The sequence below is a fragment of the Gossypium arboreum genome, chromosome 8, assembly GCF_025698485.1.
Source record: "Gossypium arboreum isolate Shixiya-1 chromosome 8, ASM2569848v2, whole genome shotgun sequence".
Lineage (NCBI taxonomy): Eukaryota > Viridiplantae > Streptophyta > Magnoliopsida > Malvales > Malvaceae > Gossypium > Gossypium arboreum.
In genome coordinates, this window is record NC_069077.1 from 131,547,655 (window position 1) to 131,691,833 (window position 144,179).

General features: G+C 33.6%; 7 protein-coding genes and 2 non-coding genes across 9 annotated transcripts; 5 read left to right on the forward strand and 4 right to left on the reverse strand.

Moving 5' to 3' along the window:
* Positions 1-18,245: 18,245 nt before the first annotated feature.
* Positions 18,246-19,360, forward strand: LOC108466376 (uncharacterized). The gene is made up of 4 exons (XM_017766699.1): positions 18,246-18,485; positions 18,527-18,757; positions 18,840-19,010; positions 19,067-19,360. The coding sequence occupies exons 1-4, from the start codon at positions 18,246-18,248 to the stop codon at positions 19,358-19,360; spliced, it is 936 nt and encodes a 311-aa protein (XP_017622188.1).
* A 9,067-nt stretch (positions 19,361-28,427) lies between these two features.
* On the forward strand, positions 28,428-28,534 carry LOC128279736 (small nucleolar RNA R71). The gene has a single exon (XR_008269932.1). It is a non-coding gene; the product is annotated as a small nucleolar RNA R71 (small nucleolar RNA).
* Positions 28,535-36,262: 7,728 nt separating this feature from the next.
* On the reverse strand, positions 36,263-39,864 carry LOC108467813 (uncharacterized). Its single transcript, XM_017768600.2, has 5 exons — positions 39,298-39,864; positions 38,946-39,196; positions 38,539-38,830; positions 37,736-37,888; positions 36,263-36,998 (listed from the first exon to the last, which is right to left on the reverse strand). The coding sequence occupies exons 1-5, from the start codon at positions 39,658-39,660 to the stop codon at positions 36,612-36,614; spliced, it is 1,446 nt and encodes a 481-aa protein (XP_017624089.2). The 5' UTR covers positions 39,661-39,864; the 3' UTR covers positions 36,263-36,611.
* A 573-nt stretch (positions 39,865-40,437) lies between these two features.
* LOC108467664 (iron-sulfur protein required for NADH dehydrogenase, mitochondrial) lies at positions 40,438-44,604 on the reverse strand. Its single transcript, XM_017768385.2, has 8 exons — positions 44,227-44,604; positions 43,980-44,100; positions 43,770-43,892; positions 43,192-43,289; positions 42,583-42,709; positions 41,894-41,979; positions 41,311-41,436; positions 40,438-41,129 (listed from the first exon to the last, which is right to left on the reverse strand). Exons 1-8 carry the CDS (start codon positions 44,251-44,253, stop codon positions 40,986-40,988), a joined length of 852 nt encoding a protein of 283 aa, XP_017623874.1. The 5' UTR covers positions 44,254-44,604; the 3' UTR covers positions 40,438-40,985.
* An 8,664-nt stretch (positions 44,605-53,268) lies between these two features.
* On the reverse strand, positions 53,269-56,300 carry LOC108467930 (F-box/kelch-repeat protein OR23). The gene is made up of 2 exons (XM_017768757.2): positions 55,119-56,300; positions 53,269-53,727 (listed from the first exon to the last, which is right to left on the reverse strand). The coding sequence occupies exons 1-2, from the start codon at positions 56,084-56,086 to the stop codon at positions 53,436-53,438; spliced, it is 1,260 nt and encodes a 419-aa protein (XP_017624246.2). The 5' UTR covers positions 56,087-56,300; the 3' UTR covers positions 53,269-53,435.
* A 6,600-nt stretch (positions 56,301-62,900) lies between these two features.
* On the forward strand, positions 62,901-63,007 carry LOC128280069 (small nucleolar RNA R71). The gene has a single exon (XR_008270250.1). It is a non-coding gene; the product is annotated as a small nucleolar RNA R71 (small nucleolar RNA).
* Positions 63,008-71,208: 8,201 nt separating this feature from the next.
* LOC108468645 (transcriptional regulator SUPERMAN-like) lies at positions 71,209-71,724 on the forward strand. Its single transcript, XM_017769521.1, has one exon. It carries the CDS (start codon positions 71,209-71,211, stop codon positions 71,722-71,724), a length of 516 nt encoding a protein of 171 aa, XP_017625010.1.
* Positions 71,725-90,890: 19,166 nt separating this feature from the next.
* On the forward strand, positions 90,891-92,182 carry LOC108469271 (LOB domain-containing protein 16-like). Its single transcript, XM_017770165.2, has 2 exons — positions 90,891-91,437; positions 91,537-92,182. The coding sequence occupies exons 1-2, from the start codon at positions 91,138-91,140 to the stop codon at positions 91,849-91,851; spliced, it is 615 nt and encodes a 204-aa protein (XP_017625654.1). The 5' UTR covers positions 90,891-91,137; the 3' UTR covers positions 91,852-92,182.
* Positions 92,183-95,596: 3,414 nt separating this feature from the next.
* Positions 95,597-96,674, reverse strand: LOC108468646 (LOB domain-containing protein 29-like). Its single transcript, XM_017769522.2, has 2 exons — positions 96,348-96,674; positions 95,597-96,229 (listed from the first exon to the last, which is right to left on the reverse strand). The coding sequence occupies exons 1-2, from the start codon at positions 96,624-96,626 to the stop codon at positions 95,819-95,821; spliced, it is 690 nt and encodes a 229-aa protein (XP_017625011.1). The 5' UTR covers positions 96,627-96,674; the 3' UTR covers positions 95,597-95,818.
* Positions 96,675-144,179: the final 47,505 nt, after the last annotated feature.

The window sequence follows — 144,179 nt, forward strand, 5'->3', positions numbered from 1 at the left end:
TTCACTTAGTTTAGCTCAATATCAACAATTAATCAATTTCAATCTTTTAAGTCCGTTTATCACTTACCTTTCTTAATCAATTTAGGGAACCATTTCGGAATTGAGTACTTCGTTTTCATCATGCCATAGTAAAACTATAAAACTATGGTCTTGCACATAGTCACATATCACACACCGAAGCCATAGCCCAGTCATGGTCTTACACGGATCACATATCACATTGATGCCATATCCCAGATATGGTCTTATACGGAAGCACGTAATCACATATCTCTGATGCCATAGCCCAGCTATGGTCTTACACAAATCGCATATCACACTGATGCCATGGTCCAACCATGGTCTTTTCTGTCAATTCGTCTTAGCCACTGAACGAAAGTACTCAAATCCGTTGTTCCACTTAATTTGTACTTTTATTCAAATATCATTTTACGACTATGACAGTTTAATGACATTCATATGCAATAATATACTATATCATTCATGAAATTTTCATATCACAACATTAAATTTAGCCATATGAACTTACTAATCATACTTATTCAACCAAGTGTACATAAACACACACTTATTCAATTTTGAATAAAATTTACTTAATCAAACATGTTGGGCACATAACATCATAGACATGCCAAACAGACACAGATAGTCTTATCATAATAGACATAGTCATCATAAACCAGAGAACATATTTTAAGGATAAATCATGATCAATAATTTACGAAATAAGAGTGATAGGAAAACTGAGATAAAGAACTCCAAGATACGATACATACCAGAAATCCGAGAACATAACTCATACGAAAATAATAATAAATATCCAAATGATTTCTCAGAGAAAACTGGAAGAGACAGAAGAATAGTCTCAAGTAAGTTTCACCATCGACTTCCTTTTCCAAACATAATAGAATTGAATCCCATATGGAGTGATAGGGATTTAACACTTAATAATAATAAATAATTTGAATTATAATAATACAATCGTATGTTGAGTATGTTTGTACTCAGTGGTATTACCATAATTCAAATTATAAATACTATAATAAATAATAGACATCAAATATGTAACAATATAAGTCATATGTGTTAATTATGCTTTAATTTCATATCTCGGCAATAGTCTTTCATCAAATGGCATCATATATCATCTATATTATCTTTAATCAATTCATGAACCTTTGGTTCAAGCTTTCAATCTCATATCTCTATTTCAATTCACAATTCACATTTCTTTTCATAATTCCACTTTTTCACACTTTCAATAGTTTAATCGATCAAATTCATTCGATTTTCTCATTTCATTTACTCAACCTTATTAACATAACTCGGACTCAGACGGATACACGGATCCAACCAAACACACCAGTAAGGCACATTATGCCTAAAATGGTACATAGTATTGATTAGAATACGACACATAAGTGCCTGAAACGACACACGAGGTGCCTAATGCGACACACAAGGTGCCTAAAATGCGACACATAAAGTGCCTGATCAGTAAAGCCGACAAATCCCGTACACTTCCAGTTCCTATGGCATGCCAATTATATCTGACTAGTCCGACAAGTTAATACGGAATTCAATTCTCATTTCAATTTCACTTAATATTCATATTTACCCCTATTAACAAGACTCGGACTTTGGCGGATACACGGATTCCATCCAAACACACCAAAATGTCCAACCAAAACACACCAGTATAATCCTCCAAAACACACCAGTATCATATAATCCTCCCAAACACACCAAAATAATATAATCCATCCAAAACACACCAGAATAGCATAAAGTGCCTATTCGGATAAATCCGAAGGATATAAACATCAGCATATCCAAATCTCATCTCCAAATCCCTTCTCAAAATCCTATGGCATGCCAACTATATCCGACTCAGTCCGGTACAGTTAATAGGGTATTCAATTCACTTTCCAGTTTCCAATCAATACACATTTCAATTAATCACATATTCGTATCAATTTCATCACATTCCCCATCAATAAATTTTTCAAATATAACATATATCCAAAATTCTATTTCCACATCAATCACATATATCCATACAAATTTAATTCAATATTGATACTTACCTTAAAATTTTACTTACTATACACATAAATTTAAATATAACATTTATTCATACCTTTATGAGTTCCGACTCATTATAATCTACTTTCGCTCATATATTTGAGTATCGCTTTCAACATTATCGTAATTAGCTCGGTTGGGAAAGTATCTCTATCTTTAAGTAAAATAAATCTCATCAGAGCTGGAAGATATTACATTATCTTATCACAAGTTATATAATGGCATGTATTTCTAGACTTCACATATGCTACGTTCGGCCCGAGAACCGACTAAACCTTAGCTCTGATACCAATAAATGTAACACATTCTACCCGTATTCATTGCCGGAATAGGGTACGAGGCATTACCAAAGTTTACTAAGCATTTTCAGATAATTCTGAATAATTTATTATTCATATTCTGAAAATAATCATAATGTCCCTCTATTGAGCCCTTAAAGCCCAAAACATACATTTAAACATTCAATTCACATTCATGTCACATAAATGTATAATTTAAACATTCAATAACTCAATTCAAGTTGCACGAACTTACTTCATTGCTTATTCGTATTTATAGTTTTACTAATCCGAAAACTTTTTCTTTTTCACGTTCAAGTCTCATATTTGAGCCACCGGATCTTTATAAATAAATTTGATCATCATTTTATTTATTTCATATTCTAATACATTCAATTAATCTCTAGGAAAATTACCATTTTACCCTAAACTTTTGATTAATGACGATTTCATCCTTAGACAAAGAAAAATAAAGTTCTTGTAATTAAATCCTTGTTTCAAACCTAATTATTCTTATATATATTGATAAAAAACACCCATAAATTCTATAAAATAACAAAATTTTCTACAATTTCAACACTTTTTAATTTAATCCCCAAAACATGTTTTCACTCGATTTTGATCTAAATTAATAGTTTCATTCAATTTTATAATTTAAATAATAAAAAAATTCATTTCCTTCATTTTGGTCATTTTGACATTTTTACAAAATTGCCCCTACAGTTTTTTTTTCTTTTATTCAATTTAGTCCCTGAGTCTAAAACATACAAATTATCCATTTTACATGTAAACCTATTAAGGGTGGCAACAAACAACAGTATTGAATTTTTTTAATTTATTAAAATTCTTTTAAATTCGCGCTTGGCCCATAATTATTATTTATTAAAATTTCTAAACTTACTCATTGGATTTTTTTAATCTCGAATCACTGTTTTCCAATACCATTGAAAAATTTGGCTGTTATAGTCTACCTAGTCTCCTATTATTATTAATTTGGCTGTTATAGTCTACCGTAGAAATCCCTAAATTTTGTTAATATCTCTTTTGAGAGTAAGAGTAATTGACTCTAGGTTAATTAATTGAAATCTCTTTCTAATTAAAACTCCTATTGTTGCATTAACTCGATCTATGGATTCCCCTATTATATTTGACTCTAATCCGGTAGATTTATGTCGTCCTATTTCCAGGATTGCATGCAACCCCACTCAATTATGCTAGATCTACTCTTAAATAGGGACTTATGCTCCACTGAATTAAGCACATTAAACATGAATTAATATCCAAGAAATATTAAAATAAGGAATAAGCACATATATTTGAGGACAAGAATCAAGTATTTATCATGTAAAATAGAAATTAAATAATAGAATTCGTCATAGGTTTCATCCTCCCTAGATATCTAGGAAATTAGTTCATAATTCTGAAATAAAACTTCTCAAAGAAAAAAAAACAAAGAAACTCATAAAAACTTCAGAAGAAATTAAAATGAGGTCTTCGATCTCGATGGAATTCTACTTCAGAAGTGGCTCCAATGGTGTTCTTTAAGTGTTTTCTTCTATCTTCTCTCCTCATTCCCATATCTCTTTTTCTATTTGGTATTCATAGACTTTAAAATGTTTAGAAAGCTTAAAAATTGTGTTTTTCCGCTATTTGGGAAGCAGGGCGCGAAATTAACATGAGATGGCACATGGGCTTGTGTCCAGCTCGTGTAGGTCACATAGGCGTGTGCCTAGCCCGTGTTGTTCTTAAAATCTACTATTTTTCTTTGATTTTTGCTCCTTTTGCTCCCAAATGCTCACCTAAGTATAAGAACATAAATTAAAGGGATTAGGAGCATCAAAATCACCAATTTGCATAAATAATCATCCAAAAATGCATTAAGAATAGGATTAAAATATGTTAGTTTTATCATTTATCAAACGACCTTCAAGAATGCTTGATTGTTGTTGCTCCAAGAGATGTGCTAGCTCTTTCTCAATAGGGGAAATTGTCAAAGGGTCAGGGAAAGGGAAAGAAAATGAAAATGAAAGGCAAATGTGAATAAAAAAGAAAAGTGAAAGAAGATATGAGTGAACGATGAATGGTATGTGAAATGAGGAATTGAAGGGGGCTATTTATACTTGAAATTGGAAGCTCAAGTTAGCTAAAAATAGCATGAAATCCCCCTTCATAAGGTCGGCCATGCTAGGTGGAAGGAGTGGTTAAATGAGTTTGCTATTTTTAGCTTATGACTAGAAAGAAATTGCATGAAAATGGGAGGGGTTGGACCGTGTCTTGAAAAGAAGTTTAAGGACCATTTTGAAATTTTTATAATCAACTTAGTTAGCTGATTTGGGTAGCAATTGGGTCAACAATGGGCTATTATTCTTTTCGTGGATCAGTCCTCTTCAACTTAGCAAAATTGGGCCCCTTTCTCTGCATCAGGCTAAGAGTAAATTTAACTCAATTTTTATTGGACCAAAAACAATTTTTCAATGGGTTCAAGGAGTCTAACTGGGGCATCCCTGGCTGGAGAATAATCAGCCATCCTCATGGGTTAAATGATTTAAGAAGTGCTTCAACTGTCTAATTTACTCAAGGTGATCGTCGAGCTGATTTTTCATCATTTGTGCAAAACTATCAAAATAGACCAAATTATGCAAAATTATTATAAAAATAACTAAAATTAAAAAAAATCATAAATTGAGTTCAAATTAATTATTTTATAATAAAAGTATAAAATTCAATAAAAATTACTTAGAAACTACATAATTAGTGCTCAAAAGGTGCTGAAAAATCTATATATTTTAGTGTTTCCACTAGCATACAAGAGAAAGTCTAAGCGACTACTCATATGATTTTATAGTACGACAAATCATAGTAAGAAAATATGGTAGGAAAATTAAATATGCTAATCTAAGGACTAAATTACAAAGAGTATGAAACTAAGAAATTAACCAAATACTTAACTAGTAGTGGTTAGTTGATTTCAATATGGTTGATTTCAATATGGTGTGACCCCTATTTGTAGATTTTTACCTGTTTTTCATTTTGATTTCAATTTAATCCCTTTTTGTTGTCGGGTTGGTTTAAAGTTTTCATGAGCTTTATAGTAACCCTAAATTGATTAGCTGTAGGATATACTTGTTCTTATGTGACAGAATGATATTTAGTTGAGTTTTGAACTATAATTAAATGTAATTGTTTGGTATTTATTTGTAACATCCTATTGCTTAGGTTTGACAACTAGACTAGGTAAGAGGTGTTACATGGGTCATGTCCAATGTACTGTCAATTCAGTCAATCACATCTATGTCTCTATCTTTTGGGAGTCATCCGCTCTGATGCCCAAAACAAGACATCCCCCTAATTGGACTTGATAGACTACATATTAGCCTTTCAATTGGTTTGCTCATTTCCAATTAAACTAATACAAGCTATCTTTCTGCATTCAATTCGACCATGTAATATTGTTTAGTATTAGTTAAACATCTAGACAACCAGTGAGTAACATTTGTAACACCTCTTACCCAAGTCCGACGCCGAAACAGGGTACGGGGCATTACTGGACTTAATCGTTCACAAACATGGAAAAACCAGGCTACAAAATTTCTTTTAATTCAAAACTTTTCATCCACATGCATAATGTCCCATACACGAGCCTACGAAGCCCTAAACATACATCAGGATTGATTCGGGACTAAACCAAGAACTTTGAGAAGTTTCAAGAAAACTTAGAAAATTTTGCCTTGGAACAGGGTCACAAGCTCGTGTGGACATAGGGACACACCCGTATCCTCAGGCCGTGTAACTCTTTGTTTATAACATCAGCATGCAAATCGAACCACACGGCCAAGCCACACGCCGATGTCTCCAGGCTATGTCCCTCAAACGGTTGAGACACACGACCGTGTCTCAGCCCGTGTAGTCAACACTTAGGCTATTTTCCAAGCCTTCATGTTACCTATAAACCCTTACAACCTTATGCATATTAAAACCAAAAATCATGGCATTATTTTAGTGATTAAACAACTTTTATTAAGACATTTTCATAACATCAACATGTCCTTTTACAAGCTATGCATCTACTCATGCAATACCAAGTCTAGATTCCTTAATCCACATTCATAAGACTTGTCATTCTGACTATCACTTTTTACCATTATACTATGGTTACCAACTTATCCATCAGGCATTCATGTTCAACCATTATAACGTTATTTTTATAACGTGCAATTACGACATGGCTATGACCACCTCAATTAGTCATAAAGCATACATCCAACACACATGTCATATTACCAACCAAGCATGGCAAACAAACATAATCGCATCATAAACATTAAACATGACAGGAATAGCTAGGTTTACAAGCCATAATCAATATGAGCCATATCTCATGGCCATATACATACAAATCAATATAACCTAATACATTTGGCCAAAGCATAATAACACGTGTCAATAAACTAGATCCCTATACATGCCACTCACTTGAAATTTCTAATATATGCTTCATTATTCCAAAAGTAGAGACTTGATAGTGTGATGTTGCCTCCAACGATCTCTAACCCCGAGCTAACCTGACAAGCTAAAAGAAATGGAAAGGAGAGAGTAAGCTTCATGCTTAGTAAGTCCATATGAAAATAATAAGCAATATGCCAACATGCTTCTCAAGGTAATACAACCATAATTACACTTTTACTTATATTCTGGTCATGCTGTTTTCTCAAGTCATAGTTACCAATTTATTTATATCTGGAGCTACGAAACTCTAAATTAAGATCTACAAATTTTCTCTGATACTATACTCACATATCTTCTTACCATAAAATTTTTAGAATTTTTGGTCTAGCCAATAAGTAATTTCATTCCTTAAAATTACCCCTTTTTCGCTATCTGACAGTTCCAATCCCTCTTCACTAAAAATTAATCATCTCATAATACGGGACTCGGATGATGTTCCCGTCTATTTCTCTTGAAATAAACTCATTAATAATTCTAATAATATAAATTATAACCCATAACTATTTTTTTACAATTTTCAATGAATTTCTCAAATCAAAATAAGGGATTTCGAAATCATTCTGACTCTGTCACACAAAAATTTAGATATTTCATAGTATGAAACTCCTTTTCTTACACCGTTTCTTCTATCTGAAACTAGACTCATTAAGCTTTAATTTCATATTTTGTTCAGCCTCTAACTGAATTTTCAAAATTTTTAGTGGATTTTCAAAATCAGACTACTGCTAATGACACTAAGTTTATCACACCTTATTAATTCAATTTCACCATATTGGTAAAAATACATGTTTATACATCATAAGTATAGACCTATAATCATAAGGTCATCACAAAATCATTATCACAGGTATGACTTACCTATTTACATCCTCACTAAATGTGTATCATAAACCGAAATCATTTCACATGAGTTTGGCATACATACATGTGTTACTCAACATGCTCATATACTGACTCATATTCATTCCTTATCAATCATACAACATGAGTTAGATTCACATCTCATCAATTTCATGTAAGTGACTATACCACTCACAACATAGCCATAAGCTCTATCATTCGATATAAACCATACATCTCTCATTGAACCATTTGGAATACTACAGGATATGCAATAGCCCAAAACATGGGATAAGATGCCGACGCCATGTCCCAGACATGGTCTTACACTGGCTAGCACATCAAATTCAATGCCATGTCCTAGATAGGTCTTACACTAACTTCATATATTGAGGCCAATGCCGTGTCCCAGACAATTCTTACACTAGAATCTATCAGTGTCGATGCCATGTCCCAGACAAGTCTTACACTGACACACAACAAGCTGACATCATGTCCCAGACAAGTCTTACACTAGCTTGTATATCTCAAGGCCGATACATGTCCCAGACATGTCTTACACTAGCTCTCGTCTCAATGTCGATGCATGTCCCAGACATGTCTTACACTAGCACACATATCACCCAATGTCATGGCATGAATATCCAAATCTATTCCTAATGTTCAACCGGGAATCTTTATTACATTAATTTCTCATCATGCGTACACATATTCACAATCAAAATAATTTATGCAATATCAGTTCAATCACACATCATAACAATATGGTTGCATTATTAACATACAACTTACTTGTTTCAATGGAATGTCATATTCCATCAACATATAATTAAATACAATCATAGAAAAATAGATTTCAAGTATATTAACAATAATATGGATAACATGCTTATTTATTCACACGAACTTACCTCGAATGCAATTTTGGCTAATTACTCCATTTTAGTCCATAACCTCGTACTTTCCGATTTAAGCTCAAATATCAATTTTCTTGATCTAACATGATGAAATTCACTCATTTAATCATTACATTAATTAAAACATTCTATAATTCACAATTTGGCAAAATGACCGTTTCGTCTTTGGACTTTACAAAAATTACGATTTTGCCCTTAGGCTCTCGTAAATCAATTTTTATCAATTTTTCTCACTACCCAAGCCTAGCCGAATTCTTTTTATACAGGATCAGCCCAAAATTCTCATTATCACTCATACTTAATCAATCATTTTGTCATCTTTAAAAATGGTTCATATTAGGTGTTTTCATGAAAATCCTTTCACAAAAGTTGTTTATTACACAACCAAGACTCATTTTCTTCCATTAAAATTCAGAAAAAAACATAAATCTTTTCATGGCAAATCCCTAGACTATCAACCATTTCACAAAATAGCCCCCCCAATTAGGTAGATTAAGCTTTAGGGGTTCCAAAAACACAAAAATTATCAAGAAAGACCACCAAGAAGACTTACTTGCAAGAGTTTAAGGTTGCTCAAAATTTAGAGCTTCCATGGCTGTTTTCTTAAAGAGAAATTGGTAGAGAAAGAAGGAGAAAATGACCACTTTTCCTATTTGTTTTATTTTTTTCAATTTTATCACCTAATTTCCACCAAATGTTGATTTTTCTATTTCTTTGCCTCCCATGGCCGGCCAACTCTCTCAAAAGGGTCTATTTGCACTTTAAAGACCTCCACAATATGATTCATAGTCAATTTACACTTTTAGCTAATAAAATAGGACTTTTGCACTTTATGAGATTTAGTCTTTTTTCACAATTAAGCTCACAAGCGCTAAAATTAACTCACCATGCACTCATATAATCATGCTATAACACATAAAATAAAATTAAAAATAATTTCTCTGACCTTGGAATAGTGGTTCCAAAACCACTATTCCGACTAGGCCCAAAATCGGGTTGTTACAACATTTGCTTCCATTTTGCTCTATTCACAATAACCATGTGAGGACAATTATACAAAGTATATTAATGTAATTAATGAATGTGTTTTATTAACCAATCTATTCAAAAAAATTGCAAGTGTATCTTGAAGAAAATACTACACTTAAGGTACCAAATCCAACACGTGAACGAGACGAAAGATGAATAGAGGCTTTCAGAGAGACTTTAATTGACCGTGATTTGCTTGATTTAGGTTTTCAGGGTCAATGGTTTACTTAAGGATGGTTGTCAAAAAATAAAATTTGGGAGCGACTTGATATGGGGTGGCAAATAATGGGTGGTGGTAGGTTTTCCCCAGTTATGTAGTTCAGCATCTACAGTATATTTTTTTCTACCATTGCCCAATACTTATTGATACAATTAGGGTGTTTGTTCCAACTGGATACGGGAATACAACTGTTCAATTTCGTTTTAAGAGGAGTAAGGCTTTCGATGTTGAATGTGAATCGGAGATCCGTAGGCTATTGGGAAACAATGGTGGCGATATGCCTTCATGCCTAAAGAGTTTGGGAGAGGGTTTGAAGATTTGAGGTGCTCGTAAGCACAGGACAAATGGGAGGTGGATGAAGTTTCTCAATCGTTTCTTGGAGGAACTTAATAGTTTGGCCCCAGATTCGAAAGTATTATTGGAAATTGTTGATAAAAAAAATGGCCCTTAATTTGGAACAAATAAGTTGGAGGCTTATTGGGAGCAGTGAGCTCGAGTCAACTGCTTGAAGAATGGAGATTGCAACACGACCTTTTTCCTCAATTTTGCGTCATTTTGGAAACAGACAAATGAGGTTGTTTTCTTGAAAGATGGCTCGAGCAATCGACTTTATCATGAGGACATGGTTGCCATAGCAAGGGATTAACTCATTAATTTATTTGGCTCGTATTGTGAGGAAAATTTGAGTCACTTATTTGTTGGGAAACGTTCCCATATTGTAGTAAACATATAAGTGTTTTCTATTTATTTGAACAATGAATAAATAGATAAAGTTAATTTCACATTTCACTATCATGTCTTTTGTATTTTTTTTCTTTTATATTTTGCATGCATAGCGAAATTGTGACAAGCAAATATTAGCTCATTGATTGTCTAAAGTTCAAATTGAAGATAAGTGGCATTGTAAGAACATTTATATTGCGAGAAAGACAACTTACTTCAATAGATAATCTAAATGAGTTTGTAATCCCGTAAAAGAATCAAAATGAGCATTTTATTCAAACATTGAGAAGGATTATTATGTCGTCTACAATTCCAATTGGGGAGATTGTAATATCTCAAAATAGGGCCTAAATGGAATAGTGGTTGTGAAACCACAAATATGAGATAGAAAAGTTTATTTTGATTAATTTTTATGATTTACCGAGTGATTAGATGCATGTGTTAGAGTATTGATAAGAAATTTTATAGATTGCATGTTTAATTTGCCTATTAGGGCTTATTTGCAGAAGTTGCTGTAACAGCCCAATTTAGGGCCTAAACGGAACGATGGTTTTAGAACCACGAATTTGAAGTCAAAAAATTCATTCCGATTAATTTTTAAGGTTTATTTATTGATTAAAATATTGTGTAAAAATATCGTTAAGTAATTTACTGATAAAGTGCTTAATTGGACTTTTAGGACTACATTAGAAAAGTTGCAAAATATGTGTTCTAATTCATAAGTACTTGATTGAAATGGGGGTTTAAAGAGGAGGTCCTTAAATGGTAATTAGACCATTATATTTCGTTTGGACAAAAATGGGCATGAATAGGACAAAATTTTAAAGAAAGGCCTTAAGGGCATTTTAGTCATTTGGTAATTAAAAGAAATAAAAAGGGAAAATAAAGTCAAAATTGACTCATCTTTTTCATGGAGGCCGAAATTAGCATGGGGAAAGCCATGGCTAGGGTTTTCAAGCTTTCCAAGCTCAATAGTAAGTCCGTTCTAGCCCGTTTTTCAAGTTCTTTACGATTTTAGAATCTCGGTAACTTGATTAAGCTTATTCTAGCAATAATTTAAGCTAGGGTTCATATTTGGAAAAATATCCATAGGTGAAATGTGTTTATTTTGATGTTTTATGGTAGAATATGAAGGCTGCAATTATGTTAAACAACTTTTGCTAAGCGGTTTTAAGCAAAAATGAGTAAAACGGCTTAATCGGTAAAAGTTGTTATTGTTCATAACTTGTTTTAGAGTGAGAATTTGATGTAGCCATAGAAGGGGAAAATGATCAGCATGTCATAAAAAATAAGAATAAGGGATGAAGTTTAATTCCCGAGCCTAGGGGCAAAAGTGTAAATATGCAAAAGTTTAGGGGCAAATTTGTAATTTTTCCAAAGTTTGAGTTAAGGACTGATTTGAATATTACATTAATTAAATAAGTAAAATATGATGTTTTAGATCTCGAAAAATGAGATTTGAATCTAGAATGGGAGAAAAATCGAAAATCGGGAAAGTTGGTAAAATGGTCGTTTTAGTATCGAGGTAAGTTCATATGTATAATAAGCATTAATTTATGCATGTTTCAATTTAAAATTGATATATTTACTATGATTTCCGAGGTGTTGAAAGTAAGTATAATTATGATGATTTAAATGTTCAATATTAATTCGACATGGAAATGAGAAAGTATGTAAGTTTGTATGTAAATAATACATTATCTTTATTATGTTTTTGTATTTCAGCATATTTTATGTATTGTAGCTAATTTTTAAATCATAATTGACTATTGAAAGTATGGAATCAAGTATTAGAAAGAGAGAGAAATCTCGGTTGAACCTTCGGAAAGATTGGATGATACAGATGGTATGTAGCTAGGTCACATGTATGGTGCTGAGTGCACATCATGTGTACAAGAGAGCTACGAGACATTATGATGTAGCTAGGTCGCATGGGTGATACTATGTGTACACCATGTAGACAAGAGATCTACAGGATATATGTAGCTAGGTCGCATGCATGGTTCCAGGTGAAGGACACCATGTAGACAAGAGAGCTACGAGATAAACTGGCTAGGTCACATAGGTGGTACTAAGTGTTCACCATGTGTACAAGAGAGCCAAAATTATGTGTACAATCAAGCTAGGTCACATGAGTGGTGCTAAGTGAAAGCCACTATGTGTACAAGAGAGCTTCGATTTTAAAGGTGGGATGTGTGCGATACCATTGCGTATCTGTTATTATTCCGAAGCGTTCAACTGGGAAATTGATTAAATGAAATTATGTATGACTTTGTGATGATAAGTGTAAGTATATACGTGTGTAAATTATGAGCAATATGCTCGATATGTGATTGGAAATTGGAAAGATTGTTATGGGAATGTGATGAATACAATTGAAGTGTGAAAGATCAAAATTGACAATAAAACTGTTTTGGATAGTTGCAGTGACGTGAATCTAAAAATTTACCAAAAATAGTAGAAATTGAATCAGAGACTGAATGAGATATCAAATTAGATCTTAATGAGTCTATTTTAATATAACAGAAACAGAGCAAGCAAAGGAATTCTATATTATGAGATATTTAAGTTTTTGAGAGACTGGTTCAGAATGACTACGTGATCCCCTGTTCTGACTTGGAAAAATCATTAAAAATTTTAAAAAAAATAATTATGGGATATAATTTACTTGAAATCCTTAATGAGCCTAGTTTTAAATGAAATAAACGAGAACATCCTTTGAATTCTGTACGAGGAGAAAATTGATTCGTAGTGAAGAGTGGTCAGAACAGTTGAGCAATGAAATAGGGGTAACTTCAATGAATAAACTGTACTAATTGGCTAGACCAAAAATTTTGAAAATTTTATGGTAAGAATATATGTGAATCTAGTTTTCAAGGAAAATTAACGGTTTGTAATTTGGAGTTCTGTAGCTCCAGAAATAAATAATTTAGTTGCTGGTACTCTGCTAGACAGCTTATTTTGAACCTGTTTATGATTGTAATAGTGAAAGTATGTGTGTTTGTGATGGTAATATTCCGGGAACATAATGTGACTTTGTTTAAAGTATGATAATGTATTGTTTATTAATATTTACATGCTTACTTACTAAGCTATAATGCTTACTCCCTTCCTTTCTTTTTCCTATAGTGTCGTAGATGTTAGCTAGAGTTGGAGGTCGCCGGAGGTTAAATCACACTATCAAACTATTGATCGATATATAAAGGTTTTAAAGTATTTTAAGTCTTTGGCATGTATGGAGACTCGTTTAATTGTTATTAAGTTGCTAGGAATTGGCTTACAATATTGACCTATGTTATTTGAAGGTCTCTATTGTATAAAGTCATTTAATGTAGATAGTCTTGATTATGTTATTAATTATGAATCGGTTTTTATACGATGATTAGTGATTAAGTCCGGTAATGCCTCGTACCCTGTTCCGGCGTCAAACACGGGTAAGGGGTGTTACAGAGATGACTAGTCTTGGCTATCAAAGTAGTTGACTCCACGAGTAGAGACATAGATGTATTCATTGGTAGAATGATATATTAGACTAGACCCAAGATAAATTAGTTCTGAATCTGTTTGTGAATTAATTCACTTGTGACGTTCATGGTGTGATTTACCTAAATTCTAAGTTAGTCACTGATTATGCGTATGCAACTCATATGCTTTGATATAAGTGGAGGTTTATGCTCTAAATATGATCAAGCCCATAGTCGGTATGTTGGGTACATAACTTGTGTATGGCATGGCTTTACTAGCAACAATAGAATTCATAGCTTAATTAAAGAGTTAATGATATCCTCTCATTGGCATTGTGTGAATTGATAAATATGGAACGTGGCCAAGGGTTACTTGTTCTCAATTGAGCAATTTATCACAATCATTTGTTGACAGTGATCATATTAATCATTAAGAAGACACAATGGTGACAATGAGATAAAATAGGATTGTATTGAGTGAACAAATTTAACTCAAAGGAATCAAGGATATCATATGAGGGTAACACACACATGATGAGGTCATTGGACAAAACAGTTGGATGAATTGCTTTCAGAAAGAGTATACAATAAGAAGTTTTCAATCATGGTATGTATTGTGGACTGACTCCTTGATTAAGTAATTGCAAATTATCGAAATGTTACTTCTGGACATAATTACAATCACTAGAGCCTAATTGTATATGTCCGATTGGTCCTTCCACTAGCTTAACAGAAGCTTGATCAGACTGCATTTGAATTAGAAAAAAATTCTACGACTTTGGAAATAATTTAATTGAGTCGATTTATTCGATGTGGAATTAAATTAGGTGGTCGTGAGAATTGTTCAACTAGAGAATTTGATTAAAAATTTTTCTTGAAAAATTAATTTTGAAAATCGAAATGATTTTTTGGAAAAATTAATTTTGATCAAGTAAAATTAAATTAATTAAAATTAATTTGATATTTTTAGAAATTAATTTTCAAATCAGACAATTAGCCCAATGGGTAATTGAACTTGAAAATCGGATCTGAGATCATAAATTGGGCCTAGGAGCCCAAAACCGAGACCAAGACCTAAAAACTAGTCGAACCGGGCCCAGTATGTGAAATCGGGCTAATGGTCCAACACATAGCTAGATCAGACCAGTCGAGTCGTTATTGACCCGGACCAAATCGGTAGTAACTGAACCGGCTCGGGGTGCCGTAAGGGTATCGCACCTACATCACTCGACGCGGCGGTCTTGGTGGTCGCATGACTGACAACAATGTCAAATGGCCAATGACAATTGGTCATCGGCGATTAAGTAATAGAAGAGTTACACTCCTACTAGGACTCTACCAAAGAATTTAATTTCAGATTAATTATTCAAAAACTAATATTAATTTTAATTTAATACTTATCTTAATAGTATTTTATTAATTTAATATTAAAGTGATTATCTTAATATTAAATTTAATTTAATGTTTATTTGTAGATAAATATTCTATTAGTTTAATAAGATTTAATATTAAATTTAATCTAATATTTATCAATATTATATTAATTTAATATTAAAGAGGTTAAGTTTAATAATAGTTGAACTCTCTAAACTTGCCCTACATAAAGAGAGCCTCAAGTTATCTATAACACTCCAAACCCGTATCCGTCGCCGGAGTAGGGTTATGGAGTATTACCGTCTAATAGAAACATTTAACATACATATCATAAACAATCACAAGCATAGATTAATACATCATTCAAATCAAAGTTTAAAACATATCAAAATCACTTCATTTAACCTAGTTTATAACCACTTATACATCCATAAAAAATTTCACGTACACCTAACCATCTTAGGTTCAAATCAACATGCCCAATTATAGATCCAACACAACATATGATCATATACATACCAAATCAACATTATACTCAAACTCAACTTAGGTAAATCATCAAAATGATCAAATCATTTAAGCAAACATTACTTTTAAGTAATGCATAAAACTTCAAACATGTATTTACAATCATTTAAACTTATAAAATTATATTCCCTAAGACTTACTAACAAAAGAGACATTATTACTAAATTTTTCTCCTAGGTACATGCCAAAAAGAAACACAAAAGACAACATCACCAACATTGAGTACGGGATACTTGAAGGATGTCAAGTCCGGTTTTACTATTTATCTAACCTGCAAACATACAAATCAAATTACATTCAATAGATTTCATTTATTTAGCTAATCAAAAGAACAGTCGACAATAATATAAAATTTTAACTTAACAAAATGAAACTTCAATTATTTCGATGATTCAAGTAACCTTGTTATATGATCTATTAGCTATGTGGCACCCGGTGCCTAGCAGATAAATTGCAGAAGAGTTTGTGCCCAATGCTAGTCAGGTTAACCAAAAATATTGAAAGTGAGCCAGCTCTAGTTGGATAAACCAACAATGTTTGCGTCCAGCGATAGTTGGATACACCGACGATAATAAAAGTGAGCCCAGCTCTAGTTGGATGAACCAACGGTGTTTGCACCCAGCGCTAGTCGGATAAACTGATAGTTGTGTGCCCAGCACTAGTCAGACAAGCTGACAAAGATTATGCCCAATGCTAGTTGAATATATCGACAAAAATCCACAGTGAGCCTAGCTCTAGTCTAATATATCAACGATTATACAATTATTTACTTCCACAAATTCCTCATTCATTTTCCTTAACATTAAATCGATAATATACATACATTTTATATCAAGAGCTAATTTAGCATTAATTAATTAAATAGTAATTAGAAAAATTAAGTTTGAGTCCACGAACTTACCGAAATTATGCTTGTGAACAATTATTCAGTAGCTTTCTCTTTTCCATGAGTGACAACGGAAGCTCTCGTATCTCGATCTAGCTAGAAATATTAATTTAATTAAATCAATTACTCAACAATTATAGTTACACATTTAACCATTAACAATTGTTATTCAATCAACTTAACCCTTGCCACAAATATAACTAAACATCCGATTCCTACAATAATGTCCTCATACAACCGAGTATATTTATATAATTATGTGTATATATATATATATATATATATATATATAAAATTCTCAACAATCCTTATACTCTTGGAATTTATCACTCATTACCATGCCATCTAGAAATTTAACAGCAGCTACATCCTTAACTATTAATCCCATTCAAATCATCATACAATCACATTAAAATGAAAATTGAAATTAGCATCTCTACTTTATTTAATTATATTTTTTTTCCAGCTCATAAACATTCAAAGCAAAATAGCCTTTGCATGCCAAATTTCTCCCAACAACATTAAACTCAATCTCATTATTCAATATATTACCAATGTGAAAATTATAAGATTATCCTTAACAAGTTTTTCCCTAAAACATCTATGCATTTAAGCTCACCATTAAATCCAAAAGAAAATTTAAACTACATCTATGGCATTAACCACTACTTCCAAAAATTCTCCATTCTAGCTTAAAGATTAACTAAATTAATCTATTCCCAGCTCAAAAATATAACAAAAATGAAAATCCATTTGAGAAATACTTACATGCATTCAAAGATAGCAAATAAAATAACCAAGCTTTTCCCTTTTGCCTTCATTGGTTTTCCGACAGTAACAAGGATGTTGAAGATTGGTCAGCATGCAGCACCATGAAGCTAGCCACGCACACCAAGCCATTCAGAAGCAGTAGAATCGAGTGCAACCACTGCTATCTAGTTCCATTTTGATTCATTTTCTTGATTTAATGAATTCTAGTTCATTTTGAATTATGTTGGTTTAATGATTGATGTAATTAGGTGGTGATTGAGCTGATAAATCAACTTTGTTCAAGTGTACAAGTTATGCTCTTATTTTCCATGTAATTAGTGGTATTAGGTAAGCATTAGGTGAAAAATTTGACTTATTTTTCTTAGTCAATGACTGATATATGTAATGGCTATATGCCAATGTTTTCTTCTTAATGAAAAATCATTGAATTTCATTCATTTTTATGCTCCATTTTTTCTTTGCTTTCGTTTCTATTCTTGTTTCCCCTTGCAAAGCTCTATTTGTTTCCTCCACAAGCAACAAGACTTGTTGCTCAAGACTCAGCTTTTTGTTCTTCAAACACCAACAATTGGTATCTAGAGCTTCTGTCTTAGAGGACCTGTTGCGGTTGAACCTTAGAATCGAATGGCTTCTTCAGGATTTTCTGCAGTAGCACCACTAGTTTTTAATGGTGAAGGGTTCCACATATGGGTAGTCAAGATGAGGAGTTACCTTCAGGCCTTCGATCTGTGGGAAGCAGTGAACACTGATGCTGAGCCAGCTCCACTTAGAGCCAATCCCATAATGGCTCAAATCAGGCAACATGCAGATGAGAGGACCAAGAGGCATAAGGCCATGTCCTGTATTCAGAACTGTGTGTCTGATGTTATTTTTACCAGAATCATTGCCTATAAACTCCAAAACAGGCCTGGGACAAGCTTAAGGAGGAGTTCCAAGGCACAGAAAGGACAAGGCAACAACAGTTGTTGAACTTGAGGAGAGATTTTGAAATTTTAAAGATGAAGGAGGAAGAGACAGTAAAGCAGTACTCAGATAGAATCATGGCTGTTGTGAACAGCATAAGGTTGCTAGGAGAACAGTTCAGTGAGGCAAGGATTGTGGAGAAAGTGCTCTTAACATTACCTAAAAGATATGAGGCAAAAATCTCATCCTTAGAGGATTCGAGAGACCTTGCAAGCATCTCCTTAACTGAGCTTATTAATGCCCTTTATGCTCAAGAGCAAAGGAGAGCCAGTAGGATGGAGGAGCACTAGGAGGGTGCTTTCCAAGCCAAGATCAAAGCAGCCTCGAGCACCTCAGCCTATAAAGGCAAGAAGAACTAGAGAAGCAGGCCTAAGCCTGATACTGCAAGAAGAGGAGACCAAATCTGTAGATATTGTAAAAGGCCTGGTCATCTAGAGGCAAAATGCTAGTTTAGACCAGATGCCTTGTGTCAACATTGCAAGAAGAAAGGGCATGTTGAAAGGGTCTGCAAAGAAAAAGGTAGACCTGGACAGAATCAAGCACAACATAAGAATGAGAAAGCTCGAGTGGCTGAAGACAGTAGTGACCATGAAGAGCAGGTCTTTGCTGTGTCATGTTTGGCTGGTCAAAGCAAGGGCCCAAAAGAATGGTTTTTGGACAATCGCTGCACAAACCACATGTCACCAGATGCAATTATTTTCAAAATCTTGGATACAAGCTGTAAAACCAAGGTGAAAATAGGTAATGAACAGTTCATAAAGGTTGAAGGAAAGTGAGATGTGCTAATATGCACTTCCACAAGAGACAAGGTCATCACAAATGTACTGCTGGTGCCTGAGATTGACAGGAACCTCCTCAGCATTGCTCAACTACTTGAAAAGGGCTATTCAGTTGTGTTCAAGGGCTAGGAATGTCAAATTACTAATCCAAATGGATCAAGCCTCATGACAGTCACCATGACTGATAAATGTTTTGAAAGCAACAGGCCAAGTGACTCACCCTTAGCATGTGTTGCCTCAACAGAAGAATCCAAGCTTTGGCATCAAAGGCTTGGTCATGCGAACTTTAGGTCGATGGCTCGAATGGTCAGTAAGGAGATGGTTGAAAACTTCACCAAGTCAGTCCAAAATGAAAATGTTTGTGAAGTTTTTCAAATGGGAAAGCAAGCCAGGCTCCCATTTTTTGTAAACACAACCTGGAGAGCATCAAACAAGTTGAAACTGGTGCACACTGATGTGTGTGGCCCCATGAAGATTGAATCACTTAATTCATTCTTTTCATTGATGATAGTACCAGATATTGTTGGATTTTCTTTTTGAAGCACAAGTCTAAAGTAGCTCAAGTATTCTCGAAGTTTAAAGTTGCAACTGAAACAGAAACAGGATGCAAACTCAAGACCATCAAGTCAAACAATGGAACTAAGTATACCTTTGCTTAGTTTCAAGCTCTCTGCAATGATGCTGGCATCAAACATCAGCAAACCAATATTATACACCTCAGCAGAATGGGGTTAGTGAAAGGAAAAATAGAAGTCTGACGGATATGGCCAGGTGCCTTCTATTCTAGAAAAATTTACCAAAGACCATGTGGGCTGAAGTAGTTAACACTGATGTCTATATTCAAAACAGGCTACCAACCAAAGCACTGGAATACAAGACTCTATTTGAGGCTTGGTTTGGGTTCAAGCCGTCTTTGGCTCATCTAAAAGTATTTGGTTGCCTATGCTACAGCTTTATACCAGCTGTAAAAAGGGACAAACTGTCCAAAAAGTCTCAACTGGCAGTAGGACACAACATGGTCAAGAAAGGTTTTAGGATCCTAAATCCTTCAACAAACAAAGTTCATGTAAGCAGATATGTAATCTTTGATGAAAAGACATACTGGAACTGGGAGACAAATGAACCAAAGGCTGTTCCTAAAGAACTTATGGCAGATCAGCTTGAATCTGATCAAAATGGTCCTAATATGGGCATTGATGATGAACCTATCAGGGGTACAAGGACTCTGGCTGATATTTATGAGAGGGCTCATGTTGCACAAGAAGAACCTAGTTATTTTGAAGAAGCTCAAGCACATGAAGGTTGGAAGCAAGCCATGGTTTATGAAATCAAGATGATTCAAAAGAATCAGACATGGGAGCTGGTAGAGAAGCCTGTTAACAGAAAGATCATTGGTGTCAAATGGGTCTATCGAGCCTAACAAAATGCTGATGGCAGTTTAAACAAGCTGAAACTAGGCTTGTTGTCAAGGGTTTCAGTCAAAGATATGGCCTGGACTATGATACGTGATATTCACGATAGATTTTAGAGATTTATGAATGAATCGTTCTTGAGACTAACTTATTATCACGATTAAGACAAGTGTACCCATCGAACAGTAGTATAGTTCAGCAAGACCGGATTGTCGAACCCAAAAGAACCACGAGTACTAGTATTTACTTCCTTATTATTATCTAGCCTAAAAATTAAGAGGTTTGGTTATCTAAACTAATTACTAAACTAAGAATGCACAGAAATAAAATTTGGGAAAATACTTTTGGGAAAATTCGATTGATTAAGACAATACCTAAGGAAAAATCCACCTAGACTTCACTTGTTATTTGACTCTGAATCAGACGATTTATTCATTTGACTTGATCCGTAGAAATCCCTAAGTTATATTATTATCTCTCTCAAGACTAATAACGTCTAACCCTAGGTTGAATAATTGAAATCTGATTGCATTAACTCGATATATGAATATCCTTATTAGGTTTCACCTTAATCCGGCAAAATCTTGTCACCATATCTCTAGGCGCGATATCAACTCCGCTTAATTATGACAATTTTACTCTTAGACAGGGTCTATTCCTCCTCTGAATAAGAGCATCAAGTTGAATCAATATCCTGGAATATTAAAACAAGAATTAAGAACACATAATTAAGAACAAGTCAAATACTTATCATACAATTCAGATAATAATAACAAGATTTGTCTTAGGTTTCATTCCCCTTAGGTATTTAAGGGGTTTAGTTCATACTTATGAAAGAAAACATCTCAAAATAATAAAGATAACAAAACGTAAGAAAACCTAAAACTCCTGAAGGAACTTGAAGGGAGATCTTCAGTTTTGAGGATGAATCTGGCTTCTGAGATGGATCAATCGTCTTTCTTTGAGTAATTCTTTGCTTCCTACTCTGTGTCCCCCTTCTAAGTGCCTCCTAAAGTGTTTAAATAGGCTTTTGAATGTCTAAGAGTCCTAAAAATTGGCCTTTTCTGAATAGGACTATACTTGGGCTCGGTAGGGACACGCCCGTGTGATACGCATGTGTGCGATTACTCCAGCCCGTGGTCAAGGCTGTTGAATAGGCACGGGTGTGTAGTCTACCTATGTAAGTCATGTTTCGATCCTGCCAAATGGACACAGCCGTGTGACACGCCCGTGTGAGGAAGTCCAGGCTGTGTTGATTTCCCACGTTTGTCTATTTTCTCTGTTTTCGGCCCGTTTCTCGCTCTTTTTACTCTCTTATGCTCACCTAAGTATAAAACATGAAATTAAAGGATTAGGAGCATCAAATTCACCAAATCTAAGGAGAAATCATCCGCAAATGCGCTAAGCATAGGATAAAAATATGTATAAATTACGATTTATAAAATACCCCCACACTTAAGCATTTGCTTATCCTCAAGCAAAATCCTCAACTCACAATCAAAATAAATTCTTCTCAATTTATAATCCCTGTCAATAATATCTCAAAATAATCCTAAGTATTTATACATTGAAAATTCAACTAAAAGTACATCAAAGTTTCAAACATTGCAAGTTGAGCATTTTATCACGAAAACATATGTGTCTCCCCTCATCTAAGTGATTACCTTTGATCAAAATATCACAGAATTTAACATCCTCACTAAAGATTCACTCAAATCACTCAAAGTGTTTAACAACATCAATTAAAACACTCATTAGTCAATATGAAAATTTATTACCATAGGCTTGCTTGAAAATAAAATCTCCACCACTATATATTGAGATGATACATCAATAAAAAAAGGTCTTTAGAGGGTTGTAACGTGGCTGTGGTTAGGGGGTGTGGTCACAAGCTGAAAGAAAAGGTTAGAATCGAGATTGAATTGAAATTACCTAGCTAGAAAAATAACTAGTCATCAATTGAATACAAGTGAGCTTCTTCTCAAAATATAGAATTAACACTCAAGCTCAAAAACGCATTTAATTACTATGTAATGAATTATTATTATTATTATTATTATTATTATTATTATTATTATTATTATTATTATTATTATTATTATTATTATTATTATTATTATTATTATTATTATTATTATTATTATTATTATTATTATTATTATCTTTTTTTCTTTTTTTTTTAAGAACAAGCCAAATACATAGAAGAACAAAGCATAGCTAAGTAATTAGTTCAAATCAAATCTCGACAAAAATAGGCATCAAATTAGGGGATTTCAACAATAATGGGTTATGGGTTAATATTGAGGGTAAATCATTTAATGACTTGTTAGGCTCAAAGAGGTTCACTAAGGGTTAATTATGGAGGTAGGCTTTTGTGGAGTGAGTGGGTTAAACCTAAGTGCCTTTATCATCTCGACATATCAAATCAAATGGTGTGGTCTTAACATGCATAATCAAGCAAATTCTAGAATAACAAATCAAAACTGACGCACTCATAATGAAAGTGAGCATGAAAGAAATAATATATGCTCTAAAGGCTCAAGATCTAACAAAAATTATGGCTTTTTGATGTTCAAACTTGTGAATTTCAACTCAAGATAATACCTAAACTTAGGGAAACAACCTAAAAGTTTTTAATTCTTCAAAAGTCAACTTATCATGCTTGATTCCCTAATGTCTTAAAGTTTAAACAATCAATGCATAATTGCCTATGTTTTAATTCAAGACATATCAATAAAAATCATAAATTAATTAAAATTCATTCTAATAGTGATATGAGTAATTCACGTGAGAATAAGACAAAATTCAGGGATTTCTAATGATGATATAAAAGACCTTCCACACGTAAGATGTACATTGCCCTCAATGTACAAAGATAGATATATTGAAAAAGATAGATTTATAATCATAAGATAGAGAGAGAAGTGAAACTTCCTGAATGATGAATGAACTCTTTGGATTGGAGTTATAGAGAATAATCGGCCAAAGCAATGATGAGGATGGAGGAGGATACTTCGATAGTGCTAGGGGTTCATTAGTCCATAAGTCTTGCGCCAAAAGAATATTATATATGGTGGTAGCTATGGTCATGGTTGAGCAGAACATGGTAGTCGTGGAGAACCTTTCCCAGTAGAGTTTTTAGTTCCTATGCAATGATGAGTTTTAGAGCTCTTTATAATTGTGATAGAATCAGGAACTTTTTAGGAGATATAAGGAAGCATAATTACTCGTAATGAAATAGCCAAAACTATAAATTATTCAATAAAATTTATAAAATTAAAATTAAAATAATATTAAAGAAAATGGAAATAAAAAGTACTTAAATAAGATAAATAAAGATAAAAGTGAAAATAATAAATAATAAATAATAAGTTTTTAAATATCATCATCGTCGGATGGTTCACAAGGTGGTGGTGGCGATGAGATGTGAAGGTGCTGAATAATCTGGTGAAGTGTAGCATCAATGTGATCAAACCGCTGAAAACACTACTGCTCAAATCGAGTAAGGCGCTCAGAGTGTCAGAGTATGAAGCCGCCGTATGAACTGGACGATGGATGGGTGGTGGCGGAGACGGTGGGTCCTCATGACGTGGAAGGACATCATCAGTAATGTTCTCTAGGTACTCCTCCTCGGTGGACTAGACGGGGCGGTATTGAGGAAAGTAAGTGCCACGTCGTTTCTCGATCATCCTCATACTTAGCATGCTCGAGATGCCCTGTGGGGTCATCTAGCCAATGAGAGTGAAGGAGGATGATTGTGCTGCTGTGTTGAGGAGCCTGAAGTGCTGAGCCAGTTGAGTCACATAGGGCCCGATAGAGATAACCTCTCTCCTATGTCACTCCATCTAATGGCGGATGGCGAGGGCGATGAAGTAGGCAAGGTCGAGGACATGCTCGTTCGCCATGCTCCATAAGAAATAGGCGTCATGGGTGGTGACGACGTCGGTGCTCTCTCATCATCTAGTCAAAGTGTGTGCCAAGATAGCGTGTAGGTATCGCAGGGATGGGGCGAGAGCCGATGCCTCAAAGCGGCTAGGATCATAGGTGGCCGAGGCAGGGACGAGGTCCCTCCAGCATTTTGAGGGGAATGAGTGGATGTGGTGGTGGAGGGTGTCAAGTTCATTGTCATCCATAAACTCCTCCGTGTACAGCCCTAGTGCAATCCCGAACTCGGGTACGCTCAACTGGTGTACCAGACCACCAAGGCGGAACTGGATCGTTCCAAGATCGTCAAAGTTGGTCATGACGGTCTGAAGATGGAACGTTGAGTAGAGTTCCAATGTGAACTCGAGATACGTCGACTCGACGATCTCAAAGAAGAGCCCCCACAGGTCAGTCGTCAAGAGGGCTCGGACCGCGTCAACCAATTGAACATGTTCAAGTGTGGCCCAGCCAATGCAGCGGCCCACACCTAGGGGTCGGGCCCATAATATCTGATGTAACTCCTCCTAGGGTCCCAAAGAAACCTAGAGGAACGGGTGCCTAATCTTCGCGGTAGGACCCGAGGATGACACTACTCCTTTCCTCTTCTTTGAGGCGGGAACAGCGGTCTTCTTACCATGTGAGGATGACATTGTACCTGCATTGAAAAGTTGACGTTCAACCTCTACGTCCCAAAAATAGTATGGAAAAACAAAACTAAAAAGGAATAATTCATGAGACTCGCGTACTAGATGAAGTAAACAAAACTAAAACAACTAAAGCAAATACATTAAGTTATTACAATAGGACTATGAGATACATGAGTGCATGTGGGTAACCATAAAATCCATGGAAATGAAAAAAAAATGGATGAATGTAATATGAAAAATGGCAATATTCTTTAATGACAAGTATGAGTATTATTATTATTCTACTATGAATGGTCACTTAAAATAGTCAAATGGACCAAAGAAAACATGAAATAGGTAAAATATTTAAAGAAAATAGAGAGAAAATAGTAAACAAATGCAAAAGAGAGAAGCTTGAGTTGTTGGAAACAGTGTTGTAAGCGGCGCAAGGGCGTGGCAAGTAGGGCGTGTGGAATTGCAGCGGCTAGGGATAGGGATTTTTAGGGAGGGAAATGATGAATAGTGAGGGGTTTATATAGATTTTGGGGCACAAGGCCATGGGACATGCCCGTGTGCCCTAATTTTTGCCCGTATGTTTCGCGATTTTTAAATTTGGGCGCATCTGACATTCGTCCCACGCCCGTGTTCCTTGGGTGCATGGGTGTACACGGTCATGTCACACAGCCGTGTCTTGCTTCATTCACTTCTCCCACGCCCGTGTACATAGGTCTACGCCCGTGTTTATTTTGACAGTGTCTACCATGGGGGCTGTGCACGGGTGTGTCGCATACCCGTGCTAAATTCTCAGTTTCAACCATGGTTTCAAGGCACGGGCGTGTCTCACGCCTGTGTTGTTTTGGTAGTTTCGCTTACGGCCATGTCGCACAGCCATGGCAACTTATCGCATCCTGTGTTAGGGAAAAATTTTACCCTGTTTTCACACGACCGTATCTCACGGTCGTGTCTTCTCCTTTTGGTGTAGCACGGCCTAAGGCACACCTGTGTTCCTGGCCGTGTGGATGGAAAAACCCTATGTTTTAAGATTCAGTTAGTAGGTTAGATTTGAAAAACTATAACTTAAATAAATCATTACTATTAGTGCTCGGGTTGCCTCCCGAGAAGCGCTTATTTATAGTCTTAAGCTGGACTTACCTCTCTTCTGCATAGTCAAGGTGGTGCGAGGAGTTTACACTCCTCATCCCTGCTATCAACTTTATCAACATAAGGTTTAAGATGAGTATTGTTTACCTTAAAAGTGTCGAATTTGGGATGAATTACCTCGACTGTACCATATGGGAAAATACTGAGTACCGTGACAGGAATTTCTTCATTAGGTTCAAAAGTGGCAATGCGAGGATCTGCTGCATCTAGCAGTACTTTATCTCCAACCTTAAGTTGATTTGGTGGGACATTGAACTCGTCCTGGCTCGATTTCGGTTTATCGAGTGTTCTCGATTTCTGTGTCCACCATTCATCTAGCTCCTCGATTTGTAGCCTTCGTTCTTCATAGATAGGTCCTTTGATGTTTCTTGAACATGGCTCGTGTAGGTTCTTCAAACTTATTTCCTGTAAAGTAGGTTGCACTACATGATCAGTTTTAGTAGAATGATTTATACAACAACCTTCAATTTTTGATGTGTTACTTGAATTACGAGCTTGAAGGATGATTGTTTTGTCTCCCACACGAAGTGTGAGTTCACCTGTACCAATATAATGGTTCTAGCAGTCGCTAAAAAGGGTAGTCCTAAAATCAAAGGTGCATTACTATCCTCTTCCATGTCTAGAACAACAAAGTCTACTGGGTATATAAATTTATCGATCTTAACAAGAACATCTTCAATGATACCCCTAGGAAATCTAATGGTTTTATCAGCCAATTGAATGCTCATCCTAGTTTGTTTGGGTTTCTCAAGACCTAGCTGTTTAAACATTTTATAAGGCATAACATTAATGCTTGCCCCTAAGTCAGCCAATGCATTATGGACATCTAAACTACCAATTAAATAGGGAATCATAAAACTCTCTGGATCTTTCAATTTGTTGGGTAGTTTATTCTGTAATATGGCTGAGCAAACTGCATTCAACTCCACATGCGACGCCTCATCCAACTTTCGTTTGTTTACTTTGCTAGAAGCTTCCTTAAAAATTTGATTGTGTTTGGCATCTGCGAGAGAGCTTCGATAAACGGTAAGTTAATATGTAATTTCTTTAATAGTTTAAAGAATTTACTGAATTGTTCATCTGTACGATCTTTCCTTGTCGCATTGGGGTATGGCACCTATGGTTTGTACTCTTTACTTACCATTTTTTGCTCACTGTGGTTCACCTCACCTTTATCTTGACTTACCACAATGTCTTACCTCGATTTTGATGCAGGCTCAACTAACCCTTTCTTGTCTTAAGTGGTAATCGCATTGAGTTGTTCCCTTGGGTTAGATTTCGTGTTACTTGGCAAACTACCTTGTGGTCGTTCAGAAATCAATTTGGCGAGTTGGCCTATCTGAGTTTCGAGCCCTTGGATTGACGCTTGTTGATTCTTAAGGGCTGTCTCGGTATTCTAGAAACAAGTTTCTAACACCAAGATGAATTTTGTTAACATCTCCTCAAGGTTCGGCTTCTTTTCCTGCTGGTAAAGTGGTTGTTGAAATCCCGGAGAATATTGTGGTCTTTGATTTCCTTGTCCGCCCTACGAGAAATTGGGATGGTTCCTCCAACCTGCATTATAAATGTTACTATACGGGTTATTTTTGGGTCTAGAGTTATTGTTACCCATATATTGGACTTGTTCCTCCTTGATGCTAGGGTTGAAGGGTTCATATTCTGTGCATGCTCCTCCTCCATTCGAATCGCACCTCATCACTAGATGTACCTGAGTAGAACCACACAAACCCTCAATCTTTTTATTTAAGAGTTCTAGTTGTTTTCATCGGCTTTGTCCTCATAACTTTCCATTGATAGTTATTTAGTGACATCTCCTCAATAATTTCGTAAGCCGCCTCAGGTGTCTTATTATTGATTGTTCCACCAGCGGCTGTGTCAATCATCTACCGAGTAGAAGGATTCAGGCCATTGTGAAATGTTTGAACCTGTAGCCAGAATGGTAACCCTTGGTGAAGGCATATTTGCAAAAGATCATTGTATCTCTCCCATGCATCATAGAGTGTTTCTAGATCCATCTACACAAAAGAGGAGATATCATCATATAATTTGGCTGTTTTAGCCGGTGAAAAATATTTTAATAAAAACTTTTCAGTCATTTGTTCCCAAGTAGTGATTGACCCTCGTGGTAACGAGTTCAACCATTGTTTAGCCTTATTCCTAACGAAAAAGGGAATAACCGAAGGCAAATGGCGTCATCAGAAATGCCATTGATTTTTAAAGTGTCACAAAACTCTAGAAAATTTGTCAAGTGATTGTTTGGATCCTCATCCTGCAAACCATCAAACTGAACAAACTGTTGTATCATTTGAATTATGTTAGGTTTTAGTTCAAAATTATTTGCAGCAATAGCAGGTCTAACTATACTTGACTCAGTTCTTATTAAATTAGGTTTAGCATAATCATATATAGTGCGTGGAGCAGGATTCTGATTTACTGGATCAGCAACAATCACAGGAGGTAGTGGATTTTCCTAGTTTTCAGCCATCTCTTCGGTTGTGGTTGAAGTATCGTCCTCTTGCTCTTCCTCTGTGTATCTTAAGCTTCGTCTTATTTCTCTTCAGTTTTTGTGAACTGTGCGGTAGATCTCACCGTTAAAAAATAGTGGTCCTGACGGGTTTCTTCTGGTCATAAACTAGAAAAACCTGTCAAAAGAAAATAAATGAAGAATTAGAAAAGAAAATTAAAAATTAAAAATAAAAATAAAAATTTGAATTGCAATAAAAATAAAATGGCTAAAGTAATAAAAATCGAGTGCTCCTAATATCCTAGTTCCCTAGCAATAGCGCCAAAAAATAACTTATTATCACCATTAAGGCAAGTGTACCTATCGAACAGTAGTATAGTTCAGCAAGACTAGATTGTCGAACCCAAAGGAACCACGAGTACTAGTATTTACTTCCTTATTATTATCTAGCCTAAAAATTAAGAGGTTTGGTTATCTAAACTAATTACTAAACTAAGAATGCACAGAAATAAAATTTGGGAAAATACTTTTGGGAAAATTCGATTGATTAAGACAATACCTAAGGAAAAATCCTCCTAGACTTCACTTGTTATTTGACTCTGAATTAGACGATTTATTCATTTGACTTGATCCGTAGAAATCCCTAAGTTATAGTATTATCTTTCTCGAGACTAATAACGTCTAACCCTAGGTTGAATAATTGAAATCTCTTTCTAATTAACACCCTAGAATTGCATTAACTCGATCTATAGATACCCTTATTAGGTTTCACCCTAATCTAGCAAAATCTCGTCACCCTATCTTTAGGCGCGCAATCAACTCCGCTTAATTATGAGAATTTTACTCTTAGACAGGGTTTATTCCTCCTCTACATAAGAGCATTAACTTGAATCAATATCCTGGAATAGTAAAATAAGAATTAAGAACATATGATTAAGAACAAGTCAAATATTTATCATACAATTCAGATAATAATAACAAGATCTGTCTTAGGTTTCATTCCCCTTAGGTATTTAGGGGGTTTAGTTCATACTTATGAAAGAAAACATCTCAAAAGCATAAAGATAACAAAACGTAAGAAAACCCAAAACTCTTGAAGGAACTTGAAGGGAGATCTTCAGTCTTGAGGATGAATTCGGCTTTTGAGATGGATCAATCGACTTTCCTTGAGTAATTCCTTTCTTCCTAATTTGTGTCCCTCTTCTAAGTGCCTCTTCAGGTGTTTAAATAGGCTTTTAAATGTCTAAAAGCCCTAAAAATTAGCCTTTTTCAAATAGGACTATACTTGGGCTCGGTAGGGACATGCCCGTGTGCAATTACTCTAGCCCGTGGTCAAGGCTGTTGAATAGGTAGAGGCGTGTAGTCTACTCGTGTAAGTCATGCTTCGATCTTGCCAAATGGACACGGCCGTGTGACACGCCTGTGTGAGGAAGCCCAGACCGTGTTGATTTCCCACGTGGGTCCATTTTCTCCGTTTTCAGCCCGTTTCTCGCTCTTTTTACTCTCTTATGCTCACCTAAGTATAAAACATGAAATTAAAGGATTAAGAGCATCAAACTCACCAAATCTAAGAAGAAATCATCCGTAAATGCGCTAAGCATGGGATAAAAATATGTATAAATTACAGTTTATCAGACTACATGGAGACTTTTGCACCAGTAGCCAGGCTAGACGGTTACTAGTTGCTTTGGCTGCACAAAAGCAGTGGATCATTCATCAACTAGATTTGAAGTCTGCATTTCTTAATGGTCTTCTTGAAGAAGAAATCTACATTGACCAGCCTCAAGGCTTTGTTGTGTCTGGCAAAGAAGACATGGTATACAGGCTTAAAAAGGCCTTGTACGGCCTGAAACAAGCTCCTAGAGCTTGGTATGCAAGGATTGACAGCTACTTGTTAACCCTGGGATTCGAGAGAAGTATAACTGAGCCAATATTGTATGTCAAAAAGGAGCAAGCTGAAACACAGCTCATTGTGTCCCTCTATGTTGATAACCTTGTAGTGACAAGAGGAGACCAAATCATACTGGCTGATTTTAAAGCCAAAATGAAAGACATGTTTGAGATGTCTGACTTGGGGCAAATGACTTACTTTCTTGGAATAGAGGTGAAGCAAACTCAAAGTGGTATTTTCTCTTCTTAGGACAAAAAACATTTTCTGCAAAAATCCTAAGTAAGTTCTCTGTAGAGAACTACAAGCCAACAAGCACACCTATGGCTATTGGAATGAAGCTATCAAGCCAAGGAGATCAAGAACAAGTCAGTGAGTCTGATCATAGAAGCCTAGTTGGTTGCTTATTGTATTTAACAGCAACCAGACCAGATATCATGTTTGCTGTGAGTATCCTATCAAGGTTCATGCATTGCTGCAACAAACAACATTGTCAAGCAGCAAAGAGAGTGCTTAGGTACATCAAAGGCACCTTGAGCTATGGATTGCAATTTAATAGAAGTAAAGACCTGAAGCTGATAGGCTACATTGACAGTGACTGGGTTGGTTCAAAAGACGATGTGAAGAGCACATCAGGTTATGCATTTACACTTGGCTCGGCAATATTTTGCTGGAGTTCAAAGAAGCAATCGATAGTGGCTCAATCCATAGCAGAAGCTGAGTATGTGGCTGCTGCTGGGGCAGTCAACCAAGCCATTTGGCTAAGAAAAATCCTGGCTGATTTGAACCTATACCAAAAGGAAGCAACAGAGATCTATTGTGATAACATGTCTGCTGTTGCAATTGCAAAGAATCCTGTCTTCCATGGTAGAACCAAGAACTTTAGCATCAAGCTACATGTGATAAGGAAGATGGAACAAGCTCGTGAAATTGAGTTGATTCATTACAATTCTAAGGAGCAGGTTGCTGATATCTTTACAAAAGCCCTTGGAGTGTCAAGGTTTGTTAAGCTAAGAGAGCAAATGGGAGTATGCAACATGCTAACCAAGGAGGAGTGTTGAAGACTGGTCAGCATGCAGCACCATGAAGCTGGCCACGCACACCAAGCCATGCAGGAGCAGCAGAATCAAGTGCAACCACTGCTATCTAGTTCCATTTTGATTCATTTTGTTGATGTAATGAATTCTAGTTCATTTTGAATTATGTTGGTTTAATAATTGATGTAATTAGGTGGTGATTGAGCTGATAAATCAGCTTTGTTCAAGTGTACAAGTTATTTTATTATTTTCCATGTAATTAGTTGTATTAGGTAAGCATTAGGTGAAAAATTTGACTTATTTTGCTCAGTCAATGACTGATATATGTAATGGCTATATGCCAATTTTTTCTTCTTAATAAAAAATCATTGAATTTCATTCATTTTTATGCTCCATTTTTTCTTTGCTTTCGTTTTTGTTCTTGTTTCCCCTTGCAAAGCTTTGTTTGTTTCCTCCACAAGCAACAAGACTTGTTGCTCAAGACTCAGCTTTGAAAGTTGTTTTGTTCTTCAAACACCAACAAAGGAAGAAGAAAACATTTTCCCCTTCCCCACTCACTTACTTTTCTTTATTATTTTCTTTTCCTATAATCATTAATATTTTCTTTTGCTTTTATTTATTTCTCTTACATATTAAAATTATCCTATTATAATTATTAACGATATCACCTATATATATATATATATATATATATATATATTATTCTCATACTCATCCACTAATCCCGTATGACTAAAAAAATAGACTATTTAATTAAATAGTCCTTGCAATTATTTCTTTTTCTTATTAAACCATCTCTTTTAATTTTTATAATTTATTATATATACTAATTACCAATTGTTTCAATAATTAATATATGTATATTTAGTATATGTATACCATCATAAACTTCCACTATGAAAACCTATATAAGTAATGGCCTATTTATTGAATAAATCCTTTAATCAAGTCCTACTTTATCATTTAATAATAACTATTATTTCTTTCTCATAATTAATTTAGTCCCTAACAATTAAAATTATCAGTTTAATATTCAATTAACTTCTAAAGTAACTCTCGAAATTATAATATTAATATTTTTAAACTCGATACATGAAGGCAGGGTCCCAGAAGTATATTTCCCGACACCCCCGACTTACGGGAGTTACATTATCATTTACACACACTTAAATTCAAGATAAAGTTGTAGAGAGAAAATTCTCTAAAGAGATTATTCCAGAAAATTTCTAAAGATATTTTTTTGATTTACAACTTGACCTAAAAGTTTAGAGAAATTACGAAATTACCCCACTAGTAATTTTTGTGAAAAAGTTTTCTAATTCAAAGTAAGCCCACACTCGATAGACGTGAGCTTGAAGATAGTAAATAATACTACTCGATCAAAGCGCTCATCCTAATTTTGATTAAGTGTTTATTAATTTAAATATCACAACTAAGATATCATTTTGAAAATAATTTTAAAATTCTAATTTTTCCCTAAATTTATTTTCAGCTGCGTTTTTCAAACTCGCTTTTCCAACATTATTAACAAAATCATTCACTTTGTTTTTAGTATAGAATATAGATGCATTTTTCTAAAGCTTAATGCTCATTTTGGCCCCTGAATTATATTTGTTTTTCCACTTTGGTACCTAACCATTTTTTCATCTCACTTTGGTACTTAAATTATCCTCTGTTATCCAGGTGAGAGATGTTTTTATAGGTAGAAGTAGATGTAACACCTCTCACTCGTCTCAGGTTTCGGTACGAATGGAAAATGTTACCGGAGCATATACGAAACAAAAATCTTAGAGATATTGAAACTTTAAATATATTTTATAAAACATAAAGTTTAATTTAAGAACAAATTTAAGGCTTTGAAGCATTTTAAAATCATTTAGAATCATTTTGTAAGTGATCAAAAGTGTTCGAGGTCAAAATCCAAGCTTCAGTAGGCTCAAAAAACTCAAAATAGTGTAGTGATCTAGGTTTAGGGCTTATGTATCAATACACAGAACCCATATATCGATAATTGGGCTAAGGTTCCAATACATAGATCCTATGTATTAGCAACTGGGCCAAAAATTGTAACTTTTTAACTGTTGACTTGCCTTGTTTTGAAACTTATAGCATGGGTATCGGAACCTGGTTCCAGAAGCTAAAAACTAGTCCAAAAATACTTAAAAACATGTGCAAACACATCCGTATCATTTCCACGGGTTCTAAGACATTATAAAACAAATTTAAGTCCCCTTTTAAGCTTAAATTACACATCACAATCATATTTAAACTAAATGACTAATCAAAATTCGTTTGATAACACGAAAAGGGGTTTGAATTACAAATCAAATTTACATTTTTCATATTCAAAGTAAGCCTTAGTGTACATGTCATTATTCTTACACAAATAATAACCAATATAGTTACGAAAGAAACTTTAAAACCTCAAATAGTGATGCGATGCTCCCAAGTTGAAGTTCAAGCTCCCTGATAAATCTTAACCTACGCGTTTAAATAACTAACATGTGAGCTCAATAAACTCAATAAGTACTTAAGGATGGTCGTACTAGTCTTGTCTGGTCATTGATGTTGAGCCCGAGTATTTTATTACTGAACTCACTTTTGCCATATATAATGTTTCAATCAATTTGATTTCTTATTATCAAATTATGGGGCTCAACTTATCATTAATGGTTTATGGGTCATTCACATTCATAATCGGGACTCTTGTCAAGTGCTTAATCATGTTTAATCAAATTTTAGCCATAGTTTCTTAATGTTTTCACACATAAGTTCCATTTATGTTCATTTGATCCATAAGTGTCAACAGTTCATTTTCATTTCATTTATTAAAGGCATACCGAATTAGGAATTTAATTCTCAAATCTTTATCTTTTAATTCAATATTCTTATACGATTATCAATCATCTTAATTTACTTAAAATTAAATCCAATTATGCCAATGTTATCATAACATTTTCTTTATTAACTACTCATTCATTAAATTTCTTTTCCTTTCATTCATTTAGCCTCTTAGTTCATATATACCGATTTACATTCATTTAGAAAGTTTCATTATTAAAATTTTAATTTATTTTGTCCTTAATAAACTCTAGTAAAATATAATTGAATATTCGGTATTTCATCCAAAATAGACCAAAAAACATATAAGTGCTTATTGGAAGACAATAGAAAATGCAAATAAAGATACCTTAATCATAAAATTAAAAAAAAAAGGAATTGTTGTAATAATTAGAAAGCAAGTAACACTAATTTAGTTGAATAAAAAGCAAAAAAAAAATCTAGAATAAAATTAATAAAATTATATATGTATTTTACTTTTTTAAAAACTATTTATCTTGAGGCTTTTTTTTTCCTTATAAACCTCTTGCAGCATTATTAAAACCACCATATTAATTCCTTAGAAAACATTTTTCAAAATACAATTTCAAATTTCCTTTTAACTCACATTAATATTAATCTATTTTCTCTCTTTTGAACAATTATATTATACAAATAGGAAATGATTGTAAGAAACAAAAACGTCATGCCATCTTGTATCTCTTATCACTTATGTAATGTCATTTCAACATTTTTTTCTATGTAATTGACATATCATTTTGATAACTTTTTAAACCTGAATCATAGACCCTAAACATTTGATCATAGACCTTGAATTTTGAACTCTAAACCCTAGACTTGGAGTACAGTCTCTAAACCTTAGATCTTAAACTTTAAACCTTAGACCCTAAAATATTAAATCCTAAACCTTAAATCTTAAACATTAAACCTTGAACCTTGAACCATGGACCCAGGGTTCAGGATTCAAGGTCTATGGTTCAAGTTTTAAGGTCTTGAGTTTAAGGTCCAAGGTTTAGGGTTCATGGTCTAGGGTTCAGGATTCAGGGTTCAAAAATTGTGGTTTAGGGTCCAAAGTATAAGATTTAAGGTTCAAGGTCTAGGGTTCAAGATTTAAAATTTAAAGTCCATGGTCTACAGTTTAAGATTTAAGATCCAAGGTCGAGTATTTAAATTTTAGGGTCCAAAGCTTAGGTTTCTAAATCATGGGTTCAAGATTCAACGTACAAAGTCGAGATTAAAAAAATTATTAAAATTATTGTGTCAATAACATGATTTCTCAATAATGGGTCATGTGACGTCTTTGGTTCGTTAATAACCACGCTGTTAAGTTCACTTTTTGTCTCTGGTTCTGGGTCCAGTGCATTCACTTTTTGTGTATGCAATGATAATTTTGGTTCTTTCATTAATAATCACAGCTAAGTTCTTTCACTTAATTTATGGTTTTTTATGTCGTTTATTATAGAACCGAAAGAATACCAGTATCAGATGAAAATATAACATATTTAGAATTAGTACTGGAAAAATTACATATTGGTATCAGATAGAATTTTATTAGCAAAAATCACAACTTTCATAAATTTGATTCTGCAAAATCACACAGTTTTAACAAATAAATAAACATAAACAGAACATCTTTGCATTGGTATGCAAAAGCTGATCTTACCCTAGCACAATGCACAAACCCATGAATTGTGGCAAAAAATGCTCAAAAAACAGCATATGAAGCACTGTCTTTATTTCTCACTTGATATCTTCCCAGGAACTACTTCATTCAGAACCCGGTCAAGAACTTGCTGTGATATTGCCAAACAAATCAAACCCAGACTGATTTCATACAAGGACGTCCTTTGAAACTTGTATTGTTTGCTGTGAATCTAATTTCCTTTAATATCCCATCAAGATGACAGTGTGCCCTCTAATTGACTTGATTTAAGCTTAGGCAGCAACTCAGAAACCACCTTTTGCATTGTAACATGCTTCATCCTGCCATTGCTTCCATTTAGAACCATTTTTGACAGAAATGTGACCTCTTGTGAGTCCAAATGTTCCCTCAGTAGCTCATTCCAGAACTTATCATCCTCATTGAGGTCGGGTGTTTCCATCAATTCCACCACTTGCTTCAATGTAGCTACATTCCTACCAGCACCACAACCCATGGCGGTAGCAGCACCCACGGCATTTGCAAATGCTAACGTAGTAACCAATGGAATATTATGTATAAAACCATATGCAATGGCAGCAACAAAGCTATCTCCACACCCGACAGTGTCCATGATTTTCACCTAATCAAATGTTGAAAAGAATTCGGACAGGTTAGAAGAATGACCAAATCCAAAAGAATGGTTATATTAGACCTATCAATTAGGTGGGTCAGATTGATTTTGGGTTAGATCTATCTAGATCGTGTCGATTCAGATTTAATACTTTCCTATAATTTTGGGTCTGAGTCAATTTCGGGTTCAGATCATCTCAAGTGGTCATTTGGATCAAGTCGTTATGGATTTGAATCATTTTGGATTTTGGCCACTTTAAGTTCAAGTCATCTCAAGTTAGGTGGTAGGTTTGGGTTGTCCCAGGTTCAGATTGCTTTGGATTCAGGCCAATTTAGGTTTGGGTCAATTCATGTTTGGGTTAGGCAAATTCAAGTTGTTGACTTTTTATAATCAAATTGAGTTGGGTTGGACTTGAGATCAAGTTGGATTTTCAAGTTCGGATCAGAATTGATAGGTTTAGTCATATTTAGCTTCTTTACAAGTTGTAAGGAGGCAAATTTTCAGAAAACAGGCTTCATATTTTCAGGGACAATTTACATTTCAAAATATGTATCTGAAACTTCTGTTAGTTACTACTTAACGTGTACATGACCATGAACTTTAAAAATACATTTTCAACCTAAAATGAAAGGCATCCAAGCTTAAAGCAACTTGACAACTTATTCAAGGAATTTCCATAAATAACAATCACCATGTAGCTAAACACTTTTTAAAGTTTTCGGATATACAAGGAAGCTATAACTCACCTTAAATGCAGATGCACAAGTAATACCGGACTTGGTTATCAGAATTGAACCCTTAGGGCCCATCTTCACAACCACCCATTTCGTGCGGTTTCCTTTCCTCAGCAACTCCTGCCCTGCAAGAATCGGGTCCACTAGGCCAGTTAAAGATTCAGCCTGAAAGTCCATAAATGTAAGTAATTAGGTAAACAGCCAAAAGAGGCTATTAGATAGATATATTCCACATCAAATACCATAAAAGCCCAAATACTTCCGACTGGGATCCAACCCTCCGAAGCTGCGGGCATACCTAATATTAATCAAAGAATGAAGAACACTCATGTTCTATAACCTAACAACACCTGTCTTTTTTCAGGCAAAGGGAGACGAATATTGATAAAATGAATGCACGTATAGAGTTCAGCATTTTCATCTCGGATAGTTGACAAATATTCTTAGATTGATGGTTCAGCTAAAGAACTAATCAGTAAAGGAACAATCATTCCAAGTGATTAGACAAAAGTTGAGATGATTCGGGCATGAATTGAAACAGGTCTAATAGGAGACTGGACCATCAGGTTCAACTTGAAGGTGCTTTGACCACGCTTAGACAACAAGGAACAAAAAGGACTGCTGCAAAAATATAGAAAGAAAAGGCCATGGCCTGCACTTTACGAACGATCAAGTGAAGCAACTTCAGAAAGTTGAAATGATTACAATTACATCAAAATGAGATATGAAAGCATTGGAAGATAGATATACAAGCACAACACAAACAGAGAATAAAGGAAAATAGAATGAAAATGTCCATAGATTCAGAAAAGCACCTCGTCAGATGTTAGAAGGAGGACATCACTCATCCTCAAGAAATGCTTAAGTGCTTTTTGCTCTTCCGCAGTTCCACTTAAAAGACTCTTCCCACGCGGCCCTGGATCGAAAAACACCGATGTGCCAACTTCGACTGCATACTCCACAGCTGAGATTATCATATGAGGGGAAAGCTCATCAAAGTCATAACCATTACAAAACAGGATTCTCGAGCGTTTAATTGCCCTCTTTACTTCTTCAGAAAGTGTATTCATCCAGCTAAAAGCAGGTTCCTTACTAAAATCCGCCCGACTAATGAAACAAAAACAAAACCATAAAACTTCAGCAACAATTTTCTCAACCAAATTTGGTGCACATCATTAAAAAAACAGCCAAAAGACGAGGTTTTTTTTTTTTTTTTATTTACCTGCAAAAGCCATGTTTTTGCAAAGGGTCAACAAGCACCCAGCATAAGAGGGTTTCATAAGAAGAACTAGGGGCGTTGAGAACATCAGTTTCTTCACTCATTCCAACCATACCAATTCCTTCAGCTTGAAGCACATCTTCAAGAAACTTCCCATAAATTTCATTACCAACGTGACCTATTGCAACACACTTAAGTCCCAGCCTTGCAGCTGCTATAGCCATATTACAGTTTCCACCAGCTTCCCAGTATTGCTGTGACCCAAAAAGAGAATAAATTTGAAAACCCATTTGGAAAAAGTGTACCATTCCTTTTACCATTATCCAAAAAACTAGGGAAAGAAATCATTTTTTACCTTATCGGGAGGAGAGGAGGATAACTGCTCCATGAAGGCCTTGCGAGAATCTGGGGAAGGAGGGGGTAATTTAGGAACATTGAGGACAATATCGACGCAGAGGTTGCCGAGAGTGGCGACATCGACGGTTTTGACGGCGGCGGGTTTGGTAGCGTTGGAAGAGTGGAAAGAGCAAGAGGGGTGATTGAGAAGTGGGGTATGGAAACCCCGGCAAGAGAAGGCAGAGTAGGGAGATTTGGTGATGGTCTTGTTAGGATGGAGGGAAAAGGGAAAGAGGAGGCGAGAAGGGATAGGGGTGGAATAGTGAAGGTGGGGAGGGAAAGGGAATTGGGTGTTCTTAAAGGCTACTGATTGGTGATTCATTCAGCTGAATGCCTAAGTGAAAATGCGTCAAAAAAACTGATGATGACGACGAAGAAGAAGAAATGGAAGTTGAGAGCAAACAAATTGGAATAGTAGTTTCAAAATAAAAACTATGCTTTAAACTGAAAAGGAAAAGGTCACGGAATAAATGAATGGGTGGCGATTGGCTAAAGATGTTACCTTTTTTATTTCCAAAGGGTTGAGTCAATCAAAGTTCCAACTCTCATAACAATATTTATTATCAAATTTAATTAATTAATTTGTAAATATTATATTAAAAAGTAAATTAATTTTATTTTAAAAATTTTATTCAATTTATTAAAAAAATCTATTTGTACATTAGCTGATAAAATAGTTAAATAATAGAAATGAATTAAATTTTAATAGAAAGATTAAATTTGTTAATAGAAGAGAGAAAAAAGTAACGACTCCTATAAAAGACTTGTTTTATGTTCATTCATCTTTTTACTTTTGATTTCCAGTGAAGGATTCCTAGATGGAATCTGCAATTATGTCGTCACTTTCTTTCATTTCTACATTATTTTCATCTTTTTATCTTTTCTTTTCCAAAAAAAAAAAAGATAAAGTTTGCTTACAAAGTTGAATGGAGATGTTAAATCCATCATAATTTTCATTAGAATGGTTTTCAAAGACCTTTGAATAGCTCGTAATTGTCTTTAGAAAAAGATAGAATCTATGTTTATCTGGATTGTATTACAGGTTAACTTTTCAAACAATATAATCTTAAGAAAAGTTCAAGAAAAAATGTGGCAGGGGTTTTCTTTGGCAGAAAGAGTGACCGCTATTAAAATAGCATATAAATATGCTCAAATTACATTATTCAATGTATCATTGATTTAAGACTTCAACATCTTTGGCCTATTTGAACGATTCAAAACTCAAGTACCAAAAGTGTTGCAACACCCAACCTATGTTTTTTCAATTTCGAAAATTTAAATCATTTCAGTGTCATCTATTTTCAGAATAGTAAATTAACATGAAACAATCAAGAAACCGTGTCCGGCATCCATGTAAAGACAGACCAGATAAAAATGTACAGATCAAGGGCTCATCCCTTCCATCTGCAGTGCAGAAATGCAGACTGGTTATCGTATGCTCCTAGCTAAACTGGTCTGAGTGTGTACTTCATCAAATAAGTTTTCCTAATCACTATGGTCCCAAATGCTTAATAGTGTCATCGAATGACCAAAAATGCTCAAACTCAAAAATTATTTATATCAAGATGAACAAAGCACCACCACGAAAGCACAGGAATGGAGATGGATGGCACGAGTAAACTTCACTGACCAACCTCAAGAGTAGTTTCATGCCTTTGCCAGATCCTCAAGTCTCATGACAACAGTTTGAGCTACATCATGGTAAGCCTTGGAGACAGCGGAATCAGGTGCTGATACCACTATCGGCATGCCTTTGTCACAGCCTTTCCTAATGTCCAATTCAATGGGTATCTGAGAAGGTATTGGTAACGGATCATATAAATTTGCAGCTTTGAATATTAGCAGCTACGTTAAACAATATAAATAGCCATCAAGTTAGGCCAAAGAAAGTCCTCCTTAATGATTTTTGATTTGTTATAGCTAGTCACTTTAATACTTGCTTGTAGTTGGTTAACTTTAATCAACAACTGACCTCACCAACAAGTTGCAAACCCATCTCAGCTGCTGTTTTACGGGCTCCACCAGCACCAAAGATGAACGAAGGTTCACCACAGTGTGGACACTTGAAGCAGCTCATGTTCTCTATTAATCCCAAAATCTGTAAAAGCAGTCGGAATTTCAAAATTAACTCCACAAGAGTAGAGAGGGTATAGTTGTTATAATGATCTATAGTCATAACAAAACTATTACATCACACCGTAAGGAAGTTCTATGGAAGGTGCTGACACCATTCACATGCTCAAAAAGCTTAGCCAATATGCTTTAATGCAGCCATGCACTGTTGGCAACAGTTCAGATATTATACTTTTCCCAGAAAGAATTTCATAAAACCAAAATCTTTCAATGACAACAATGACATTTCTATCCCACAAACAGATTTATAACTTAAAGTACTAAGTAACAGGAACTGACAATATAAATGCGTAATATCACATGCAGTTGAATGCAGTCATTTTTCAAAACTTCATAACAATACCAAATTTAGGCACCATACACAAATTTTCAACAAGCTTTGCAGGCCTGATGAGAGAATACATGCAGAACTTATGACTTACAGGAACTTGAACTTTAGAGAACATTCTAACTCCTCTACGAGCATCAATCAGTGCAACATCTTGTGGGGTTGAAACTATTAACGCACCTAAGAAAAACAAACAATGATTAAAGAAAAAAAACCATCAAACATAAGTTTTTGAATTTAATGAATATATCAGATAGGGCAAGTGAAGTAAGATATGCTTCCCTTCATTTCTGTTTGTCCCCTTCAAGGATGTTGGTGGTTGGACAGTAGGAAAGGAAATAGAGTTTGGGGAGAGGGTAAAAGTGATGTTCTTATCCTTCTCAAACTAGACCTTAGAAAATAAAAGACATCAGAATTTTAGCCTCTTATTCGCGCAAGAAAGAATCGGGAGAAGGTGATGGCAAAAAGGTAACATAGTAAGGTAGTAATTATTTTCATTCAAGCTATTGTGATGTCAAAGCGATTCAACTTTATCAAGGAAATCACCTAAAAATCATATATAGGCACAAATGATCTGAATGATGATGACATTAATGAGGTTTGATAGATGAAGCTTGAATTTACATAGCGAGTAGAACACCCATCCAGCAAAAGAGGTATTTCATGTTTTATGACTAGTCCAAGCTCATCTTGATTTTGATATATGTCAGTTTTCAAGCACAGTACCAAACACCTTTCTACCAAAAGAAGGGGAAAAAAAGAAGCTAAAATTTTATTATCCACCTGACAACTGAAGCTTCTGGGACATAGTTAGTTGTGCATCACCTGTGCCAGGGGGCATATCCACCACAAGGATATCAAGAACTCCCCAAGCAACTTCCCTCGACATTTTCTGAAGAGCACTCATCACCTGAAATAAATTTAAGCTATCAAAAAATACCATGTAAACTTAAAATGTGAGAAGGAATGTTTAAAACAGTTTAGCTTCCAAAATTCTTAAGATTGGAAAATGCATTTGTTAGACAGGTAACATATATTATGAGCAGTCTTTTTTTTGCAGGGGTTGTAGATTTTATGAATAACAAAAGTAGGCAAAGGATGGAAATACACAAGTTCCAATTTACGGGACATACTCTCAAATGAAGCAACTGTGACTTATAACACAATATCTACATTATATGAAATAGGGAAGCCAACTCAACTAAGGTTGGATTTGAAACTAATAGGCTGGCAGCACAATCTTGCTTTCTCTTCTCTCTGAATGTAAGAAGAGATAGATGGACAGCTGGATTGTTAAACAAGCCACTTTTTACACAGAAGCTATAACAATGTTTATGTTCCAGCATGAATGAGGGAAAGAAAAAGAACAAGAAACTTTATAAATTAGAATACCATGGGGCCTCTCCAGACAATTGGTGCATCCTTATCCACCAGGAATCCCATTGACATACACTTCACTCCATAGTTTTCAATAGGAATCATCTTCATATCTGTGCGTGTGTGTATGAGAGAGAGAGAGCTTTAAAAACATATCTCATATAAAAGGTAAGAAATGATTGTAAACTATCTAGCTAAAATTCTGCTGTCAATGATTCTTTCTGAGCTAGCCTAAAAGACCACAAAATTTTTGACTCAGGCATGCATCGATCCAATTCTTATTAAACTAGAGATAGAGATAAAGAATATGATCTTTAACCATTTGTTAATTGATCATTGAAGATTCAATCTGCTATGTAAGATTTCATACATAACTGAAATCTACAATGAAACACATTCAGCACTATCAGATGGAACTTTTTTAGCCTCCTCCCCTCCCCCACCCATGGCCAAAAAAAAGAGATTACACTTTTAAGTGCTTCATTCCTGTTGTAACTTGTAATTAATGGATAATTAATATACAAATAGATATAACATTTTCCACATTTTCATCCACTGACAGAAAGATATCTATTGGAAGATAGAAATGTTACCATTATTAACTTCTGGCTTTTGGTGGATGTTCATCATGGTCGGAACAGATGGTCCATACACATCTGCATCAAGCACGCCCACCTTCAATCCGCACTTGTTAGCTAAGGCAACCGCCAAATTAACTGCAAAAGATTGCAAAACAACTAATATTAGTGGAAACCCCTGGGAAATGGCATTCCTACCTCATAAATCTGAAAAGAATAGATTACCTGCAGTGGTAGACTTGCCTACACCACCTTTACCAGAAGCAACAGCAATCACATCTTTAACCCCGTTAATTCTCAGTTGATCATTGCTTAACACTGAATAGCTCCTAACACCCCCAAGCCTCTGCCCAAAGAAAAAAAGAACAAAATTTTGAATCAACCCCTAAAAGAAGAGTAAATTTCTCAAATATCAACAAGAAATGAAGCTTTAATAAGTGAAACCAGCGAAGCACAAGAGCCTTTAACTTACAGCAAAGGGTCGCCAGAAGCCTTTCATTAGGAAGTAAGTAACAGTTAACGAGTCTCAGAAACACACAACAGCAAAAGATCGCATCTTTCTTCACTTAGAGATACTTGGTGCATTGATTTTGGTTGTTTGCCCATCAACAAGCATGAGGCGAGGTCTATGAAGAACCTACGAAAGGAAGGTGAAGCCCACTTACCTGGAAGGGTAGTAGGGGCCATCAAGAAGCCCATCGACTAGATTGGTGAGGTGGGTGCCCAGCTTAACACTAAGGCCCTATGGGTGCGTGTTAGAATGGGTGGACCCTGCCAGTATGAAAACGCTGCCCTTTTAAACTCGGAACATTTCGCTGTTAAAATAGCGCAATGCTAATTTAGGGTTTACCATTTTTCATTTCAATCTTAGAAGTTTTCTGAAAAGAAAACATATTCTAGTAGCGGTCATCAGCTTACGTTTCTTTTCCCATCATTTACATTTGAATTATTTTGAGTTGAACCATTATCAAACTCCAAACATTTCACTAGTAAACAAAGTTTTTCATATTTTCATAATTTCCAATTCATATTGTTTAAATTATTTAGATAAATTTTTTTATTGAATCATTATCTTTTGGAGAAAATATTATATGAAACAGTGACATAATGTCATCGGTATCCCTTTTCCAACAATTTTTATATCGTATCAACATTTTCATCCTAAAATAAAATAAAATCTAAATTTAAATCCTAAAATTTAGAATGAAATTACTAATGTAGCATAAAACTAATGTGGTATCCAGTTTGACACTTAACTTTGGATAAGTTTATATTATTTGTTAAGGCAATTTTAGATTTAGGTCATTTTGGATTCAGATAATCTCTAGTTTGACCTTCCTATTTGAATAAGTTTGACCTATTTTCTAAAATTATCAGGTTTGACACTCTTATTTGAATAAATTTGGGCTATATATTTGCTAGACACCTATTTGGATAAATTTGGACTATTTATTAAAATAATTTTAGGCTAGATAATTTTAAATTAAAATCATTTTAAGTTTAGATTATTTTTATACAAATTATTTTGAGTTTAAATTATTGACTTCGATATTAATTTTAAGAGTAAACGTTTACTCTTTTTTTTGAAGTGTTTTCAACACAATGACGTACAAATAGTGGTGCAAATATTCAATATCGTATTAGAAAATGAGCCCACAAGACTAATGAACTTTTCTCTATTGTAAATTCCAAGCAATACTAGTTCATTTAGATCCCAATCCGATCACTAAATCAACACCCAAATGAACTATCGTAGCTAAATTTGAAGCTCATCTCTATTCCATGGTGGAAGCTAAAAGCTTGTAAAACAAGGCCACAAAAGGTTTTCAACACCTTGTATTCTTTTTCTTGGCTACATTACCTCAACATACACGCATCTTTTGTTTTCTTCGCCTTTTACTTCCCCATACGCACTATCTTTTTCACATTATATAATAAGTCAGGATTGACATAGATGATTCAAACCATTGACATATATAATAACATAAAATGGTGCACGTTCCCCACTTTTTATGACTGTCAGTGGTTGAAGGTGCCGTGTTGTTTATCAGTTCCACCTCCTTTCCACCTTCAAACTACGGCTTAATTTAGTCAAATTTCTGAAATTTCAGTAAAGCCAAAGCCCTATTCAGGCTGCAGTCAAACCACACCCATAGGATAACCACTCAACTCCGCTGCCTCTCTATATATTTATTGAACCTTCTCACCATTCTCACCCACCTCATAGCAATAATATTCTGCCCTTTCAAAGAAGATGGTAATCGAAAACCTGTTTACAGCTTTATTGGGTTTCACCTTATTAATAGCCTCGCTTCAACTTGGTGCAATGAGGCCATTGGATGGGGAGCAATGGCTGGCAAAACATGAGCTTCTGCTTCAATCACTACAGAAAGGTCCGGTGACGGGGACCGGTCACAATCCATGCACCGAAATCTCCGGAAGAGAAACTGGCATCTGCAAGCTGGGTGGTATGAACGTTGCCGGTAATGTTATGCACGCAGTTCCGGCGCTTACCGGAGTTGTACCTAAGTTTGGGGTACTGGCTTCTACAGCCAAGGAGACTCATCATGATTCTTAATATGATGGAAAATAGTTTTCCTAGTTGTTTAACAACATACTTGATTGATAACTTATTTTTCTTTATTCTTAGTACGTCCAAAGTCCAAGTAATGTTGGGCTGGAAATGAAACCGCTGTTAATTGACAATTTATTCAAGAAACATATGTATAGTTTAATTGTTTTATTCAAAATATTTGTATTTTTTCTTTTTTATTTTAAAAGTTGCATGCTTTCAGTTTATAATGCTTTTGCTTATCTTTTCACCAGTCATATGCAAAAAACCATGTTCCCATTTGGTTCGGAACGATGGACATTTTTGTTCAGGATTATTACCAGTCTCACAGGTTTATTACTTTTTTCCGTAAAAGTAGTGCACCATTTATTTGCGGGTTGGTCGGTTCGGACTGACTCAAAAATTTAGGTTCATTTTTTAGGTTTAGCCCGATTTAAAAAATAAATTTAAAATTTTGCATAAACTTGACTCAAATGAAAAAATATTAAACTTGAGTTCGACCCAATTCATCCGTATTAAAATTATCTTACTTAAAATAAATTTAAAAAACATAATACATTAAATATACTAAAATATTAAAATAAATATTTTCAACAAATTAAAAATACATTAAAAAATCTTAATACTTAAATAATACTAAGATAGTTACAATTTAGCAAACAAATGTCTCTAAAATATAGCATAATTAACAATAAAACAAGAGTTATACAATATTCAATTAATAACAATAAAATAATAATAATAATGTAATACTAAAATGATAGCAAAACATCAGTAAAATAATAGCAAAATAGCAGCAGAAAAAAAAAATAGATTGATTCGGGTCGGGCCAAAAAATTTTACATGAGGTCCGATCTATTTAAAAAATTGGTCTCATTTTTTGTCCAATCCTTTTTTTTAGATTTATATTTTTGTCCAAATCTTTCCATTTTTTAAATAGACCTTCAAACTCTGGTGGATAATTTGACCCGTGATGAATTCTAGTGAATATATATATATATATTTGTACTTTGTTTTAGAAGAAGAAAAGTCCACAAAATGCAAATTTGCATGCATTGACTGAAAAATAATATTTTTTCTTGAATGTTTAGTTGGGTGGAATCCAGAAAAAAAATTATTCAAAAACTAAATTCGCTAGGAAATTGGTAAAAATATTATGTAGTCATGAAATAAGTAAAACAGAATGTGTATTTTGAAAATAAAATATAAAAAATATTCTTTATTGGTAAAAATCTTGTTTATTAGGAAAATAAATAAAATATAAAGTGTATTTTAAAAGTAAAATATAAATTAAAATTACTAAAAGGAAAATCATATAACAACAAAAGAATATCAACAAAAAATAGCTACCTCTACAGTTTAATAATTACTTATATTTGTGGAGCCTAGTTTGAAAATTTAATTCAATATCTTTAATCTAGTACAAGGAATGACTTTAATCATATCATTCGTCAGTGTAGCAACCTCACATTTGTACTTAATATATAACAACCGTTACTCGTTTTGGTTTTGAGATATGAAAGATGTCACTGAAACACATATATTGTAAAAATCTTGAAAAAAATATTTAAGAATTTAAGATTTGAAATAATTTAATTAAATTTTAGATAAAAATTTAAAATTATTTAAAAAAAATTAATTAGTGATTGGAAATATTAGAGGATGAATTCCGAGCTTCAATGAGCTCAGAATGTTTGAAACAGTACAAAAATGCAAAATCAAGAGTTATGTATCAATACATATACCCCATGTGTGGACATATATAGTAATGATTTTAGTGTGAAAATAATCATAAAAATTGCACACCTTAATTGTTATTTTATCAATAATATTAATTTGCATAAGATTAAGAAATCATTATTATGTGTATTATCAAATTATTATTAATATTTAAGACACATTGTATATATCAATAATGCTTCAATCAGTTTTTTTTATTTAATATTTACAGTGATAAATGTTTCACAAATAGAGGCTCAAAATTAATAACAAAATCTTTTAAATTTGGTTGCATACAATTTTATTATACCACAAATTAAATGGAAAAAACCCATTAAGGCGTAAACAGTGGTTCAGAAAGGCTCCAACTCGAAAAGAGCACAAAGCCCATTTAAGAGCTCCGGCTCTGCTATGGCATAATCTTAAGGGGAGCATTCATCGTTGTCGAGTTAAATTGAGTTAAAAAGTTTTGAGTGAATTAAGTTAATAAATTTTATTTTAGTAATTGAATTTAATTTAAATATTTTTGTATTGAGTTAAAATAATTTAAGTTAAGTTTAGTCGAGTTAATGAATTTTATCATTTATAATTAATATTGCGTTTACATGGACGGATTATTTAACTAGTAGATGAAATATATGATTATTAAACTACATAAATAAGGTTGATGGGTAAACATTTATCAAAATGACGTAGTTTTACCTTTTAACTAAATAGTATTGACTTTTAACTTTAAAAAGTTAAATATTTATCAAAATGATGTATAATTTTGTCTTTTTTTTTCGAATTTTCAGATAATTTGAATTGTATAATTTATATTTGAGTAAAAGCGAAATATTTAATTTTTATTTAAATTAATCCAAATAACTTGAACTATTTAACTTAAAATTTTAATTTTTATCTAATTTTTGAATTGATTCAAATTTTACTCTTCTTTAATATTCTTTATTACAAGTCAAACCGAATAAATCTTGTTAACATGCCATGTGGCATCATCTGCCTCTTTCTTCCTCTTAACAGAATCAACATTCTGCAAAGCTTTCCCAATTCAGCAAAGTATAAAAAGGAGCACGTGCATTTAATGCATGGTTTTGGGAAGTAGAATTCATCGGAAATTAATTAGAGTATTATTCTAAAATAAATGGTTGGGTTGATTAATTAGATATAAATTTAATTCAATTGTATTAAAAATTAGTTAGGTTGGCGGTTGAATCAGATTTTTATTTATTTATAAATTTTAATTGAATTGATGAGTTAATAATTTGTTCAATTCCATCGCTGATTTAATTATGAAAATCGTAGTTTAATGTTCTTGAAATGGCAAGACATTGTAATCAATTAATAATAAATAACAATTTGATCTAGTCAGATTAATAGGCAACTCACCCATACATAAATAATTATATTTAAATTCAATTATCATATACCATTTCAAACACGCATACATTAGTTAAATAGTTACTTTTATATAATGTCAATATTTTAATTTTGAACATATATTTTATTTTTAAAATATAATTATATGTTATTTTACTAATCTAATTTGAATAATCTAAATTTTTTATTTAAGAGAAAATTTTGATCTACTAAATATTTCTCGTACACTTTATTATGAATATACTCATTTCAACTAAATTACATAGTATACTTACACTTTATTCAAAACAAATATATATATATATATATATATATATACTTATACTTATCCAAGGATCAATCGATAATGACAAGACATATACATTAAATATTAAAGAGGAAATAGCCCAACAAATATAAAAAGATAGAGTAAATAGATAAAATTGTGTATGATATTTAATTTTCTTGTTAATGTTATTGGTAAGTATTGCCAATACTTTTATGGGCTAACATATTATATCGATGATTTGATTTTAAATTTCTCTATTAGAATCTTTTATGTGAGCATTATTGATAATTTTTATATTAATTAATATTATTTTTAGAATTTAAAATTCCACAGTTGCTTAATTACAATATATACTATCAAATATGATATAGAAAATTACTCTATAATTATATTCTGTTAGCCAAACATGTTTAGAAAATTGAAATTGGTTATAATTACAATAGGATATAATTATTAGCCTAAATCATGGTAAAAGTGTCGTGGCGGCTCTTATTCTAATAGTCAGATTGTATTTTGTCTTTTCTACTAAAAAAGAGTAAATTAGTCTCTATAGTTAGATGAAATAGCAAAGTGGTCTTTTTGTTAAAAGTTTCATCCATTATCACTATTAAAAATGAGTCCATGTATATCAACATGAGGTACACATAGCATATTAGTTTTTAATAGTACAAATGAATAATTCAACAGAATAATCAATTTTCTCTTTAATCTAATATACAGAATTTACTTATATTTTTAGTACAAAAGTAAAGTAACATCAATCTCTTATATAAATTCCTCGATAATTCTTTACCTAAATCATAGAAAAAGAAAAAGGAATGTTCCCATTTGGTCATACACAATATACACGCAAAATTTATCTAATATATGTAAGCAACTAATTAACCAGTTGCTGAAATAAGGGAAACAAGGTGGATTCGTTTGAGATTAGCGGAGGCACTGAATCTGGTAGCAAGCGCCTAGGAGGAGTCATAACATGGTCTACGAGGGCTCTCTCGTTGGTGCAAGGTGTGCCACCAGCGTCAGGAATGTAAGTGCATCCATTGTGTCCAGAAGGTGGGAGTGGGACAACTTCCTTTTCAAAAGACTTTAATGCAGCAGTGTCTTCGTTTAAAACCCGAGACGACTCACATTGATGGGCTCTTACAAGGAAAAACAAAACGGTAATGACAAGAAAAAGATGTAAACACCTCATTGCTATGTATATAATAATAATATGGGTCAAAGATAGCAAAATCAACCAAAATGGCCGAGCTCTCATGAATATGAGATTTAGATGGAAAGGTAGGTGTGTATTTATATGCATTTGTGACAAGTTGAAGGATGAATAAGAGATAGCTGAAATTGAATGCATGGTTTTGGGCGGTTTTCATGTCAGGCTTTGCTTTGTGTTCCTTGGCGGAGAGCTGCGGCCTTTAAATCAAACATTTGTCACGGGATAGAGGTTGTGCAGTTTTATGGAAGCTTTTGGAACAGCAAATCACTATCATGAAGTCGCTTTATCTGTTGGCAATTGCTACCCATCTTTCATCTGTTTTTACGCATCAGCATTCACATGAAACTAGAAAGAGACGTGGTTATATATGCCGTCATGTTGATAGGAAATATATAGCCGATTGAGACGGAGATTTTTTTTTTTCTCGATTTTCCATGGAATAAAAGTAAGGGCTGCTGCCTGCAACTTGTGAAGTGGAGCTTTCGCTTTGTCTATTATTCCAGGAACTGTGGTATCTTGTGAACCCATGATTAGAAATTGAAAGCATGCAAGTGTGTCATGAAGGAAAAGATCATCAATGTGTAAGTTAAAATCCCTTTGATTTATTGCATATAATAATTTATATAAAACCATTACCCTGAAATGAAGCTTCCAATCTCATTGCTTGTTTCCCTACTAGCTAGTCAAGTCTCTGGAAGCCGCAGCTATCCCTGCCACTTGGGTTTTGGAGTCAAAAGATGTACCAATGTCTAAGCTTCCATGGGAAGTTGATGCTATAATTCATGCTTCACGTTCATGATTTCATTCATATAGGGTTGCTGATTGGGTAGTTAAAGCATCTATAGTCTATCCTGTTGATTGGATGTTTACTGCTACGAAGCCTTGATTCATTATTGTCATTTCACATTCTTAGAAATTATTGAAAGTGATAATTAAGAATTTCTGAAAATTTTATCTTTTATAGATTAAAAATGGACATAAATCATGTATTGATTTCACTGAATGCATATACTTTTCATTTGAATTATATCACTTTTCATTTGAATTATATCATACAATCATATTAATTAAAATGACTAATTTCCATAATGATATAATTTTCATTACTTTATAATGATATAATTTAGATTAGATTATGAAACCCATGATGTGAATAAAAACATTTATATAACAAAATTATAAAATTTATAAAAATCAAATATGACTTTGATTAAACGGATAAAATTAATTTATTAAAAAGCATAATAATTTGGATATAAAAATCAAACCTAACGTATTATGTGTATTTATTTTTCTAAATTTATTAAAATACAAAAAAACATAAATATTCTCCAAATAACATTTCTTACATGGTAGAAAAAGGAGCTTTTGGTTTTTTTTATTTAACTAAACTAAAATTCAATTGATAAATGACACTAACTCAATCAACTTTTAATATGTAAACATAATGACAAATTTATTACTTAGTGTTAACATATTTTATCAATTTGACACTTTTTTTAATTAAATTTAACCTTCAATCTTTAAAAAATTAAATTTAACCATTAATCTTTAAAAAGAGCTAAATTAGTTTTTAATAAAATATTAACTAAAAAGTAAAAATTTTAATCACAACACTTACATAACAATCCACATATACTTTATATATTTTTAAAATTTTTATAATTTTATGAATTTTAAATTATTTGTTAATATGACAAATAATGTCATTTTATAAAGAAGAACACGTAAGTTGTCACACCTTAAAAAATTAATTAAAAATGATTTTATTCTTTTCTAAAAAATAATAGTTAAATGTAAGCCACCTTTCCTTGTATTTACGTTCTTTTTCTAAAACCAAACGTCATGTCATGTAACCATTAACTGTGATCACTTGGGGCAGAATACAAGCATTTCTAAGACAAGTGATAAACAAATGGGATTAATGCAAAAATTTTAAAATCTAATGAATATAAATAATTTTAATTAACATTTAATCAGTAGAAACTCCATAAACGACTGCTGCTCAAAGACGTAAACAACAGTTTGCATTGATTGATTAGCTATATTAAAATGTCAAACTTTTAGTTACCTCTCTAACTTTACCTTGGGGATTTCATTATGTTTATTCTAGCAGATTTTAGACCTCAAATTGAGCTAGAAGAACTATCAAAAACTGAAACTATCTAATTATTATAGCTTTTACAGGATATATACTGGATCCTTCATACAATCTATATGAATAATGATGAAGGATAAAACTTCCATAGTTATGGTTCTAACCTCCAGGTAATATGAGATTGATGTTTGAAATGAAAAAGCAAGAATAGAACACAAGTAACATGACAAAACGTAGATTATAGTAGTTCAATTGCGTAAGCTATTGTTTCTTCTATCCATGCGGCATTTACATATTATATTTCGATAAACCATATATCATACAGACTGCACAATACAAATAAAGAACCAGAAGTATCAACAGACATAATATATGAATGGCCAGATTATTTACGTGTGATTAACTGCAATAAGCAGGGGATTTTCTTACATTTACAGTTGAATTGGGCACATAACTGTAGTACTGAAATCCAATGGTTGCCGGAATGGTGGCTTTGTGACAAGGCACCTCCAGGTCTTCTTCCTAGGATGATATATCTGCATGAACAATGTCCCCGCCCTTTTCTGCTGTCGTGACCGTCGAGTTTCAGTTGAATCAATTCCATTTACAATTGTCATTACATGTAACTCCTCGTTCAGGACAACTAAACCATAAGAACTCTTACAAGGAGCTCTCCTTGGAACACTGCATTCCTTTTGCCAACGATTTGAAGCCATGTCATATCTGCACATAGATAAAGCAAAAATGACTGCCATTTTACCCAAGAAGAACATAAAGGCAAAAAACTTCAAATTCTGTCTTTCCTTCAAAAAAGAACATCCAAAAGGGAAACTAAAATTGCAGAGAATGTTTATATAAAATGCAATTGTTGTTGATGGGAGAGGGAATCATACAGTTCAATACAAGCATCTAAGTAAATAAAACCTATCAAAAAGAGGCAAATGCCATAGGAGATTTATCAGCTTTCTAACAGAAGAGATAAGACAATTATCTGAAACTGGTAATTAGGCTAAAACGAGCTCACATGCGTCTACGTCAAGGAAATGCTGAAATGTAAGCTTATTCTCTCAAGTAACCAAGACCTAGCAAGCGGTTAGGGAGAAATACATTGATAAAATCTGTGAAGAAGACAGGATTCTAGGTATCAAATGCTGACCTGCCAAGTGGGAAAAAGTTTTTTTTTTTCCCTTCCTTTTTAATGATAATATTAATAAATTATGGCAGTAGCATCACAATTATAAAATATAGTTTGTAAGACCATTAGAAGTTTACAGGGTTTTAAAATCTTGATGCATACAGCTTATATTTTTTCCTGACAAAACACACGAAGTTATGAAGTTCTGCTATCAAAATATTGTAAATTCTAGCCAAGTTAAAACTGAACAGAACACTCCAAAAGATTTGGACTAGCCATTATCTGCATCCGTCTATAGATACAAAAATAATCAATATTTGAACTGGCTGTGATTTTCACTGCTGAATAATGCATACGAATTTAAAACATCAAATCTAGCAAGCCAGATGGTCGGTCACATCCTCACTCAAGTTGTTCAGTACATGAATCAATTAAATAGTCGATAGGATCTAGTAACTAATCAAACAAGTACCAGTGATTAAAGTGAAATATTCTAACTTGACAAGTACATTTGAAGGGAAGGATGGTTCTAATCATTACCACCAAAAAGAAAAAAAAAACAAAAAAAAAAACACATAACGAATCAATGTTTTGGGCTATGTTGTTGCAATATATAGTTGGATACCAATGGAAACACAATGTGCAATTTGTTTCAATATTTGAATTTAGTTGATAACGATGCTTTCATTACTGACAGATGTAATGCATCAAACTTTGATATAAGAATACAGCTCCCCGACCACATAGTAGAAACCGAAACAAGATTTTTAGTACTCACAAGTCACAACAATGTTTAATCCTAGCAAAACTATCAACTCATTGATACACTTGGCAACCTTATAATACTATCTCTAATATCCTCAGTTAAAAGCAACTTTGCAAACATGCTAGAATTCCACAATTAATTTTTCCAAGAAAACAATAAATTCGATGTTACCTACATAATTGTTGTTATCTAGGAAAAAGAAGTGTAATTTACCTGAGGATATCATTATCATCAAGCATGAAAATAGCAGGAGGACTACCCCCATCTTCATCCTCCACCATAACGATTTTCCCAAACCTAGGAGTCTCCCCTGCCCCCCACATATCCCCAAGTTCCCTCCATTTCCCACCACCATTTCCCTTCAATTCCATCACCAAAGCATCCTTATAATACTCGTCCACTGGAAAAACTCCCGAGACAGTCCTCGAATCTCCATAGCCTCCCATCACCCAAAACTCCCTTTCTTCCCCACCTTCTCTAACCGCAAACCCCACGCAACCAGCTCGAAACCTAGGCAATCCGTCTAATGCTTCCCACTCATCTCTTTCCACGTCGTACCTCTCCACCGAACATATCCTACTCCCAGCAGCCCTAAACAAGGTGTGGCGGGAGCCACCCCCGGCTACGATGATTTGGTCAGCGCTGGGAATCGCAGCACAGGCGAAGCTCCCGCGTGGGGAAAGCATGGGAGCGAGGCGATCCCAAGAGGAAGTAAGGAAGTTATAACGAAAAGCGGATGAAGAAGGAGAAGGACGGTCTAGAGGGAAAGAGCGGGTGTCGAAGAGGGAACCGCCGAGGACGTAGATGTGGGGGCCGAGAGAGACGGAAGTGAAATTGCAGAGGCCGTACTCGTGGGGATTGCAAGGCAGGGGAGGGAGCGGGCGCCAGGCCAGGTGTTGGGGGTCGAAGAGGAAAGGGGAAGAGATGTGAGGATCCTCGGGGAAGATGCAGAGGAGGTGAGAGAGGGAGCGGCGGCGGTGGTGACGGCGGAGGGAGAGGAGAGTTTTGGACGAGAGGAAGATGTACCAGGGCTTGCAGGTGGGCTTGAGGCGGCAGTGGTGGGAGTATGGGAGGAAGGAAAGGATAAGGGCAGCAACGTCGTTTGGAAGGCCGGGGATTAGGGCTTGGTCTTGATCGATCTGGTGAAGAAGCGTGGATGCTGATGATGGAGGAATTGGCATATTTTATTTTTAATATTCCCCTCTGCGACAATTGAGTTTCAGTTCCAGAAACTAAAATCGATTAATTTCCCAGCAAGCAGCTGCTACAGCTTGTACCTTTGATTTACTTTTACCTTATTAAAAAATTATTTTCCATAGATGCAGGAAAGTAACAGCTCCTATGTGCTACACTTCCTTGACACGTACAAGACGATATCGGACGCAAATATCTAAATTGTAATAAGTTCAAGAAGTAGATAAATAAATTAAAGGATTAAATATAAAAGGGTAAATTGTACCAACAGTCACTTAACTTTAAGGTAGCTGACAAAATAGTCACCTAGGTTTCATTTCAGTCACTTAAGTTTTGAAAAATAACAAAACAAATACTAACGTTATAAAAAGTGATTTAAACGAGCATCGACTAACAGATTTAGTTAGTGTGTTATGAGCGGTGATGTGGCAAGTTAACTAGTTGATGTGGCCAGTTAACTTGCCACGTTGGATGAAAAAAGTTAAAAAAAAAATTAAAAAAACCTTTTAACAGAGGAAGAAGAAGAAGAAGAATAGTTACTGAATCCGCCCTTTTCACATAAATTAAGTACATAAGCTCATTGAACAAAAAAGAACAAGATAGGTTTACGGTTGTTTTACCAACACAATGATACAAATTGCCATAAACAAATGATGTGCCTTTGCCATTTACAAAGAACACAAACAAGACAACATAAATACTATCAATGAAGGGAACAGCAATTTTAGAAACACAAAAGTCGGCCGCCAATCCTCCCAATATTAACTCTTACTACGGTATTCGAACGCAACTTTGGACTACTAAAACTATGGAACTGTCTGCAGTACCAATGGCTTGAAGGAGATGTCTGCGGTTGTTCGAGAACTCATCTAATTCTTCTGCATTCACAAGCACGACCCACCAATGTCTTTGAATCTGTTTCTCCCCCATAGCTAGAGAAGGATTTCTCATCAAGTTAATGGATCATTTGGAGGTTTCTCTGTACAGTAGCGTCTTATACACCAAAAGCAGCAACATTGGTACTATATGCCCAAGAAATTAGATATTAGCTCAGTCAACTGAATTGTAATACAAGAAAGATTCCTAATAAAAGGGGGTTTCTAAGATATTAGCTAATCTTTTATCGGGTGTTCCCATTACCAAAGCCTCGACTCTGCATCAAACTTTTTGCCTGCTTTACATACTTTGTAATAGAGAATGCTCTTCAACAGGCTGAGCAGCCCTGTAACAAATACAACACTCACTATTTGCATAATTCCTTTCATGTCCATTTCCAATTAACTAAGCAATAAAGTAGCACATGAAGTATTTTTGACGAGTAACACAGATTAAGGAAATGCAAATATTTTCTAAAGTGAAAAAAAAAAAAAGCAGTAACTGTAATAAGAAACTCGATTAAGGAAACTTTACCATAATTGTTCAAGAATTTCTTCTGGCAATCATAGGCGTTGAGGCTGCGAAAGTGAGCTTGGTACTGTCTTAATGCCTCCAAACTCCAGCAGCGTCGCTATATACTCTCCTAAAAAAACAAACAGCTCCTCCACCTCTCTTCATCTTCAACCTTTTTCATCTCTATGGCTGCTCCTTTTCATCGTCTCACTTCAGGTAACTATTCTCTTTATGGCTCGTGCCGTCCCTTTCTACAATCGTCTAACCCATTTCCCGAAGCTAGTAATTTTTTTCTTCTTCTTCTTCTTCTTCTCCTCCTCCTCCTCTTCTTTCTTTTTCTTTTTCTCTAGCCTTAAAATGATGCTGGGAGGGCTGTTAAAGTGAGTCACCGGCCAACTGGATGATTTTTTTACAGCAATGACGCCGTCACCTGCCACATCACTTTGCCGTGACGTCTGTGACGGAAAACGGCAAAAAGGACTATTTTGTAACTTTTCGAAAGTTGAGTGATTAAAATGAAACCTAGGTGACTGTTTTGTCAGCCACCCCAAAGTTAGGTGACTGTTGGTGTAATTTACCCAATATAAAATTAGTATTTGAATTTATCTATTTATCTTATATTAATACATATGATTTTTTTTGTCCAAAGTTGATACCTGAATTTTTTTATGTCCACTAATTTAGTACTTTTTTTTTTAACATCGCCAAGTTAGAAACAAGTGACAAAATGAAATTGTGACATATGACATAATGGCATCATGATGATCAAGATGTCACTTCTTTTTTCTTTTTATTATTTCCTTAACCCGTTTTTCCCTTTTCTTTTATTCTTTCCCACTTCCATTTTATTTTTTTCTTTTCTTCTTCTTCTTCTCCACTTTTTTCCTAACCCTAGTTGTCGTCAATATGCACCACAATCACACTTTGACGTTGTCACCGATGTTTGTTTTCCAGTCAACTTTTTCCTCCTGCTCTTTCATTTCCTTTGAGCCGTCACTGATCGAAGAAGCACCAAACGATCCACCTTTCCTTTCTCTCTCCCACTTCTCCTATTCTTTTCTACTTTATTTTTGTTTTTAAAGCCCCTAGTTGTCGCTTCACTACCACTTCTCTCCGATGTCAAACCGACCCACCACCGTTGAATCATCTTGGACTATAGCTTCTCCTCATCACATCTGAATCTCGATATATTGATAGATTACAGTCAGAAGCCAACTCTTCTTCAAATCAACTGAAGTAGAGGGTGCTGCTCGAAGGTGCTGCTCTGTCGGACCTTTTCTTTGACTTTTCTCGGATGAGTCTTTCGCACAAGATGAAGACCGCTCTTTAGAGCTGCATTCATACATTTCTTTCAAGTGAGCCAGTCCAAGTCCAAGGGAGAAGTCATTTTCTTCTTGTTTGATTTTATGTTATTATGGATTGATGGGTTTTGTAATGATTCTTGTTCACTTGTCTATTCATAACTCCCACTCATTTTCTATTTGATGTAATTTACTCTGTTTGATGTTTTGAAGGGGTATGCAGTCAACAAATTTGTAGAAATAACAAAAAAGGTTCTTTACTTATTACCCAAAATTTTTAAAGTATGGCATTGATTGATTAGTTTCCTTTAAATTTACGTTTGAAGGTGTTTAATTTAGAAGTAAATGGGCATGCATTGGTGACAGATGAAAACTTGAAGAGAGGCAGTTCATTACAAGAATATGAAACCTAAAAGAAAAATGATAATGGTTCATATTTCAAGGGAAAGTTTTTAAATGAATTAAACTCCACTGGTTTCTTCGTTTTTACATTTCATTACTTTTTATCTTGAAATTTTTAATACTATATAGTGATAACACATATTTATAAATATAGCAAAAATGAGGATTTTGGTGGTGATTGGATGGTGAGAAAGTGAGGGAAAATTTAAGGGTTTTTGACTGCAAGAAAGATGAAGTAAAAAAAGGCCTAGAAAACGAAAAATAAGAAAAGAAAATAAAAAGGGAAGAGGAGGGAAAATAAAAAATAAAAAAGGAATTATAAAAAGGATGCCATGTGGCGGCACACGATTGGTTAGCGTTGCCACGTTAGGAAAAAATTAACACCGTTAGTCTCAGGCACCAAACTAGAAAAAAAGTTCGAGTGCCAATCTGAGACAAAAAAAAAAAACATAGGTACCAATCTGGGAGAAGTGAACAAGTTCGGGTACCAGTTTTATATTTAACCCTAAATTAAAATATTTAAATTTTGTGAGTAATTATCTAAATTATAGAATTATTTTAAAGTTTTATATAAAATTTTTTTCGGTTAATTAGGTAAAAAGGCCAATTTTGAAAAATAATGAGGAAACTAAGTTGGTTTTTCCTAAATTTAGGGAAATAGGCCGATTTTGGAGAAAGAAATAGAAACTAGCAAGAAGCATTTGTCTTTCTGATTTTTTTTTTGTGTTTTGGGTGTTGGAAATTTGGGGATAAATTTATTTATGTTTGTGGTTTAGGGAGAAATTGTGATAGTTTTAAGGTATGTTTGAGTTACGGTGATGCAATAGCGCTCGAAGACTTACACATTTCATTTCTCATGTGGGGAGTGCACCATCACCTTAGAAGATGTTACATTGCAACTCGAGCTTCCAGTTCACAGTGGTTATACGGTCATGGGTTCAAGTATAACTAGGGCTCCTAGTTGATGGTGGTTATGCAATCACAGATTCAAGTATAACTCGAGCCTCCAGTTGGCGGTGGTTATGCGGTCACAAGTTCAAGTTTCATGCCATCGGAAAAGAATACTTTATAAACCCCAAACATAAGTTTGAGATCATAATCATAGGGAAAAAGGGGGCTCACCAGTATAATCAACTTATTCTTTTTCTCCATCAAAGTAGTATCCTTAACCTCATTGTCCAGAATTTATGTCAGAGGTGGTGACAAGAAGACTTTCAAGAGGGAGTACAATGACGATGGAAACAAGCTAAAATGCAACTCGTGGCGGCAACAATTATAGTTACTAATGAGTTCTCTAATCAAAGTAATCGTTGTTGCCTTGAGTCGTGTTTCAACTTTTCTCCACTGTCACAATCACTCATTCCCTGAAAGTCTTCTTGTAATAGCTTAATTTTCAATGGTATCGAAAAAAGTGGTTTCAAAACTCCATTTTTGTAGACCAGGTCAGTAAATATTAAAAATAAATATTTACGGAGTTGGTATAAAATTTTATTAGACTTTGGTCCTTTATTTTTATCTATTAATTGCTTAATTAAGGTACATGGACTAAATTGTAAAAATCTTATCGCTATAGATTTTTAATTAACAAAAGACCAAAATAGAAATTAAACCATTACAGATGGACTAATTCTGTGAATATCAGCTATGGTCTATCGGATAGCCTTCTTGAATTGTTTCAATACTAGGACGAGTTTCTCTTCTTGCTCAGTAGTTAATTCTGCTGAAACAATCACAGGAAGAGTAGAAGAGTCACCTAAATAAACATATTTTCAATGTAAATGAAGTACCCTGAGTTCTAATTTAGGTGGCTCCTCGATTACCGCTTTTGGTTGGGCATAATCTATATTCTCTAACTCCAAAGATTCAAAGCGGGATTGCAAATTAAATTCCCTTTGATTAGCTTCTAACAAAACTAAGTATCCATCCTCCTCTTCATCATTTAGAGGATTTGATGTCAAAATTTGTTCTAGTGGATCCTCAACATAGTTAAGTTCCTTCTCCACGATTAAATCCTCTAAATCGGACACTGCAAAACAATCATCAATTGTATCAGGAAATCGTATAGACTTAAAAACATTAAATGTTACCTAGTTATATTGAACACGCATAGTAAGCTTGCCCTTCTGCACATCAATAAGGGTCATTTTGGTTGCTAAGAATGGTCTTCCTAGAATGATTGGCACCTCTTTGTCTACTTCAAAGTCTAGAATCACAAAGTCAACATGAAAGATAAATTTGTCTACATGTACCAATATGTCCTCGATTTTTCCTTCTGGATGTGCTAAGGATCGATCTGCTAATTGAAGTGTAACCGTAGTAGGTCTAAGTTCACCTATTCCCAACTTCCTAAATATTGACATGAGCATCAAGTTGATTGCACCCAAGTCACGTAGTGCCTTACCACAATATGTTGCTCCAATATTGCAAGGTATGGTAAAACATCTAGGATCCTTTAATTTTGGGGGTAGTTTGTCTTGAAGATATACACTGCATTCCTTCGTTCGGGCTACCGTCTCAAATTCTCCAAGCCTTCATTTTTTAGACAAGATATCCTTCATGAATTTGACGTAGTTTGGCATTTTTTCAAGTGTTTCAACCAACGGGATGTTGATATGAAGTTGCTTGAGTACGTCTAGGAACTTCTTGAATTGAATTTCCTGCTTCCGCTTCTGAAGTCTTTGAGGGTAGTGGTGGAGGTTTCTTTACTGGAACTGGTTGATTCATCTTCTATGGTAATTCTGCATCTAACGGAGTTGTTAGTTGATCAGAATTAGCTGGTTCAGAAGTTACCTTGTCAAATTTTGCAGATCCTGGTTCTTATGAAACTGGAATTTTAATACTCGGTTGAACGTCCTCTGAGTCTTAAGCATCAGCTGGCTCCTTTTGAATTTCAACGGTGTTAGGATCTAATGTTTTTCTGCTCCTCAATGTCAATGCTTTACAATATTCTTTCCCTGGATTCCTCGGATTCTCTGTATCACTAGGTAAAGCACCTTGTGGCCAATTTCTGAGTTCAGTTGCAAGCTGGCCCATTTAGTTTTCCAGGTTTTTCAATGTAGTTGCTTGGCTTTGGATTAAGGCATTATTCTTGGCCATGTATGCCTTCAACAAATTTTCTAAGCCATTGGATGGTTCAGCTTGGGTTGTTTTCTAAATTTATTGGGGAAAACTAGGTGGCTAGGTCGATCTAGGTTGGGCATAAGTATTACTGTTCCATCCCCTTGGTTACTCTAGGAAAAATTAGAGTGGTTTCGCCATGATGGGTTATAGAAATTGGATTGCAGTCATTGCCTTCCTCAATTTTGATTTTGGTTACCCATTAATATACGAATTCTGGGTTCAATATACATTTTTCAAATAAATTTCCTTCCCCACAATAGACACAAGCTATATTTTCAAATTAATTTGGTGGCTGTGCTGCAAAACTATTAGACCCATTAGTAGTAAAATTTTTAACATTGAGGATATTGATGATACCTGATATGTGAGTAAAGTAAGAGCGTATACTTCATGTATTCTAGCAACTCGTGTTCCTGACGTTGCTCAATTGGTTGGCCATTGATAATTGTTGCTAGCAATCCTCTCAATGATTTCATAAGCCTAATTATAAGACTTAAAAATGAGAGCACCATTAGCAGAAGCGTCCACTACCATCCTCGTGTGGGAATTGAGACCATTATAAAATGTCTCAAGTTGGATGCAATGTGGGATTCCATGATGAGTGCACTTTCGTAATAATTCTTTGTACCTTTCTCATGCCTCATACAAGGACTCATCATCCATTTTTTGGAAGGCAGTGATCTCATTTCTCAACTTAGCATTCTTGCTAGGAGGAAAATACTTCATAAGGAATCTTTCTGCTAACTCTTGCCATGTGGAAATTGAATTTGGTGGTAATGAGTTCAACCAGGCTCGAGCTCTGTCCCTTGGTGAATATGGGAATAGCTTTAATCGTAATGCATTTTCGGGTACTCCAGCTAACTTGAAAGAATCGCTCACCTCCATAAACAGTCTTAAGTGTAGGTGAGGATATTCGGTAGGCATTCCACTGAATTGACCCACTGTCTGAAGCATCTAGAACATGATTGGCTTTAGCTCAAACTGTTATGCTCAATTTCGGGTCTTCTAATACCCGGATTAAGATCATTAAACACTGGCACTGCATACTGTCTTAAAACTTTACCCCTATCATCAACAATAAGGATAGGATTTTGAGCAGGGTTTGCTCCGTTTCCTTGATTCGAATTTTCGAAGTTCATCTTTTCGGTCCTTCTCTGACTTGCTTGTCTTATTCGCCATCGAAAAGTTCGTTCAATCTCAAGGTCTACGGGAGTAAATTAACAATTCAGTCAATACTCATAAACACCTGAAATAATCACAGAAAAATTAAATAAGTTAAAATTTGAATAGAAAAATAAACCAAAATGCAAAACTAACAAATTCACAAATAATGACTTTTTAAAACAGTCTCTAGCAACGGCGCCAAAAACTTGGAACGACGGAAATGTGCAAGTGTACACAATCGCAACAAGTAATAAAGTGACAAGTAAATGTCGAGTTATCGTACCTACAGGGACTATGAAAAAAATTATTTATCAATGCTATTTAAAACACTTTGGTGAAAAAAAAATATTTTGTTTGAAGAGGGTGATTATGAACTAAGATTTTAAACTAAATAAATAAATCTCAAATGCATAATTTCAAAATACGAGTTTAATCAAGATGACATAATTGTGTTAGATTAATTACATTTCTTAACTTAGAATTATTAAACTCATGTTTATATGGTTACGAATAAATTCACGGCAACTCAGTAATTTGCTAACTTATGAACATACTCACCTACCAAAATCCATTCATCTATTGACTATATCCCTATGTCAATTCAACTGATTAAACAAATCTTAATAGGCAAATATGTTATTGCACATACATACTTATTAAATAGAAATAATCTCTTGTACATATCCCTATGTTAATTCAAATGATTAATTAAATCTAATAAGCACATAAAAGACTATATGAGGTAACAAGGTATCCCTACCTCGAAACAGTTTAATCACAATAATCTTGCAAGTTATGCAAGGCAATTCCGTTGCTAATTTAACCTTCAGCTACCTTAAATGATTAAACATGCATTGATTAAGTACTAATAACTAATTTATTAGCTACCTCACAATTGTAATGTAAGAGTAACTTAGTCATGATTTTACTTAACCAAGCATCTTACCGAAGCCTATAACAATATAAACACAATTTCAACAATTTTAGCAACGAAACGCAATCAACCTAATAATAATTATATTCAAGCTAAATTGATTAAATTAATCATTCCAACAACATAAATATTTATAGATATGTTCATCATAATAACAACAAAAATTAAAGAGATAGGGAGCAAGAATCAAATCCGTTGTTTTTTCGTGGCTTGACTCGTTTGCTCCTTTCTTCCTTCTCTGTTGTCCTTGTCAACCAAGGCTACTATGAACACTTAATTGCTGCTCCAAATGGCTGATGAATGCCCCTTTTCCAAGAAGAGAAATCGCAAGAGAGCAAGAGAATTTTGAATGGAAAAGAAGAGAGAAAGTGGAGAGAAGAGAAAAATGTAAATGCTTGGGATGTGTTTCAAATGATCAGCTTAAGGGGATTTTTATAGCTAAAGAGGGCTGCTAAAAATAGCAAAAATTGGCAGCCAAAGAGCCTTCCCTTGGCCGACCACACATGTGGCAAGTTTGATGATTTCAAACTTGCTAAATTAAGCTTGGGGCAAATCTAGAAAGCCACCATTTGTGGAGGGGTTTGAATGCTATTTGAACAAGTCTTTAAGGGCCTTTTTGCAAGCTAAATATTCAGCCAATAAGCTGATTTGGGTTAGCACATGGGGCAGTTTTGGGCTGTCCATTACTTGGTCGGTTCGGTTCACTCGGTTCAGCTTAACTGGACTACTTTTCATAATTTATTAATACTAATTTATTAACCCAAATTAAATTGGATATAAATTAAAATTAATTATATTATGAATTAATACACATAATTTTGGATAGGGGTGAGCAAAACTCGATTCGACTCGAAAAAATCGAAATTTTTTTTTTGAATTTCGAGTTAAACGAATAGATTTATTCGAGTTAATCGAGTTATTCGAGTCAACTCGAATTTTTTTTGAATTTCGAGTTCGAATCGAGTTGAGTTTTCGAATTTGAATATCTCGAATAATTCGAATATTAAACTATAATATTTTACATTTTTACCCCAAACTCTCAAACCTTTTTACTTTCCTTCAAAACTTTTACCCTTTCTCATTTTCCCCCCAAAATCACATTTTTCCATTTAATATATTTTTTAATTCCAAAATACATAGTAACAAGATTCTGAAGATAATTGAAACAACTAAGCAAGAAAAGAAGCTAACCCGTATATAAAAAATTAATAAATAAATTATGAGGTGATGAAAGTTAATAAAAATTTTGGTTAAGGTGGACAAATTTTATTACGATGGGTGACAGTGGTTATAAGGACCCAAAATTATTTTTTAAAATTTAACTCGAACAAATATATTCGATTTGATTCGATTCGAATTTCATCTCACTCTACTCGATTCGAGAAAATTTCAAATCAAATTAGGATGATAAAATATGATTCGTCAACTCGATTAACTCAAAAAAAATTTCATTCAATTTGGTTCAATTCGATCGAACGCTCACCCCTAATTTTGGACCGTCTTAGGCTGAAAATTAATTCACCTTGATACTTCAAATTGCTTCTCAGTTTTTTACTTCTAGCAGTGTCTGCTGAGCCATTTTTCACCCTTTGTGTAAATCTGTCAAAAATAACCAAAATTCATCAAAATTAATTATAAAATTAATTAAAATTAAAAATTTTCATATTTTAAGTACACTTTAATCATTTTATAAAAATTAATTATTTTCCGACAGGAATTTTATCGAAACTACATGAATTTAAGTTAAAAAGCGCATGAAAAAATGTGTAAATTTTCGTGTTTCCACTTCCCTAACCACTGGCCTACTAAGTGATGCTTGGTAGGCAATACCAACATCAGGTTAATTCCTACCTAAATGACTTCCTAGGGTCGTCAATCCTAGGGTTTAATTGCACTCAACTAGATCCAACCAATCCAAATTAAACTCCACCTGTCAATCAATTAATTAGGTTAATACAGTTGAAACATGCGAAATATGTATAAAGCATAAATTGATTCTAATATTTATACAAACATTCAATTAACAATATTAAAGAAATAAATATAAAATAGAATAAAGGAAAAAGATACTCATGGATTTCATCAATGTAAAAATGTGGCCCCGAAGCAATCTCCACTTACAATCGTCTAACGTTGGAATATTATCTTCCAATAACACGAATATAAAATAAACTAAGTAAAAAACTAAGAACGAAATAAAAACCTAAGAATAATTTTTGTCTCCCTAAAATTATGTGTCTAGTCTAGTTACAATGGCATTTATATAGGTTAAACTCGAAATATTAAAATGCCTAAACTATCCTTGAAGTTCTTAAGGTTTGATTAGGAAAAATACTTTTAATTTCCCTAAAAACGCAATCGTCACGTGTAGGGATTTTTGGGCCGCGCAGAAGCTGTGTTGCAATATAGGCCTGTAGTGTTGCAACATAGTTCAGTGTCACGAGAAAGCAGAAGGCATGTCACAACATAGTAGACAGTTTTGCTCCAACACTTATTTTTTCTTCTATCTTCAGTGTCACAACTTAAGCAACAATTTCAGCTCAAATATACATATTTAGCTTTCGATTTGTCCTACAAGACCACATAACCTTATTTAGATATCTAAGATGTAATAAAAACTACTAAAAAACATAAATCACTACTTCAAGCATTAAACCATAGATATATACTAAGTTGATTTGATTTACTATTAAACAAGCTACAATTACGCGTAAAAAGAGATGTAAATAATACTGTAATTCGTGGCAAATCAGTGATGTAGTTGCTTTTTACCTTTAGTGATACAATCCACTTTATCAGTTTTTTTCTACTTTGTTCAACCATCCTCTATAGCTATCCAAGCTCTCTCATCAATGAATTTCACAAATGCCCTCATTCTTACTTTCTAATAGGTGTAATTTGCAACATCAATTAACATAGGTGGTATAGTAGTAGAGTTTCCTTTTCTCATGGCCCTCATAGCTTACCAAACTTTAAGATCTCATCAAATATAGTTAGTGTGTAGCTCTGATACCAATTAATAGTTTATTAAGTTTGATAAACAAATTGGTTTAGTTTGTAGACTCACCTGATGTTGTAATATAAGTTCTGTCTAACAGTTGCGACAAAAAAAATAATACAATAAGATAAAATAAAAATAAAGATTTGGAATTTGCTGAAGCAATTAAATTAAAAAACCTAGCTTTGCAGAGCCTTACTCAGAGAACGAGTCCATTATACAAACTTCAATAGTACAAATTTTCTTCAGCTATTCAAGCCATAAAGATAATTGCAACCACAAATATATGTACACTTAGCTTACGCTCAACCCAAACCTCTCTATAGAAGGCCAGTAAACATACTTAAAGTTGAGCACAATTAGCTCTCAAAAAACACATAAAGAAAGTGTTTTAAATAAACAAATTAATGATCACAAAATACTTAGCTCAATTCCACACAATATGGAAGAATAAACTCTTCCTTTATAGACATGTAGCTTGGGTGCAGAGAGTTGATAAGTACTTTAGTAAATCTCTAAAAAAAACTTATAAAATAATCCTCCATAATTCGATTATAATCTCTTTCCAAATAAACTCTTGAAATATCTTCTCATCCTAATTAAAGGATAATCACAAAAGGGACGAGATCATAAAATTCATATTTTAAGGACTCTCAAATCTCTTATTCTAGTTTCCTTTTACAAAAACTCTTATTTTGTTGCATAAAATTCATAATAAATATCACTAAATGAATATCTTACAAGTCAGGAACATTCAACACACATGATAAGAAAACAATTTCAATCTAGATGCAAAACTAGACAAAAAGCATGTTGCAACATACTTTATATCTTCAAAGTATGACAAAGAAAGTTCTAATAAAATTATATAATATTAATATAAAAATATATTTTTTAAAAAATAAAGAAATGTGTTATTTGGGTGGGTCGTGGTGGGACTTGGGCCAATATTTTTTTTAAATCAAGTCACAGTTTGGCCCAACCTATAAACATGTCTAACCAAAAGTCCAAAATCAATCTTTTTGTCCAATAAAATGGACATTAAATAGATTGGTTTAAATATGCCAAAAGTCTTTTTACTCTTTTTGAAATTTAAAGTTTAGAACCTATACTTTAATTTTGAGACGTTGAGTCTCTATCCTTTTTTATTTAAAAATCTTGATCTCTCATCTAATTTTGTCATTAAAGTTGTCAAATGTAAATTTAGCCCTCAATATTTACATTTTTTGCGAATTTGGTCCTTACCCTTTGAAAGCACATAAAAGTTTAAAATTAAATTTTTTCATATTTTAAATAAAATTTAAAATATATATTATTTTTAAAAAATATGAAAAATAAAACTCTTTAAAATTCAAAAAGAAAAAATGATTTTAAAAGTATAAAAAATTCAAAATTCAATGCTATCTAAAGTGGACCGAACCAACTAGTTGGACTGGGAACTGGCTGGGGAATTGATTTGATGAGAGGTAAAAAAATTGGTTGAACCACGAATTGGTACAAATTGGTTGAATCGAGCAAACAAAATCAATTGAACGATGTTGAACTAATCTGACCAATTAGTTCCCAAAATGATTGGTTTGGCTGGTTCAAGGTAAATAAATTATTAAAAAAATTAAAAAAAATGTTAAAAATTATAAAAATCAATTCAATTGGGTTTTTAGTCCGATTCAACCAGTTAGTACTGGTTCGTTGGTCAACAATTTTTTTACCTCTCATGGACTGATACCCTAGTTGGTTCTTGGTCCAATCGATTCGGTCTGGTTTAGATAACATTGTATTTTAGAATTTTATTATTTTAAAATTATTTTAAATAATTATTTTTATTTTGAATTTTAAATATTTTTTATTTTTCATATTTTAAAAATTTTAAAAGTTATAATTTTTAAATTTATGTTTAAAATAAGATTTTTTTTGTTAAAAAATATGTACTTTTAAAGGGTATGGGCCAAATTGATAAAAATTGTAAATGTTGAAGGCTAAAAGATTCAAATTTTCTTTTTTAAAAAAAAGAATTGGTTGAACAACAAACCGGTATGGACTAGTTGAACCGGGATGAAAAGTAGTTGAATTGATTTTTATAATTTTTTAATATTTTTAATTTTGTAATAATTTATTTACTTTGAACAGGTCGAACCAATCGTTTTGGTAACCAATTTGTCAGACCTGTTTGAAATCGGTTCAACCAGTCATTCGTGGATGAATTGATTTTTTACCTCTCACAAGATTGATAACCCAATCGATTCTTGGTCCAGTCCCGTGTAGATAACATTGAATTTTAGAATTATTTTATATTTTTCAAAATCATTTTTATTTTTAAACTTTAAAGAGTTTGTATATATATATATATATTATGTTTTATTTAAAAATGAAAAAATATACTTTTTATGTAACTTTTAAAGGATAATGACCAAATTGACAAAAAAAATTGTAAATGTTGAGGGCTATAAAAGTTATTTTACTTTCGACATTGTTAAGTTTAACACCAAAATTAAACTGAGGGACCAACATTTTAAATAAAAAATACAGAAATTCAATATTTCAAAATCAAAATATAAGAACTAAAATTTAAATTTAAAAAAGTACATATATTTAAACGAATAGATTCAATTATTAGTACTTTCCGTTAAGATCAGTTTTTTTTTTAAGTCTTTTTAACTTAACTGACCATTACACACTTACTACAACCCTGGGAAGGAGAAGAAAAGTGACTCAAGTTCAGTTTGGTCTTGATACCTAAAACAAATAGCCGCCATAGAAATAAAACCAAGAGTGCATGCGTACGCCAGACCTTTTGATAATATATATGATAAAACTTAGTTAAATATATATCGTTTAAGATTAACATCGATAACATACATGGATGGCAGATTAATTAGCAGATTTATTAATTGCTGGATTTTCCTTAAGGTGACTAAACCAAAACTGTGATAAGATGTTTCTATTAATGTGACACAACAATCACAACTTTCCCAAGCAAACACTAATTAGTAATAGTAATCAAATTGTAATGATCAATTAAATCTAATAAAGGATCATTATAGTCAATCATGAATCTGATTGTGACAAAAAGATGATGTGTTTTCCATTAACTATGGTGGAAAAGAAAGGTTTTACTTAAGGACAAGTGCCAAGTACAAAGATATACACTATTTTCTCCTCATCATCATATATTCTGCAGGAAGGTTCCTGCACCTTTCCTTACCAGTGTGATCATTAGCCTTAATTTCAATTATATAGTGTGTAAATATACGCATTTTATCATTAATTGAAGAGCCTATATATTTTATAACCATGGACTGATTGACACATCTGTAGAGCCTCTCTCTGCTTACAATCAAAGGTTCATTTAGAGTTTCCCAAAAGACTATATATTCCAATGCATCAAAAGTGTCTTGTGTGTGTATATACACATAAATTCTCACTTAAATTTAATATATATGAGTGAAAATACATGCAAAGGCGAAGAGAGAGGTGACAAAAGGGAGTCTACTTTTAAGGAAAAAGTTAGATGAAAGCAACAAGAGAGAGCTTAAAAATGGCAGACAATTAGCAGATAAAATATACCAATTACTGCCAACTAGAGATGGATATCGACTAACCTCAGCCGGCTATCAACCAAAGCTGATCTGCCTGCAAATGTCTATAAGACTTTTGTCTCTCCCAACATTTCTTCACACAACTCATGTCCCTTGTCTGACTTTTTCTCCTCATGTACTTCCTTCCAATCATAATGATAAACCCTTAATCTCCAAGAAGTGATAAATTTCCTGGTGAGAATTTGAGTCTTAGTTAAGAATTTCCATGGAAGCCAACCATCTTGAAGATTCAAAGAGCTCGAGTGAAGAGACTGATAAATCAGAGCAAAGCATCGATGATATGCGCACCGGTCGTCGGTCCTACGAGTGTGTGTTTTGCAAGAGAGGGTTTTCTACAGCACAAGCCTTAGGTGGGCATATGAACATCCACAGGAAAGATAGAGTCAAGAGCAGGCCTAGCTCGGTTCCTATAGTTTCACTTTCAGGCAACAAAGCTGATGATAAGAATTACCCAAGTTTTAGACCTTATTCCTATCCGCCAATCCAAAGCTATCAGCCGCATTACTCCATTGCTCCTGAGGTACATGTAAGTTATCAAGCTTTTCTTCCAGTTTCAGGTTGGGGTTTTAGGCTACCTCCGCACACGGCTCAACTGTTTGTAGACAATTCAAAGCATCGGAATCCGTTTGGCGAAGATGATCATGAAAACAAGAAGGCTGATGGATATAATGATAAAGAAGATGAATTAGACTTGGAGCTTCGATTAGGTCATGATCCCTAGTATATATATCACTATATATTCTATATTAAATACTTATAATAAAGAAGTTTCTCAATGTACAGCAGTTGTGGATATATTCTTTAGAAAGCACACGAAATAAGAAGAATCATTACTTACATAAAGAAGAAGGAAAAGGGGGTTATTTTTATGCCTAATATATACTTCAAAGTTCAAAGATGGAAGGCCCGCAAGATGGATTCTGTAAGATGTTCTTTCTTATGTGATCTTTTGCACAGTCGTCATGTTTAAGTGAAGTTTCAAACTTGAAATATTTTCATGTGAAATTAATTATTAGTAGAAATGGAGCTTGCTTATTGAATTCTATAATTGTCAGCTATTTCCCAATTTGTATCGTTTCTGAATTTCCACAGGAAACCCTAATTTCTTTTTACAGAAGAATTAAAACGGAACAATAAAAACAGTGGACAAAAAAGCGATCAATCAGGCTTTGCCCCAATTCATGTAAATTTGGTTGAATATGGAAAAATCTCTTGCTTCAAATAGATGTTATAGATATCAAATTTGCAATGTACATTTTCCTTTTAGGCTAATTTGAACACCCAAGTGAATGGTTTGGTGATAAGCAATTGGATTTTTTTAACTAAATACAACTTTGATGTCTAAATTACAAGCTTGGTAGGGAAATTTTGATTGGATTTCTCTCACTAGGGTTTTGAATTAGGTTCCTGATTCAAGCATTTAGGGTTTTTTCTTTCAGCTTCACTCAAATTAAAACCTAGGTTTGAGTGCCGGACCCATCTAGAAAAATGCCTTTCATTTCAAAACTTTTTACTATATATTATACACTCCCCTTTCGTCGTTATTCGTCCAGACGAAAAACAAACAGTTCCCTTACGTTGAGGATTTTTTTTTTTCCTCGATCAAACTTCAAATTATATCAAGTAAAACAGCATACTACAGCATGCATGACTTGACAAGAGCAGCACAGGCAATTAGCAGCATGAAATCCAAGTCAATTGCAGCAAACCTAATCAATTCAAACCAAAATTTAATATTGCATAAATATTGTTTTTAGAATGGATTTTTATAAATTGGATTTGATGAAATATTATATACATTAATTCTTTTTTCGGCAATAAAATTTTTAATAAGATAGGCAAAAATTGTCATGCTACAAGCTAAGAGAAAGGCAATGCACCCAGCAAAAGCATACATAAATTGATTTTGTTACACAAATCGGGGCTATAACTTCTCCATTTGTGTAACCTTATTAGGTCGAATTTTGTGGATAAGTATTTCTTTATATTATCCAAAAGAAACAATGAGTTGCTACAAACAAAAACAGTAGCGGTTAAATAGTAGATCACTCAATTATTCTCTAATCAATACAAAATCACATGTTTACTGTCCCTATTTATATTTTTCCCCATAATCTTCTTTCTCACTATATCTCTAATACTATTTACAATGATCTTTTCACTAGCTTGATGCCATTTAAAGTGTCTCTTGTTTCTTTCTCTCCAATATCATATATACATGTGCATTCCATGCTATTCTCAAAAAAAGAGTAAGAAAAGATTTCCTTGTATAATACCCAGGCCCACGATAATATTAAACTAAAATTTAGCTACACCTCTTGAAACTCCAAAATAAGAAAATAGAATAATTTAAAAAACTAAATAGAAGACTCAATTTTGGTTTCATGCACTTATCATTTACTACATAAGTCTTTATATAGACCTAAACTCTTACTGCTTTTGTTTTTCTAAGCAATGGGGGATATGAGTTTTTATATGAACTCACAATCCCTTACTTTTTTATTCCTAAATAATGTGGGATTCATTCCTCTACTTAAATAAAACTTAAGACTAAACTTAGTACCTAAAGAGTACTCACCAAAGTTAAGCTTTTTACAATATAAACATTGACAAAATATATTTTTCAATAAGTTGGGGTTGATATTCAACACTCCCCCTCAACACCAACTTTCACTACGCCAAATTGATGATAGAAACTTTTGAGCTTGTCATCACTCAAGCCATTTGAAACAAGTTTGCAGTCAACTACACACAACTTCGTTTGTACTCCGACAAATTTTGCAACTTCGTCTTATCACCTGTTGTAATAGCTCGTTTTTTAGCTGGAAACGAAGGTTTCGAAACCCTGTTTTTAGATTTTTGAGTCCGTAAATGCTATTATATAATAATATTTACGAGTCAATTATAGTGTTATATTGAATTTTGATCCAATAATTTTGTTGAACGAATAGCTAATTAAGGTACAAGGACTAAATCGTAAAAATGTAAAAGTTAATCACTATAAATTTTTATTAGTTAAAAAGGTTAAATAACAATCAACCAAGGGCTAATATGGCAATTAGGCCATTTTTAATATGGTGGACGGTTAATATCTTAAATTTAAGTGATTTATGTGTTAACTTTAATTAAATTATTAAAATATGTTCAAAGTAGTAAAATAAAGCATAAGTTTATCATCTTTTCCATGTTTCTTCTTTCTTCACCGTCAAAAAAGAAAAAAAAGGAAAAGCTTGGAAGCAATTTTTGAAGTTCAAAGCTTTGCTATTTTGCATGGTAAGTTTTTGGAAGCTATTTTTCATAAATTTTACGTTTTTAAGATTGTAGTAGCTTAATTAAGCTAACCCGTATGTTATTTTTTAAAATTTTTAAAGTTTCAAAATGTTTTCATTGATTCATGCTTGAAGTTTGAGTGTTAAATAGTTAGATTTCAAGCTTAGATATGAAAAATGACTAATTTGTAAAGTGAAAATTGTTGATTTTGGTCATAGCGACTAAAGTGTAAATACTTTGAAATTGACATGAAATTTCTATAATTATTCATATTAGAGGTTTTTAAAAGTATGAAATTGAGATCAGTTTCGAAATCGAAGCTCAAATTTGAAAGTTATGACAATTTTGATTTTAGGGATTAAATTTAGTAAAATCCAAAACTTGAGGAAATATTCGATAGATGAAATTGAACTGATACATAACTATAGTAGGCTGTTTATTGATTTTTGGTTTTGATAATTTAATTGAATTATGATATAGATCAATATTTAAACCAATCGAAGGATAACCGTAGAAAAGGGAAAAATTGTCGATTAGTCCTTGACACTTTATCAGTTTCTATTTTTGCTAGGTAAGTTCATATGGTATAATTATTATTTGATCCTTATGTGTATCATATTATGAATACGCATAAGCTCTAGTGAACTTTGAATTGTATGCAAATTAGTACTAAAGAGTGAGATTGGGATTAAATTGAAAAAAAAACATGAACTTACATGATGGAAATTACCTTGATAAAACTTCGCAAATGTATCGTACATATATTTACATGTTGATTTTTGATGATTCCGAGATCCAGCATTTGTTGCAAACTCGAAGATACATGTGACACAGGTTTAGCTTAGACGAGTAACTTGATGTCATTTTATAAGTTTAACCCAAACAAGCAACCTTTCATGTATATACAACCCTGACTAGGCTATTTGATGTGTCGATAAAAGGTTTAGCCTAAACGAGTAACCTGACACAAATGGATATGTTCAGCTCAGACGAGCATCATGTGTGATTAGTACTAGTGTATACGAGTTCTTTTACAGTGTTTCATTAGGTAACTTACAATATACGAAATATGGAAATTGAACAACATGTAATGTGCTTAATGATCAAAGGTATTAAAGTAGAGAATTTAATGAAAAGTTAAGTATATACATATGATTGAGTTGAGGTTAAATTGGATTTAGAAGATATGAAATGTTATGCTTGTACTTGATATGTTACATAATTGAATGTGAATCAGCTCACCTTGTTGTGATTATGTTTTGATGTGCTAGGTAAATTTGATTATACACATTAGTTTAACCTATGTATTTGTTAAATGAGGTAAGTTAATTGTTTGTATACATATAAGTTTACTAAGCATTCCAAAATGCTTACCCTGTTGCATTTCTTTTCCTATAGATTTTGACTTGTGGAATGTGATGATCGGATCGTCGAAGAGATCACATTATCCATCTCCTGATTCAGTAGATTTTTTATCGTTTAAAATCGATTATACATGTCATGTACTTAGAGTTGTCATGTTATATTGAAATGCCAAGTTTGATTTGAAACTTTACCTATTATTGAACTTATAATGTAAATGGAAAATGGTATTTGTGCACAAGTTGAGTAATGTGGTATAATATGAATGTTTGATATCAATAGTTGCAAAATTGGTCATGAATTTAATTGAAAAAATGAGTGGTTAAGTACATCAAATGGCATAAATAGGTGTGATGTGAATTCGTGTCAATTGTGGCATATTGGTTAGATGTTTAGAAGGATGGTTATATGTTATGTTTTAGATTGTTTTGTGAAGGGTTTTAAGGAAATATATGGTTTAGGAATGGAAAAGGACCAAAATAAGAGAGTTTTGGTATTTTGGGCAGTAAGGTATCGATACCTTAAGTAAATGTATCAGTACTTTTCATTTTCAGCTAAATTTTCAAACATCGAATGTTAATTTGGTATTGATACAGGAATAAAGTATTGATACTTGATACCAGAGTATTGATACTTTAAGGGTATCGGTACCATTGAACTTATATTTTAAAGTTTTACAAAATAGAATGCCAAAACAGTATCGATATTAAAATAAGATATCGATACCTAATGATAATTATCAATACTTCAAGACTAGTATCGATACCTTTTGATTTAACTTGATTTTATTGAAACATCAAACCTAAAAATGATATCGGTACTTACCTTGGTATCGATACCTATACTCAGATTTTGAAAAGTTAGTAGTTGGTACTTCTGTGTGCTTGTGACAACTTACGAGCTTTCATAAGCTTGAATGTAGCCCGATTTTGATTGTATACCATATTATGCATGAAATTATGTCTTGATTCAATAATGTAATGAATTGTATGTGGTTGCTCCGGTAACTATTGTAACATTCCATAGTTCGACGATCGGATTGGGCTAGGGGTGTTACAGCTATCATGTGATTTGATCAGCCCAAATAAACAATCCAATTGTCCTCATAATCAATTTGATTAGACGTTATAGTTGTAAAAGCCATCTCCTCTTCTACAACAAATAATGCCTCGACATCTCATTCTTTTTCACTATTGGCAGTAGCAACATTACCTTCCATGGGCTTTATCTTTGACCAGTAGGTGTGTGCCTTGTAACCCTTTTTACTAGAATTGTAACAACTCCTTTTAAACTTTCTACCCCTAACATGGGACTTTGCAGCTCCCCATGCATGAGAACTCCTTTTTTCTTGTAAACTCTTTACCTTGTCCTCATTTATTTTCGATCCACCTTGCTGCTTGGAATTCCAACTTCTCTTGTTGGCATAGTGCATTTGCTCCTCCTATATTCTTTGCTAATGCTTCTTGACCAGTAAGAAAATTTTCAAACTCAACAAGTGATGGTTGGGTTTGCCATCCTTGTACTCCAACAACAAAACCTTTAAACTTTGGTTTCAAACCATAGATGATTATCCTCTTCGCCTTGATGTCCCCGATTGGAGCTTATGGATCCAAATCACCAATCTCTCGATATAACGACTTCACCTTATGGAAATATTGTGGATTGTCATGTCATGTTGGGCCATTGACAATAATCGGCCCTCGAGAAGTTGAAGCTTCGTGTCATTTCTCTTGGAGAACAAAATTACCAATATATCCCATGATTCTTTGGTAGTATTGGCATCATGGATGTGCTCTAGCACTTCCTCTTCAACCGTCATCTTCAAAGCAAACATTGCTTTACTAGATTTTATTTTCCATTTTCTTAGCGTACCACTTGCATCATCGGTTTTCGATTGTATCACTTCATTACCGTTGACAACCTCCTAAAGGTATTGTCCTTGCATATAAAGGCATTATGCAAGTTGACCATGTATTACAATTGTTATTATTAAGCTTCTTCAGTTCGCCAACAACTTATAGGTCTGTCATCGTATCGATAGATGATTCTCACAATTAAATACATAAAAAGTGAAAGTATTTTGTGAACAATGCACCATATAGTTCCAAGAAAAGAGAGGTGGGTCACAAAGGACACTCTTAAGTACGAAGTCTTTCCTTAGTCAGAACCTTTCCTAGACATGCAGTTTCATACTACCACACTTCTTTCCAACAACTAAGCAACCAAGGATAATCTTCAAGCAGTTATGAGAATTTCTTTTTTGATGTGGAAGATCAAACAATACTGCAACCATAGAGCATACAAAGAAAAGTTGCACTCCTTCTACCTGTCTCTGATACCAATTATAGAACACTCAGGCCCAAGACACCATTAAACTAAAATTTAGCTACACCTCTTAAAACTCCAAAATAGGAAAATAAAAGAGGAATTTAAAGAACCAAATAGAAAATTCAGTATTTGGTTTGGTGCACTTAACATTTACTACATAAGTCTTTATATAGACCTAAGGTCTCACTACCTTCGTTTTTCTAAGCAATGTGGGATATAGGTTTTTATATAAACTTACAATTCATTGATTTTTTTATTCCTAAATAATGTGAGATTCATTTCCCTACTAACATAAAACTTAAGACAAAACATAGTACCTAAAGACTACTCACCAAAGTTAAACTTTTTATAATATAAACATTGAAAAAATATATTTTTCAATAAGTTGGTGTTGATATTCAACATTTTTTTTTCCAAATTCTTGAGTACCTATTGAAACTCTCCATCCTAATTCCTAATAAATCTTCATATTTTAAATAGCTTCAAAATTTCTTCCTACACTACTTTCTTTGAGTAATCACACTCAAAGAGAAGCTGATTCCTACAATCCTGTCCTTTGCTACAAATATTGAAACCTACTTTACATTCAATCCCATTTTACTTAATCTCTCTTTGGTGGGCAACCTATTTAAAATAGCCATCCAAGCCACAATAGAGTTAGGGGTGAATCTAGAAAATTTTAGAAGGGATTAGAATTGAATAATAAATTTTTGAGAGATTAAAAAAATAAATTTATAATGTATTAATTTATTGTTTTCATCATTTTTGAAAGGATTAACATAATGTTCTTTTTGGGGGCCAAAGTGTAATTTTATCATAAATTAAATTTTAATTTGATCATCTTATAAGGACTTAAATAGAAATTTTTCATCTAAGGGTCAAGGCCCCTTCCTGCCCCCTTTAAGATTAGCCCTGAATAGTGTGTTTAGGAATGTGAAAATAGTACCACACCAGCTTATCCTATATGACTTTATTAGGTCAATTTATATAGGTTATATACTCAAATTAGGACCCAACCTTTTAAAGGTTGTTTCACATAAGCTGTAAGCCTTTCAAAATTTTCATATAAAAATAAAAAAAAATTATGAAAGTGCTCAAATAAGGGCTTTTTACGCATTTAGTGAAATTTAGGTGAATGTTGACGTGTTTAGAATAGAACATATGACAGTTGAATTAAATATTATTTGAAAAGAAAAAATAAAAGCATAATTTGAAACCTAACATACGACATTTGAAGATATTTATTTGAGCGCTTTAAAAAAGATTTAACCCTTATTTAACCATTTTAAAATATTTTACTTTCATTTGAGCATTTTTGTAAAAGCTTGAATCTTATATCACCAGTTAAAAAGGTTTCACCATTATAATATTGATGTTGTAAAATTTTATAACATATGAATTATGATATATAAACTAATGAAATCATGTAACTTTTGTTAATATATGAATGTTATGTTTGGATGTGAAATATAATTCTCAAGTTATTTATTACTTCTAATATTTTGTTTATAATTAAATTATTTGTTTCAATAATGATATTTCAGCACATTAAATATGTATTGCAGTTTAAAAATAATAAATTAGATTATATATTATTTTTATAGTATTATATATTATGATTTTTAATTCATATAATAATAATTATATTAAGAATGTTATTAAATTATATATTATTTTATTAAATTATATTTAATAATAATTATGTTAAAATATGGTTAAATTATTTTTCTAATAAAATATATATATTTAACAATAATTTTATTAAAATTTAATAACAATAACAATAATCATCTACCTAAAAAAATTTCTGCTGAGGGTACTTTGGTCATTTAAGTCTTTTTTCTTATACTATTACAACATCTATTCTATTCAACCAAACACAAGAATTATATTACAGCTCTACTCCATTCCATTCAACCAAACAATTGAATTTCTGATTACAGCTTTATTCCATTACAACTCTATTCAAATACAATCCTATTCCATTACAATGAACCAAACGTAACCTCGGATTAGATAACTTCCCAGCAATACTGATCTCTTCTTCTATCACTAGTCCCGATTCGCCAATAATGCCTCCTCCATGCACCGGTTGAACAAAAGGAAAATCTTTCTTGCAAAAGCATTGACCTGACTTACAACACTAGCCTTCCAAATTGCTTAAATCCACCATAAAACCAGTAAACTTTTCTAACCAATTTGGGAACGCAATCAAAATCAAAGAAATCAGGAAACAAAAGATAAACAAATGAACAAAGTCCTTCAAGATTCACGTCAGACCCGCTATAGTGCACCAACAGAGAAAAAGCTTTTAAACCACTGTTTTTTTTTTTTTTTTACCTTTTTTTATGCTTGATTTTAACATTTAAGAAAGATATATTGTTATCTGTATGCAAATTAAAAGGGTTAAATTACAATTTAGGGCCTGAATTTGGCAACTATCCCTATTTTGTGGTTTGAATTTTTTTAATCCCTTAACTTGGTAATTATTTTCACATTGAGACCTGAACTAAGTAATTGTTCCCATATTGAGGCCTAAGTTTTAGAGCTTTCAAGGAAATATCAAGGACTAACTTGGACAAAAAAAAGCTCATCCAATATAGAAACATTACCAAGTTTAATGTCTAGCTTTAATATAAAAACATTAATGTGACAATGTGAAAACATTTACCAGATTCATTCTATAATAATCGACTCAAATTTGTACATTGCTTATTTTAAAAAAATTACGATTGTTTGTATGATACTTTTTAGATAAAATGTTGCTTATTTAAAATAGTTTTAATGTTTATGATTTTGAGAATTTGTGTTTACCATTTTCAATAATGTTATCTTTTAAGATTTGAATTTACATTCTCTGTTAAAGATACAATATATATACTTTATTATTATACTCAATACTTACTGCTAGTATATATGAACAAAAGTTTATGATTTAATAAAACTTTTAAAAGACAACACTTTGATGTTAATTATCACAATAATTAAAGGTTAACTTAATAAATAAATTTATAATGTCAATTTAATAAAATAATAATTAATGAAGTTATTCTCATCAATTCAAAATTTCTTTCAAATTTATGCTTTTAGTTATATATTATATATACCTTTTAATAATTTATTTGATTGAAATATGTATATTGCAGCATAAGTGGAGGATCTAAATTAGTTAAAAACTTCCATTTTGTAGTATATTGGTTGCAATACATATCCATGGAGAAAATTCGTATACAAATGATCAAGATTCAAGAACAAGTATAAAAAATGATTGGGGGAATGTTGAATCTGCTAAAAACAGAAGCATTAATCAAAATATGAGTGGGGCACTAAATCAAATCCCAGAGAATAAAGCAGATTGTAAAGCAGACTTTTGCTTTTGGTTGGCTTGCTTAACTCCCATCCTGTCGTGAACTAAGTCTTTCACAACAAATTTCGCAGACGATTTCTTTTTGGACACTGCTTTCCTCTCACATTTATCCAAAAAAAATCACCACCATTTCTTGTCAGCTAATGAAATTCAGGAGATGATCAGTAGGCGACACAACCCCAATGTCTCCTTTACTTTGTTTGGTTCCCAGAACGAATTTTTAGCTTGCATTGATTTCAATTGTGATTGAATGACCACGCATCTCTCTTTGCATTACTACTGTTTGATCTGTGAAGTTACCAAAAGCATGATATGATTCTTGAAGCTATGTGTGATAGAACAACACTATAAAGCTGACAGCTGCAAATCATTTCCCTTTTTAATGCCTACTTTATATCATTTGATCAGTGCATGTACTGTATATACATGACAAATTTTAAAAAAAAGGTTGCAAAAAACTTTAACCCCATTTTCTCATATCGGTGAATATACCAATTGGTGAACAGTGGAGATCAAGTTGGTATATAAGTTTATAAGCTATACATATAGTTCGAGCTACAATGAGAACATTTGCAAAAGTTTCTATACATGCAATTTTACCCTTCAGCAGGGTCCATTATTGCCACAGCAAAATCTACAGATACTAATCACACAATCTCAAAAGTTTTAACTATAAATACTGCTTTAAATTGGACATTGCATAAAAAAGATTGTAAAAATAGAACGTCGGTAATGACAATATATCGCAAAGAAAAAAAAAGAACATAGATTTTTACGTGAAAACCCTTTCGGGGAAAAAATCACAGGTAAAAAAGAAGAAAATTCACTATGTCAAATTCGAATAATTACAAGAGGAATAAACTATATCTATTTATAAGCTTGTAAAATCATATTCTAATAGGAGTGTAGTAAGATTGAAACACCTTATTCTAATAAATATCAAATAGATGAAGTTTAAATAAGGTTTAAAAAATCTTATTCTAAAATAAAATAAAAGAACTGTAGTTCTATAGGGATTTTACTTTTATTTTATTTTACCACTGTATTTTATTTAAATAAGGATTCGGGTCACTTAATTCTAACAATCTCCACCTTGACACCAATGAACAAGTTCTTCATCATGAACTCTCAACGAACAAGTTCTCTACCTCTTCCATAAAACCCCTTAAGGGTTTAACTTCAACAATGAACACCAACCAAGTCTAAGCAATGCTCAAACTTGGTTATAGGAAGTGACTTAGTCATCATATCTGCAAGATTTTTATGAGTACTAATTTTGCTCATAACAATATCACCACGAGCAATAATATCTGAACAAAATGATACCGAATATCAATGTGTTTTGTTCTCTCATGAAACATTTGATCTTTTGTAAGGAAGATGACATTCTGACTGTCACAAAATACTGTATTGATTTGAAGCTCTTCATTGAGTTCACTAAAGAGTCCCTTCAACCAAATAGCGTTTTTACAAGCCTCAGTAATTGTCATGTACTCAGCTTCAGTGGTAGACAAAGTGACTGTAGTTTGCAAAGTGGCTTTCCAACTGATTAGACAACCTCTGATTGTAAAGACATAACCTGTAAGAGATCTTCTTCTATCAAGGTCTCCAGCAAAATTAGCATCAACATACCCAATGACTCTATCTCTAGTTCTTCCAAACTGTAAGCAAACATCAGTAGTACCTAGTAAGTATCTTAAAATCCACTGAACTGCTTTCCAATGTTCTTTACCGGGATTCGTCATGTATCTACTAACTGCACTGACTGCATATCATAAATTTGGACGTGAACAAACCATAGCATACATGACAGATCTCACTGCACTAGAGTATGAAACATGTGACATGTACTCAATCTCATCATCTGACTGTGGAGACAAAGCCAATGAAAGTTTGAAATGGGCTGCTAAAGGAGTACTAACAGACTTAGAACTCTGCATATTGAACCTGCAAAGAACTTTTTCAATGTACCCCTTCTGACTTAGGTACAATTTACTTGCTTTTCTATCTCTGAAAATCTCTATACCAAGTATGTTCTTTTTTGGTCTCAAATCTTTTATCTCAAATTCTTCACTTAGTTGGGATTTAATATTTCTTATCTCTCATTTATCTTTTGCTGCTATCAACATGTCATCAATATAAATGAGTAGATACACAAAAGAACCATCACTGTTTTTCTTAAAGTAAACACAACTGTCAAAGCTACTTCTTTTGAAATCATGAGAAGTCATAAAGGAATCAAACCTCTTGTACCACTGTCTTGGTGAATATTTCAAACCGTAAGGCGACTTTTTCAGCAAGTAAACATAGTACTGTTTTTCTGAGACTATAAAACCCTCTGGTTGTTGCATGTAAATATCCTCCTCAAGTTTTCCATGCAAAAATGTATTTTTTACATCTAACTGCTCAGGTTCCAAATCATACATTGCCACAATACTAAGCAAAACTCAAGTCGAACTATGCTTCACAACTAGGGCGAACACATCTGTTAAGTCCACTCTTAGAATTTGACTGTAACCCTTTGTAACAAGCCTTACTTTATATCTGGGTTCTTCAACTCCTAGCGTTCCTTTTTTCTTTTTAAACACCCATTTACAATGAACAACCATTTTACCTTTAAGAAGTTTCACAATATCTCATGTTCTGTTTTTGTGGAGTGATTTCATCTTCTCTTGCATAGCAAACATCCATTTTTCTAAGTCTTCACAACTAACCGCCTCATAATAATTAGAGGGCTATTGGTTTGCATCTATATCTTCAACCACATTTAAAGCATAAGCAATTAGATCAGCCTCGGCATACTTCTTTAGAGGTTTAATTTCTCTTCTAGTTCTGTTTTTGGCGATAGAGTATTGTGGTGAAGAAGTAACTCTATTCTAAATTTTTGTATTAGTTTGAGGAGTTGACTTTGTTATAGATTCTAGATTAATTTGATGCTCCATCTACTTTTGATTTTTTTTATTGGAAAAGCCTTTAATAAATAAGTTAGGTAGCATAGCAGTTTCATAAAAAACAACATCTTTGCTAATCACAAATTTTCTATTTTCAGGACACCATAACTTATACCCTTTTACACCAGTTTTATAACCAAGAAAAACACATTTAATAAATCTCGGTTCTAATTTTTCATTATCAACATGAGCATACGCAAAACACCCAAAGATCTTTAAATCAGAGTAGTTAGCAGGATTACCAGACCATACCTCTTGTGGAGTCTTTTTCTCAATGGCAATGGATGGAGACCAGTTGATCAAAAAACATGCAGTAGAGGCTGCTTCAGCCCAAAACGACTTTAGTAAGTTGCCATTTGACAATATACATTGAACCTTCTCTATGATTGTTTTGTTCATTCGTTCTGCAACGCTGTTTTGCTATAGAGTATGATGAACTGTCAAATGTCTCACGATCCCTTCTGACTTGCACAGTTTATTAAACTCATCAGAACAGAACTCTAAGCCATTATTTGTACGGATGTATTTTATTTGTTTTCCTGTCTATTTTTCAATCATAGTTTTCCAAGACTTAAATGCAGAATGCCCAAACTTTTCTAAAAAAATCATCAATAAAAGTTAGCATATAATTAGCTCCACCTCTTGAAGGCATTCTGGATGGCCCCCACAGATCAGAATGAATATACTCCAACGTTTCATTCGTGTTATGGGTTCCTCTAATGAATTGAACTCTCTTTTGCTTCCCAAAAATGCAGTGCTCACAGAACTTTAGTTTGCAAATTCTTTACCCATCAAGAAGTCCTCTTTTGCTCAATTCTACCATGCTATTCTCACTCATATGCCCTAGACGCCTATGCCAAAGTTTAGTAATATCATCATCTGATAAGGAAGAGGAAGCATCAGCTGTATCACCAGTAATAGTAGAACCCTACAAAACATATAACTTGACAGTCTTTCTCTTCCTTTTCATCACAACTAGGGAACCTTTGGAAATCTTTAAAACCCCACTTTCAGCTATGCGCTTGTACCCTTTGAATCAAGAGTACTCAATGAAATTAAATTTCTCTTTAATTCTAGAACATGTCGTACGACATTAAGTGTTCTGAAAACTCCATCAAACATCTTAACTTTAATTGTTCCAACACTTGCGATTTTACACAAAGCATTATTTCTCATCAAAACAACATCTTCAGACACTATTTCGTAAGTTGTAAACTAATCCCGATTGGGACTCATGTGGAAGGTGCAACTCGAATCAAGGATCCACTTCTAGGTCACTTTATAATTGTTGACAAAGCGATTAGAAGTTTACCATCGCTGTAGTCTTCTACAACATCAGCTTTACCGAAATTTTTTAGTTATTTTTCCTTTTGATTCGCAGCCTCCCTTTTGATCTTATCCTATAGCTTATAACACTCAAATTTAATGTGTCCTTTCTTGTTGCAGAAGTTACACGTTTTACCTCTATTTGAAAACTTCGATCTACCCTTAGATTTACCGTGAGAATTCCATTTCTGTGTCCTTCCACTATTAACATTCCGATCTTGTCTCCGACGAACAATGAGACCCTCTCCCTGAGGTCAGTTTTAACCACAAGATGCTTCATCTTATCATACGAGGTCAAAGAATCATAAACCTCATCAACTGTGAGAGACTCGCGGTTATATAAAATCGTGTCTCTAAAGGTTGAATAAGACGAGGGCAATGAACAAAGTAGAATCAACCCTAGATCTTCCTTATCATACTGAACCTCAATGGCCTCTAAGTTTGGGAGAATTTCGTTAAACACTGTTAAGTGTTCGTGCACAAATGCACCTTCCTCCAAACGATAAGCATAAAGACGCTGCTTTATACGCAACTTGTTGGTTAGAGTTTTCGACATACATATTTGTTCCAGCCTCTTCCATAATCCAGTGGCGGTCTTCTCTTCCATCACATCCTACAAAATTTCGTTAGACAAATGCAGATGTAACTGTGTTAACGCCTTTCGATCCTTGCGCTTCTTCTCTTCCTCTGTCAATGTCGAAGGCATCTTATCTACCCCTAGCAGGGCTTCCTCTAAGTCCATTTATGTAAGAACTGTCTGCATCTTTATCTGCCACAACACGAATCTAGTGTTGCGATCCAACAGCTGAATTTTATACTTTAAAGACGCCATTACCGTGATTGAAATGAATAACCTGGAAACTCTGATACCAATTTGTAAAAACAGAACGTCAGTAATGACAATATATCGCAAAGAAAAAAAAGAACACAAATTTTTACGTGAAAACCCTTTCGGGAAAAAAGTCACAAGCAGAGGAGAAAAAATTCACTATGTCGAATTCGATTAATTAAAAGAGGAATAGGCTATGTCTATTTATAGGCCTGTAAAACCGTATTCTAATAGAAGTGTAGTAAGATTGAAACACCTTATTCTAAACAATATCAAATAGATAGAGTTTAATAAGGTTTAAAAACCTTATTCTAAAATAAAATAAAAGAAGTGTAGTTCTATAGGGATTTTATTTTACCACTGTATTTTATTTAAATAAGGATTTAGGTCACTTAATTCTAATACAGACAACTTCAGAATATATGATACAGTAGCTAAGTACAATATTTTGGTGCATATTGTTGGAGAATGTTCAGTAACAATCAGTCTGTAACTCTCTTCATTGCAACTTCAATAGAATTGAGGATTTCATAAACAATATCTGATCGTCTGTGCATGGAGTAGGAATTAGTAACCAAGTATAAATGATCAAGTTAAAGGCATAGCGTCAGTGGGTTGTAGGCGTTGAAACTGGAAACAATTTAGAGGCAGTAATCCTTGCGGAAGGTATGCTTTGAAATTGAAAACTAATATCCTCCCAACAAAGTTAATGGCCGCAATTAAGGGTCTGAAATTTGTATCATGTGATTTTGAGTCCGCATCTTATAAGAACAGCAAAGTCAAATGGGCCAATATAAGCCCAACAGTAAGGTTGTTCCCAATTTCCAACCCAAGGAAAGGTTGTAGGTTTTCTACAAAAATCCAACAATAGAATACTTAACCTATAATGGCAATTGTTTCTTATAGAAAGGGTTAATGGATGATTTACCCTCAAAGTTGCATTTAATTATCACTTTCATCCTTAAAGAGATTATGAAAAACAGTTTCTATAGTGTAAGGTTGTTTATTGTTTCGCTACCTTGGTGATCGATATTTATAGAGGAATGAGGATTGGGCAATGATTCCAATCATTAAATTACCCTTCCCCCTGGGTAAGGCGATGGGGTTAGGGGTGAATTTAAAGGAGTGCAAGTGTTGGCACCCTCAAATGGAAAAATTATTTTTTAGTACCCTAATAAAGTTATTATATAATAAAAATTTACTTTTGACATCTAAAAAATGAAAAAATTTCTATTTAGTCCTTTCAAAAGTGATAAATTCATAAGTTAATATAAGATAAAAATATATTTTAACCTCACAAAAATTTAAAATCCAATTTTGTCTCCCTCTCTTTATTATTATTTTTTTGCTTCACCCCTATATAGGGTCTTATGTGTCACTACTTTTGAGGTTGGCTTGTTCGAAATTTAGGAAAAAAACACATAGTAAGACTTGAACCTAGCACACCAAAACCCCTAAAATTTTGAGTTACATAATCTTTTATAAATATAAATAAGTGTCTTAATCTAGTATAAATAATATTTGAGGTAGAGAAAATTATTATGGAAATTACTGAAAGGCATATTGATTTGGCCCTCCAACTTTACAAAAAATGTCATTTTAGTCTTACATTTAATTTCTCATCTCTTTTAATTCTTTTTAAACGTGGCATATATGTGGGTTGTCATGCCAGCAATTAATTATTTTTTAAATTTTAAAAAATAAAAATATATTTAAAAAGTATAGAAATTATAAAAAAAATATTTTATTTTTTAAAAAATAATTAATTGCTGACATGGCATACACGTGGACTACCAAGTTAGCAAGAACAACATACGTTAACTTTTTCATCTATTTTAGAATGATTTGACAAACAATGCAAGTTTAATGATTAAAAGGATGAAAAATTAAATGAATGATAAAAATAATTTCTTTTATAAAGTTGAAGATCCAAATAAATCATTTTACCTTATTAAAATTATATTATAATTTTTTGGTATAATATTTTAATTTACTAAAATCATGTTGTAGACTTATAGGATATCCAACTTATCGTTAATGTTGTGAAATATCAATGGTTAACGAAGTTTTATCAGAAGTTACTAAAATTTCTTTTAAAAATTTTACTAAGGTTATCAAAATTATATATATTAGATGTTACCTAAACATACCCCAAATAAGAAGTTTTTAAAAAAGAAAAGAAATATATAAAGGTTGTTAAAATTATATCAAAAAAAGTTGATTGACTTATTGAAAAGTAATAGGAATGACGTGGAATCATAATTTCATAAATTTTTTTAAGGATTGAGTTTCAAGGATACGGGTTAATTGTTTAAGCCATATTTCATGTGGCTTTTGTTACTTGAGGCCAGAATTCTCCACACATGATTGTAGCACTAACCATAAACATCCAACCCAAGAGTTGAAGGTTGTCTGGCGGAGATAACCAAAGGGTATCTCAAGCTATAAATGCTTATCACTCCTAATTCCCTCCTGACATAGAAATAGCTAGTTATGCATGCATGTGAGCCATGTGCTTGGGTGACGCTGCAACTTAAGACTTCCAACTATAAATGCTAGTGATGTTGAGTGCCTACCATTTTAATTTCCCCATTATCAATTTCTATATGCCTGCCGCGTTACACGGTTGCCTGCAATATATGAAGTCACAACTATGACATTCAAAATTTACTCTTTCTTTCTTTTTCCTTTTTGCTGCAAACTGCCATTGTCCTCCGTTAGGGAGTGACGAAACTTTAACCCATTTATGCTTTTCATCCCATTTTTTCTTCTTCATTGGTGAGTCGTATTCTTTGCATAGGTACAATGCGCCACGCCACTTTCGCTCTGGTTAGTTGCAGCTGTTCTCCGTTTTGCCTTTTGGTTGGATCCATTCATATAGTTCCAGGTTTGCTGATGAATTGGTATTGATTGCTACATTATTATATATACACATTGGTTTTGAGGATTACAAAATAAATAATAGAAGAACTAATAAGATCATCATGACTTAAGCAGATATGTGAAGAAAAAAATTTGAAGCATTTTACTCTTGTGGATAGTGATAGTAATTGGTAATTATTTTAGCTGTACTGTAGTCCTTTGTGAAATTATTGGAAGTTTGCATAATATACAATTGATCACCTGTTCTTCTAGATTAAGGAGATAAATCAGGTTCGCAAGGCAAGAAAGATATATGTATTTTCACTATCTAACATTTAAGCCTATAAAAAAAAAGAAAATAAAGTAATATGAACTAAAAGGGTGTAGAGAAGCTAAGATGGTATTAACTTTGGGTACAAAGGGAGAGGAGTGAACGTGCACTGGGGACAAGAAACATTGAATCAAAGAGGGGTTTCCGACAATGAGGAGACAATAAAGGAAATGAAGTGAATCTGCCTCCAAATTCATCATGTTAAGCTACTTTCTTTTCCCCTTTGCCCATTGCACGGGGCAGCTTAATTCGTATTTGAATCATTGGTTGTTACTTTGTTAAACATGCGCTTGGACTTTTGAAGGAAAAATTATGGCCACCCTCACACTCACCCTCACTTCCCAACTAGCTTAACTATCTTGTCGCTTTCTGCTTTTCATTTACACCTTTCTCGATCTCTTTCTTAATCTCTCTCTCCTTCAACTTTATACACGCGAGGGCTAGCTGTAGCTACCAAAACTATCAGTCTCCATATATAGTTAGGACGTGATATCCGTTGAGAGTTGATAAGTGGTAGCATAAATGCCTTCTAATGTTATTTAAGGGTACATGTCCTTATGTCACACATGGTTCGGTCGGATGAAATGCTTCCATTTCATCAAACTCTTTCTTACAATATTCCTACAAAACCCATTTCTTGTACAAATATTTCTAATAATTCTAAAGATTAAGACGAGACAATTACTTATAATTTACCCAAAAAAGTTTTTATTTTCCAAAATTTCTTACTTAATATAAGATTAAACCTAAAATAATTTTCGATCGACAAAATTATATCAAAATTCAAACTCAATGTGAATAAGAATTTGGTTAATATGTAAGATTATTTTGTCATGAGTAGGTTTTCTTAATTCAGACATTTATTCGAGTCTCACTGGTGTTCTAGAAGGTTTTTCCTTTTTTTCATACTTAACACAACAAAACAAACCAAATGCACTAAAAAATGTCGTAATTCACCAAAGTGGTTGTCGGTAGGCTTTTAACGGCAGGTGGTAGTCGGGGCAGAGCCCACAAAGAGACAAACAGCAGCAGTTTCAAGGTGCGGCGAACGGCGGAAAAAGGAAATTAAATTTTCTTTAAAGAAAACCCGAAACCACCACAAAAATCAAACTTGAAGTAATAAAATAATTCAAATAACATAAACCAGGTCTAAATCATTTAGTAATTTGGTATATAGCCATTAAAAAAACAATCCCCATATTGCAGAAACCATTATTAAATGCTCCCTTAGAACCCTACATAAAGGCCCTTCAATGTCCCCCCCATTCACACTTCTTACAAGCCTACCCCTTTTTGTTGTGCAATTTAGGACCCTCCCAACAGCCCCACTCTGACCTAGCCAACCAGCCAACCATCCTCTCCCCAACCCTCAAACCCCATTTTTTTTAGCACCATTTCCTAGTATGCTCGTGTGCTTTGTAATTCTTTAATTTTATGAATTATTATTTCTCCCTAATTCCTGCTCTGGTGCTATAATTCTCTCTTAAAGCACTTTTTTTATCTCTGCCATGGCATCATCAAGCAGTAGTACCACTGGAACAGGCTCCCCTTGTGGTGCATGCAAGTTTCTGAGACGAAAATGCGCCTCTGACTGTATTTTTGCTCCTTACTTTTGCTCAGAACAAGGCCCTGCAAGATTTGCAGCCATTCATAAAGTGTTTGGGGCAAGCAATGTATCCAAATTATTGTTGCATATCCCAGCTCATGATCGTTGTGAGGCGGTCGTCACCATTGCTTATGAAGCTGAAGCCAGAATTAGGGATCCCGTTTATGGTTGCGTTGCTCATATATACGCCTTACAACAACAGGTTCCTATGCCCTTTCCATTTTTTCTCAATTTTCCATGCTATAATTTGAACACTTTCTAATCTTTGTTGCATATTACATCTGTTCGTGGTTTCTCGTAGGTTGCATGCCTGCAATCTCAACTAATGCAAATCAAAGCCCAACTAGCTCAAAATGATATGAATTCATCTCATAAGATAGTAGAGAATCAATGGCAAGGAAACCTTTCTGGCACTGTTCCAAGCTATATGAATCCAATCTCCCCACAAAGCTCACTTGAGTCTGTTGAGCTCAACAGTGGTGATAGCGTGAACCTGCAAGAAATACAAAGCAGACATGAGGAGTTTTGTTTCCAGGGTTACCATAAGAAGAGATTAAATAATAATAGTGATTTGGGTGAGCTTCAAACACTTGCCCTTAGAATGATGAGGAATTAAGCTGAACTATCGTTTTGGATTCTATACTTTCTCTATGGAATATGAGGCAGATGATCTTGTTTCTTTTCTTTCCAATCCATGATGTGTATATACATATGGAAACTATTCTGAAGAAGATTTAGTACCTTAACTTTTTTATCAGACTAATATTAGCATTGTCCTCTTTGTTTTCTGTCTTTTTTATTCAGCTATGGTGCATAAATTGATGGTGGTAGCTGAATGATAATATGTTCTGAAAATCATAGTTAATTTGGATAGTGATGGATCAAGCGATAAAAAATTTCATCAATATTATTTAAGTATCGAATTCAAAGTTTTGTAAAAGTAGAAAGTGCTGATTTGCTCTCTATTTTGAAATATGAATTTCACACAAATTTATTTGATAGTAGTTTACTGTTTTGTGACCCACAATTATAGAGCAACTTCAGTTTGACAAACTAGGCATTGAAATCAGGGCTCTACTCAATTGTTTGCTTTTAATTCTACCTATCAAGATTAATGATAGATTACTCAACTAAGCAAGCAGTTGTTAGGGTTTTGTAGATTACATTGTTATATTATCATCATCCAGCATCTATCTTTCCTCACCACTTGGCTTAATAAATAGTTTTCAGTTGGTAAGTGTAAATTTCTTCCTTAAGCTTAGAAGTCAGTCATTAGGTCCAATGAAGGAATGAGTATTTGAAATCTCTCTAGGTCTTTTCATGTGATAGCTTTCTTAGTTTTACATTGTGATTGGCTCTTTCCTTTTGCCTTGTATAATGGGCTGATGGGGCAAATGCTTTGCCTTTGATTTGGTGTGGTATAGCAATTAGAAATCTCAACTATAGCAAGTTATTTTTTTAAAATATTTAAATGGATTGAATAGAAAAAGTTGAAATAACACAAAAGAGGGATTAATGTTGTCTTAGATCAATGAGTAGTCTAATTACTTTACAAATGATGATTAAGCAAAGGGTTCCTTCCCAACATCTGTTTGGTCCAAATTCAGATCACCTGGACTTGGTTTACAAATAGGGATATCTGGGAAGGGACGGTGAGTGCTATGATGGTGATTAGAGGCCATTGAGGAAGCATCTTGGGATGGGACCCACTTTACCTAGGGTTTATGTTCTAAATTCGGTTTACCTAACATTAACTATTTCTTTTCAAAATTGAATGGCCTTGTATATATTCACATTTTTAGACAAAATGTTCCCTTAGGGCTACATGTTAACAATCTTATTTGAGGATATTATAATGAAGCTCCATACATCCTTCCTAACTTCACACATTCCCCTTTGGCGTCATAAAAATCTTATCATTATTTAATTAATAAAAAAAGAAGCAAGCGGCAGTAATCACTTTGTGTCCATCCTTCCACTAGGCAAATTGCAAAGACCAAGGGAATATTAAGGCATTAAAAGTAATTATTCCAAATAAAAATAATTGATTTCGAGATAAGTGATAATTATTGAACGTGAGTTGAAGATTAAAAGCTGTCGCCTTTGTTTTTTTAATTATAAAAATTCAATAAAATATGTTTAAAAAAAGATGAAAAGAGAGCAGGGTCTATTTGTTGGACTGTTTTATTCTTAAAAGGACAGGAATCGATGTTATAAAATTTATTTATATTTATGTTTTAGATGTTACAGCCAACTCCAATCTTTGTCAAAAGATCAGTGACAAGTTTGTAGCCTTGGACCTATTTCTTTTATGTTAATTATTAAGCATTAATTCTTGGAATCAATTTCATATATCATGTATAATGAAGTGGTTAATAATTAATTTCTAACATTACCAATTTTAAATCCAAAAAAGAAAAAAGACGTAACAACTAGACCTGTTCACGCTCCAAGGTTTATCCGAAATTCGAAAGACCCAAAAAATGAGCTTGGGCAAAACAATTAAGTCCATTTAAAATATGGGCTACACTCGGGCTTAAACATTTAAAGCCAGAACTTGACTTGTTTTTAAGTTTATAATACTTTATATTATGTAATTTAGAACAAATTAAAAATAAATCTATACTAAATATATAATACTACTCTAATGTAAACATTAAAATAATATTAAGATGGTTCTATAATAAATTTCAATAAATAAAAATGTATAAAATTATTAAAATATAAATATTTTTTAAAAAATTAAAAAATAATATGAACGGATCTAAAATAAGTTTGGATTAATCTTTTGAAAATATTAATAGGTTTGGATAAAATTTTAAACTCATATTTCAAATTAGACTAGACAAAACTTGAACAAGTAAAAATATGTCAATATTATATTTAAACTAAGCCCAAACACAACCCAATCCATGAGTAACATCTTACACATGTTATTGGGGTTTTCAATATGTTTTTAACCCAAACGTATGGGCAATGTGGAGGGTTGGGTGTTGGATTCATTCTATAGGGAGGAGTGTAGAGCTGCTTTAAAATCCATTTCATCTAATATCACTTCAACCTTGTACTCATATAATATAACCAAAATAATAGTTTTCCTTAAAACAAATACAGTAATTTAGTTCATGCTCTCTCTTTTGCTGCCCAAAAAAGTTAACTATTTTTTTAATAAATTGGAAGAAATTAATTTATAAATGGAGTCTCTAAAAGATTCGAAATTGAAACAATAGTAATCATTTTTTTCAAATAAATAGATATAGTTGTGAAAACATGATCATATATATATATATATACATATATATATATATATATAATGCATAATCGGTTGAATTTTAAGAAATTTAACAAAAATAAACAATATGATTTCATAAAGATTATAACATATTACAAAGACTTTAAATATTCCAGAAACTCAAAAATTAATAATTAAAAAAAGAAAATGTTCTTCAAAATCTTAATTTTTTTTAAAAATTTGGAAATATTTATTATTTTTCTAATATTATTTAATATAACCAATTGAGGATATATAGATGTTTTTAAAATTGTATTTATCTTTTCGTCATGCCAACTTTTACAAATGTAAATTTTAATTGTCTTTATATACTTAAAAACTTTTTGGTAAATAAATAAAATTTTAGCCATAGGCTAATTTGTCTCATTGAATTTGAAAGGCCTAAATTGCTTATAATTTGACAAAATAATTCACTTTGTAATAGTTAAAAAGATAAAATTGCTTGATCTATTTTTGCTCCTAACATTTTGTCTAATAAAGTAGTAAAGTTTTATTAAATTATATTATAGGTTGAAAAGAATCAAACATTTTGCTCTTAATTGCAAGTTTGCAACCCATTTATGACCGACTTAGTGGGTTAACAGTGGAAACCCCATTTATTCGGCCCCCTCCTAAGATCCAAAACAAAATATGCAAGCATTTGGGGGAACCCTAAATTTCATTATTTCTATAAAAATTGGTTACTTTCCTATACCCTTTTCTTTGATTTTATTTTAATTTTACTTCATATCATTTATAGATTCATGATTATTTCTCCATGAGAGTTTTCTCCAAAATTTGTGTTGATTGTATTAATTCTAAAATAAATATGATCACATTACTCCGAATGAATTATTGTTTTATTTTTTTCTCCGAATTAATATTTTATCAATTTTTGTTTTATGATATTTTTATGTAGTGATGAGCCATAAGTAAGCAAGCAAGGTTGAAAAGATTACTTACAATCTGATTTCAGACTACATAATAACTGGGTTTATAAAGTAGAAAAATGGAACTGTAATTTATTAGGTCAAAAAATGAGGTCCATAGAAACCGGATTGATTTCTCACGGAGACTAAATATTAATTCTATATACCAATATTCAAGGGTTACACTAGATTATATAGAAAGCAAACAGTAGGGTAGATTTTAGGGTTCCTGGTTCTATGGACATAATTCTAATTTTTAGGCTTCCTAGCTTTTATTTATAACAACAATAAGTGCATATAAATATGTTTGAAAATGTGCAGCATGCAATTCAAAAGTGCATGGTGGAAATGATGCCTTCACCAGGTTTTAACCCCTTCCATTGTCATGAATGTTGAGCATAGCCCAAGGCCATTGCTTGAAGGTCGTCCACATCCTGGAAATTTGTCCATTGTCTGTTGTGTGTTTGCATGTCAAAGGGAGACATGGAACGAGGAGCATCCTCAAATTTTGTATTAAATGAGACATAATCATCTGATCCTGATGAGATGACTGAATTCTCCAAATTCCCTAATGAGTTGGTTCGATCCGACAACCCGTATGAGCTTGTAGAAAGATTTGGGTTAAAATTTGGTGCCATGCTTGAATCATTTGGGTGAAACCAAGTTTGAACATCTTGGAGATTATGAAGCTTTCCATGATATTTGTCATTAGGGTTTGCAGTAACAGAGCCATTGGCAATGCTCTGAGCTGCTTGTGCCTTGAGAGAAGCAAGCTGTGCCTGTAGATTGACAACCTGTTGGGATTTTAACCAAGAAAAGCCAAGAATTACATCTCTATTTGAATCTCAAGTTAGGGTTTTCAGATCATCAAGTTTTTACATCAAAAAGACGGTCAAAGGGTGGTCGTAAAACCTGTTGTTGGAGAGCAAAGATATGAGAAACACAGCCATAAATAGGGTCATGGAGCCTAGCTTGAGCTTCATATGAGATGGTGAGAGCAGCCTCAGAGCGGTCACTGAGAGGGAGGTGAGCAAGCAGCTTTGACACATTGCTTGCACCAAAAACCTTGTGGATGGCTGCAAAATGGGTTGCACCTTGTTCATGGCAGAAATAAGGTGCAAAAATACACCATCTAACACATTTCCTCCTCAAGAACTTGCAGGCACCACAAGGTGAACCACAACCTGTCATCTTGCTCTTTTTTTCTTTGGTGGGTATTCTTTTATTTTATTTTGGTTCTTAGACAAAGAGAGGGGTTAGGTTTGAGCTACTTACCATTATCATTAAAAGGGGATTATAAACACCAGAGGAAGAGGGAGGTGGATCATTTAATAATCAATTGTTAATTGCAATTGGTCCCCTTATTAGGCTACATCTTTTATTGTTTAGTCCCTTTTAAAAAGCCCTCTTGCAGCCTTGCATTCTAAATTTTTTATACTCTCAAAATGATATCCTTATACGACAAAAAGAGATAGAATCAAACCAAAGCCATTTCTATTTGCTTCATCATTGCATTTATTTCTAATTTATATGCTTTTCCGTTGTGAAACACACACACATACTTGTACTAGTGAAGAATGAAACTGAAGGTTAATTCAGGATTTTCCTTTTGACTCTTTGGCGTTCAAAGATAGAGCTGGCAATGGATCATATACATATGTAAACATTCCCTCCATTAATCACTTAATAATTTTTTTTGTTCATTGCCACTATTGTTCTAATTTTTACACCTTCATCTTCTCTTGAATTTCTTTAATAAAAATTCATGGCCTTCAAATTTCTGTTTTCTTTATTCCTTTTTTTGTTTTTTTCATTTTCCCCTTCATTATAATTCATGGAGATAAGCTATTTTTTTTAAAGTAAAACTATTTAGTTTTTAGGGGCCTCCACGAGGCTTATCCTCTCGAGTCTACACCATAAAATATTCTTTTGGTATGAATATTCTAATTAGTTTTTCATTTTGAAGAAACATGTTATAAAAGTATTGCTTAAATATACATTCAGACTTTGAATTTCAACCTTTTTCCCAAATTAGTATTAATGGTGTTTTTTTTTCCATATTGATACCTGAATTATTTTTCCGTTCATCATTGTAAGACCCAAATTTTGCCCGGGACCCAATAAAACCAAACCTGAATTAAACCTAGCCTATTATCCAGTTACAAGTCCAAATCCAATTTTGGCCCAACCTAATCCCAACCCAAACACAAAAAAAAAAAAAAATAAATAAATAAAAACCTTGACCACCTACTCCACCACCTTTGTTGGCCACCCACCTTAGCCACCAACTCCACCACCCTTGGCCACCTAAACCACCCCAACCACTCCACTTGTAAAATTTGGCTATAAAAGCCATTCAAGACTTTGTTTTAGGGCAGGGGGTTTTTGGTTTTTTGGAGAAGGATTGTTCTTTGTTTTGGAGGAGGTTTTTTTGTTTTTTGGAGGTGTTTTTTTGTTTTTTTGGAAAGAAGGTTATTTTTGTTTTTTGGAAAAGCTAGTTTTTGGAGATTAATCAAAGATCAAAGCAAAAGAGGTTTCTTTTGTCTATTCTTATCTTTAGTTCTTTGTTTGTTTATTGTTTTCCTTTCAATTTTATTTTGTTTTTTTTATACGAAAGTAAAAATAAAAGTAAGAAGCCTACCCATATTTTCATTACCGAAAAAGGTTTTTTGAGGTCCGGCCATTGCACGATTGGCGCCGATGTGACCGTGGGGGTCCATGATGAAACAAAGCCGGACCAACTACGGATTTAGAAAAGAGGAGAAAGAGAGTTGAGAGCTTTGTTTTATTATTTTATTATTTTTACTATTATTTATATTATTATTATTATTTCTCATGTATATATTATTATTTATATTATTATTATACTATATATGCCCTCTCCATATTTATTTATATTATTACTATCATTATTGTTACTTTTATTATTTTTATTTCTAGCTACTATTATTATATATATATATATGTATTATTGTTTGTATTATTATTATTATTATCACCCTATTGTTATTACTTTACTTTTGTATTCTAATATATTATTAATATTACTCATATTTTCATTATTTTTGCTATCACTATTACTATTATATATTAGTGTATATTTTATGTATATATATATATATATATTTATATATAGTATTGTTTTTATTACTTTAATTTAATATTTTTATTATATTTGCTTTTTGTATTTCTATATTTATTATTATTATTATATAGTAGTGTGTATTTCTATTATATACATATATATATATTTATATATAGTATTATTGTTTACTTTACTTTAATATTATTCTTATTATCATTATATCATATAGTATTATTGTTTACTTTACTTGAATATTATTCTTATTATCATTATATCCAACCCAATAATAATTCTTTCATAAAGTAATATTCCGTATTTGGTAATTCGAGACAATCGTGCCCTAACTTATTGGGTTTCAATTTTCTCCTTTAACCTAAATAACGGAATACTCTTTTAAATCGCGACATGAGTTTTGAAAATGCTTATTCTCGGAGATACGAGGTGTTGTGCCCTAACTTCTGGGTATGGCATTTCGTTACCTCGAAATAAGATTTTTGCAAGTAAAGGCAATATTCGGTGTTTGGGAATTCGAGGAAGCGTGCCTAACTTCTGGGTTTCGATTTTCCTCGTTCACCTTAACTAATGAATAACCTTTTGAAATACACAAATTTTTATATAAAAGGCAAGCTCATTCTCGAAAATTCAAGATGTCGTGTCCTAACTTCTTTGGATGTGACATTTTATATTGTGAGACGAGAAGGTCCTTAACATTTGAGCATTTTCTTTACAAAGAGGGATTGTATTTTAAATTCTTTCAAGTTTTCAAATTTTCGACACTAAAACACTAATTAATCAACTAGGTACCAATTTTGGGCGTATCGAGGGTGCTAATCCTTCCTCGTGCGTAACCGACTCCCGAACTCATTTTCTGATTTTCGTAGACCAAAAATTATCGTTTTAGTAAATCTTAACTTTTATTAAAATGATTAACTTAAGGTGATCCGATCACACCTAAAAAGATTGGTGGCGACTCCTGTTTTCATTTTTTTTTCCTCCAAGTCGATACCTGTTTTTTCAAAAAAATGGTTACGACAGCTTGGCGACTCCACTGGGGACTTTATAAGAGAGTCAAGCCACAAGTTGATTAACTTTTGTCTTTTTTCGAAAATTGAGAATTTGGTTTCGATATACGATCACTTCATTGCGTTTCACCCGTTTTTCGTACTGTTTTCATCATTTTATTCCTATTTTCTTTAATCGTTTCAAGTTTTTATGCATATATCTTCTCGCATTGCATTGCATGACCATTATGGTCACACCCTTAAGTGGGAGTGAGAAACTACGCCTTCGTGAGGTTTTCACCTCCGTGCAGGATAGTGGATCACTTTCGAAATACATCCGTACCTATGGTTTCGTGAGATTTTCATCTCCGTGTAGCCATAGGGAAATGTATTCTCCTGAATTGAACTCGATTCAAATGAGCCTAAAATGGGTGAGGATCGAGGAATCTGTTGGTTCAGGTACCCTTACTCTAGAACCAAACCACATATAGAGAGACCTAGGAGCCCACCCTAGGTAGAGCCACTCCGAACCCCTAGTGGTCACCCGAATTGCTTTATTTGTTATTTATTTATCCTGCACTAACGTGTTTTATTTTTGTTTTGTTTATAATTGCATTACATTACATCATCCTAGGAAGGAGGTGTTGATTCATATTTGATTGCTAAATAGAACAGTTTGTCATAAGAAAACGAATTTTTTGATAAAGTGGATTATAATATGGTTGTCTAAATATGATCCAAGTGAATACATGAAAGAAGGCTGATAGTCCGTGAAGAAATACAAGACTTTGCTTCATTGCCTGAAGACAGAAACTGACAAAGATTATTCGAGAGCTGTCACGTCTTGACTTTCTTAAAGGAGCTGACAAGTATCCTACAAATAAGTGAGCAACGAGTCGCAGCCTGGATCAAGCAAAAAGGAGTTAATATAGACATCTCTTGAAGAATTTGTCAGACTCAACTATAAGATCCAGATATGAAGAGGAAGAAAGGTGTCTTCACTTGGAATATGAGAGAAAGGCCGTATATGTAGTTCGTTTTATGTAAAGGAATTTGTTTTGTAGAAAAGTTGTTCTAATGAAATTAAATTCAGAATCAATGCCTTCCTTTATTTTTGGATTCATGCATTTCCATTACATTACATCAAAGGAAAGAATGTGTTGATTCGAAATTCGATTCCTAAATAGAATAGTTTGTCATAAGAAAATGAATTTCTTGATAAAGTAGATTATAGTGCGGTCGCCTGAATATAGTCCAAGTAAACACGATGAGAGAAAGCTGGTAGTTCATGGAGGAATACATGATGTAATTTCCAGAGATTCAAGCCAACAAAAGCATGACGAGAGAAAGCCGGAAGTCCACGAAGGAATACATGACTTGATTTAATTGCCAACGAAGATTATCCAAGAGTCGGCACTTTTTGATGAGTATCATGGAGATAAGCGAGCAAGAGATCGAGGCTCAGATTAAGCAGTAAGGAGCTAGCAAAGGCATCTTTTGGAGAATTTACAGGGTTCAACCATAAAGAAAAGATCAGCGTTTATTTGGACTATGAAGGGCAATACCACATATGTAATCTATTTTCATGTAAAGAAATCTGTCTTCTAGAAAAATAGTTCTAATAGAATTGAATTTAGAATCAACGCCTTCCTTTCTTTTGCATTCATTTCATGCATTTGCATTGCATTGCATTATTTTGCATTAGACTTTCCCTAAAAGGACCCTAATTAGGTAAAATTATCCCAGTTAACTTGGGAACCGACAAAAGTCAAATGACTAGGCATCTTTACGTTACACGACAATGAGCAAAGAGTTGTAACGCCTTGAACAAGTCAAAAGCGTGAAAGGAATATCGATGAATTTCAATGATATATCTGAAAAGGGAACTGAGGAATAAAAGTCTCCAAACTTTTGCATATTTGGGAGTGTTTTGAACAATGGGACTGTGGAAGAGATCCCTATATTTTTAGAGCTAATCTAGAGTAATATTCAAAACACGCTTGTTGCTTTAAGCCTAGAAGCAACAAAAGTCCTTTTGTGAAATAGGCTTGTGTCCTAAATCTTTGTTTCAATAAATGCATCTTTGTAAGCAAATATTCTCTTGTTTCATTTCATACTATACGAATAATTGTTCTTAGATTCTTTTGTTCTTTGGAATTTATTTCAAATATTCATTTATTCATAATCATACCATACAAATAATCATCCTTAGAATTATTTATTCTTTGGAATCTGCCTTCGTACCTACAACAGGTCCCCAGATATCAATGATGTGTAAGTATTGTCATTGACTCCGAGTCTCCTTTTGAGCGAAATATGGGCCTAAAGGGATCTCAACACTTTGAAGATGACAGAGATGTAGACTACTCTCCGATTTGTTAAGGATGGTAGAGTAAGATGAAAACAGGTCCTCTCTTACAAAAAGACAGTAGACAATAGGCCTAGGACAAGACAAAGAGGCAAACATCAGAGTCTGCATTACCACAAAGGCAAAGCGAGACGTCATTAAGTCACTTCCGACAATTTAAAGATTTTTTGCACGATCATATGAAGATACGCCTGGCTACTAAGACGTGAGAATGTTACCGGGTTTTTTTTGAATGACGTATACAATGGCCGAGCTAATCAAGAGATTTGGTTTCTGTCGGTCCACTATAGAAAGGGATTACATCAGTATGCCATAAATGCCAAATTTATAGAGAAAAAATTCATGTGCCCGTTCATTTCTCCGTAGACTTTCTCTATGTGGGGGGCATGGAGGTTATGGGCCGATCTCTTTGAAAGCTTCTAACCAATACCGATTCGCCTTTGGGGTCATCGTTTACCCCGAGAAAAGGATAAAAGTTGTTTCATATACCAATGTCACTAGGTCGACAGTCATCAAATTTCAAAAAAAGGGGTGCCAATAAAGAGTGCCAGAAAATCATGTCTAACACAGCTGTACAATGTCAAAAGGTCACAGTCTGTTTAAAGATTAGGAGTTATATGGCAAAGGCAAAGGCAAAGGAAAAGGCAAAGGCAAAGGCAAAAAAAAAAAACACACAAAAACACGAAAACAAAAAAAAAATAAAAAAAATTCTAAAAAAAAAAGAAGCGGAAAAAAGAGAAGCCAAGGCGAAACCCCGCAAATGGAGCCTTGAGACTAAAAGGGATTCGAGTTGAAAACCCGAAAAGGGCAGCTCAAATTTGGATCAAAGTGGGGCATACATTAGTCTTGCTATGCCTGAATTAACAATGAAGAAGTATGCTACGTCTTGGGGCATCGACAAAGTACTCCGAATCCCCTAAACACGTATTAAACTCAGAAAGGTCCTCAAGAAGTTGGTATAGAGAAGCTCAAGCTGCGATATCTGGGGCATCTAGCTTCCATTTTGCCCATTTTGAATTTGTTATCTTTGATTCTTCTCGAGATATGTCTAAATAATTTTCTTCTTATTGCATTGCTATCTTTGATTAAATCATTCATTTTGAGTTGATTTCATTCTTATTGCATTTGCAATCTTTGATTAATTTATCTATTTCGAGCTATGCTCATAATCAATTTCCTTCTTGTTAATTGTTTTGATCTTTTTCAAGCATTTTACATTGAAATAATGATTAATGGACTAATAACACTTTCACAAAAGAAGTTTTGCATATTACTCTAGAAGTTTCTAAATAATACAAGAACCTGAAACAGGACTATTGTTTAGAACTCACCAAGCCTAAGGGTTGGAAATATTATCTCTTTGGACTCTTTATTGGTTGAACCAAAAGACAAGACATTTCGTCAGTGATATAACCTCGACAAATAACGAGTAATGTCAACCTAAGTGTAAAAGAAGGTCATTCTCGAGAAAAGAAATGATACTTTGCATTCATATACATCTGGTCATTACACCTAGGGAATAGTGTAACAGATCAAACTGATTGAAGATGATACAAATCCTATGCCTTTGAGTTGCAGCGGAATGGATGGAAGAAACCAAATGTTATTCCTCTGAAATTATAGTAGGAGGCACAAACTTTATGTCCTAAAAGGTACAGTGGAAGGGACTCTAAAATTACAGTGGGGCAAGCTTTCCGAGCAACATGTGATTGTTTCTTTGACTTTTCTGTCAAGAATACCAGCCGAACAAGATGCCAACGTAATACGTTAGCGATAATGTCCTAATGAACAACGCACGATGATACCTTAAGCCTTTTTAAAAAGGGCTCATGACATTTCTACATTCATATAATAACACATCTAGTTAGGAGCATTTGATTCATTTCAATCATAGCATCCTAATTATTTGACACATTCATAACACATCTAGTATAGGAGCATTTGATTCATTTCGATCATAGCATCCTAATCATTTGACATAAGCATAGATATATGGAACTGATTCTACAGGTGATGTCCCTAGAATCAGTGAATTCACAAGCCTTAAGCCCCTAAGCAATAGGGTAAAATGTGAAGATTCTGAGATCTTAACCCCTAGCGGAGGGAAACAGATCGAAGACGAAGGGTCTTAAACCCCTAATCGGTAGGGTAACAGACCGAATTGCAGATCTCATCTCCCTAAGCAGTAGGGAAACAGATCGAAGATGAAGATCTTAACCCCCTAAGCAGTAGGGAAACAGATCGAAGATGATGGGCTTTAACCCCCTAAGCAGTAGGGTAACAAGCCAAATTTACAAGCCTTAACCCCCTAAGCAGTAGGGTAACAGGCTGAAGATTTACAGATCTTAACCCCCTAAGTAGTAGGGAAACAGATCGAAGACGAAGGGTCTTAAACCCCTAATCGGTAGGGTAACAGACCGAATTGCAGATCTTATCTCCCTAAGCAGTAGGGAAACAGATCGAAGATGAAGATCTTAACCCCCTAAGCAGTAGGAAAACAGATCGAAGATGATGGGCTTTAACCCCCTAAGCAGTAGGGTAACAAGCCAAATTTACAAGCCTTAACCCCCTAAGCAGTAGGGTAACAGGCTGAAGATTTACAGATCTTAACCCCCTAAGCAGTAGGGAAACAGATCAAAGATGATGGGCTTTAACCCCCTAAGCAGTAGGGTAACAAGCCGAATTTACAAGCCTTAAACCCCTAAGCAGTAGGGTAACTGGCTGAAGATTTACAGATCTTAACCCCCTAAGCAATAGGGAAACAGATAAAAAAATGATGGGCTTTAACCCCCTAAGCAGTAGGGTAACAAGCCGAATTTACAAACCTTAAACCCCTAAGCAGTAGGGTAATAGGCTGAAAATTTACAAATCTTAACCCCCTAACCAATAGGGTAACAGGTTGAATTTACAGATCTTAACCCCTTAAGCAGTTGGGAAATAGATCGAAGATGATGGGCCTTAAACCCCTAAGTTGTAGGGTAACAGGCTGGAAATTACAAATTTCTTTTTCCCCGAAATGGCATTGGGCGGCTAAAAGCCACAGAGATCTCCTTGAAGTTTCAGAGGATCTTTTCTTCTGAAATGGCGTTGGGCGGCTAAAAGCCACAACAGATCTCCTTGAAGTTTCAGCAAACCTCTTCTTCCGAAATGGCATTGAGAGGCTAAAAGCCACAGCAGACCTCCTTGAAGTTTCAGTGGAAGAAGATCAAAACAAGTCTTATCTCCACGAAGTTGCGAGGAGCGGATCGAAGATAGCAGATCGACATTCCCGTGCTTACGATGAAGCGGATCGAAGATTTCAACATGGCATCCTGTGCTTATAGGGAACAAGTTGAAAAGCAATGATTTGGCATCCACTGCTTATAGGGAACAAATCGAAGATAGCGATCGACATCCCCTGTGCTTACGGTGAAGCAGATCAAAGATTTCAGCATGGCATCCCTGTGCTTATAGGGAACAAGTTGAAAACAGCAGATTTGGCATCCCTGTGCTTATAGGGAACAGATCGAAGATAGCAGATCTGACATTCCTGTGCTTACAGTGAAGCAGATCGAAGATTTCAGCATGGCATCCCTGTGCTTATAGGGAACAAGTTGAAAGCAAGATTTGGCATCCTGTGCTTATAGGAACAAATCGAAGATAACAGATCGACATTCCTGCTTACGGTGAAGCGGATCAAAGATTTCACATGGCATCCACTGCTTATAGGAACAAGTTGAAAGCATAGATTTGGCATCCACGTGCTTATAGGGAACAAATCGAAGATAGCAGATCGACATTCACGTGCTTACAAGTGAAGCGGATCAAAGATTTCACATGGCATCCACGTGCTTATAGGGAACAAGTTGAAAACATCGATTTGGCATCCACGTGCTTATAGGAACAAATCAAAGATAACAGATCTAACATTCTGTGCTTACTACGGTGAAGCGGATCAAAGATTTCAGCATGGCATCCCCTGTGCTTATAGGGAACAAGTTGAAAACATCGATTTGGCATCCACTGCTTATAGGGAACGGATCGAAGATAGTAAATCGACATTCTGTGCTTACGGTGAAACAGATCAAAGATAGCGGATATCGCCTTCACGAGTTGCGATGAAGCGATTGAAGCCGTCAAGAGGCCATTTTAAAGAAGATCAAGAACTCAAGACTCGGCGAGCCACGGCAAAATTGGTCTTTTGTAGTCTTTGCTCCATTCTCGTTACGATAATGAGCAAAGAGGGCATTATAAGACCCAAATTTTGCGGGACCCAATAAAACCAAACTGAATTAAACCTAGCCTATTATCCGATTACAAGCCCAAACCCAATTTTGGCCCAACCTAATCCCAACCCAAACACAAAAAAAAATAAATAAATAAATAAAACCTTGGCCACCTACTCCACCACCTTTGTTGGCCACCCACCTTGGCCACCAACTCCACCACCCTTGGCCACCTAAACCACCCCAACCACTCCACTTGTAAAATTTGGCTATAAAAGCCATTCAAGACTTTGTTTTAGGCGGGGGTTTTGGTTTTTGGAGAAGGATTGTTCTTTGTTTTGGAGGAGGTTTTTTGTTTTTGGAGGTGTTTTTTGTTTTTTGGAAAGAAGGTTATTTTGTTTCTTGGAAAAGCTAGTTTTGGAGATTAATCAAAGATCAAAGCAAAAGAGGTTTCTTTTGTCTATTCTTATCTTTAGTTCTTTGTTTGTTTATTGTTTTCTTTCAATTTTATTTTGTTTTTTTATCGAAAGTAAAAATAAAAGTAAGAAGCCTACTCATATTTTCATTACGAAAAAGGTTTTTTGAGGTCCGGCCATTGTCTGGTGGCGCCGATGATGTGACCAGTGGGGTCCATGATGAAACAAAGCCGGACCAACGGCGGATTTAGAAAAGAGGAGAAAGAGAGTTGAGAGTTTGTTTTATTATTTTATTATTTTTACTATTATTTATATTATTATTATTATTTCTCATGTATATATTATTATTTATATTATTATTATATTATATATGCCTCTCCATATTTATTTATATTATTACTATCATTATTGTTACTTTTATTATTTTTATTTCTAGCTACTATTATTATATATATATGTATTATTGTTTGTATTATTATTATTATTATCACCCTATTGTTATTACTTTACTTTTGTATTCTAATATATTATTAATATTACTCATATTTTCATTATTTTTGCTATCACTATTACTATTATATATTAGTGTATATTTTATGTATATATATATATATTTATATATAGTATTGTTTTTATTACTTTAATTTAATATTTTTATTATATTTGCTTTTTGTATTTCTATATTTATTATTATTATTATATAGTAGTGTGTATTTCTATTATATACATATATATATATATATATTTATATATAGTATTATTGTTTACTTTACTTTAATATTATTCTTATTATCATTATATCCAACCCAATAATAATTCTTTCATAAAGTAATATTCCAGTATATGGTAATTGAGACAATCGTGCCCTAACTTATTGGGTTTCGATTTTCTCTTTTAACCTAAATAACGGAATACTCTTTTAAATCGCGACATGAGTTTTGAAAATGCTTATTCTCGGAGATACGAGGTGTTGTGCCCTAACTTCTGGGTATGGCATTTCGTTACCTCGAAATAAGATTTTTGCAAGTAAAGGCAATATTCGGTGTTTGGGAATTCGAGAAGCGTGCCCTAACTTACTGGGTTTCGATTTTCCTCGTTCACCTTAACTAACTGAATAACCTTTTGAAATACACAATTTTTATATAAAAGGCAAGCTCGTTCTTGAAAATTCAAGATGTCGTGTCCTAACTTCTTGGATGTGACATTTTATATTGTGAGACGAGAAGGTCCTTAACATTTGAGCATTTTCTTTACAAAGAGGATCGTATTTTAAATTCTTTCAAGTTTTCAAATTTTCGACACTAAAACACTAATTAATCAACTAGGTACCAATTTTGGGCGTGTCGAGGTGCTAATCCTTCCTAAATGCGTAACCGACTCCGAACTCATTTTCGATTTTTGTAGACCAAAATTATCGTTTTAGTAAATCTTAACATTTATTAAAATGATTAACTTAAGGTGATCCGATCACACCTAAAAAGATTGGTGGCGACTCCTGTTTTCGTTTTTTTTTTCTCCAAGTCGATACCTGTTTTTTCAAAAAAATGGTTACGACAATCATTTTAATACTTTTTTGTAACGCTGTTAAATCTAAGACAAAAGGTATTCTGGTATTTTTTGTAATGCCATTAAATTTAAGATAGAAGACATCTTGTGATTAGACTTGATCATGGGCCGAACCGATTAAAGATTTTAAGCTCGTTTTCTAGATCCAACTCAAAAAATGGGTCTAAAATTTTACCAAGCTCGACCCAGTTAATAAATGCTAAACCTAAGCTCAACCCGGTCCATCCGTATTAATTTTTATATTATTTTATATAGAAATAAATTTAAAAATATAATACATCAAATACACTAAAAACATTAAAATAAATGTTTCCCAACAAAAATACATTAAAAAATCTTTATCTTTAAATAACACTAAAATAGTTGCAACTTAGTAAGTAAATGCCTCTAAATAGTTGCAAAATTAAAAATAAAATAAGAGTTATATAATATTCAAACAATAATAATAAAATAGTACAATATCACATCAAAACAACAGCAAAATGATAGCAAAACAACAAAAAAAAAAATTCAAACAGATTCGGGCCGATAAATAGGCATTATTTTTTGTCCAAGCTCATTTTTTGGGCCTATATTTTTATTTAAACCCTCCCACCTTTTGAGTGAGCCTTTGGGCCTGGGTGAGTGACTCGACCATGATCAGGTCTACTTGTGATGCTAACAGCGTGACAATAATGATGTTACCATCAAAAATTATTTTTAAAATATTTAAAATTTATAAAAAATAAAAATATTAATATATTTTAAAAATTCAAAAATAAGAAAATAAATAAAAAATCAAAATGTTGTTTTTCTTATTTTTGAATAGCTAGAAATCTAATAATTTCTTTTAAAATTTTAAAACATAATTTGTAACTTTGAAAACTCTAATGTCAGGTCTTCTATGTTCATCTTTTTCTTGAGTTTCTTACTTTCATCTTTGATTAAAAAAAAAAAACCTTTGCAGTGCTTCTTTGCTTATCTTTTTGTTGGGCTTCTCTTCTTCATCTCTTTTTACTGTCTTTCCATCAAGATCATCAATGCAATTTGACTTTTTTTTTTTTTTTTTTTTTTCTAGATTTTCAATTCCACTCCATGAAATCCTCCTCTTTCCCATTCAAATAAAAACCCACTAAAAAAATTGATCTTCAACTCTCCCACCAATTGCCCTTAGAATTCTTCACAAAATTCCACCATCTCAAAACTCTCATTGTTATAAAATTGATTTTTTGGTTTGCTACTATACAAAATCAGAAAATCAAATTAATATGCGTCACTCTTTTTTCCTGCATTGTTATAAAAAAGATCGGGTAAAATAAAAAATAAGCCAATTCTCCTTGTTTTCAAATTCTATGTTACGAAAACCCAATTACTGCAAAAGGTAGAAATGATTTTTGCTTTGCTGCCATTCAAAGTATCAAATCGATGTAACTCATTGATTTTCTAGCTTACAACTTTGTGGGATTATTTTTATTCTTTTTGGAAAAAAATCCAATTTGAGTTATGAGAGTACAAATATATAATGGGTGGATGGTTGGGTTAAGTCAAATTGTGAGAGTTAAGGCTATTTATAACGATTTGATTTTTAGTGATATCTGAAATTGTGATTTTAGGATGGTATTTCTATCAATCAAGTTCATAAATATTTCATAAATATTGAATAAATATATTTATGAAGTTATTATATAGATGAATTAAAATTTGGCTAGTCGACTTAGTTAAAATTGTGACTAATTATGGCCTAGAGACTAAATTATAAAGCCCAATCGTTATAGATTTTTAATTAGGAAACGACTTAGGGACTTAAATTGTAATTAACCAAAGGTTCAAAACAACAATTAGATCATGTTAAAGTGTGCGTTAGTGGACGGTGTGATTGTATAATCATTAACTTAAGTAAATTAAGCTTTGTTGAATTAATTAAGGTTGATTAACTTAATTAAAAAAATTATAGTCAAATTTCGGTGGAAAGAGAGAGGAACTCATCTTCTCTAGCCCAATTGAAGAAAAGAAGAGAGGCTTAATGCCATTTTTAAGAGGTTTAAAGCTTTTAGCTTCAATTTCAAATAAGTCTGCAACACCTCTAACCCGTATCCATCGCCAGAATAAGGTTATGGAGCATTATCGAACATAACAATTAAACAATCATACATTTCTCGTACATTATTCATATATAATAAAATGCATTCACAATCAATCATAATGTCCCTAATACAACCCTACAAGGCCCAAATCATGCATTAGAAATGGTTCGGAACTCAACCGATAACTCAGGAAATTTTTGGAAAACTTTGAAAATTTTTCAAAATACAGGGGACACACGCCTGTGTGGCCCATGTCACAGGCCGTGTAGACATTCGAAATAGGATCACATGGCCGTGTCTCAGCCCATGTCCGACCCCGTGTAACTCTCTAACTTGGGTCATACGGCCAACCACACGCCCGTGTGACTAGCCCGTGCACCCTTCGAAATGGCCTCACACACTCGTGTGCCAAGCCGTGTGCTAGGCCGTGTCAAAACTGTAGGGTATACTAACTTATGCCACACGGCCAAGTCACACACCCGTGTGCTGGGCCGTGTGGAGCATACTGACTTGGTTTCTAATTAAACACCAGGGGAGCCATGTGTCACACACGACCGTGTCACCAAAGCTGAGACACACGCCTGTGTGGACAAAAATAGGCTATTTTTCAAGCCATCTTTCTCACCCAAATCTTGCATTCACCTACACAAACCAAATTACATATGACCACATCTTCAAATGGCATTAAAACTCATCTAAACCAAGTTGAATTCATGCTATATCAATACCATCAACCACAATACATACAAGTATCACAATTAGCCATTCAATTTCATACCAATTTCACATTTACAAGTCACCTATATAGTCACTTTCATTTATGCATTATTTTACCTAAAACCACAAGCATACAAATTTCAAATTTCAACAATTTGATACTCAAAATACCAATCGACAAACAAGCATTCACATGGCAATTATCAATCGCCTAACAAAAGACCATTTGCATATATATATATATATACACAACACCAAGTAAACCAAAATGAGCCAAATCACATGGCTATACACATAACCAAAACTTACAAAATTTACAAGCCAAACCAATTGGCTAAATCCATTACCAAATTATATGCCATATTAACCACAACTCCTATACTTGCCATATAACCAAAAACACAAGTTCAAAAGTACCAAAATGACAGCTTGATAGTGTGATGAGATCTCCGACAACTTCAATCCGAGCAAGCTTCGAAATCACTTTAAAACACCGAAAACTAAACAGAGTAACCTATAAAGCTTAGTAAGCTTGTATAGTTAATAAGTAAACCTTACCATTCATTCAACATTCAAGTAATAAAAATATAATATACTACAAAATCATTTAACCACACGGTTAACATTTATTCGTTCCCATAATTAATCATGAACTCACAAATTTCATAAATTAAATGCTCATATGATTTCCATACATACATGTACTGATACGTATCTATTTCTCACCATTTCATATCTTCGATATACCCATTGAATCAATTGGTATAATATCGGATACTCGGGAATCTCGCACCCTAAGCACCCATACTAGGCCGAAGCCATCTCAATCTCATATCTCAGATAATGTTCACTTTTGGGCTACCAACGGGTCTGTTCACACAAGCTGACGGTCAAGACGTAGTTACACGGTGTTGCTCACACAAGCTGACGAGGATTCGCAACACATGCCGGATAACTCAGCCATCGGTAGAACGTACAAGCCAGCACCCAAACACAATAACCTCTAATGACATTTCAGTTGTATCCTATCTATTCCTAAGGTTCAACTGGGATTTCACACGTAACCAATTCTCGTCGAACATTTTTGTAAAATCGTATTCACAATTTATTCAATAATGAAGCATTTAAAATACAAATATATTAATTCTTATTAACATACGAACTTACCTCGATCACAAAAACATCGAAACAAGATCGGCTAGTCTAATACTTTATTTTTCCCCCGATGTAGATCCGAACTTCACTTTTCTTGATCCATATATAATCAAATTTGAATTATTTAATTATCATTGTATTCAATTTATTCCAAATTTCATATTATGGCAATTTTACACTTTTGCCCCTAATATTTCAACTTCTTTACAATTTAGTTCCTAGCTCATAAAAATGCAAATTCATACAATTCAACTTATACCCATGCTAGCCGAATATCAATTAAGTCCCTAGCAAGCCCTATATTCCATTTATTTCATAATTTAACCATAAATTTTGCACATTTCTCAATTAAATTCCTAAATTGCAATTTCAACCAAAATCACTTAATAAATGTTGTTTATCTAACAACAACTATTCATTTTTTATCATCAAACATCAAACTACACACATATTCATTAATGGTAAAACCCTAAACCTTTAAAAATTTTGCAAATTAGTCCCTGGGCTAGCTAGATTAAGCTACAACAACTCCAAAAACATAGAAATCATTAAAAACCGAGTCAAAATCACTTACATGCACTAGGTAACAAGGGTCGAATGGTTCAAACACAAAAATGGAGTTTTCTTCTTCTAATTTTTGGCTAGGTGAAGAAGATGGACAAAAATATGGTTTTATTTTACTTATTTAATCTTTATTTATCAATTTACAACATTAACCTTATTAATTAACTACTTAAAACACTTAATTCATGTCCATCTTTGTCCACTCATATTAAAAATGGTATAATTACAACATAAGGACGCCTACTTTAAGGTGCCATAGCTATGAGACACTTTTAACTATTAGAACATCACTTTTGCACTTTAGGCGATTTAGTCATTTTTATTAAATTAAGCATTCAAACGATAAAATTTCTTAACGAAATTTTCACAATATTATACTATCATACTGTAGACATTAAAATAATAATAAAATAATTATTTTGGCCTTAGATTTATGGTCCCGAAACCACTGTTCTGATTTGACTAAAAACGGACTGTTACAACTCTTCCCCCTATAGGAATTTTTGTCCCCGAAAATATTACCAGAAAATAGGTTAGGGTATTATTTTCTCATTGCTTCCTCAGGTTCCCACGTAGCTTCTTCAACCCCATGACGCTGCCAAAGTACTTTTACTAAAGCTATGCTTTTGTTTCTTAACTTTTTAATCTCTCGGCCAGAATTTTGATCGGTTCTTCACTATACGTCATATCAGGCTGAATTTTAATCTCCGTCGGAGAAATTACATGTGACGGATCTGATCTATATCGGCGTAACATCGATACATGAAATATATTGTGAATCTTTTCTAACTCTAATGGTAAAGCTAGTCAATGCCACTGGTCCTATTCTCTCGATAATCTCGTACGGTCCGATAAATCCCGGACTCAATTTTCCTTTGTGACCAAATCGAAAAATCTTTTTCCACTTTGATACTTTTAAAAACACTCTATTGCCGATTTGAAATTCAATGTCTTTACATTTCAAATCCGTATATGATTTTTGTCGATCTGAAGCTTCTTTCAAACTATCGCGAATTACTTTCACTTTCTCTTTGGTCTCTCTGATCAAATCAACTTCGTGAATCTTTTTCTTACTAAGCTCGGTCTAGTACAATGGAGCTCGATATTTACAACCATATAAAGCTTCATACGGTGCCATTTTTATACTCAATTGAAAACTGTTGTTATACGCAAATTCATTCAATGGTAAATATTTTTCCTAGTTGCCTTCAAATTCTAAAACACAGCAATGAAGCATATCTTCGAGAATCTGAATAACTCTCTCGGATTGACCATCTGTTTGAGGATGAAAAGTAGTACTAAAGTGTAACTGCGTACGCAAAGCTTCTTGCAATTTCTTTCAAAATTGTGACGTAAATTTCGGATCTCTATCCAAAAATAATAGAAACTGGTACTCTGTGCAATCTGACAATCTCAGATACGTACAATTCAGCTAATCTATCAAGCGAAAAGTCTGTACGTACTGGAATGAAATGTGCACATTTCGTCAGTCGATCAACAACAACCTAAACAACATCTTTCTTTTTCGGAGATAGGGGTAAGCCCGATACGAAATCCATCATAACTCTATCCCGTTTCCACTCTGGTATCATCGTTGGCTGTAGTACTCCCGAAGGCACTTGATGTTCGGCTTTGACTTGTTGACCAACAAAGCATCTAGACACAAATTCTAAAATGTCTCGTTTTATGCCTGACCACCAGTACAATTGTTTCAAATCATTGTACATTTTAGTACTCCCTAGATGAATAGATAAACAACCACTGTGTGCTTCATGAAAATTTTCTAAACAAGCTTGAAATTTCTTAGTACACAAATTCTACCTCGGAACAGTAAATAATCATCATATCCAATCTGATATTCTGAATCAGTAGTCGACTCGCACTGTACTTTTTTAGCTTGTAATTCATTATCATATTTCTGAGCTTCACAAATTTGCTGAAGAAATAATGGTTTAGCTTTTAACTCAGCTAAAACCGAACCATCATCAGAAAAAGTTAATTGTGTGTTCACCGCCAGTAAAGCAAACAGAGATTTTCTACTCAGAGCATCCGCGACTACATTTGCTTTCCCAGGATGATAAACAATCACTAACTCATAGTCTTTCAACAACTCGAGCTACCTTCGTTGTCGCAAATTCAAATATTTCTGAGACATTAAATACTTTAAGCTCTTGTAATCGGTAAAAATATGACACTTCTCACCGAATAAATGATGTTGCCAAATTTTCAATGTGAAAATAATAGTAGCCAACTCTAAGTCGCGTGTCAGATAATTCGTTTAATGCGGTTTTAGCTGTCTGGAAGCATAAACTATCACTTTGCCTTCTTGCATCAAAACACATCCCAAACCGTTTAATGATGCATCGTTGAAAATCACAAACTCTTTACCTGACTCAGGTTGAACTAGAACTGGGCGTTTTATTAACTGTGCTTTCAACTTTTCAAAACTCTATTAGCATTTATCGGACCATTCGAACTTTACATCTTTCTGTAACAATCAAGTCATTGGTGTAGAAATTATTAATAACCCTTTTACAAAATGCCGATAATAGCTAGCTAATCCTGGAAAGCTTTAGAATTTAGATACATTTCTTGGTGGTTTCTAGTCAACAACTGCTAAAATCTTACTCGGATCAACTTGGATGCTTTCCGCTGAAACAAAATGTCCTAATAATCCAACCTCTCGAAGCCAAAACTCACATTTGTTGAATTTAGCAAATAGTTGCTTATCTCTCAATGTTTGTAACACAATCCTAAAATGTTCAGCATGCCTAGATTCATCTCGGGAATAGATTAAAATGTCATAAATGAATACAACAACAAATCTATCCAAATACGGTTTAAAGATTCGATTCATCAAATCTATAAAAACTATAGGAGCATTAGTCAATCCGAATGGCATAACAAGAAATTCACAATGCTCGTACCAGGTTTTGAACGCAGTTTTTGGCACATCCAAATCTTTAACTCTTAGTTGATAGTAACCAGATCGCAAATCAATATTTGAAAATACTGTTGCTCCTTTCAACTGATCAAACAAATCATCAATTCTCGAAAAACGGTACTTATTCTTAATTGTAACCTTGTTAAGCTGACGATAGTCAATACACAGTCTCATCGATCCATCTTTCTTCTTTACAAACAGCACTGGTGCACCCCAAGGCAAAAAACTAGGTCGCGCAAAACCTCTATCCGTTGACTCTTGCAATTGAGCTTTCAACTCTTTCAATTTTGTTAGAGCCATTATGTACAGAGCTATCGATATCGGTGATGTTCCTAGTACTAGTTCAATAGAAAATTCAACCTCTTTGATCGGTGGCAACCCAGGTAACTCTTCTGGAAACACATCTAGATATTCACAAACCACTGGCACTATTTGATTCAGACATTTTTGTATCTAGTACATACACAAGATAAGCATCACAACCTTTTCTCACAAATTTCTGAGCTAGCATCATCGATATCACAACAGTTAACTCACTCGACTCATCAAATTCAATTCGAAGAATTTCATTATTATGACATTTCAACTCAATAGTCTTTCATCTACAATTCACAATAGCATCATGCAAAGTCAACCAATCCATACATAAAATCACATCAGATTCATCAAAAGGTAAAAGCATCAAATCACCCGAAAAATAGTAACCCCGAGTCATCAAAGGACAATTCTTGTAAACTTTATCAACTAAGACATACTTGCCTAAGGGGTTCAATACTTTAATCAAAAATTCGGTAGACTCAATAGGTAAACTCTTATTAGATACTATATTCATATAGACATATGAATGAATCGATCTAGGATCAATCAAGGCAATTACATTAGTGTCATAGAGAGAAAATGTACCGGTGATAACATCTGGTGATGACGCATCTTCGCGAGCGCGAATAGCATAAGCTCTAGTTGGTGCTCTAGCCTTGGATCTCACTGTAGAATCCTTTGTTGCACCTTTTCTACTATAAACATTTCTCGTATTTCTAGGTGGTCTCCCTCTGGCAACTGTATTACTCTGTCTTCTATTTAGAGATTTATCTTTCTCCGATAACTCAAGACAATCTGGAATAAAATAATCTTGCTAACTACATTTGAAACAAGCTTTATTATTCATCCAACAGTCTTCAAAATGTTGTCTTCCACATTGCTGACACTTGGGTTTGTTGGTTCTAACACTACCAACGCTCGATACTGAAGTAGCTTGAGCTTTTGGACTCATGTGTTTTTTTTCATGATCTCTGTTAGAATACCCCACTGAAGCATTCGAATGATTATACGAATCTCGTGATTTCTTTGAAGAAGAGTGATAGGGTTTACTCATTGGCCTCTTTCTCGAATATCTAGCCTTAGAATCAACTTTTCTCTTTTCTTTTCCAAGTTCCTCAGCTTTGCAAACTCTGTCGACCGAGACAACAAATTCTTTCAATTCCAGAATCACGGCTAGAAGTCTAATGTCTTCGTTCAACCCGTCTTCAAATCGCTTGCACATAATTGCCTCAGTGGAGACACATTCTCGAGCATATTTACTAAGTCTCACAAATTCTCTTTCATACTCAGTCACCGACATAAGACCTTGTTTCAACTCCAGAAATTCTTTATGCTTTTGATCGATAAACCTCTGATTTATGTATTTCTTTCTAAACTCGGTCTGAAAGAATTCCCACGTGACTCTTTCTCTTGGCACCACAGATATCAAAGTGTTCGACCACTGATATGCAATATCTCTCAAAAGTGATACAGTGCATTTAACATATTTAACTAGTGTGCATGACAATTCATCAAATACTCGGATCATATTCTCAAGCCAAAACTCAACTCTCTTAGGATTTTCATCAATTGTAGCTCTGAACTCTTTAGCCCCGTATTTTCAAAATTTATCAATAGTTGGCTTACTCAAACGTAAAGGTTCCAAATCTTGAAGAGTTACGGGAACCGATTGGGGAATAAGTGAGGGTGGAGGTTGCTGAGTAGCTGGATTAGTTTGGACAAACTCAGTGAACCATTCATTCGTCATTTAGAAAAAGGCTTCCTTGGCCTCTCTTCATTGACTTCCAGATACAGGTCTTGACTCAATTACGCTACTTCATGAACGGAGGCTAGCGCATTACCTTCAACATTATCAGCCATTGCTCGATTGGGATCCATAACTATATGAAAACACGATTTAAAACTGTCAAGATATATCACACTATCACAGGTTATATATGGCATGTATAGCTAGACTCACAGACGCTACGTTAGTCCTAGAATCGACTAAACCGTAGCTCTAACACCAATAAATGTAACACCTCTAACCTATATCTATCACCAGAATAGGGTTACGGAGCATTACCAGACATAACAATTAAACAATCATACATTTCTCATACATTATTCATAGCCAATAAAATGCATTTACAATTAATTATAATGTCCCTAATACAAGCCTACGAGACCCAAATCGTGTATTAGAAGTACTTCGAAACTAAACCGATAACTCAAGAAATTTTTAGAAAACTTTAAAAATTTTTCAAAATAGAAGGGATACACGCTCGTGTTGCCCTACTGTGTGTCTCACATGGCCAAAGATACGCCCATGTCACAGGCTGTGTGGACATTTGAAATGGGATCACATGACCATGTTCGATCCCGTGTAACTCTCTGACTTGGGTCACAGGCTAACCATACGCCCGTGTGACTAGCTCGTGTACTCTTCGAAATGGCCTTACACACTCTTGTGCCAGGCCGTGTGCTAGGCCGTGTCAAAACTGTAGGGTATACTAACTTATGCCACACGGCCAAGTCACACGCCCGTATGCTGGGCCGTGTGGAGCATACTGACTTGGTTTCTAGTTAAACACTAGGGGACACACGTCCGTGTCACCAAACCATGTGTCACACATGGATGAGACACACGCCCATGTCTTTGGTCTTGTGGATAAAAATAAACTATTTTCCAAGCCATCTTTCTCACCCAAATCTTGCATTCTCCTACACAAACCAAATTACATATGGCCACATCTTCAAATGGCATTAAAACTCATCTAAACCAAGTTCAATTCATACAATATCAATACCATCAACCACAAGACACACAAGTATCACAATTAGCCATTCAATTTCATATAAATTTCACATTCACAAGTCACCTATATGGTCACTTTCATTTATGTATTATTTTACCTAAAACCACAAGCATACAAATCTCAAATTTCAACCATTTGATACTCAAAATACCAATCCACAAACAACCATTCACATGGAAATTACCAATCACCTAACTAAAGGCCATTTACATATATATATACATAACACCAAGTATACCAAAATGAGCCAAATCACATAGCTATACCCATAACCAAAACTTACAACATTTATAAGCCAAAGTAATTGGCTAAATCCATTACCAACATATATGCCATATTAACCACAACTCTTATACATGCCATATAACCAAAAACACAAGTTCAAAAGTACCAAAATGACAGCTTGATAGTGTGATGAGATCTTCGACAACTTCCAATCCGAGCAAGCTTCAAAATCACTATAAAACACCGAAAACTAAACAGAGTAAGCTATAAAGTTTAGTAAGCTTGTATAGTTAATAAGTAAACCTTACCATTCATTCAACATTCAAGTAATATAAACATAATATACTACAAAACCATTTAATCACAAGGTTAATATATATTCGTTCCCATAATTAATCATGAAGTCAAAAATTTCATAGATTAAATGCTCATATGATTTTCGTATATAAATGTGTTGATATGTATCTATTTCTCACCATTTCATATCTTCGATATACCTGTTGAACCAATTGTAATAATATCGAATACTCGAGAATCTTGCACCCTAAGTGCCAATACCAGGCTGAAACCATCTCAATCTCATATCTCAGATATTGCTCACTCTCGAGCTATCAATGGGTCCGCTTACACAAGTTGACGGTCAAGACGTAGCTACATGGTGCTGCTCACACAAGCTGAAGAGGATTCACAACATATTCCGGATAACTCAGTCATCGATAGAACGTATAGACCAGCACCGAAACACAATAACCCCTAATGACATGTCATTTGTATCTTATCTACTCTTAAGGTTCAACCGGGATTTTACACGTAGCCGATTCTCGTCGAACATTTTTGTAAGATCGTATTCACAATTTATTCAATAATGAATCATTTAAAATACAGATATATTAATGCTTATTAACATACGAAATTACCTCGATCATAAAAATGTCGAAACAGGATCGACCAGTCGAATACTTTATTTTCCCCCCGATTTAGATCCGGAATTCTCTTTTCTTGATCTATATATAATCAAATTTAATTTATTTAATTATCATTTTATTGAATTTAATCCAAATTTCATATTATGGAAAATTTACACTTTTACCCCTAATATTTCAACTTTTTTACAATTTAGTCCCTAGTTCATAAGAATGCAAATTCATGCAATTCAACTTACACCCTTGCTAGCCGAATATCAATTAAGTCCCTAGAAAGCCTTATATTCTATTTATTTCACAATTTAACCATTAATTTTACACATTTATTAAATAAACCCCTAATTTGCAATTTCAACCAAAATCACTTAACAAATGTTGTTTATCTAAAAACAACTATTCATTTTCTATCACCAAACATCAAAATACACATATATTCATCAATTTTAATACCCTAAACCTTTAACATTTTTACAAATTAGTCCTTAAGCTAGCTAGATTAAGCTACAACGACTCCGAAAACATGAAAATCATTAAAAACCGAGTCAAAATCACTTACATGCACTAGGTAACAAGGGTCGAATGGTTAAAAAACAAAAATTAAGTTTTAATCTTCTAATTTTTGGCTAGGTGAAGAACATGGACAAAAATATGGTTTTATTTTACCTATTTAATCTTTATTTATCAATTTACAACATTAACCTTATTAATTAACTACTTAAAACACTTAATTCATGTCCATATTTGTCCACTCATATTAAAAATGGTATAATTACAACATAAGTACCTCTACTTTAGGGTTCCATAGCTATTAGACACTGTTAACTATTATTAGAACACCACTTTTGCACTTTATGCAATTTAGTCCTTTTTATTAAATTGAGCACTCAAACGATAAAATTTCTTAACGAAATTTTTACACAATCATACTATCATATTGTAGACATTGAAATAATAATAAAATAATTATTTTAACATTAGATTTGTGATCCTAAGACCATTGTTCTGATTTGACTAAAATAGGCTGTTACAAAGTCCTTTGCTATTTTCCTTTGATTTTTATAGATTTAAGGTTATGAGAACTTGATTTAGCTAGCCCACATACCAATGTGTAAAATTGTTAAATTTTTAAAAAGTTTCCATTATTGATTTCTTGTAGAATTATGTGTGAAATTGATAGAAATTATGCCTAGTTTAGAAAAATGACTAATTTGTAAAGCTTAATTGTTAGTTTAATATATTAGGGAAAAAATTGAATAAAATGTAAAATTGACATGAAATTTTATAGGAGTAAGAAATAGGAGGTCTTTAATGAGTAGTTATGAAATTAGATTTCAATATGAAGCTTTAGATTGAAAGTTATATTTGTCTCAGGTTTAAGGACTAATAAATAGTAAAATATGCTTGATATTGTGATTGGTTCTGATTTGAATGGAATTTGATAATATTATATGTTTTATGATTTAATTTAGCTAAAGTTGACATGGAACTGTCGAGAGGAAAAAGAAATTCGAACTTCATCAATGAATAGCTCAAAAATTTTGTTTGTATTTCTATGATTCAGGAAGCATTTATTTTCTGCGTATTCATGTCATTTTGTATAATATGACATTGAGGTGAGTTGTTATTGGTTATTTGAGTTGAATTGCTATGATAGTGATTGAATACCGAGATAGAGATCAAATTGAATAGAATAGAAAGTTGCATAACTTACTTGATATGTGATGATTGGTATGAAATTGGGTTCAAACATGTTATAAAATGTTATGAAGTTGTGAAATGCTAATAAATGGAGAATATTAGAATGTAAATTTCAACTATATATAATGGACTGAAAATTGGTTACCCTATTATTTGTTCGAACTTAGTCAGATATAGTTAGCATGCCATGGGGTTAGATTATTGATTGAAAATCATCGTTGCTGGGCAACCCAAAATGGTAGATTGTACTTTTAGAGTCATCATTGCCAGGCAACCCAGGGTGGTAGTATGTACATGTTACTGTATTTGTTGCTAGGCAACCTAAGGTGATGGATCCACATATCTGTTTGGAGTTTTTATCTGGTTAATAGCGTTATAAACATGTGATTCGACTAATGGTATTTGAAAATGAAATGAATTTGAAAAGTGGTCAGTGATAAAATGCAAAATAAGTTGAAACCGAGTCCTGGTGACCAAATACGTATGAAAGAGCCATTAGGCTTGGCTATGGTTGAAATGTTGTATGGATTTGAATATATATGCTTAATGGTTGTTGTTTATAAATGACTAGGTATAAGCACCTATGGATGTTAGTATGGATTGATTAAATTACATAAGAATTGAATGATATATGGCAAGTTATTATGTCTATATAGTGAATTTGCAGGTTAATATGTTAATATGTATGCTTATAATGTATAGTAAGTAGTTGGCATGCATTTATATAAGCATTACCTATGTATTTAACTTGAATAGAACAAATGCATATTGATTTTGAATTTGTTTTATATTGACTTGAATCATGGAAATACCACTAAGCGTTTTTGCTCAACATACGGTTTGTTTTCTCTATGCGCAGGTATAATTGATTCTTGAGATCGTAAGTTTTTGATCTAGCATCTCGAAAGCAATCCTTGACTCAGCAAAGTTTGTATAGTATTTTTTTTAAGTTGAATATGGCATGTACCTAAAACGAGTTGGTTACGATTAAAGTTTAATGGTTTTGCTATATTGAAACTTGAATAGGTAGCCTAATAATGTTGAAAAGATGTAGTTGCACAAGTGAATTGACTTGTATATTTTGTTTATGATAGTTGGTCATTTTGGAAGTTTATATATAATTGTATGTATATCATTTTAATTAACTTAGGATAGATAGCATAGTTTTTTAATTAAAGTATGTATATAAGTAGTTTAAGGACATAAGTAACGAATTATTCTATAACTGAGCCTTTATGAATGGTATGTTTGGTTGATTTGGTGAATAATATATGTATAATTTGTTGTACTAGGTTTAGTATGTTGAAACTATTTGGCATTTTATAGAAATAGAATGTCATGTCGCGACATCGAGTGTATGTCGTCATGACGAGATTAAGCCACCATGTCACAATGTGCCATCGAGCATGGTTTGTTGATACGAGACCCAAACAGTATGTTGCATCATGCCGCCGCGACGAGGAATCCCCATCGTCGCAATGTCAACCTAAACTTTTGAAAATCTTATAGTTTTGTCTTAATTTGATCTCGAGTTAGCATTAAAGTTTTTGTCAGCTTGTATAAAACTCGAAAATGGATTCGAATTATTTTATAGATCTGTTTTATTTAGATTTGAATGTTTAAGGTTGTAAATTGAATTGTAATTTGATCGTAGTTGCTTCAGAAACGAATGTGTCACCTTAAGGGTGTAAAAAGCCTCAAACCTTTTCAAAAAAAGCAATTAAGCCTTGCTCTTTTTTTTTCCACTCGATTGGGTATTTGAACTTTCAAAATGCATAAAAAAAATGCCCTCAAACTTTTACAAAAAAAAAATTGAGCTTATGCTTTTTTTTTTTTTGCACTCAATTGGGTACTTGAATTGCCAAAATGAATCAAAAAGTCCTTTTGACTGTTAACTTTAATAATTGACCGTTAAAGTTAACCGCCCCTAATTTTTTTCAGCTAAAGCCACCACGTGTCACAACCACAACGTGACATATGGCAACAAATGATAAAAATAAAAGTTACAAAATTTATTAATTTTAATAAAAATATAAAATACTTAAATTTTAAAAAAATTAGAAAAAAATTATAAAAATCGTAGAAAGATATAGAATATATAGAAATATAAAAAAAAATTATAAAACTTTATAAAGTCGTAATAAAATTATAAAAATTAAAAAACATAAAATTAGTAAAAAATTATAAAATTATCATACAAAAGAAATATTTTCTAATATTTCTATAACTTTTATTTTTATTTTTTATCAATTTTGTCACATGTGATATTTGTGTTGTGATACGTAATGGCTTTAACTAAAAAAAATAGGGGTTGTTAACTTTAACGATCAACTGTTAAAGGTAATAGTTAAAGCACATTTTTGATGCATTTTATAATTTTTTATGATTTTTATAAAATTTTATAAAATCTTATATATTTTTTATGATTTTTTAATTTTTTAAAATTTTAATAAATTTTAAATATTATTATTAAATTTTAATACTTTTAATAATTTTTTTGCCGCATGTCACATCGTGGTTGTGACATGGGTGGCTTTAATTGAAAAAAAAAGGCCCAGTTAACTTTAACGATCAACTATTAAAGTTAACTGTTAAAGGGCCTTTTTGATACATTTTAATAGTTCAAGTACTCAATTGAGTGTAAAAAAAAAGGGGGGCTTAATTACTTTGTTTGAAAGAGTTTGAGGGTCTTTTTGATGCATTTTGTGTCACATCCCAAAATTCGGTCTAGAAGTTTTGTGGTTAATTTTGGAAATTATGGCCTGAAATTGGGTTCGGGAATTTGGAATCTGAAACCGAAAAATATCTTCATTCAATGGCATTTTAAAATTAAACCGATTTATGAAAATAATGTGGAATGGACTTACAATTTTAAAAAAATGACTGTTTTCTAAGGGGGGTTTAAGTTAAGTGTAACATAATGGCAAATGAACCAGAATTTTAAAATCAGTCCATTTTCCTCTTTTACCCTACTATTAACGCATAACATTCTTCTCCCATTTAACCCTAAACCATCATTCACCCATTTTGATCTTTAATACTCTAATTCTTTTGATTTCTATCATCTTCCAAAACCCAAATCTCTCCCAAATTCAAAGAGGAACACTAAGAACACCATTAATTTCTTTATCATTCATTTTGTGGGTTTTTCTTGGATTTCCATCAACCATTTGTTTTCCACCTAAATCAAGGTAAGGTTTCATTTTTCTATTAAATTTTGATACATTAGTCTTTCAAATCAAGTTTTAATCCATTAAAGCAAGAAATTTGTGTGCTAGTCGAAATTGGAGTTGTTAATGGCAAAATTTAGGTTTGTAAATGAAACTATTTTTTTTAGTGTTTTTCAACATGTTTCAATGAGATTATAAGGTTTTTCCAATCGTTTTAAATTTCCGTTAAAAGATTTGAAGGTTATGTTGAGTTTTCATTGAAAATAACCATGAGTGTTGAAATTTTTCAGAACCATAAATCTAAAGAATTTTGGGTGTTTTAAGAGTTGAGAATAATTCTTTAATGAGTAATTAGATGTTTGGAATTGGTTTTAAGTAATAGGAATAAGTTTGGACTAAGAAATTTGAGTTTCGACCAATCTAGTCGAAAAATTCAATTCAATGAGGAGCTAGTTTTAAACCTACATTTTTGTTTGAATTAATATGTGTTTTAGCTATTAATTGTTTGTATATGTTGTGTGGTTAATACGTGAGAAGATTCAGAATTGTTGGAACCCTCTCCAAGTAAGGCAAAAGGCAAAGAAAAACTAGTTTGAGCTTGCGATTATCAAACGAAAATATGATTGGTGAGTGTTTTGATGTTGCTACTAGTAGGCATGATTCATTATGTTAAAAGAGAGCTTAGGAGTAGCCTAAAACTCTATCCTAAGTTTCGAGTGTAAGCCTTCTTGCTCCTTTTTGTTAATTTTTACAAAATTGTGATTTTGTGATGTGAAATATGCAATATAGTGGTTAATGCTGCAAGTACTGTGTGGTTGTGTTAATATGTAAATAGAATTATTGGTTTAAGCACATGTATGTGATTGACTATGATTATAGATTATTGAGCTATATGTTAGCACTTGTGAGTGCAAAAATAGAGAGCATGGTAAGAATTCTATGTAGAAGTGATAGTGTTACGTGTATGATGACTAAGAGAAGTGATATTATGCACTAAAATGGTAAGTAAAAGTGTGTGTAATTGTGGATATTTTAGCCTTATGATCTCTTGAGATCATTGGATATAGTTGGCATTCCATAGGCTTGTGAGTATTCGACCTTGTATTTTAATTTAGGCTTTGAGGCCTGGGACAACTTGGAGAAATAAGGGAATGTGAGCTAAGCTCCATACATTGGGATATGTTGGTGTGTTGGAGAGTGATATCTTGATGCTACACTTATGAGATATGTTAGACTCTTTGAGTCATTGATGTGATAGAGATTCGTGTATCCAATGTGTGGTGATAGAACTCACTCTTGTGTTTCATGATCTCAAGTTGCCAAATTATCATAAATAATTTTTATAAATTATGTTTTACGTAAATGAATGATAATGTGTAAGTTAACTTATTTGGGTCAACAAAACATGGACTTGACGAATGACTTGATATAAATGTGCTTTGGTTGCTTTTGTTTAATGAGTGATGTTGTGTATACTTGTAGTAATTCTGATCATTCACTAAGCTTGTTTAAGCTCACACACCTCACAAAACCTTTACAGATAAGTAGTGTTTTCGGTGTGAAAAATGCGGCCAAAGAAGTGATCCTAGGAAGGCAATAAACTTTTGAGTAGGTGGTTTTATAATTATTTTTGGATTCTTTGAATAAAGGTAATATGGGTTAGAATTTTTGGTTCGTTATTATATTTATTGTTATTGTTATTACTCTTAAATGTTTTATTATGGATTTGGACCGATAAGGTATTGATGTTATGTTGGACTATGTTTTGGGCAAATTTGATGTTTAATGCTGTAGTAGATATCGCATGTTGGAAAGGGAATATGTTGGACATGAAATATATATTGTTTTGCTGTGTTTTTGCAAATTTGAGCAGAGGTATCGATACTCAGGGCATAAATATCAATACTTCGGTGTTGGATTGTATTTTCAGAAGTCAATAGCTCATTTTGGTATCGATACCCAATCATGAGTATCGATACTTGGGGTAAAAATACCAATACCATTGCCTAAGTATCGATAAAATGCTTTTTAATAAAATTTGGTAGAATGCTAGTTTGGTATCAATTTTCTTGTTAGTACCGATACCTATCTTGCAGAATTATCAATACCTGCGATCTTGTATTGTTACCTACGTTGTTTTCTTGGAAATTTTAAGAAATGGACCCTAATTATGAATTAAACGATTTTTAGTATCGTATAATGTAAATTAGACACAAATGCTCTTGTCTGAATGATTGATTGTGGTAGCTATTGTTCTTGATTGTGGCATCCTGTTACTTGGGTTTGACGATGGGGCCGGGTGAGGGTTGTTACATTTTGAAATTTTAAGTATCTAATTGAGTGGAAAAAAACTGGGGCTTAATTGCTTTCTTTGAAAAAGTTTGAGGTCTTTTTACACCCTCAAGCCAATGTTTAAGGTTGTAAATTGAATTGTAATTTTATCGTTATTGCTTCGGCAACGAATGTGATACCTTATTGCTCGAATCCGACGGTCGAGTTGAGTATAGGGTGTTACACTCTTAGGTTTAGAATTTTTTTAACTAAATTGAAGATTAAAAAGATGATGGAAAAGAAGGAAATTGTTTTGGAATTTTTTGGGGGCTTCGATATTTATGAGTTTAGAGATGCTTTTTATATCTTTATTTTTATAATTTATATATATTTAAAAATTCAAAATTTGGATGTATATATTTATTTTTAGTTTTTTATTTTTTAAAATTTTTTAAATTTATATATATTCAATCGTACAGTCATAGTCCTTAAGTAGCTCAATCCATCTACGCTGCCTAAGATTTAGCTCCCTCTGAGTAAGGAGATACTTGAGGCTCTTGTGATCAGTGTAGATGATACACTTCTTACTGTACAAATAATGCCTCAAAATTTTCAGAGAGAATACCACCGCCGCCAACTCCAAGTCATACGTCAAATAATTCGCCTCATGAGTCTTAAGCTAACGAGACGCATACGCTACTACTTTACCCTCTTGCATCAACACACATCCTAAACCAACATGTGATGCATCGCTGTAGATAATAAACTCTTTTCTGAATTCTGGCTGAATCAAAACAAGGGTGTAACACACCTTACTCGTACCCAAGACCGGGAAAAGGTACAAGGTGTTACCAGACACATACTTGGATATTTTCTGAAGATATGGGTTATAAAATTTAGTTTTAATTTAAAACTGATCAAATAACATCATAGTATCCCGATTATGTACCTACGAGGCCTAAAACATACATTTAAAGCAATCTGGCACTAAACTGAGAACGATAGAAAATTTTAAAAAAAATTACTAGGGTTATATCTCACATACCCGTGTGCTTAGGGACACCCCGTGTGCTTAGGGACACCCTGTGTGTTTCACCTGTGTTGAATTATTTGGATTTATTTTCTATTTTGAACCTACAGGAGTTTTCACACGGCCAAACACACACTCGTGTCCCTAGTTAGTGTCCCTCACACAGCCTAGACACACCCGTGTCATCGCTCGTGTCCAAAAACCCAGACATTCTATTTATGACGTCATCACTCATTTTGAAGCACACGGCGAAGGCACACGCCCATGTTCTAGGCCGTGTCCTCCACACAGCTGAGACACATGGCCGTGTCTCTACCCGTGTGTTTACTACCATGTAAACTGACCTAAAATTTTAGGTACAGGTGACACACGACCAGGCAACACGCTCATGAGGCTGCTCGTGTGTCACACACGGCCTAGACACATGCCCGTGTGTCTACCTGTCTGGACCTTTTTAAGGCTATTTTTCAAGCTTTTGGTCACCCTCTATCATCCATACACACTTAGAGACTTCAATGGTATTTAACATGGCCTAATTATACTCTAAAACAACCTTGACATAACTCATTACATGTTAACCTCATATCATCAGTTTAGTACATGCTAAATTATCCTTTTTGTATTAAGAATTAACATAACGCATTTTACATTTTACACTTAGGCCATATTATAACCATATACCATTATATGTTATGTCCAGTCTCAAATTATTAGGTTCTGTTTCAATCATCCATTCATGATAAACCTCATCATCATATCTTATGAAACATTTAATCATAGACATACATCATCAGTAGGTTTACTACCTATATCAATATAAGCCATATCTCATGGTCATACACAAAAGAATAAGTACATTGGCTAGCCAAATCACACATATAACAAAATAACCAAAAATCCTATACATGCCATTTAACAAAATGAAAGTATCTTTATACCAAAGCAAGACAAGTCGATAGTGTGTCGATTCTCCAACTGTCTTCCAATCTTCACGAGTCCACGAGCTCTATAAGATAAGGAAAAGAGAAGGGGGTAAGTATTTATATGCTTAGTAAGTCCGGATAACTGGAAAGTAAACTTACCGGTTGATTAGCATACAACCATATTTAGGCAATAATTCCAACAAGCATGAAATAGTTTCCCTATCACATGCACTCAATCATCTACTTAGTCTCATAACAATACATCATGTCATTAGTCTTAGATGAGCTCATCAATTCAATATTTCCATTCTTTATTTCTCATGTTAATCCCGTTGAACTTTCTCAAAAATCTTGACGGATAGCCATTTACCGTCAAGTTATACAAGTGATCATCTCGAGTACACACTTCCGTGAACCTTATATCTTAAGGCGAGATTACCAGTCCAGGCTAAATCCCTTTCAACGACAATTGCTCTTATAAGCTCGGATCTGATTTGCCAGTCCAGGCTAAATTTAGTCCTCAATCGGATTACCCGTCTGGGCTAAATCCTTAATACACCATATTCTTCGGGAGGCTCGATCACTCAAGGAACACCCGTCCGAGCTAGATCCTTTCTATTTTGAGGTCATCGGATTACCCGTCTGGGCTAAATAATTTTCTACAACATATGGAGGATCTCATGTCATGTAAGTCATAATTTATCCATTGGATTTCCCGTTTCTATTTCAACCGGGACATTCATCATCTTTCATTTACACAAGCACATTTAATGAATTATCATGCAATGAATATTTAGATTTTCATACATTCAAGAACATGCATATTTAAGTATATTAAGAGTTTACTTCGGGTTATACGAACTTACCTTGTAATTGCTTCAGTTTCGTATTTCGATTATTCCGAAACCTTTCGTTTTCCACGGTCGACCTCCGAAATTGATTCCTCGGGGTCTACATCAATAAAATTTGACTATTAATACATCACATTTTTCACTTTAGGATTTAAAACTCACCTCTAGGAAAAATAACCAATTTGCCCCTAACCTTTCACACTTTTACAATTTAGTCCTAAGGCTCGTGTAATGAAATACATGAAATTTCTAAGTTATCCAAGCCTAGCCAAATATTTTTCTTGCCTAAAGCAGCCTACATTTTCTTTCATTTCACATTGTTCTATCCATTTTCACAACATTTACAAAATGGTCCCTTAAGCCATTTCCATGAAAAACTACTTAGTAAAAGTTGTTTACTATCCTTTAAACTCTTATATTCCTCCACAATTCATCAAAACACAAACATCTCATACATGGGTAAATTTTTGAACTTGAACCCTAGCTTGAAATATGGGTATAAATAGAGAGGGCATGTTACGAGGATCTCAAAAATACGAAAAAAGTTAAAAACGGGGCTAGGGAGCATTTATTATTGAGCTTGAAAATGTTGAAAACCCTAGCTATGGAGAGCCTTAGAATTTCGGTAGAATGGAAAAGAAAATGAGCTGATTTTAGCTTGATTTTTCCCTTTTTATTTAGTTTATTACCAAATGACCAAAATGTCATTCATTACTAAACTTCTAAAATTTTCCATGCATGCCCATTTTTGTCCAAAAACTTAGAAATTGGGAAAATTACTCTTTAAGGACCTCTAATTAATATTCCAAAGCAATTTCATACAAATTGCTTCTAAAATCCAAGTTTTGCAATTTATTCAAATTTGTCCCTAATTTTCAATTTGACACCTTACACATAGAATTTCTTCATGAAACTTTAACACATGCTTATTTTCATATCTTAGACCTCATAATAATCATAAAATAATTATTTTAACGTCAAATTTGTGGTTCCAAAACCACTATTCTGACTAAGCCCTAATTCGGGATGTTACAAAGGGCCTCAGTCAATACAGTTTTGAGCTTTTCAAAGCTGTTCTGCTGTGCATTAGTCCAGTTAAACGGTACACCCTTACATAACAGCTTAGTCAAGGGTGCTGCAATCAGTGAAAACCCCTCTACAAATCGTCCGTAATACCTAGTCAATCCCAGAAAATTACGGATCTCAGATACAGTCTTAGGCTGCTTCCAATCCAAGACAGCCTCAATCTTTCAAGAATCGACTCTAATCGTCTTAGAAGAATCTACATGTCCCAAAAACGTTACTTCACGTAACCAGAACTCACATTTACCGAACTTAATGTACAGTTGTTTCTCTCAAAAAATCTGTAGAGCCACTCTGAGGTGTTCACCATGTTCATCCTCCGTTTTCGAATACACCAGTATATCATCAATAAATACCATTACAAACCGATGTAGATTGGGTTGGAACACTCGGTTCATCAGATCCATAAAAGTTGCTGGTGCATTCGTCAGTCCAAATGGCATCATTAGGAACTCATAATGACCGTATCGAGTCCAAAATGCTTTCTTATGCATATTAGTCTCCTTAACTCTCAATTGGTTGTACCTTGATTGGAGGTCAATCTTAGAGAAAACTGAAGCACCTCAGAACTGGTCAAACAAATCGTCTCTCCTCGGTAGGGGGTACTTATTCTTGATGGTCAACTTGTTCAATTATCGGTAGTCAATAGACATATGCTTGGATCCATCCTTCTTTTTCACGAACAGAACTGGTGCTCCTCACGGAGACACACTAGGGTGGATGAACCCACGATCTAGTAACTCTTAAATCTAAGCCTTAAGCTTCCCAAACTCCTTCAGTGTCATTCTATAAGGGGCAATTGACATCGGAGCTAAACTAGGAAGAAGCTCAATCCCAAACTCAACTTCATGGTTTAGAGGTAACCCAGGTAGCTTTTCTGGAAAAACGTCCGGAAAGTCTTTAACTGTCCTAATATCCTTAACTGAAGAATCCCCAGAATCTAAAACACTGATGTAGGCCAGATACGCTTCACATCCTTTACGAACCAATTTTTCGGCCCTCAATGTAGAAATCACATTCGATAAGTAGTTCCGACGCTCCCCAAATACGACTAGTTTGCTGTCCTCCGTAGTTCTCAGTACAACCCCTTTTCATGGCACAATCTAAGTTCACTTAGTGTTTAACCAACCAGTCCATTCCCAGTATTAGATGAAATTCTCCAAAAGTCAATTCCATCAGACCAGCCAAGAAGATAGCCCCTTGAACCTCCAAAGGAACGTCTCTAAACAACTTATTTACCCTTACCGATTACCCTAGCGGATTCAGTACAGTGACCTCACTTGTAATGCTCTCAACCAGTATACCTAAGTTTTTAAATACGGTACAAGCTATATAGGAGTGAGTAGATCTTTTATCTATCAGTGCAGTATAAGGTACATTATAAATAGAGAACGTATCCGTGATGATGTCTGGAGCATCTCCCTCCTCTCGGCTATGTGCAACACATATTAGAGCCGGTTGCCTCGCCTCAGTATGACCAGTACCTCTGCCTGGTGCTCTCTGACCACGGCCAAACTCATCACCACCTTTGACCTGACCACAGCCAAACCCGTTACCACCTTTAAATTGACAATAGCCTCTCGTGGCTACTGAACTACTCTCTGTGGTGGTGCAGTACCCATGCCAAAAGCTTGCATCTATCGGACTTCCGTAGACAATCCCTAATACGATGCTCTAAAGAACCACACCTCAAGCATGCTCCAGTCCTTTTTTAACACTCACCCAGATGGCGTCTACCACAATCAGTACATGACGGCTATCCAGTAGCAGCAACAGGAGCACCAACTCTGTTTGGCCCATCAGCTCTAGGCTTTTTCTTAGGCCTCAGAACTAAACTTGAGCGCTTTGAATCCCTCTTATTCTTACCTCTTTCTCTACTCTGGTGCTCAGCGTGCTTCACTTCCTCGACGATCTTCTCCTTATCAACCAGTGCAGCAAAATCTCGCTCCCTCGGTGGAGCTATCAGAACCCTCAGATTATCCCTGAGGCCATCCTCAAAGCGAACACATCGCTCATACTCAATCGCCACCATACCTCGCGCATAGCGGCTCAATCTAAAAAATTCAGCCTCGAACTTGGCCATCGATCTATCTCCTTGAGTCAGATTCAGGAACTCTTGCCGACGGGCATCCACATAACTAGCACCCACATACTTTCCCTTGAAAGCGGTCTTAAAATATTCACCGGACAGTCGTTCAGGCTGAGTGCCCTCCTTAACAGTGAGTCACCACTAATATGCTTTGTCACATAGCAGCGACACAGCACCCTTTAATTTATGTTCGAGGGTGTAGTCCAGATCGTCCATAACTCTCTCTATGGCCTCAATCCAGTATTCCGACACATTAGGGGCAACTCTAACAATACCCCTAAAAAACTCAGCTTCGTTAGACCGGAGTCGTTCCATAGCTGACCCGTGGCCTCCAACTCTAGTATTGGGCCTAGCGACCCTTTCCAGAATCTGTATCAAGGCTTGAGACAGTGTGTCGTCCCCAGACTCACGATCTTAAGATCCAGATCCAGTCTCGGTCACCAGTGAAACAGGCATCTCACTAGTATCCAGATTAAACAGGTTACCAGAAAATGAGGACCCAGCTCGGGCCCCTCTACGACCTCTACCACGCCTCTTGTACCCCGTCCGTGAGTACCTTTGGTGCTCATTGTGTAATCGTGTTTTATCTGTTTTAACAGTTTTATGCATCAATTTACAGTTTCAGTGTTTATTAACAGATATTTTATGAAAACAGTATCAGAAGTGTATGGCTTGTTTCTTACATCACAGTGTTTATCAATGTCTATAGGTTTTACTACAATATCAGTATGCACTATCTTGAGTTTTTCCAGTACAGTCTTTCTATAGTAGTCCCAGTATATAATATCTATATCATTTCAGTTTATAAACAAATAATAGTTGAGAGGACTTACGGAATCGGCTCCGAAAACTCGATGTACCACATATTTAGTAAAACATTTAACGTTATTTAAAAATCAATTCTTAGAGAATCGAATCTTAAAAACCAAAATCCACAGCCGAGTTTTGTAACCTGACTCTGATACTACTAAATGTAACACCCCAAACCCAGCCTGAACGTTATGGCCGAATCAGGCAATGCTACATGGTAGTGTGTTTGAAAACCGTAACTTTGCTTAAAAATAATTTTTGTTTAGAAACCTTGTATTATTACTTATTAATTCTAATATCGTGTTATTAAATCAGCCAAGTGTTTTCAAAACATTTATTCAGTGTGAAAGCTTTTTAAACAGTTTGCGCATTTGTGGTATTTTTGATAAAACATCTATCTTTTTGAAAACCCATGTCTTTTCCTACTGCTAGCAATAGCAAACCCAAAATCAATGCAAATTCCAAATTAAGTAAAAATCCATATCGGACATATTACAGCAAAATTAATCCCAATTAGAAGTAAAGTCATTAATAGCTGCTAAACAGCATAATAGAAGACGTGTGGCCACCACTGAATCCTCCACCGCACCGATCCGCCTATGTCTGGGGATTACCTGTATAGATTAAACAGAAGAGGTGAGTTTACATAAACTCAGTGTGTAACCCCCATACAGACAGTAAACAGATAATCACAGTCTGGGCCTAAGCCTTTTTTAATATCAGTATCAGTATCATTTGGCCTTAGCCCATTTCAGTAACAGTAAGCATTAGGGCCTTAGCCCATCTCAGTAACAGATATGCAGCACAAAATCCCACCCAACCAGCCTCTACACTCTATCTCCATCTAACCCTACACTCCATGTGGGGATATAATTAACCCACCCATCATTACACTCCAAAAAGTACCGAATGCGGCACTAGACAGTGATTTGCCGCTGAGCTGCCAGTAAGTTAGGCTCGAAGCCTTTTAGCACACTTCCTCTGATCAACATCAAACTCCAACTCGATGCAATGCAACATACAATTATGTCATGCTACCTCATAGTAACAGTTAATACAATATTAGTTCAGTGAAATATTATCATGCTCAAACACATATATAAACGTGTAACAGGCATTCAGTCGTTTCACATAATTAGGGGTCTCGGCAAATTTACCAACCCTACAGTAGGTTCATAGTCATCTCGGGCGACCCGTGCAATCTTAGCAACAAATTAGTAAAAATAGGCTCATATGCCCACATGGCCCAAATTGGCCTAAGCCGTGTGGATCACACGGCCTGGCCCAGAATCCTACACGCCCGTTTGGTTTACTCATGTGGGCCTACATGCCCCTATAGCCCACACGGTCCAAGTCGTTCTAGCTCTTGTGTCGCGCATGGCCTAGCTCGTAAATCACACACCCGTGTTCCATCACACGGCCTACCACACGAGCGACCACACGCCCATGTGGCATCAATAGAATGGTTTTTTGCTTTCATTGAAACCTCATTTTTCGTATTTTCGGGTACACACTTGATATGTTTTTGATGCCGAAACACTTTCGAGACTAGAATAACCTATAATCGTCCATTTAAACTTCACAATCAGAACAATAATACCCAAATCTAACAGGACTTAACCGAGGCGAAAACTTAAACAACTTTATACGAGCTCAGAACTTACCGCTAACAAATAAGAACCCTAAACCCTTATGTCGCTGTAAGAAATCACTGTCAGAACTATTGTTCGCCTAACGAGATTATCAACAAAAATAATCCCTCGTGAAAACTTAGTCCAAAAGCATAAAGATGTAAATAAAATGAAGCTTACCAAACATTAAGGTTGAAAATTACGCGAATAGAGGCGAATTGAGAATAACAAGGAGGAATAGTAGACAAAAGAAAATGTATAAAGGATCAAGAAGCAGAAAAACATCCAAAAGGGGGAGAGTTTTTGGGAAAAGAAAAAATAAAATAAAATAAAATAAAAAAGAAATTATATTTGATGACTTCCTAATCCCATAAATCACTCCACTACCTCTCCCTTAACAGCCAACTATTTAGATTTCCAGCACGACACAAACTCTAACCGAATATAGGAGTAAAAATAATACCCACATCAATACTCAAACACAAGACCTCCTTCTCCCCAACACTTCTCCTATCCACCAGACCAAAAGATCCATTTTATTGTAAGCTTACCAACAATTAAACTTAAACCCTTTTAGCAAGGTTAAGGCTTTATTTAGAAAAAAAATACCACAATTTTCCAAAGTTAAGGCTTGAACTTGGGACCTTACACACACACACCCAAAACACTTACCCACTGAAGCAGATACACATTTGTATCACATTTTAACAGAATCAGAAATATAAATTTCGGGGCGTTACATGTATTATTATTATTATTATTATTATTATTATTTGTTTAGTAATTTTAAAAATTATAGTTTGTTAATTTGGATTAGTTTAAGTAGAGCAAGTGCAGGGTTTGTCGAGGCAATACAATATTTATCATCCTTAATTAATCTTAATATATAATCACTAATCCACTTTCAATCATGCTTAATTCTCACGCACCTAACATGTAGACCTTCCCCCATTCTGCATCTTTTTCCCCACAGTCCTACAGTTCAACCTCTTCCATTAATAAATTCAAAATGTTTAATCATGTTTACTGATATAGATATATCTAATCAATACATTATTTCTATTGAATTTTAATTAAATAATGCATGCATTAAATGAAATATATCATGTTAACACTCTTAGTGAATTTACAATTTTTGTTAATTATAATTTTGTCAATATTATTCAAGTGTTGGGAACTAACAAAAGCATGTTTCCACAACAAATGGAAATAAGAAAAGTTTTATTTTTATTTTTCTTTCATTTACATTTTAAAAACAAAAGGCATTGTCGAGAGGCAAGTTTTTTTCTTATCCTATTGTTTAAGAACAAGTTATGATTAAAAAAAAAATTTTCCAAAAGAACCCATAAATAAACTAAGGTTATAAGTATGAAAAGGCTAACCTATAATAAGAACTGGAGACAAGGATTGGTGCTTTGCTGATCATGGTATTGGCGTTGGCATTGGCATCGATGGACCTGATTGGGAATGGCAGCTCTTATCCAACCATTGCCCAAAAATCGCTTTTTAGCTCATTTGTACTTTATTGGCCACTTAGCCCCATCAACATACAAAGATGGCAAGGCATTTCTTTTCAGTTTATTGTATGAGGATTAATAAAATATTGTTAATTACCTTTACAAAATATTGTAGGAGGGGTTTCAATTAATCTCAATAGGAGTTAACAATCCCGAAATTGTCAAAGAAAATTTAATAATTGCAATCACTATACATTTGAATATAGTTACATAATTAATACAATTCGTTTATTACAAGTATAAGAAATCTCAATAGGGGTTTCTCCTAGCCAAAGTGTATTTGTGCAAGGTAGAATATCTTTGACAATACTCTTCCTTAATGAGTTGGTTAGTTGGTTAGAGGATATGGAAGGAGGTTTCTCTCGATAAGATGTGCCTTGAAGATTGACTAGAACAAGGTATTTGATTCGATTAATTAGAATTTCATAGCCCATGTCCTTACTATTATGGGGACTCTAGGACAGGTTATTTACTAGATTAAAATATGTATAACTTTTACTAGATTCTCAATAGCATTAAATGGAGGGCTAGTGGGTTATTTTAAGGGTACAAAAGGAAATGATTCATCTGCACAAAAAGTGTTGTGCGAATAGGGTAAAAGAGAGTAAATTATTCTACTAGAAAATCACACTAGGTTCAATTTCTAGAAAAGATTAGAGGGATTACAAACGGTCTCGCTAAGACTAAACTTCCTAGATAGAATCTTTGTAAATTGTAATTTAATAGCACAATATATCATTACAATTGTACCCCACAAAATATTGAAAGATAAATATAAAAATAAAGAACACTAGAAATTTAACTAGGTTCGACAGATTAGTCTACGTTCTTGGAGACTACCAAATATAATTCACTACAAAAGATACAAGTAAAAAATTACAAATAGGAAAATAAAATTCCTTACAAAGAAAATGACAGTTTGAGATTATCTAAAGGTAGAGAAACCACCTCTATTTATAGTAATACAAACACTCCACAATCTTGTATTTTTTAGATGTGGGATTGTGCTATTTCAAGAAATCTCTAGCTTAGTAAATTTTCACGTCTTCAATCTCCTTGCAAAACAACATTTGACAGTATCTTCAAATTTCAACCTTCAAGTTTTAAGATTGATTAAGTCCAAATATAGTTGGAACTTGACCACAATCACAACCTTAGTCATCATGTCTGCATGATTCTTAGTGGTTGAAATTTTCTTGACCTTTACTCAACCTTCTTTTAGAATCTCTTATACAAAATGATATCGGACATCGATGTGCTTCGTCCTTGCATGATAAACTTGATTCTTTGCTAACTAAATAGCACCTTGACTATAGCAATGAACTTTGACATACTTCAGGTTAATCTTCTCCAGTTTACCAAGCAACCCTTAAAGCCAAATTGCCTATTTTAAGGCCTCTATGATTGTCATATATTCCACTTCTATAAAAGATAAAGCAACTGTTTACTGTAAAGTAGACTTCCAACTAACCGGTGCCTTTGTAAAAGTAAACACATAACTAGTAGTTGACTGTCATTTGTTAAGATCACCAACATAGTCTGAATCACACAAATATTTTATGGATTTCTAAGAGTTAACTATTACTTTGCATCATTTACTTCAGATGATACCATTACAATTTTATCACTTTTATATTTTCCAGTCATCCAACCATTGCTATCTTAATTTTTCATGTTTAGTAAACTGAAGAAATCCCTTTTATCATTTCCTAAATCTTTAGTCCCATAATACTTTCTTAACAGAACATTCCCTCAGAAACCCTTTCCAACTATCCATGTCTTAACTCATATTTCTATTCTAAACAGTTGTTCACTGACATTTATTGCATACAGATACTCATACATGTTGGCAAATAGTTATGCAAAAATAATGTCGTTAACAACTGATCAATTCATACCTTAGTTCAATACCACACAAACCCATACTGATATTGTGCTACATAGATCCTTCATATAAATTTCACATCACTCTATTTTAAAACCCAGATACTCAAGATAACCAAAACTCAAATTTCATATGAATTCAGTAGAAATCATTAACAACCAGATATGGTAGATTCCAGGTAAATCTGATTCAACCACTACATAACACAAACCAACTCACATTGACTACTTCTTCGGTCACACGTATCTACGTACATGTTCATATTCAATACTAGCAGATTATCATGGCGGATACCATTCTTAACATACAAATACACATTGCTTTTTAAGAAACCCCTTTAAGGCTTATTTAATTATATCATGGATCTTATTCAACCTCTGACTTTGGACATATCATAACCTTCTCTCATCAGTAATTATTACAGAACTATCAGAATTTATTTAGAGCTTACCATAAACGCGCCACAGGTGTCACATAGAACTTGTCACACGGGCCATCATATAGAGTACACCATCAAGGCACTCCTTTTAAAGTTTGCCACAAAGGCATTCCTTTCTTAGCTTGGTTACGATATGGATTTGCCTAGACTCACATTTTGTGAGGTTTTCCAATCATCATCCTTGGACATGTAGAGAACCCCTTTAGGTAATCGTCATTCATAATTCCTTTTCAGAGGGTACCATACATGTAAGGCTATCAGTCCAGGCTAAATCTTTAAAACAACAACAGGTTACTGTCTAGGCTAAACCTTTAAAACAATAACAAATTACCAGTCCAAACTAAATTTTTGTCACATGTATCTTCGAGTCTGTAACAAATGCTAGAGCGCGATTTCTAACCAGAATCGCATCATACAGTGAAACAAACTAGCACAATCATCTTAGGTTACCAACAAACAATCAACATAGTATACATCTCGTATCATACATTCCAGAAATATTGTTACAACTATACTTCAATGTTTTAGTACATCTAATATCATACATTCCTAACCTATTCCCTTTCAAAACTCTAGATCCAACCATCTGGCTAGAAATCACTTCTCAAGGAATATAAAAACATCATCAATACACATTCATGTACCTTTAACCATTTTTCAAACATGGACAACCTCGTACAAAACCCTTTTTTCTTTAATCTTAACTTTCAACCAAATTAACAACTTACTCTTCAGAATTCCACTTGCATAATTGAAATACTTACTAGAATACGAAGTAATATTCTGCTTTAGATCTAATCTTTAGTTCTAGCTCAAGGGTAGTAAACCCTAGACGGCTTCCAAAGAAAGCCACAAAAGCATTTTCAAAGGAAAGAAGCAGATAAATTGTCTCTCTCTCTCTCTCCAGCCCATTTAACTAATATTTATTTATAGATAGGACCCATGTTCCCATAGAAACTTGACACGTGTCATACCATTTTAAAAATCTTCGTTAATGGTCTACAACTATAAATGCAAATATAAATAAGAATCCAATATGAACAATACTTGGTTACCCTAACCAAAGGAGTCTTAATTACTATACTCACAATAAAACTAGCATTGTTACTCTAATAACATGTTGTAGTATGTCTTCGGTAAGCACTCCTTTCTAAATCATCTCTTCACCAGGGTGTTATCTCGTTGAACAATAACTGGATACTAAGACTTTTCCAGGTGGGCTATTACATACTCTTAACCACTTAACATAGAATTCTCCTTAATATATGGCAGAAGATCAATAAATCAAATTCTTACTTACTCTCGTGGAGGTTACTATACATCCACATGAATACACCAAATAATCATTTGTGTGAATTACACTATGCTAGATAAACTTTTTACTGCTATGCGCCAAAACTTTAAACCCACTAGAACTGGGGTTTTACACTCCCTTCCTTCACTCTCTATCATGCAAATCTATGAAATTCACCTGCCCACTACTTTTCCTAATAACAAGTGGGTACATTATTCACCCCCATAGAAAGGTACTTGTGAGAAGTCATAATCTAAAGGGCTAAATGAGGGATTAAAATATTTCATTGCAAGCAACATTTTATCAAAGCTTCATGATCCCAAGTTTCAAATCTTTCTTCTATATTCTTTCAAGCCAAGTGTAATTAAAAATATAAAAGAATTTAGATCTGAGAAATTCACATTGTGATCAGAATACTAAACACTTATAAACACATAGATTATCGCATTTTTATTGAAATTCCCTTTTAATAATCAATTTGATCATTATCCAATTTTCTAATATCAGCTCCACTAAATCAGGAAAAGGCAATTGGCTAAGAAACTTGTTAATCTCATCTGCCATACTCACACCACATAAAAATAAGAACATCAAAAAGTTGAAAAAGAGAGTTAGTAAAACATGTTCGCACTAAACCAACACAAGTCAAAACATACCCAATATCAAAAGTAGTAGTAAAGACTTCAAAACTCAAAGAATTTTTTTTAAATAAAATGTGGAATCCCAACTTTAGACCTTGAAAACCCCTTAGACAACCAGTTTGAACCGGATCCGTAAGCCTATATGAAAATGCTAAACAAGTGAAGCCCCAATTAATTCCTACAACACCCTAACACAACTTTCCTTATGAGGCTAATCAAAGCCAAAAACACTAAGGCAATCAAGGGCTCAGCTCGTGCTTCACCAATATTACATATTCCTACATTAAAACATCCTTTTAATACCTCCTACCACTATCCATGACCCACCAACATCGTTTAAAGCAACCCTAACAACTCTTACTCGCCTTAAATGCCCCCATAATCCACTACATCCTCCCTCCTCCTCCCATAATCGTCTCCCAAATAACCTTCTATAAAAAACAACACTACCTTTCCACCCCTTACTATCATGACCAAACAAGACCATATCACCTTGATGTTCTCTAATTTAACATCGCCTAATCCACAACTGATAGATAGCCAAACTAATGCTTCTCGACCTAGCCACCCCTCGATCACCAAAACTAGAACCATAGACCTCCAATTGTGTTCAAAGAATCCAAATAAATGAAGGAGAGAACTCCTTTAATAGTTGAGACATTATCAATAGACCTACCTGTAGGAAAAAAAAAAACTAATAGACACTAAGTTGTTTGCTACCGGCAGACAATAGGATGTTTGAAATTGTTCAAGCAATAGTTAATTTCCATACTTTTCAATAATTGGGTGATAAAATGTGGGAAATTTTTTTAATAATGAAGGGCAACTTTTTTTATGGGTCCAAAAGGCAACTATTTGAATAAACATTAAGAGTATGTTTTGGTTGGGCAGAAAAGTAGAGGGATGGAAGAAGAGGGTAGAAAAGTGGAAAGAAAACAAATTTTGAGTGTGTTTGGTAAGGAAGCAATTTGAGAGGAAGGAAAATAGCAAAGACAATAATTTTCCATCCTAATGCATAGAAACTAAACCTTCCAAATTGGAATGATGATAGGAGAGAAAATGTTAGTTCAAAAGTATGCATTTTTTTAGATGTTTGATTTTATTCCTTCCATTTTTCAACTTTACCAAAAAAATAGAGAGAAAGAAAATTATTTTTCTTTCAATTTTTCATTTTCCTTCTAAGTACAATTATAGAAAGAAAAATTATATTTTTCATCTTTCTATTTTTCTATCCTTATAATTTTTCATCTTTTAAATTTTCTTCTAATTTATAAAGCAAATCCTAAAAGTACATTTATTGGACTATGGATTTTCAACTTATTTTGTAAATCATCATGTTCTAAATCTGAAGACATTCAACGTTAAACAATGTTTTGGTGTCCAAAAGTGCATAAACTACAACATTCAAATATACATGTATGTACTCGACCATCTGCAGAAGTTAGAAAATATACATATTTAATGCCTTTTTTAATTAATTTCTTTTCATGTTAAAAAATGTACTATTATTTTATTCAAAGAGATTTGCCTAATTAGATTGAAAGTCTATGATGCTTTTTCAGGTTAAGAAAATCAGTTGATCATTAAAGTTTTTTGAGGTTACGAGGAATGGCCTCGTTTTTGAAGACAATGAGATCAAGAATATCGAATCAATACAACTTTCAAGTGTCTTTTTGCAGTTCTGTTTTTTTCCCCCTTTATATTTCGAACATGTAAACACGATCCTATTACAATGTCAAGCCTTTAAAAAATGTAGATTATTATTAATTAGACATAGCATGATCATAATCAACTTTAAAAGTCTTAGTACAGATGATCCATATAATTTTTTATTAAATGTTGGCATTCAACAAGTCGACTTTACTTCTAACCTACCAACTCAAATCCATTCTTTTATCTTAAGTACAAAATTTCTATACATAAAAAATCATAATTTTAGTCACATATAAACTTAATTAGACGAATAAATATTTTCTTATACTTCTTTTGGTTTTCTTTTGATGTATATATACAAATTCACGCTCATTTTGACAAAATAGAGAAATAAAATAAAAAAAAAATCTTAAATATTGTTTATTCCCATTTGGTAAGTCGAAAAATAATTGATTGCATGCTTGTTAAGGCCTAATGTTTCTATGACAACCCAAAAAAGGAACAAGAGATTTAAACAAGCTAGAGAGCCATCAATGTTGGCTGAAGCTATAGAAGAAATTTGGTTCAAAAAATGGTTTTTCTGCATAGTGAAAAATAAAAATTTTAAAAATCGAACCGGTTTGTGATATTTATAGCAATAAACTCTTTACTGAAATCGCACGTGTTTTCTGCTAGACGGATCCTTGTCGTTCCTAGCTTTCAACCGAACAACCTTCTTCACTATCTTACCACAAAATGCTTCGAATGTGGCCTCGAACGGTTCAAATTAAACATAGAACCAAAAACAATTTTCTTTACTGTAGCACCCCAAACCCGGCCCAGAAATTATGGCCGGATCCGGCATGCCACATCAAAAACGTAAAAAAAAAATTTCCATTCTAAGTCCAGAAAATCGTACTTGATGTTCAAAAGATTAATTCATTAAATGTTAAAGTGAATGGAAGCATGCACCGGTAGGAAACCGGAAAAGAGGTGGTGAGTCCATCGGATTTGCTAAGTACCAAGCTCCTTCGGATCCAATCCTAGACATGCATACCGCCATTGCCACACTTTAACGTCATGGATATTTCTAGAAACCGATTTGATTAAGTCATTTTAGGAAAAGTGATTAATTTTGGAAAATACTTTCATTGCGGAAGCTTTGCTTATTGTCGTGTTATTTTGAAATTAACTGTTGTTTTTGAAAACGCGCCCTAAAGCTATCCAATTTCAACAGTTAAAATTAGTATTACCTATCTTAGTAATACATATAAAAAAAACCATCAAAAATAAATAAGAGGTTTTATTACATTTAAAAACCCAAAACTTCAAACGTAAATAAAAGGATGTCCAGTTCACCAGAAGAAAATCAAACTTTCAGAACAGGTGGCCACTCCGAATTCCCTCACAGCTCCAAGCCTACTATGGTTGG

What these genes read in the sequence shown, in the direction of transcription:
- LOC108466376 (XM_017766699.1), top strand. Translation starts at nt 18,246, where the DNA reads ATGGCTTCTTCAGGATTTTCTGCAGTAGCACCACTAGTTTTTAATGGT. An exon ending in TTCAGAACTGTGTGTCTGAT is followed by an intron (nt 18,486 to 18,526) that starts GTTATTTTTACC and finishes ACTCCAAAACAG; the next exon opens with GCCTGGGACAAGCTTAAGGA. An exon ending in CATTACCTAAAAGATATGAG is followed by an intron (nt 18,758 to 18,839) that starts GCAAAAATCTCA and finishes TTTATGCTCAAG; the next exon opens with AGCAAAGGAGAGCCAGTAGG.
- LOC108467813 (XM_017768600.2), bottom strand. Translation starts at nt 39,660, where the DNA reads ATGAATCACCAATCAGTAGCCTTTAAGAACACCCAATTCCCTTTCCCT. An exon ending in CCTCCTCTCCTCCCGATAAG is followed by an intron (nt 39,197 to 39,297) that starts GTAAAAAATGAT and finishes TTTGGGTCACAG; the next exon opens with CAATACTGGGAAGCTGGTGG. An exon ending in TCCTTCTAACATCTGACGAG is followed by an intron (nt 37,889 to 38,538) that starts GTGCTTTTCTGA and finishes ATGGACTTTCAG; the next exon opens with GCTGAATCTTTAACTGGCCT.
- LOC108467664 (XM_017768385.2), bottom strand. Translation starts at nt 44,253, where the DNA reads ATGAAAGGCTTCTGGCGACCCTTTGCT. An exon ending in TTGTCTGGAGAGGCCCCATG is followed by an intron (nt 42,710 to 43,191) that starts GTATTCTAATTT and finishes AATTTATTTCAG; the next exon opens with GTGATGAGTGCTCTTCAGAA. An exon ending in GTTTGCAACTTGTTGGTGAG is followed by an intron (nt 41,130 to 41,310) that starts GTCAGTTGTTGA and finishes ATACCTTCTCAG; the next exon opens with ATACCCATTGAATTGGACAT.
- LOC108467930 (XM_017768757.2), bottom strand. Translation starts at nt 56,086, where the DNA reads ATGCCAATTCCTCCATCATCAGCATCCACGCTTCTTCACCAGATCGAT. An exon ending in GATGATAATGATATCCTCAG is followed by an intron (nt 53,728 to 55,118) that starts GTAAATTACACT and finishes ATCTATGTGCAG; the next exon opens with ATATGACATGGCTTCAAATC.
- LOC108468645 (XM_017769521.1), top strand. Translation starts at nt 71,209, where the DNA reads ATGGAAGCCAACCATCTTGAAGATTCAAAGAGCTCGAGTGAAGAGACT.
- LOC108469271 (XM_017770165.2), top strand. Translation starts at nt 91,138, where the DNA reads ATGGCATCATCAAGCAGTAGTACCACTGGAACAGGCTCCCCTTGTGGT. An exon ending in TATACGCCTTACAACAACAG is followed by an intron (nt 91,438 to 91,536) that starts GTTCCTATGCCC and finishes GGTTTCTCGTAG; the next exon opens with GTTGCATGCCTGCAATCTCA.
- LOC108468646 (XM_017769522.2), bottom strand. Translation starts at nt 96,626, where the DNA reads ATGACAGGTTGTGGTTCACCTTGTGGTGCCTGCAAGTTCTTGAGGAGG. An exon ending in TCTTTGCTCTCCAACAACAG is followed by an intron (nt 96,230 to 96,347) that starts GTTTTACGACCA and finishes AAATCCCAACAG; the next exon opens with GTTGTCAATCTACAGGCACA.